The sequence below is a fragment of the Pinus tabuliformis genome, chromosome 8 (genome assembly GCF_031772625.1).
Source record: "Pinus tabuliformis cultivar Carrire ecotype Pingquan chromosome 8, CPIR1, whole genome shotgun sequence".
NCBI lineage: Eukaryota > Viridiplantae > Streptophyta > Pinopsida > Pinales > Pinaceae > Pinus > Pinus tabuliformis.
This window is the reverse complement of record NC_142294.1, coordinates 499,790,361-499,934,539: the sequence shown is the minus strand read 5'-3', so window position 1 is coordinate 499,934,539 and position 144,179 is coordinate 499,790,361. Positions and strand designations below refer to the sequence as shown.

The 144,179-nt window shown below is 39.3% G+C and overlaps 2 pseudogenes; both read left to right on the top strand.

The window, feature by feature from the left end:
* The first annotated feature begins 44,908 nt into the window (after positions 1-44,908).
* Positions 44,909-80,627, top strand: LOC149236272 (peptidyl-prolyl cis-trans isomerase CYP40 pseudogene; annotated as a pseudogene).
* Positions 80,628-84,154: 3,527 nt separating this feature from the next.
* LOC149236271 (peptidyl-prolyl cis-trans isomerase CYP40 pseudogene) lies at positions 84,155-85,733 on the top strand (annotated as a pseudogene).
* The last annotated feature ends 58,446 nt before the right edge of the window (positions 85,734-144,179 follow it).

The window sequence follows — 144,179 nt, the reverse complement described above, 5'->3', positions numbered from 1 at the left end:
TTCCTTAATGACATGATTGAGGAAGAGGTGTACATAGAGCAACATGAAGGTTTTGATACCTTTGACTGTGAGTCGCATGTGTGCCGGCTCAAGAGAGCGTTGTATGCGCTGAAGCAAGCACCCCATGCTTGGTACACCAGGATAGATAGCTACTTCACCAGGTTGGGCTTCATGAAGACTGAAGCGGATGTGAACCTGTACCACATAATGGTGGAAGGTAAACTATTGATTATTGTACTTTATGTTGATGATCTCATACTAATAGGTGATGATCAACTGATCAAGTCTTGCAAGGAGGACTTTGCAAGAGAGTTTGAGATGAAGGACATTGAGCTCATGCATTACTTTCTTAGCATGGAGGTATGGTAGGAAGATGGCGAGTTGTTTGTGTCTCAGGGCAAGTATTCCAATGAGATACTCAAGAGATTCCACATGGAGAGCAACAAACCCATGGAGACTCCTTTAGCAGGTAACTGGAGGAAGGAGGATGCTACTTCAGGGGAAGTAGTGGAAGCTACTGTTTATAGGCAGCTTGTGGGTTCACTCATGTACTTTGTGAACACACGACCAAATATGTGCTATGCAGTTAACCAACTTAGTCAAGCGATGGTTAGGCCTACCAAGATGTATTGGAAGGCAACAAAGCATGTGTTGAGATACCTTAGGTGCACTTCCCAGTATGGATTATGGTACAGATTGATAGAGGGAGTGAAGCTTCAAGGCTTCACCGATGCATATTGGGTAGGGAGTCCATCCGACAAGAAGAGCACATCAAGAGGTATCTTTAGCATTTGGTCAACAACAGTTTCTTTGTACAATAGGAAATGAAGATCGGTTGCACTCAGTTCGATAGAGGCAGAGTACATGGTTGCGAGTTAGAAAGCATGTGAGGCCATTTGGATGAGGAAGATCCTAGTTAGTTTGTTTGGTCGACAGATGGATCCAACTGTGATTCACTGCGATAATCAGAGTTGTATCAAACTCTCTGAAAATCCAGTTTTTCATGATCAGTCCAAGCATATTGATATCCAATATCACCATCTCAGAGATTGTGTATTGAGGTGGATTATGTTGTTAGAGTACATTCCCATGGAGGAGAAAAATACTGACATTTTGACAAAGGCATTGTCAAGATGTAAATTCGAGTTTCATAGAGACATGATTGGGGTAGCTGATAATCCCTTTCTTGTTGAGAGGGAGTGTTGAGAAATGGAAACAAGAAAATCCAGTTTAATTTGTCTTTGAATTAAACTGAGAATCAAAATCGAATTCTATTCTCATAGCAACTTGTAAATAGTTAATTAAGTTTAATTAAATTAACTAGCTTAGTAATTTCGAGTTGGAAGTCTTTTTGTAGTAATGTATATGTTATCCCTAAGTTTTAGGGTTCCTATATGAGTTTAAATTGAGCTGGAAATTAGATCACTCAGTTTATTGAGTTAAGTTTAGTTAAATTAGTTCCAAACTGTTTGAGGAACTAATAGAGGACTAACAATCAGTTGGTGCACTAGCACTACTCCAGTTAACTAAAGATTCCATCATGAGAAACTCATGCATGTTAGTTCAAAGAATGACCCAGTCGAGACTAGAGTGCAAGGACATTGCACTATCAGTTGTATTATTTACTGGAGTGTAAATATCATGCATGCATTAGAGATTGATCCTATGTTTGGATTGCATAGTTTTGGAAGCATGAATTCCCTTTAAATACAGGCTATTCATCCTAGGAATTATGCAAGAGATTATGGGCTTGGAGAGCTGTAGAATTGGCTAAGTGTTGGCCAAGGGCTAGCTTGTGAGATGAGAGAGTTGAGCATACTTGTGCGGAATTGTTCTAGAGAGAACAAGCTTTGTATCTTCACTCATATTTCTAATATATGCAATACAAATAGCGAGGTTTTGAGCAGTGGATTTCCCCAGATACATCTTGTGTTATGTGCCATTGATTTATCTTCTTCTTGTTCATATTGTTTTCACCGACCTATTGGCTTCCTGCTGGTTGAAAGTAGAAGTAGATTCTTGTCCTGTGCTTTAGTACATTGCATGAGCTTGTGAATCTACAAGATTTTCTACAGAATTGTGTTGAGGGTTTGGATTTTCAAACTCAATAGTAGGGATTAAACCTAAAAGAGAGGCCCAATTATAGTCTTCTTTGTTTGGTATGAAATAATTCTTTGGGTTATGGGTTGGCAATATTTTAACGAGCATTATGAATTATTTAACATTATCTTTCTACTCCTTTATGTTTTTATGATTTATGTGATTAATATGGGAAATAAACTAATCTAAGTTTGGAGAAGTTCGTTATTAAAGGATAACCCTTTGGACTATTCAATGAAAGTGACCAACAACTTTTCATTCTGTAAGAATTAATTTTACCAAAAAGCATTACTGCATTGTAACATTTAGGAAACATAAAATGCAAAAAGAGGAAACCTATGCGCCTAGAAGTGGTTGGAAATAGCCTTGTAACTGTAATGATTACATAAATAGTTCTACAACAATTAATGTAATTAAATGACAAATCCAAAATTATAAAATTGAAAAACTAGTTAATAAAACATACTTAAAATAACATTGTGAAGCCCTAGTCAAGCCCCATGTTAACCTTAAAACTATTTATTAAGCCCCGGATCCTGAGTTACATTTATTTTGTTATATTATCTTTCACTATACCCTTTCATTATAATTGTACTTTATCTCCTATATATATATACACTAAGGAGACCCACCATTATAAAAATAGGTTCCACTATAGAAATGAATTCTATTAATTGACTTCTTATCTTATTTCAGGTGCATGGTTCATAACATTTGATATCAACAATGTGATCCTATGACTTTTATTCTCCTTCAATCAAGTCTTTGTGGCATTCTTTCTATGGTTTTTTTTGGGGAAGCTTCAAATATTGAACATTTGAGGAGACTCAGGAGAAATATCAAAGTACATATGGGTAAAATTTTAGATTTTGGTTCCCTATAACTTTAGAGATATACCCTTTGGAAGTTTGGGTTTATGACTGGTCCTGAAAACAATTTCGAATGAGCCATTTTGGAATATTTTCTTATTATTTTTGGAAGTTTGAGATCGTGAAATTTTGAGGATGTTAAGGAGCAATATCAATGTACAAGTGCCGAAAATTTCAAATTTGGGTTCACTATAATTTTTGAGATACACCCTCGGAAATTACGATTTGTGACTAGCCCTAAAATCATCTTGGTATGTTACTGTGACTTTTTCCCAAAAACGTTTTAGACTATAAAATTTTCAGGGTTCTGAGACATTGAAGTATTGTAGGTAGAAATTTCAAAATCATATTTGGAAATTTGGATAAATGGCATGTTGTATAAGTTCACTCTTGGAAAGGGGTTAGAAATCAAGTTTTGAGAAATTTACCATAGCTTTTACTAGGCACATCAAATTTTCATCAAATTTGTGGAATTGCAAAAGAGAGATATCACAATATTACATGCCAAAATTTCAAACTTAATAGGGGCTAAAATTTCAAAGATACATCAAGACAAAGGTCAACCATATGGATAGTCTACAAATTATGGATTTGAAAGATACATAACTTATAATTGGCATAACTTTTTACTGGAAGATCTATTTTTGGTGATTCAAAATATACCTCAACAACTAAACCCATAAAGTGATCTATTAAGACTCGAGAAGAAAAATAAATAATTTTTCAATATATTGAAGAGGTAAAGAATTTGAAAAACAAACTGGATAAGATGGAAAAGAATATGGAGTATTTGAAAACCTCCATGTCTGCCCCCCTTTTGCGCATTCGAGAGGAGAAACTCCCTGAAGGAAATATCAAGATGCAAGGAAATCTCGAAAATGCGGAGGAAATAAAAATTGAGTCCCAAAATCATGATTTTTCATCATCTCAAGATCCACGTGATTAGGGATTCAATGTGGCACCAAGGAACTAGATTTTGAATATCGATATGAGGAATTTTGATGGTAACAATCCTAAAACATAGATATTCCAAATGGAGAAATATTTGATTTACACCAAACAACAATCTTACAAAAGATAAATATTGCATCCATGTATTTAGAGCATGATCAATTTGTATGGCATTAATGGCTTTGTGAAGGGGAAAAAGGCTCTAATGTACCTTGGTCCATTTTTACAGAGGGATTGATATCACATTATGGAGATATTAAGAGCAAAACATTCTTTAGTCAATATGTAAATCTTCTGCAAACAGGTCCAATTACAGAGCACTTTCAACAATTGTAAAAGTTGAGTCTTAGGGTAAAGAACATTTAAGAGGGAAACTTGTTAGATTTGGAAAACATCCGACATGAGGTGTGTCTCTTTGAATCCAAATTTTTAGAGCATGATTTCAATCTCGCAAGGAAACTTGAAAGAAAATATGTCTACCGGTAGAGTGGTTGCTAACAATTATAGAGAACATCATGCTCTCTCTCCTAATGTCACTTAACCAACAAGGTTGACACCTTAGAAAATGGGTAAAATAAGAGCAAAATGATTGTGTTTCAATTATGAAAACAAATATAGTAAGGGGCATAAATATGGTGATAAGAAATGATTCTACAATGATTATGAAGAGGAAGAAGATCAATTAATTGAACTATTGTAATATCTAGAGTTAGAAGAGACTACAACATTATCTTGTTATACATTAGCTGGAGTTAATACTCCACAAACCCTTTATATAAAAGGATATACTAAAAAAAAGGTAACAATGTTGATTGATTCTAATAATACCCATAACATCATCAATTACAATGTGGAAAAACTTCTTAATTACTTTGTATTCTTAGCAACATAATTTCAAGTAATGATTGTAGATGGAGGTACCATGAATTCAAGGGGGGAATAATCTACAAATACGAACTGATATAAAATAAAATTTTCAACTAAAATGTTCCTTGACTCCAAGAGAGTTTCATAATTAAGTTTGAACTAATTTAGAGCTACAATCCTCCTTCTAATGCTCCAAAACCCAAAGACCTATATTTGATACCACCACATCTCCAGCTAACGAGGACCTGAATATCTTCATAGCAAGATAGATAAATTAAAAACACATTGAATATAAAAAATCCATGACATTACATCAAGGTTTTTTTCCAGTTACTCCTTGAGTTCTATTTCCTTTCACATATTATAACATTTCTCATGTCAATATCTTTATTTCAAAAATATGAAACAAACCATGCCAAATCAATGAAACATATAAAAACAAAATTGCGAGAATTGGCAGATATCTTTCCAACAATATAATACATGCCCAAAACAACAAACAAGAGCAAAATTTATTGAGGAAATATCAAAAGAGACTTCCATACTATACATTTATGTCAAAATTTTGAAACAAACAATGTAAAATTGTATATTTGAATGATATATTTACAACAATGTAAGGAAAACTCCAAACAAAATTTGAAATGAAAATTTATAACGATGCTTTCTAAAATTTGTCTTTTCCATCAACAATTTCTAATTTTTTTCTTTTGTTTTGATGCTTTATAAAATTTGTTCTTCGTTGGTGCTTTCCATTTTTTTTCTCATCGACACTTACTTATTCTCTCTTTTCAATGAACTCAAAACTTCATTTTTCCTTTGGTTCCTTTCCAATTTTGTTTTTTCAACGCTTCAAGAAATCCATCACATAAGTTCTATTGAAATTTTACCCTGTCAACGCTTCTCTAACAACTTTTTAATCCCTTGGTGAACTTCAATATCTTCATTTCTTGCATTGATGAACTACAAAATGCTTCGTTTAGTGCTATTTATTTTTTTAGCTTCATTGATACTTTTTTTAAATGAGTTTATTTCCAGAAAAGCTCAAGCAACATGATACAACCTTTTAGCTTTAGGAAATAGGATTTGAAACTTAGAGCTTATTTGGGTTTTCTTAAGACTGAAAACACTTTCTACGCTATATAAAGTGCATGGAATTCACTGAAACAAACATGCTTAATATAGAAAAGAAGTGTTACCAAATATTTCAAAAATTTAGAGTGTTTTGTACTCAATAAATAGTGATTCATTAGATGTATCCAAATCTTTGCCTACACCTTTCGTAACAACAAATCAATTTCAGGTAGAGATGAATTTAGAACAAAATAGAAACTAAAACTATTTATAGATCTTTTTCTATGTAATTTAGAAATAATTCTTTATCCTACTACGGGGATTTGGATTTAAACCATACATAAAAAGTAAGTCTTTTTTGATTAATGAATTGCAATTTGAGAAATAAACTAAATTAGAATTAACTGCCGTATTAGATAATTATTTTGTAATCTCTAAGTAGTCCTATCATCCTTTTGGTGTTGTTTTTCTATTAGAGAGCATGTAATAACCTCGGGTTACTTTATTGCCAACAAGTATGTAACAACATCGGGTTAAAATTTCATGTAATAAAGTTAATAAAGGAAAAATAAGACCAAGGTCACGGGACACTTATTCCAAGCTGAATAAGTATCCCATGACCTTGGTCTTATTTTCCCTTTATTAACTTTATTACATGAACTTTTAACCCGAGGTTGTTACATACTTGTTGGCAATAAAGTAAGGTTTATAATATTGAGGTGACTCCATAAGGGCCATGGATGCTCTCCAATAGCAAAGCAAAACTAGAAGGGTGATATGACTACTTAAAGATTACAAAATAATTATCTAATATGCAAGTTAATTAACTAAAACTATCCATAGATCCTTTTCTATGTAATTTAGAAATAATTCTTTATCTTACCAAGGGGATTTGGATTTAAACCATACATAAAAGGTGAGTCTTTTTTATCAATGAATTACACTTCGAGAAATAAACTAAATTAGAATTAAATTATGCATTAGATAATTATTTTGTAATCTCTAAGTAGTCCTATCACCCTTCTGGTGTTTCTTTGCTATTGGAGAGCATCCATAGCCGTAATGGAGTCACCTCAATATTATAAACCCCTCAGGTTACTTTATTGCCAACAATTATGTAACAACCTTGGGTTAAAAGTTCATGTGATAAAGTCAATAAAGGAAAAATAAGACCAAGGTCATGGGACACTTATTCCAAGATGAATGTTGGACAAACCATCTTAGTGGGCATTAATTTGGTTTATTATGGCTAAGGGAAATTGACAAAGACAATGAAAACGACGTTGGAAAGGCAAGAGGCATTAATTGACATTTTATTTATGAAAATAAAGGAAAATAGAAGAAAAGGAAGGTAAAAGGTCACATGTTGCATGTGAGGAGAAAAATGAAGGAAAATTAATGGAAATTGAAGAAAATAGATGCCTCATTAATAAAAAGGCTTTTGAGGATTAGTTCACAATCTTTTGTCATTTTTAGCTTGGAGATCTCTTTATTTTCTCATACTCTTGCACATTTAGAGAATTATTGGAGTACTCTAGCATTGGAGAAAGGAAGGAAAAGGAAGGACAAGAAAGCAAAGGGAAACAAAGATCAAGCAAGGAAAACCAGGATCAAGTGGCTACATTGGGATTACTTGCATGTATGATTTCCTTGCTAGTTTTGACATGCATGGTACATGAATGTGTGTATTTGGTTCTCTTGCTATCATTGGCATGGGATTTTCTAGGTGTGATAGTGGTTTTGAGCCTTTCCTTGCCATTTATAGATAGCCATGGTGTGATGGGGTTTTTATTACTTGGTTGAGCTAGATTAATGGATGGTTTCGAAACTAAGTGGGGTGGTCTCAAGAGAAATCAGAAGGCCTAGGAATCCCTGGACCAGTGAAGGTGGGATTGCAGTAAAGCCTAGTTGTGTATACCCCCGTTGGGCCTAGGAAGCCTCAACCAGTAAATGGTGGGATATTCAGTAAGGCCTAGAGGGTGGAGAAAGACAAATTCCTCACAGTTTAGGTGGAGAGATCTAGGGGCATCCATGCTTGTATAGGCCTAGTGATCTATGGATTGGTATGTGGTGGGATTGCAGTAAAGCCTGGTAGTGTATGTTTCTTGTTTGGGCCTAGGTACCCCTTGGTAGGATATACCATAAAGCCTAGTTGTATTGGTGCTTGCTTCAGGCCTAGAAAATCCTTGACGAGTTTTTGATAGGATATGCGGTAAAGCTCGAGAAGCATGGCCGGTTTATTTGTAAGTCCCACATTCATGCTTGAAATATGGCACGAGGGTGATTGGATGAAATAAAGATTTGGTTTAGCTCAATCTATGGTCGGGTGGTACAAAAATAGTACAAAAATGTAGGAGTGCTTAAACTGCTGATTTTTCTGGCACTATCTTCAAGGAAATTGTTGATGAATTGGCCCCAAAATGTTGTATTCTTGTCTGTCTATTAGAGATAAACCTTTTTACTCAATGTTATCACATAATTCATCCCATCTTTCATCATTCAACATAGAAAAATATATTAGCTTTCTATAAACTTCATCTACTTCAGTGTACTTCTCGAAAGTTGGCTTGTTGATGAAAATATGCTTGATTTCATGTTTGATAGTTAAATCAAACTCTAATGATTCAATAAATTCTTTCCCTGTGACATGTCCCTTAATTCCTGCAAACTTTGATGTATCTGTTGCAATGGTGTAAAGATTCTCACAATAGTCTTCCAAGCTAATTAACATGTTATTGGGTGCTACTAACCCTAGAAATCCTCTTTGATTCAACAAATTGAACTTAGTATGAAATCTTTGGACAACATTTTCCAGAGCTTGACACTTAGTCTCCAACTGAGTCATTAAGTTTCTTTTTTGCAATACCTTGTTGATTTCTAGGATTGTCTCTGTCATATCAACAATTTGAATAGGCTCTAACTCTGCTCTAGTCTTTGAGTTCAACACTTTGATCATAGATGTAGCCTCTGCTGGTTTTTGTCCCAGTGTTGTTTTGACTTGTTCAATTGTTGTCTGGAACCTGTCAATTAACTCTTCATGCTCAAATATAATTTGAATGGATGGCCAAACCTCAGTTATGGCATGATTGATATCTACCCAAATTATTTCCTTGGCTTGGGCCAAGGTTTGAGCCATCAATGACTGATTTTCCAATTGATCTATCTTCTTGGACAGTTGATGAAATTTCTACATCTCTTCGACCAATAGGGTATCATTTTTTATTTTTTGTGCTTCTAAGTTCTTTAGCTTATGCTGGAGCTTATCATTTTCATGTCTCTGAAGAGACAGGTCCTGCACAACCTTATTCAAATCCTCTAGTGCTGATGTATATTCCCCTGTTTTCCCTGCAACTGTAATGGGTATGGTTGTTACTGGAGCTACAGTTAATTGTGCAACCTCTCCTTTTTCCTTGAGTAGCATCTCTATCTGTTCCTACATCTCTTTTATCTGAATATTTTTCTCAATGATCAATTCGAACATATCTTCTTTATGCTGCTCACTTTCTTCTATCTCCTTTGTTAGTGGATCCTCTGTAGATGGTAATTTTAGTTGTTTCCTTAGTTTTGCTATGTTTTCATTATTTTTCTTGATGATCTCCTCCATTTCTTTGACATCACTAGGATCATATCCCATCTTGATCACCAAATATTCTAATGTTTTGATTCTGGTGTCCTTTGCTAATGAAGAAATTTTCTCCAATTTTAATTGTGTGTGGACATTTGCAAGAGATGTCCTTAACTTTGATAGTTCAATAGCAGTATTTTTCATGGTGGAGAAAATCATTTCTCCATACTGTCTATGCATATCCATTTGATCAATGGGATGTATAAGTTTTGCATCAAATGAGAAGATACTCTTTTTATAAACTGCAGGAGATTTTGGAGATGGTACTTGAGCATGTAAGAATTCCATTTGCGTCCTTCCTTTCTCACTACCAAATGTTGTTCATAACATGTGCTGGGAGGTGTAAGTGTTCTTCCAAAATTGACCATAGGTACTGGCTTTGAGTGTTTCATTCTTCTACTTAATCTGCAAAAACTTACTGAAGATATTGGGATCATCATGTTCACCCAATTCTGTTGACAGTGATTTTTCTGAAGGATTCTGTGAGGCTGAGGAGGATGGGGTGTCAGGGAGATGTTCCTTTGGGCCTGTGGAAAACTGTAAATCACTCATAACAATGTTCTGATGTTCTTCTTCATTCTGAGTGGTGACATATTTAATATGTGTTTTCTGCTTTTTCTGCTGAATGATGAATTCTTGAGCGCTTATTTTTGTATAGGCTGGAGATGAAGTTTCTTCTCTTTGCCTTTTTCCCTATTTATCTTGAGGTACTGGAGTGTGGAGGGTAGCTGCAGACAGAATATTCTCTTTCGCTTCTTGAAGTGTATTCTCCTCCCAATGGTATTGATTCATAAATTTCTCAATTTCTTGCCTGGGGATATGATTATAAGGTGTGGTTTTGAGTTCCACCCTTAGATTAGTGCTGAATGGATTATATGACCAGGTGAAACTAGGTTGAAAGTTGAATTGCATGAGGATCGAATCTGCCTTATCACCCGTTGTTCTAGTATTGTATATAAATGGTCCTACTTGAGTCTTGATCTTGAATTGTGATTTCATTTTACCTGATACAAAATGGATTTCATCCATATTGATCATTTGTATTATATATTCTAGACAGAAAATTCTCAATGGAACATACTTAGGCAACTTGTAGGGAGCCAACTCACATACATATACTCTTATTTTTGTGTAATTCTGGTATAAATACCAATTTCCAGTCTTTGTTTGCTCACTCGAGTGCAAAACCAATTTGATTTCTTAACTGATCCTTGGCTCACTTTGACTACTAAGAAGCCCTGCAACTGTATGAACAAAACTGTTAAGGAAGTATACAAACTTAAACCCTGTTGAGTTTCTCCTAACTAATGAATTCCACTGTATCAATGATTGATTGATGCCCTGATCATCTCGATTATGTAAATCTATTGGAAACTAAGTTATCTCCCTATTGAAAAAGAAACATGTAGACTAGTATAGATGAGTAATTAAATATGCCTTATGTAGTAATCTTCAACATCTTCTCATGAATATTATCAGCTAGAAATTGGCTAAACTTGAACATAAATGCTAGCTTGTGCTCATTGGAGAAAAATGATAGAAAGCCTAGAATAGGATCATTTACCCATTGGTCTAATGGATGCCCTAAAAGGCAAGAAACTAAGGCAATTATCTGCTTGGTTTCTGTGGGAACATAGAAATTGGACAAGGGGGATTTTTCTTAGGAAGGTGAGAATCTCCTGGAAGAATTGTTTTGAAAATATGGGCTCTCTGGGGAAGGGTTAAATAATGATATAAGTCCATAAGAACAACTGCAGAAAAATGGCTAAGGGAGTCATTTTGAGGAATCAACAACATCTCGTTTATGGTTTCATGTGTAATTGAAATCATAATGTCTCCATTCTGGGCCACAATGGTTTTGTGCAATGGATTGTATCTAGCTCGACACCACATAACAAGATCAAGGAAATATTGTGTCTGTGGAAAGATAAACATAGGTTACATGGATTCCCAAAGATTAATGTCATCTTGCTGATCTAGATAATTTTGCTTTAACCAATTATGTAATTTTAATAGGTCAAATTCACACTCGACGTTAGTAATCTTGAAGTATTGGTCTGCTAATGGCATGTGATCTAGGTCTAGGGTAAAAAAGGTCTTAGGATTATCATCACTTTTTGATTTGCTACTAGAAGATTGAGCTTTTCCTTTTGGTGCCATGACTAAGAAGTTTGATAAGGAAAATGATATTAGAGGACAAAACTTTGGCATGAATGGGTCACTGGATAAGCCATGAGTCTTTGTCAAGGGTATTTGAGCTATGAAGTGCTGAAAAAGATGGGTGTTGAACAATAGGGGTTGCATAAACTTAAAAAAGTACCTGAAATTTGAAAACAATAATCAAAGTAGCTAGGGGAGTCGCGTGAAAGGAGTCAAGGTGATTTTATAGGCCTTGATCGATTACCATTGCGATGGAACCCTTACCAAATGAGATTTAGGTGTATTAATGGGTAACAGGAATATGGTAACGGATAAGTGTGTAATGGGAAAATGATAACAAGAATAGATGTGAGTAAATAATAGATGTACATGTGGTGAGATGTGATTAGCGGAAGGAAATGCGCAAGAGGTGACATAATGACCATTGGTAGGTATAAAGGAGAAATAGGCAGATTTTGGAGGGGGCGCGATGGTAAGCGGTTTTGGATGAGGGAGGTGTGAAGTTATGAGGGAGTGCCATGTTGCGTGGTGCCCAAAAAAAGCGTACCGCTTTTTGGACCCCCCCGACATTAACGATAAATGGGACAAGGGGGTGTGAATTGGTTTCCCCATCGTTGATCTGGGCAGGTAAAATCATGGCCATTGAAAAGTGCCCATTAGATATTACAAAATGATAAAACATCAAATCGTCTCCCGAAATTTTAATAAAACTCATGTTTAATTCTTATTACATCTCGCTGATCATGTTTAAATGACATGATTAGTTTATTATTTAACCAAAATAAATCTAACAAAGCATGATTAGTAATCCCTCCTTTATTTCTTAAAGTAACTCTTAGCCCTATTATAGTGCATAAAATGCAATTGACCAAGATTAAATGCTTTGGTCACTTTTTCTCTAATCTATTCTATGTTCTAATTTCAACCAATATTAAACACTTTGGTTGAATTTTTTTTTAATCCTAAAACATAAATTTAAACATGTTTTATCATGATTATACTATATGATTCAAACACATTATTTTAAGTGGCATTTGAGCTTGCTCACATGTACACTTGATTTTCTTTTGATAGGGTTTCATTTCATATTTTTTTCACCAATTTTCATATTTTAATTCTTTTATTCTATTTTTATACCTTATTTTATCAATATCTAACTTATTGAAACTATTTATGTTACAACATTGGCTCCAACTGGGGACTACTTCCTCTTGTAGGATGCAGAGAACTTGTAGATCCATGTGCCTTCTCCTCGGGCTATTGGGGTCTCTGTTGAAAAAAATCACACATTTATTAAAAAATAAAAACAATCTGGTGATGTACAAATGATGAATGAATGAAGGAATCTCAATATTGAATATAATGCTTCAAATTGATGGCAGGAAAACCCTGAAAACCCAGAATATCTCCCATTCACATGCATATAAAAATTCATCTTAATAACTGCGCAAATAAAAACTCCAATTTTGGGCAATTACATACACTATCATTTGCAGAAGCTTCATCTCACAATCATTTCACTATGATTATAAAACCATTACATAAATAGAGAAATTATCTTTCAAATATGACCTTATGGTTATGGAACCATACACCACCCAATGAATTCTCAAATGAAAATCTTTCCCAAAAATCCTATGAAAAGACTAAAAACCCCATTGGTTTTTCATTCACATATCAACCACAACATATATCCGCACTCCAAATCTGTTGTGAATATTTAATAAGCTTTTAAAACTCACCATTCAATCCATGACCAAACCCAATACCTCTAATTCCTCAACTTCCATTTAAATCCCAACATTCACATATGACTGGATTTTAAAATCAAAATTCAATAAAAAGAATGCGCCCATGCTTTAAAAGCTCAACCTGGAAAATTCATACCACTGCACATCGATTTCAGGCACCACAATATAAATGAGATTCGAACTTGTTTGAATTAATGCCAGTGAGATCGTTTAAAAAGAATGCCAGCGCTCCCAATTTATATTTAACCAGAATTCAAAAACCAACATAACAACAATCTTCATTATGGTACTCATTCTGTACCAATTTTCCCGAACGCTAAATTGTGACTTACCATTCGATCCTACACGTAGAGAATTGCCATCAATTTCCACCAACGAACTTGCCATCGATCCTTCAGCAACAAATTTTCCATCGCTAATTAATAAATTCTGACTAGTGTTAGATCCGAAAGTCCACTTCCAACGCATTTACTGAATTCAACAATCTGGATCAGTGTATATAAAGATTGGTAACTAATGTTGGACCCCTGTGTCCTTCAGTTCAACCACAGTTTTATATATATAAATATAATTTAAACAACCAATTACTTACATACCAGTTTCACTTCCTCCTTGAACTGATCACCATCTGTTAAATTCAATACAATGCCTCTGCAATTAATTATCATGTCTGGCAATTAAACACTTCTTCTGCTTAAAACTTGATCCATCGAATGGGTTGAATCCCTCGCATCGTTCAAGACCGAGCACCCATCTGTAATTAAAATCTGTTTCAATCGATTAAAATAGATAGAGTTTAAAACAGAACTCTGCACCTCATACAGCTCTGCGTTTGATTTCAAATCAATTTCATTCAACATCGTTTTAACCAATAGCTTCTCTCCAACGTAATTTCATTAAGCTTACCATCAAACGACAATCGATTTTAAGTATTTTAATATCAATGAAATCGCCACTAAAAATAACATTTGCCCACATAAAATTACAGTCCTTCGATCCTTGGATTACCCATTTAATTCGGCATTTAACACTACAATTCAACCTCACAGCATTTGATTTCATTTAACCTCACAACATTTGGTTTCAAGTACATATAACACCTGCATTAAATCCACAAATGAACCAAAACACGACTTCCAAGTCGTGATCTTAAATACGCTATCTATTTTCAATTCGATTCAAACACAAATCGACAGTAACAATAGTAACCCTCTATTTCATTCGATTCAAACACAAATTGGAAGTAAATTCAACTGTCTCTACACACGTAAAGTCTCACAGATTCACTATGTACACAATTCAGAATAAGTCCTTCATAAACAAACATGAAGTTAAATACAAAAACCTCTTGGATAATGGCCAGATTTTCAAATCAATGGCCCTTTATAAAATCCCGTAGGCTTACAAACTTCTTTCTCTATTCTGCACTCTAATCTCACCTGATCTATTTTGCCTTTGAGGCATATCAATTTATACAAATTTAATTGAACCAATTTAGGTTCAAATCCCCTTAATCACTCAACAAAGTCCTCAAATATCTCAACACCCCTACAATCTAGATTTTATCCCTAAAATCTTGAAATTAAATCTAACTTAGGCTCATAATTAATTCTTAAACATCTCAAGTCTAATTTCTCTCATGTTTTCCAATTATTTGGAAACATTAACAAATCCTCCCATATAATTAATTAAAAAATCTCAAAAATCCCGTTAATATTTCCTCATAAACATAAGACCCCTTAGTTTAAATAAAATACAAAGTATTTTTCGAGTCTAATGCTCCTGCATTAGACTCCCAAGGTTGAAAATGATGATGATCTCTTGTTCATGCGTTTTAAATCTTTGTCCGCCTGGATCCCACACTTTGTTCTGCAAGTTATCATCAATTTCTGTTGTCGTATGCTGCTTTTCTCTAGGTCTCCATATCTTGTGCTGTCTTGCTCCACTTGCTGCACTTTCACAATCTGTCTCCGTCTTCATTTTGTTGTTGCTGCTTCTTTTCCTTGCGGATGTCTTCCTCTGAGACACTTTCAACATGATTCTTCTGATTAATTCAATTTCCTTATCCAATAAATCTTCAAGCTGCTGATTTCTTGCTGCCTGCCGAGCTAAGACGGCTTGCTCAGTTCTTACTCGTTCAATTTTTACTGTCACTTGCTGACTTCTTGCTGCCACCCAATCATACAAACCCTCTTGTCTTCTACAACGGAAAACTTCTTCTCTGTTTTCTCCTATCAGCAACTTACTGGACTGGTACATTGTGTACTCCTTTCTGCTATCTTCATCTCTCTGCATCTGCAATTCCCAACTCTGAAATTGAGATTCTTCCTGTACTGAATTTTGACTATTCAGCATCATTTCCAGCAACATAACGTCCTCATCCCATGGATTTGAAATTTCCACAGAATTTTCTTCTTCCTTCATTTGACTGCTCAACTGAGTCAAATGTTCCTCAGCACCTGCAATAACACCTGCATTCACAAAACACTTGTTAAAATAAAAATCATAAGGCATCAGTGCCTTTTTCTCCCTTGCCAGCATTTCAGTATGCTGTCCTGAATTCTCCTCCACTATCAGCACATTAGTATGCTGATCCAAACTTTTCAAAGAATTCTCTGTAGAATTCCCAAGACTATCAACTAGTCTTCCTTTCACATCATTTGTCTCCATGATGTCTTTCTGCTCTCATTCACTGTAATGAACTCTACCTTCTGCTGCAATTTCTCTTTCATACTCTGAATTTACCAACAAGTATTCCAACAATGCAATTTCCTTGTGGCATTGCTGAAGTATATCATCATCATGTACCATCCCTGCATTCATACACAAATCTTCAGTTTGAAAATCACAAAGTTCAACAGTCTCAACTGTTGGTTTATATACCAGCTCTTCAAGCTGATCCTCTTCTTCATTCACAAGAACTTCCTCTTGTACTGTAACAACTTCAAGTACAAACGCATCACTACTTTCTTCTTATGAGTATTTATCTCCTGAAAGATTCTTTCCCATACTTGTGACAGCTTCACAAGATTGCGCATCCTCCTCAGTAAAACTTGTAATCACATCACAATTGTCAGCTATAAAAACACAAGATTTTACATCATCCAGTTGATCTGGATCTGCCCAACAACTCAAGAAATCATCAATAATCTCCTCCTCTGTTTCACCAATGGAAACCTCCACTTTCAACTCAGCTGCTCTGAGTTGCGTACACCCCAACTGTACATCCATCATCTGCTTGAGCTTCTTCAGCTCCTCTCTTAACTGCATGTTTATCTGTTGATATCTTTTCTGTTGTAGCCTCTGCCACTTCACTTTCTTTCTCATGGTCCAACCATGTCTCTGGTCTCTCACATTTTCCCGTAACAACTCCATCAATAACTCGAGATGAACCGCGATCTCAACTTTCTCTTTCTCATATTCTTCATCAGTCAACTACTGTCTTATGCCATTTGCCTTGGCATCTTCTTTCTCCCTCTTTCTACTGTGGCCTCCTTCTGAACCTCTGCTCTCTCCTTTATGACTTTCAATAGTCATATCCTTTGCCATGAGTTTCTCACCCATGAGTTGCACCAAGCCTATGCAACATTAAACTCTTCTGCTGCCACTTACCTCACCAATCCCTTCCTCCGGATCTGGTCTTTTGGTAATCACTCGGACCTCTACTGGAACCTTTTGAGCATTTCTCCACTACTCCTTCAGGCTTCACTCATCTGCAACTTTATTCAACCTCTGTTGAATCTTCAGGTTCTGCCACTCTCTCTTAGAATCCATGTCAGACTCCTTCATCACTGCTCTCCAGCTGTGATCTGCTTCTTCCCACTGAGATTTCTTCAACCTGCTTGCAACCTGAATTCTGCAAATAGCCTTCAAACCAGAGTTACATATCATCTGTTAACTCACCTTCAAGATCCTGTTGATCTTGCCTTATCTTCTTCAACTGCACTGCATCCCTGTGCTACAATCTTCATTAGTTTCAAAATTTGACATGCATTCATCACATGCAATTAACTTAATTTAAAAAAATACTTGATTCTTCACACAGAGCTATTCCAGCTTTGATACCAAAATGATGGCAGGAAAACCCTGAAAACCCAGAATCTCTCCCATTCACATGCATATAAAAATGCATCTTAATAACTGCGCAAATAAAAACTCCAATTCCGGGCACATACACTATCATTTGTGGAAGCTTCATCTCACAATCATTTCACTATGATTATAAAACCATTACATAAATAGAGAAATTCTCTTTCAAATATGACCTTATGGTTATGGAACCATACACCACCCAATGAATTCTCAAATGAAAATCTTTCCCAAAAATCCTAGGAAAATACTAAAAGCCCCATTGGTTTTTCATTCACATATCAACCACAACAAATATCCACACTCCAAATCTGTTGTGAATATTTAATAAGCTTTTAAAACTCACCATTCAATCCATGACCAAACCCAATACCTCTAATTCCTCAATTTCCATTTAAATCCCAACATTCACATGACTGGATTTTAAAATCAAAATTCAATAAAAAGAATGCGCCCATGCTTTAAAAGCTCAACCTGGCAAATTCATACCATAGCACATTGATTTCAGGCATCATAATATAAATGAGATTCGAACTTGTTTGAATTAATGCCAGTGAGATCATTTAAAAATAATGCCAGCGCTCCCAATTTATATTCAACCAGAATTCAAAAACCAACATAAAAACAATCTTCATTATGGTACTCATCCTGTACCAATTTTCCCCAACGCTGAATTGTGACTTACCATTCGATCCTACACGCAGAGAATTGCCATCGATTTCCACCAACGAACTTGCCATCGATCCTTCAGCAACAAATTTTCCATCGCTAATTAATAAATTCTGACTAGTGTTAGATCCGAAAGTCCACTTCCAACGCATTTACTGAATTCAACAATCCGGATCAGCGTATATAAAGACTGGTAACTGATGCTGGACCCCTGCGTCCTTCAGTTCAACCACAACATTATATATATAAATATGATTTAAACAACCAATTACTTACATACCGGTTTCACTTCCTCCTTGAACTGATCACCATCTGTTAAATTCAATACAACGCCTCTGCAATTAATTATCATGTCTGGCAATTAAACACTTCTTATACTTAAAACTTGATCCATCGAATGGGCTGAATCCCTCGCATCGTTCAAGGCCGAGCACCCATCTGTAATTAAAATCTGTTTCAATCGATTAAAATAGACAGAGTTTAAAACGGAACTCTGCACCTCATACAGCTCTGCGTCTGATTTCAAATCAATTTCATTCAACATCGTTTTAACCAATAGCTTCTCTCCAACGTAATTTCATTAAGCTTACCATCAAACGACAATCGATTTTAAGTATTTTAATATCAATGAAATCGCCACTAAAAATAACATTTGCCCACACAAAATTACAGTCCTTCGATCCTTGGATTACCCATTTAATTTGGCATTTAACACTACAATTCAACCTCACAGTATTTGATTTCATTTAACCTCACAGCGTTTGGTTTCAAGTACATATAACACCTGCATTAAATCCACAAATGAACCAAAACACGACTTCCAAGTCGTGATCTTAAATACGCTATCTATTTTCAATTCGATTCAAACACAAATCGACAGTAACAACAGTAACCCTCTAGTTCATTCGATTCAAACACAAATTGATAGTAAATTCAAATTTCTCTACACACGTAAAGTCTCACAGATTCACTATGTACACAATTCAGAATAAGTCCTTCATAAACAAACATGAAGTTAAATACAAAAACCTCTTGGTTCATGGCCAAATTTTCAAATCAATGGCCCTTTACAAAATCCCGTAGGCTTACAAACTTCTTTCTCTATTCTGCACTCTAATCTCACCTGATCTATTTTTCCTTTGAGGCATATCAATTTATACAAATTTAATTGAACCAATTTAGGTTCAAATCCCTTTAATCACTCAACAAAGTCCTCAAATATCTCAACACCCCTACAATCTAGATTTTATCCCTAAAATCTTGAAACTAAATCTAACTTAGGCTCATAATTAATTCTTAAATATCTCAAGTCTAATTTCTCTCATGTTTTCCAATTATTTGGAAACATTAACAAATCCTCCCATATAATTAATTAAAAACTCTCAAAAATCCCATTAATATTTACATAAAATTAATATTTCCTCATAAACATAAGACCCCTTAGTTTAAATAAAATACAAAGTATTTTTCGAGTCTAATGCTCCTGCATCACAAATATTTTTCATTGACAGACAATGAGGAATATTGTCCTTCCAAGTTCTGCAAGTGATGAGCCCCAAAAATGGGTAATTATATGGGCTCATTCTGCCTCTTATTTCGACTTAATCCACCATTCTTATTATTTTATTACATGTTTTTGAATATATTTTTTCTAATAGAGTGAATTGGGTTAGTCATTTTGCCATGTAGTCTAATGTGTGTCTTATGCAGATTTTTTGGTCAATTTTGGACAAAGTCAAGGAATTTATGAGCAAATGGTAGCCAAAACTCGAAGAAAATAGGGAAGAGGACTTGTAGGGGGGGTGTCTCCTTCATTTATAACCCCTTTCCTTGAATCCTCCATCAGTAACTTGGAGCACAAAGGTCCACATTGATGATTCCAAGGGGCAGCTGAGCAAGTAAAGTAGGACCGCTGTTTATCTCCAGTTCTAGGAAGCCGAGTTCCTTGATTTTAGGAGGATTGTTGGAGGACTCCATTTGTATAAATAAGGGGGCTTAGAGCCTCAGTAGGTTAGCCAATTATTAGTAGATTTTCGCACTTTTGTACAACATTGTGTTCAACTAATTTTCGAGTTCCTTTTTGAGAACAGTTTATGTAATGTAACTGCTATTTTTGATAATGAAGATGAAACAGTTTTTGAGCCAGCACTGATCTCTTTTAGAGGGCTAAATCTCTTGGGTTAGGGCCCAACCCAAGCTGCCCAGCACCTCCTTCTATGTACTTATATGTTTTTTGCTTCAATTCATGAGTTAATTTCTGTTGCATAGATTCATTTTGCTTTGTTAGATTAGGTTGCTTTTGATGGTTAGTATAGTTGTTTTTGTTTCAATTGCTCAAGTAAGTTACTACAGTGACAAAATAAGATTAAAAAAGCCCAACATCAGGCCCTGATCTCCTTTCTCCCTTCCTGGGACTATGATTTGAGGTCAAGGCACTTCTGTTGCCACCAAAAACACAGTTTTTTCTCTTCCATGCAACTGCTAGTGTGATAACTTGATTTGGAAAGATTGATATTGGTTCAGATTCAATTGCTTAGATCATTTCCTGTTCTTTTACCATAGATCTCTCTGCATGCTTTTCTGTTCATAGGTTACTGTTCAGCATTTTCTGTTTTTAGGTCAGAAATTAGGTCAAGCTAGGGAAATTTCAATTTTTAGTTCTTTCTTTGGTCAGTTTTGATAAGTAAATGTGTAGGTCTCTTGCAAGACATCTCAGCTCACCATACATCCATAGAACATCCAGCACCAACTCATTTATCATAGATTTTCCTAGTCATTCGCAACATTTCGCCAATCTGCCCTAATTTCTGCGTTTTTCTCCATAAAGCTGCTTTCTTGCCATGTGAACAAATCCAACCATCATGTTCATCCCTGATCTTCCTTGACAAGTTCTAGACACCTCAACACCTTCATTCAGCCTTTAGTTCCCCTTTATCATCATTTTTCCACCTTCAAAACTCCAAAAGTAGCTCTCGGCCTCCTCCTGTACATCCTCCTATAGATCCCCTGTAGCCTCCTATAGAATTTCCTGTGAGTGATTTTTCGAAGTCCGATCGCTATGGAAGTCTTTAGAAGGGTACTAGGGGCTTCTTAGGACCTTTCCACACCTTCCTCACGCTCTACAAAAGCCAACTCCATCTTCCTTTGCCACCAAACCTTTGCACAGTCACAAATAGATAAATCACAAGCATAATAATCTCACATAAAAACAATCAAAAGTACAAAAAGATGTTTTCTTCTCACTTATTTTCAGAAGTACCTTGAATAAATGAAATTTACCTTTTCAGTAGTCAATGGCACTCATTTCATCAGTTTCCATATCTTTTTCTGCAAAAGTAGGGTTAATAGGTAAATTAGGGTTTGCTAGGGTTTGCGTTTAATTTCAATTTTCCTTCTCTTTCTACAACTAGAATAGCCTCTGTAGAGTTAGCTTTATTTCATCACAGTTAAAAGCTTCTTCTGAGAATTCATAAAAGTTGGTTTAAGCTCCTAGCAATCTTGCGTCAGCTGACCAAGTGACAGCCTACAGTAAGAGCTAGTACTTGTGCATATAGCACCGTCGCTTCCAAGTTTGTTACAAACTACCGGGTTGATAAAAGTAAAGAAGGAAGCCCCAGGAGTTGCAGCATTATTGCTGCAATACTGGTGCTCACCACTTTTTTTGGCGCCGTTTCCAGGGAAGCATCAGAGTATTTTGTGATTACTGCTTTTCTTCTATTTTCTACTGCAACATTTTGCTAAGTAGTTTATTTCAGCAAAAGTAGAGTAGTTGTTTCATTTCAATTTTGCAAAAGTAGATTAGGCATTTCCTGCTTTCATTTCAATTCTACAATTTCATTTCAGCAAGCATAGATTAGGCATTTCCTGCTTTCATTTCAATTCTGCAATTTCCATTTCAATAAGAGTAGAATAAGCATTTCCTGCTTTCATTTCAATTTTGCAATTTCCATTTCAGCAAGAGTAGATTAGTCATTTCCTGCTTTCATTTCAATTTTGCAATTTCCATTCCAGCAAAGTAGATTAGTTGTTTCCTTGCTTCCATTTCAATTCTGCAATTTCATTTCAGCAAGATTCATTTTAGTTAGTTGCAATTTGTTGTTAAACCATTTCAGTTGTGTAGGTACAAGCAGAAAAAAAAAAAACAAAAATCACCCAAAAAGAGATTTCCTTTCATGCCTCGTAGGAACATAGACAATTCAGGAAAATTCCTACCCAACACCCCCACCACATCGCTAAGTCACCCTTCTCTCTTCTTTGGTGGCAGTGATCCAGAAGAACCTATAGGTGAACCTCCAGAGATATACGAAGATGCTATAGTAGAAGAAGAGCAAGAAATCATTCCTCCTGAGGCCATGGTTGAAAACAGAAACGTTAGAGGAAATGGGGAAAGAATAGAGGGTACCTTTCTTATTCGAGAAACAAATGGGGACACTAAAATGAAAAATATAAGTCCTTTAGCCTTACCTCACTTCCATGGATTGACTACCAAAGATCCTGATACCTTCTTGTTTGAATTTGCTGTTCTCTGTCAAACCTATGACTATGCCATTAGAAGAGCTGGTGGAAGAAACCCAAGCCCCTTTAGTTGATCTCTATCTGGCTGATCCGACCTCTCTTCGAGTTAAGAATGTGGAATTCAGCCCATAAAGAACCTTGAAGATCAACTCATCCTATCCACCTATCAGGAGAAAGAACTCTGTAGCTTATTGAAAAACCACTTGGATGCTTTTTCTTGGAGCTATAAGGAGATGAAGGGAGTGCACCCTTCAATCTGCACTCATCACATTTACATAAAGGAAAATTGTAAACCAGTCAGGTAGCTTCAAAGGAGAATGAATCCAGCCCTTAAGGACATTGTCAAAGAAGAACTGCAAAAGTTACTAGATGCAGGATTCATCTACCCTATCTCTGACAGTGAATGGGTCTCTCCTTTGGTGCTAGTGCCAAAAAAAAATGGGAAGTGGAGAATCTATGTCGATTATCAGGAACTAAACAAGGCCACGAAGAAGGACAATTTTCCTTTTCCTTTCGTAGATCAAGTGTTAGATGACCTGGTAGGGAAGAAGCTATTCTCCTTCCTATATGGGTTTAGCGGGTACAACTAGATCCAAATCAGCCCGAAAGACCAAGATAAGACCACTTTCACTTGTCCTTGGGGTACTTTTGCATATCAGGTCCTTCCTTTTGGGTTGTGCAATCCTCCCGCCACTTTCCAGAGAGTAGTACTGAGTATATTTGCTGAACTGGTTCATGATTCATTGGAAATCTATATGGATGACTTTACCCCTTATGGTTCTAGCTTCTAGGAAGCTTTGACTAACCTGGTAAAAGTTTTAGACAAGTGCATTGAAATGAACCTGTCCCTCAATCCTGAAAAATTCAAATTCCTGATGATTGAAGGGACCGTGCTAGGTCATACAATTTCTTAGCGAGGATTACAGGTGGATCCCAACAAAATTGCCATCATCCAAAGGGTCCCACCTCCTCAAAAGGTAAGAGATGTTCAAAGTTTCCTAGGCTTAGTAAGGTATTATAGAAGATTCATTAAGGATTTCAGTAAGCTAACCTCTCCATTGTTTTGTCTTTTGGGAAAAGATGCTGAGTTCATATGGACTGACAACTGTCAAGAGGCTCTGGATACCTTAAAAAGTAAACTGGTGACTGCCCCAATTTTGAGAGGTCCAAACTGGGCCCTACCTTTCCCCATTCATACAGATGCCTTGAACAAAGAGATAGGAGAAACCTTAGGGAAAATTAATGAGAAGTTGCCTTATGCCATATATTTTGTAAGTAAAAACTTGTCCAAGGAAGAATTAAACTACAATGTAACTGAAAAGGAGCTCCTAGTTGTAGTCCATTCCCTAAATAAGTTTAGACACTACACCACCGGATATCAACCATTCATACACACTGATCATGCTGTAATTAGGTATTTAATGAACAAACCAGATGTAAATGCTCGTATTATTAGATGGTTACTTTTATTTCAGCAATTTGATTTAACCATTGTTGATAAGCCGGGTAAGGAAAATGTTGTTGCTGATTTTCTATCTAGACTAGATCTGCCTGCAGGTGAAGAAGGAATGGTGGATGTTCGAATTCTAGATGAACACCTATTTTCTATTTCAGTACTCTCTCCATGGTTTGCTAATATAGAAAATTACTTGGTTTCAGCACAGTTCCTGCCATACCTGTCCTTAAAAGAGAAGAGAAAGATCGTGAGGAAAAGTGCCACTTGGAGGCGCCCAGGGTAGGCAATGAGGGTGAAAACCTCCTGTAGGTTCCCCAAGTGTCTCATTAAAAGAAAAAAAAAAAAAAAGAGAAAAAATAGAGAAAAAAGAAAAAATAGAAAAACTAACTTGTTTTGAATGCATTGCAGATTGGAGGAGGGTCGCATAAGAAAAAAAAAGGACATGGCCAGGCTGAATACACCCCTGATAGATCATTTCTCCATCGCCATTGTCTTTTCCCAGGCCTTGGTCTCACTTGTTCTGGAAATTATGCATCCTATAGGAAGCATTGTGCATTCTACAGGAGGCTCCTTTAGAGACCACAAAGAGCTCGAAATCAAGTTCAGAAAATAATCAGAGGGCTAAAATTTTTTCCAGAAGACCTATGGACCTCCCTGCCACCATTCATCTTCCTAACTCTACATTCCATCCTTGCACCACTACATTTCCACTCGCTTCTTTCTTCCCTGCACAAGAAAACACAGAAATCCTGTTTCTTTTGTTTTTTTTTCTTCTTTTTTTAAACGAAGAATAAACAGTAGCATTCTTAGCTTATTTCTTACTTGGTGCATACTAGTTGCTTTTCCTTTTCTTTCAGAACCTTCCTCAACTATCTCTTCAGTCCCTGCTCAAACCTCAGCCAAAAATTTTATAGGGAGAAGCAGTTACAGGAAATCCTACAGGATTCCTGTAATAGCTGATCCCCTTAAAAAACAAGCTCCAGAGGCAGGGTCAGTGTAGCCACAGGTGTATACAATGCGCAAGGAGCCATTCCTGATTAGAAGATCACCAACATGAGGTAGCCAAGTCACCAGTTCAGAAGCCACGAGCGCCAACAACAGCAACAATCCATGAACAGAGTGCCAAAGTCTGAGCATGCAAAGCACGGTAGCGACTAACAGGTAAGTGATGAAACCCATTCCTCTATTGCATGAATATGATTTAGAAACAAAATGAACCACTTAGATGGTCGCGATTAAAAGAAATTGGTGGCCAACTAACTAGCCACCCTCGTCCAGTTCAAACAAGCCTTGTCCAATTCAAACAACGTTCAGTGGGTGCAATCGACACGTGTGTTTAGTCAACTCGGGAAGAAAAACTCAAAACAGGTAGTGGTGGCAGCGTATAACGGGAATGATGGAAGTGATTGCAGGCAGGTGGCATGAAGTATCATAATGGCACTAGAGTAGGGACCAACGGTTCGGACAAAGATAGCATACCCTTCTTGCCACCTCACCTCATCACCGCAGAACACGCCATAAGCTTAAGTACGCTGCAGTCGACGCCTTCATCAACTTTGTTTCATTTGCATTATCGTGCTCTTGACTACAACAACTTACCTACCACCTTCAGAACCTCAAAACAGTCGCTCTCTGTCAGTTTCGAAACCCTTCCACTTATCGAGCTCTATAGGAGCATTATCGCACTCTACAGGAGAGGAAACACAGTCTACAAGAGCCTTTCTGCAGGAAGGCCAGTGAGCAGCTCTGCAGAGGGAAAATTTGGGATTTTATGCAAAATTTGAGCTTGAAAATGGTAGGCTCATAAAACCCACTTTGCATGTTATATATCTACAAAAGATGGTGGATTTGAAGCGAAGTACTGAGTTGAAAAGAAAGGGAAAGTGAGAAAAAAAGTTTGCCTATGTTTTTTTGAAATATATACAGTCTCTCCATTATACTCTCTGCACTGAAATTTGGTCTCTTTCTCCTCTGTGATATTTTCCTGTGTAAAGAAGTGATGCAACCACAGAAAATTGAGCCTGTAAAACATTGAATTTGCATTGGATGGTCTGCTTACTTTGTGAAAAGGAAAAAACACTGTCTGGTATAATCTCTATTTTTTTTAATTTTAAAAAGATATTGTTTCCCTCAAAGAGACCGAGAAGTAAATTATGTTTGAGAACAGCGTTTGAAGGGAAGGAAAATTGCAAATTGCTTTTGTAAAAAAAAAAGAAGAACACGAAAAATTCCCTCTCTGGTTACAGAAATAAAAAACCTCAACTGTTCCTCTATTTTCGGGTTTGAAAATTTGTTGCCTTCCTCCTCACCTGAGAATTTCCAGCAGTCACTGAACATCATGACAGGGGGTTTTATGAGGAAGGAGCCTTTGAATTCAACTAAATTGCATGAACAACTACAAGTGATGGCCTTCTTTACTAGGGCAAATTGGATGCCTCTATTTGAGAAGTTTCATGGGTATGATGAGGAAGTCACAGAGAAACTTTTTTTGTCTTTAAAAGCCCACTCAAAAACCCATGCTACAATCAGTTTTAGGGGTCTAACCATAGAACTTACACCAAAGTTCATCAGCAGAATTACAAGTCTTCCACTTGGGCTCCCCTGGAGCAAAGAAGAAAAACCACTAGGATAGGTTGCTAAAAAGACCTTTTTCCAGCCTGATGAACATCCTGTGGAGGATAAGAAAGGGATCAGAAGGACAATTATACCTTATCCATGGGGTGAGGTCAGCTATCAAATCATGAAATATATCTCCTGTGAAGGAAGATATAACATTGTTTATGGTTATCATTTCAGAATGTTACATGAACTAAGATATGGCATGAACCTACGTGCATCTAGAAAACTCAGTGTTCCATATTTTCTCCTCCAATCCTTGATAGAGTGTAGCAACAAATTTAATGCAGGGGTTCTAGACCAACTGGCTCACCATGGGCTCATTAAATTGCTGGTGGAGGATGCCCTCCACACTTACACAATCCCTATAGCCTGGGAGATTTTCAGGAACATGAGTAAAGAAGATGACATAAAAACCCTCACTGATGACCTTAGTCCATCTAGAAGTGAAGAGGAGGAACAAAAAAGAGGAACCTGAGAAGGAAATCCATGAAGAAGCACATAATATTCAAATAGAATAAGAAAAAGAAGAAAAATAGAGAGGAGAGGAGAAACATGATACCACCACAGTTGAGCCTAAAGCAGAGAAGAAAACAACATCAAAAATAGAAAAAGGGAAAACCACAGTAGAGAAAAGGAAGAGGACAAGAATCGGAAAGAAGAAGCCCAAGATAGCTCAGAAAAATGCCACCACAGGAAAGGAAGAAAATCAACAAGTAGAGGAGAAAACAACACCAGAGACAACAGAAACAAAGTCAGAGACAATAGACATAGGCAAAACAACAGATGAAGAAGACGAAAAACAACAAGAAGAAGTGTCTCCTGAGACACTAGCAAGAGAAGAAACAACTGTTCTTGCTGCACTTAGTACTCCAGCCAAGCAAAAAGGGAAAATAAAAAGACAACCATCTATGTACTTCAAAGCTCGAAAGAGCACCAAAATCAAGATGGGGAAGCCTCAGCCACCTTCAAAGGAACCTATCATCATTGAGGATGTACCCACTATCAAAGGAGGAATCTCCCTCCAAAATATCCATCACTTATGAGAGAGGAAGCCTAAGACCTCTAGCTAGAAAGAAACGATCAAATTAATGGACTCTAAAGTAGTCCTTTTGGAGGCATAGACCTCTCCACATGAGACATTGGCAAAGCTCAAAGAAACTGAAAAACTTGAAAAGAAGGCAGAAGAACAAACCCAGGAGGAAGATAAGGCAAAAGAGATACCAGAGCCTGGACCTCAGCCTAACTTAGGCTCCTACTACAACCTTCTGGAAGGTGGGAAGATCATCCCACAAAAGTTTGCAGTGCCTCTTTTCTTTGAGCTAGAAAAGGAAAGAGTCAGGACCCATACATGGATGCAGATTGCAAAATCAAAAGGGGTAGAAGACATTGGGCACATGGAAAATAAGTTGAGAGAGATGGGAAAATAATTGAGCATGGTCAGGCATAAAGAAAGCATCAGAAGAGCTCAATTGGAGGAAAAAAATGAAATGTTGAAAAAGCAGCTACAAGAAAGGGAACCTCAAGGAGGAAATGAGTTGCTGATCTTAAAAGGACAGCAACAGAAAGAGGAACCCCAGGCAGACAATGAGGCAAAAAATAGACAACAACAAGAAGAGGAACCCCAGACAGATAGTGAAACATTGATGAAACAGCAACAGGAAAAAGAATCCCAGGTAGAAAATGAAGTGTTGATTTTGAAAAGGCAGCTACAGGAAAAGGAAGCCCAGTTAGCCTGCATGGCCAATTGGGCAATGGAGGCATTGCAGTGTAGGCAGCCAGCCAAATCATATGCACTATACCTCAAAGATCAGTGGCTCCAATTTCAGATTAAGACACTAGCCCAGAGGGGCACAATACCTTTTCAGGATTATGGCCAATTTATGCATTTATGTGATCACAATTTAGCTGAGGATAAAGCAAAGCTAGCAGAATTTTACCTGCACAACATGGCACTTACTGACATGAACTTATGGGATCCAAATGTTGCATTAGAAGACTTGTAGCTAATGGCTATGGCATCTTGGATGAGCCATGAAGAGAAGAGGGCAGTAGAAATCCAGAAAATGATGGCAAAAGAGCTAAGTGAACCCTTGATGATTAGATCAGAACCAGCAGAACCCTTGGCTCTCATCTATGCCCACCAACACCTTGCAGCTAATCCTCAAGTTGTCCTTGACTCTGTTAACAAGCAAGCTCAGGCTATTGCTCATTTCGAGGATATGGAGAGATTGTTTGGCGATGATTGCATTCATGCCTGCATGAGAAGGTGGAATACATTGCCACACAGCCTAAGGATTAGGGAGTATCACTCCCCAAACAGGATGAGGGAAGCCATGAGGAGAGTGCCCCTATATAAGCACTCAATGCAAAGCTTGAAGGCAAATTGGATTGGCCTTAAATTCAGTCCTCCACTACTGCTAGGACTGTTGGAAGGATTAAAGGAGGAGGAAGAATAGAAACAATGGGAAGAAGTGGATAGGAAAGTAGGTTTCCATGATAAAGAGGAAGACATCACATCAGAGGCTTGGGATTTCAGGGAATTTGTCAAAGCCATTAAGGATGAAGAGTTAGATTAGTTGCTCAGAGGATGAGAAACCCATTCAGCAGGGGGGTGATCATGAGCCCCAGAAATGGGTAATTATATGGGCTCATTCTGCCTCTTATTTCGACTTAATCCACCATTCTCATTAGTTTATTGCATGTTTTTGAATATATTTCTACTAATAGAGTGAATTGGGTTAGTCATTTTTCCATGTAGTCTAATGTGTGCCTTATGCAGATTTTTTGGTCAATTTTGGGCAAAGTTAAGGAATTTATGAGCAAATGGCAATCAAAACTTGAAGAAAACAGGGAAGACTACTTGTGAGGGGGGGGGGGGGGGGGGGGGGGTTCTTCTTCATTTATGACCCCTTTCCTCGAATCCTCCATCAGCAACTTAGAGCACAAAGGTCCACATTGATGATTCTAAGGGGCAGCTGAGAAAATAAAGTAGGAATGTTGTTTATCTCCAGTTCTAGGAAGCCGAGTTCCTTGATTTTAGGAGGACTGTTGGAAAAATCCATTTGTATAAATAAGGGGGCTTAGAGCCTCAGTAGGTTAGCCAGTTATTAGTAGATTTTCGCACTTTTGTGCAGCATTGTGTTCAACTCATTTTTGAGTTCCTTTTTGAGAACAGTTTATGTAATGTAACTGCTATTTTTGATAATGAAGATGAAACCGTTTTTGAGCTAGCACTGATCTCTTTCAGATAGCTAAAGCTCTTGGATTAGGGCCCAACCCAAGCTTCCCAGCACCTCCTTCTATGTACTTATATGTTTTTTGCTTTAATTCATGAGTTAATTTATGTTGCATAGATTCATTTTACTTTGTTAGATTAAGTTGCTTTTGATGGTTAGTATAGTTGTTTTTATTTTAGCTGCTCAAGCAGGTTACTGTAGTGATAGAATAAGACTCAAAAAGGCCAGCAGGAGGCCCTGATCTCCTTTCTCCCTTCATGGGACTATGATTTGAGGTCAAGGCACTTTTGCTGCCACCAAAAACACAGTTTTTGCTCTTCCATGCAACTGCTAGTGTGATAACTTTATTTGGAAAGATTGATATTGGTTCAGATTCAGTTGCTTAGATAATTTCCTATTCTTTTACCATAGAACTCTCTGCATGCTTTTCTGTTCATAGGTTACTGTTCAACATTTTCTGTTTTTAGGTCAGAAATTAGGTCAAGCTAGGGAAATTTCAGTTTTTAGTTCTTTGTTTGGTCAGTTTTGATAAATAAATGCGCAGATCTCTTGCAGGACATATTAGCTCACCATACATCCATAAAACAACCAGCACCAACTCACTTTTCATAGATTTCCCAAGTCATTCGCAACATTTTTCCAATCTGCTCTAATTTCTGCGTTTTTCTCCATAAAGCTGCTTTCTTGCCATGTGAACAAATCCAACCATCACGTTCGTCCCTGATCTTCCTTGACAAGTTCTAGACACCTCAACACCTTCATCCAACCTTCAGTTTCCCTTTCCCATCATTTTTCCACCTTCAAAACTCCGAAAATAGCTCTCGGCCTCTTCTTGTAGATCCTCCTGTAGATCCCCCACAGCCTCCTGTAGAATTTCCCGTGAGTGATTTTTCGAAGTCTGATCACTATGTAAGTCTTCATAAGGGTACTAGGGGCTTCTTAGGACCTCTCCACACCTTACTCACCCTCTGTAAAATCCAACTCCATCTTCCTTTGCCACCAAACCTCTGCACAGTCACAACTAGATAAATCACAAGCATAATAATCTCACATAGAAACACTCAAAAGTACAAAAAGATGTTTTCTTCTCATTTCTTTTTAGAAGTAGCTTGAATAAATGAAATTTACCTTTTAACCAGTCAATGGCACTCATTTCATCAGTTTCCATCTCTTTTTCTGCAAAAGTAGGGTTAATAGGTAAATTAGGGTTTGCTAGGGTTTGCGTTTCATTTCAGTTTTCCTTCTCTTTCTGCAACTAGAATAGCCTCTGTAGAGTTAGCTTTCTTTCATCACAGTTAAAAGCTTATTCTGAGAATTCATAGAAGTTGGCTTAAGCTCCTAGTGATCTTGCGCCAGCTGACCAAGTGACAGCCTGCAGTAAGAGCTATTACTTGTGCATACAGCACCATCGCTTCCAAGTTTGTTACGAACTACCGGGTTGATAAAAGTAAAGAAGGAAGCCCAAAGAGTTGCAACAATATTGTTGCAACACTAGTGCTCACCAGCAAGATAAAGTTATTGTTGCCTCTAACCTCTGCAATGCTGAAAGGTACAAACCAAAGATTTTCAAACTTTCCATGTTTTCCTTTATCTTCCCTTCTTGCATATCATCTTAATACTAAATCTCCTTCTTTAAAATCTCTTTCTCTCGCCTTTTTTTCAAACAAAATTTTCATTTTGTTCTGATATTTCTGAAGCTTATAATGAAATTCATCTCTCTTTTCATTAAGTTCTATAATCTGATTGATTCTCCAAGAAAATTCATCAGGCTCTTCATTTGCTTCTTGGAAAAATTTCATGACAGGAAAAGCTAAATGTGTAGGAAATATGAATTCCTTACCACAAACAAGCTGAAATGGTGATTTACTTGTTGACCTATTTGGAGATATTTTTTTTTCCCAAACTACATATATGAGATGGCTATCCCAACTTCTTTTATGGTCTTCCAGTGTTTTCTTAATGGCTTTAACCAGGCTCTTGTTTGAAGACTCTGCCAATCCATTTCCTTGTGGATAGTAGGGGATAGAAAGATGTAACAAAATTTGGTACTTCTAAAAAAATTCAATCATTTTGAAATTGTTGAATGTTGTTGCATTTTCTATAACTATCTGTTGGGGACATCCAAACCTAGATAGTATATTCTCTTCAATAAATTTAATAACTACAGTTTCAATTGCATTTCTAACTGGAATTGCCTCAACCCATTTAGTAAAGTAACCTGTGGCAGTCAATATCCATCTATGATGTCTGCTTGATGTTGGATGAATTTCCCCAATGACATCAAATCCCCATTGCAGGAAAGGTGCTTGAACTAGTACTGGAACTAGTGGAAGTGCTGCTAATCTTTGTTTTCCAGCAAACATTTGGCATTGGGTACAAGTTATAACCTTTGCTCCTACTTGTGAAAACAATGTAGGCCAATAAAATCCTGCACTTAAAATCTTATATGATATATCTCTCCAAGCATAATGTCCTCCACAAATACCTACATGAAATTTATCAATAATTCCTTTTGTCAATCATGGTAAAAGGATGTTGAGTGGGTCCTTCCAATACAAATTTGCATTGATGATACAATATTTTATGGCCTTAAACTTCAGTGTTTTACATTGATTCTTTGTAAATTCAGATGGACATTCAAAATCTCTAAGAAAATGTACAATATTAGTGTACCATTTAAAAAATTTTCATTAATATAAATAGGAGTTGATTGAATTGAAGGTGAAGGTTCTTGTGGTTTCTCCTCTGCTGAAGATTGAGAAGGTTCTTGTGGATTCTTCTCTGCTGAAGTTTGAGAAGGTTCTTATGGATTCTTCTCTTTTGAAATTTCAAAAACAGAATTTATTCCCAAAATTTTACAATTTGGCTCAGCTAAGAGTTTAACCAAGCCTTGACCCTTTACCGACTTTGTAGTTTTGATAATGAGATCAAATTCTAATATCTTAGTAATCCATCTTCCTATTCTTTGATCGGTATCAAGTTGAGTTAACACAGTTTTAACAACACTATTGGGAACATAGGAAATAATGGAAGAATGAAGGATGTAGACTCTAAAAGATTTCAGGGGTTGAACTAAGGAATAGGCCTGTTTTTCAATAATATCATATTTGAGTTCAACATCTCTCATAACTTTACTAAAAAAAAATAGGTTGGTAATCTCCATTCTCATTCTTTTGCAAAAGAACAACAACTAAGGTGGTTTCAGAGGCAAAGGAAAAGATGCTAAATGGTTCATAATAGTTTGGACTAGCCAATATTGGGGCTTCTGAAATAGATTTTTTAATTTGGTCAAAAGCATATCTTGCTGGAATTTTCCATTTAACTTCATGATCTTTCCTCAACATATCAATGATATCCTTAACTATTTCAGCATTATTAGGTATAAATCTCCTTAAAAAGTTGATTTTTCCAAGAAAAGCCTAAATTTCCTTCTTATTCCTTGGTAATGAAAGTGCTTGGATAGCTGAAACTCTTCAGGGATCAATTACTACTCCTTAGAAATAATATGGAGAAACAATTTTCCTTCTTTGATTTCAAACAAGGAATTTTTGGGATTAAGTGAAATGCCAAACTTCCTACACCTGTCAAAAACTTTCCACAAGTGCTTTAAATGTTTTTGATCAGCATTAGAAAATATAGTCAGAACATCAAGATAAATGACAACAAATTTATTTGTCTTACCCAAAAATGCTAAATCCATAGCTCTTTGAAAGGTAGCTCGAGCGTTGGTTAATCCAAAAGGCATCCTTGCATACATAAATGTACCCCATGGAGATGTGAATGTTGTATTTTCTCTATCTTCTGGGCTCACCATGATCTAATTGTATCCAGAAAAACCATCTAACATAGAAATTATATTAGCACCTGAAATTGTTAGGTCCCTATAATACTAGTGATTCCACCATTACTATTGTAGTTGTATCTCTTATTGATATTTTTGTGCCCCTATTGTCCCCATATTGTTATTATTGTGCCCCATAGAATCCCTCTATTTTTATTTTTGTGCCTTTATATTATTATTGTTAGGTCAGCTTGGTTATATTGTGACCCCATAGACTCCTATATATAGAAAGGAGGTTTTGTCATTTGTATCATCCAAGAATTGTTCATTTATGTAATGAAAAGGAGGTTGCCCCCTCGAAGAGGCTGAATTCTAAGGCGTTGATCTATCTTTTCTATCTTTTTGTGAGCTGGTTTCATAACATTTGGTATCAGAGCTTTGGATTCTAAGGTTTCGCTGCTCCAAATAGGTCATCGTGGCATTTGCACTATATTTTTTTTTTTTTGCAACATTGCAGATGCTACAAACAAAACCCATTTGGGTCGAAATCGTTCTGAACCTCGGGTCAAAATTTCAGAGATTTTCGCACTATATTTTTGGAGATATGATATAAGGAAGTTGACATTTTTGCAGACTTCCTAATTACATTCCAAACAGGTGACCTGGGGAAAATCCTCATAACTTTTTTTTTGAGCATCAGATTATAATTTCGTAAGAAGTTTTAGAAAGAGGACATACTGTAGTTTCTTGTTTATATTTTTTAGATCCAAAGGTCAAAACAGTGACATGTGGCACTTCATATAAGTTCGCTCTTCTGAAAAGGTATATAATTAGGTCATCTTGGGAGATTGTACATAAATCTTTCTTGGAGAATCTAAATTTGATCAGACTAGTGGAATTGGAAAGAGGATGTAGAGGGCTACTATAGGTCACAATTTCAGAACTGGATGATCCAAAATTATAGAGATACATCAAATTCAATATTGAGCTCCTATAAAGTGAAAAAATGTGTGTAGTTTTTTTTAATTTTTGCATAAGCTTGGTTTGAAAAATTAGTTTGGAGGAATTCAAAGGGCATAGTAAAGCATTATTATCGGTAATTTATGCCCTGAGGAAAGAAAATGAAAACACCTAGTAAGCAACCTGAAAGCTCTAGCATGACTCATGAAGAAGAGGAAGAAATGCAACATGATATATTAAAATTACGAGACCAAGTGCAACAAATGTCACTCGCACAAAAAGTAACAGAATCTAAGATGGATGGTTTAAGGAAAGATGTAGAAGATAAGATGTATGGTGTGGAAGCTAAGATGAATGACGTGGAAGCTAAGATGGATGATTTTAAGATAGATTTGAAGACAAATGTGAAGACAGGCATGGAATATTTGAAGACAGATTTGACAAAGTTTCTACAAGAAATGCTTACTAATGGTGAAAGGGTAGTAAAGGAAACTCATAATGAGAACAAAATAAATGTTAATCATGATTTCATAGACTCTAATGTTGGATCGAAGAACCACCATATTCCAAAAATTGATATGAGGAAGTTTGATGGCAAGGATCCCGCAACATGGATACTACATATCAACCAATTTTTCGATCTCCATAATGTGCAAAACACACAAAAGGTACGTATTGCAACTTTATATTTGGAACCAAATCAGTTTGCATGGTATTGATGGCTTTTATCTCATAAAAAAATTGTCACTTGGGCAATTTTTATGGAAGAAATGACAAGACATTATGAGGATACAAAAAGCAACACGTTTTTTAGCCAATTGATAAGTCTCAAACAAAAGGGTTCAATGATGGAGCACATTGAGGACTTCCAAAAATTGAACATAAGGGTAAAAGATATTCCATAGGAGCATAGGATTGATGTGTTCTTAGGGACTCAAAAGGATAATATCCAACATGAGGTTCACCTTTGGGAACCTAGTCCGTTGGAGAAGGCATTCAGGTTAGCAAGAAAAATGGAAAGCAAAATTATGGCAACCAGGAAGCCTACCACTCACAACTATAAAGATGGAAGTGTTGTTGCCCCTAGCCCTCCAAAACCTATAAGGTTGACACCACAACAATTGGAAGAAAAAAGAGCAAAAGGGCTTTGTTATAGTTATGATGGCAAATACACTAAAGGTCATAAGTGTGCTGAGAAGAAATTATTCTACATAGATTTTGAAGAGGAGGAAGAAAAGGAACAAGAATGTCAAAAGAAGAGGATATACTCCAAGAACAAACCCTAGATAAAGAAGTAATGAATTCGACCATATCTTGTAATGCATTGGCTGGAATTACCACTCCTCAAACTATCAAGATAGAAGGACATACCAAGAAGAAAATGGTAATAGTGTTGATTGATTCAGGAAGTACCCACAATTATATTCATTGTAACATAGCAAAAGAATTGAATTGCTTCCTATATATATCACCAGAGTGTTAAGTGATGGTTGCAAGTGGAGGAACCATAAATTTCTCTAGAAAGTGCCATAATATCAAGCTATCCATGGGAGAATATGTATTTAATATCCCAATGCTTTCCATTCTAATGGGAGGTGCTGATGTTGTACTAGGAGTCCAATGGCTACAATCCTTGGGTACAATAGATTTTAATTTTCAAGAACTTTTCATGAAATTTTGTGTAGAAGGAAATGAAGTTGAATTAAGGGGTATTGCAGGGAAACCAGGAAAGATAATCAGCTCTAATGGTATGACAAAGCATCTAAAAAAGGAACAACGAGGTGTAATTGCACAATTATGTTCGCTAGATGTTTCCACATCAAAATCATCTATTTCTCCAGATCTCCAAAAAGTCTTGGACAATCATTCCAAGGTATTTGAGACTCCCAAAGGTCTCCCACCTATTCGTGATCATGATCATGCTATTCATTTGATTCCAGGAAGTGTTCCTCCAAACATCAGGCCATACAGATATCCCTATGCCCAAAAGAGTGAAATTGAACGTATGGTTGCAGAAATGTTAGAAGCTGGTATAATTCAACCTAGTCAAAGTTCTTTCTTTGCTTCAGTAGTATTGGTGCACAAGAAGGATGGATCATGGTGCATGTGTCCAGATTATAGGGAGCTCAACAAGCTCACTATTAAAGATAATTTTCCCATTCCTGTCATTGATGAATTATTGGATGAATTGCATGGATCAATTTACTTCACCAAGTTGGATCTTTGTTCAGGATACATCAAATCAGAATGAAGACTGAAGAAATTCCAAAAATAGCATTTAGAACTCATGAGGGTCATGATGAATTTTTGGTCATGCCTTTTGGCCTTACCAATGCATTTTCTACATTTCAAGGTTTGATGATTTCCATTTTCAAACCCTTAGAAAATTTGTGTTAGTATTTTTTGATGCTATACTAATCTACAGCAAGTCTTGGAAGGATCATGTTGAACATGTTGACAGGGTGCTACAACTATTGGAGGAGAAATAATTATATGCAAAAAGATCCAAATGTTTCTTTGGAGTACAAGAGGTGGAATATATGGGTCATATTGTCTTTCATGAAGGAGTTAAGGTAGACCCTAGAAAAATTAAAGCCATTAAGGAATGGAAAATCCCTACATCCATAAAGCATTTGTGAGGATTTCTCAGGTTGACGGGGTATTATCTCAAGTTTGTTAAGAATTATGAAAAAATCGCAGCACCTTTAATGACATTATTGAAGAAAGATGCATTTTCATGGACTCCAGAAGCAACAAAGGCCTTCGAACTTCTTAAAGAGGCAATGTGCGAAGCACCGGTCTTGGCTACACCGGACTTCACAAAAGCCTTTATTGTGGAATGTGATGCTTCAAGAAATGGAATTGGTGTTATTTTAATGCAAGATGAAAGACCCATTACTTTCGAAAGTTGTCCAATCAAGGGAAAGTATTTACACAAAGCTATTTATGAGAAGGAAATTTTGGCAATACTACATGCACTTAAGAAATGGTGACCCTACCTAATGGGAAGACACTTCAAGGTAAAAACTGATCATGATAGCCTTAAATACTTTTTAGAACAAAGATTATCCTCTGAAGAGCAACAAAAATGGGTCACAAAGATGTTGGGTTATGATTTTGAAATCATCTACAAAAAAGGGAAGCAAAATGTTGTGGCAGATGCACTCTCAAGAAAGGATGAGGATGTGGAAGCATTGTTGTGCGCCATTTCTATTATCCAACCAGATTGGATAAACGAAGCAAGGGAGGAATAGAAGAATGACGAAGAAGTGTGGGCACTTATTCAAAAGTTACAACAAGATTCCAGTACATCTGATACATTTAGCTGGAAAAATGATTCGTTATGGTACAAAGATCGGTTATACCTCTGTAAGAATTTCCAACTCAAACAAAAGATTCTTATGGAATTGCACACTTCTCCCTTAGGAGGGCACTCAGGATTTTTAAAAATTTACCACAGGGTTAAGAAGGAATTTTTTTATGATGGCCTTAAATCGGATATTCAAAATTTTGTGGCAGAATGTTTAGTTTGCCAACAAAATAAAGTTGAAACAATTAAGACCCCAGGTCTATTACAACCTTTATCCATTCCAAGCCAACGTTGGGAGGAGGTTTCAATGGATTTTATCACAGGTTTACCCAAGTCTGAGGGAAAGAGTGTCATCATGGTGGTAGTTGACAGACTTACCAAGTATGCACACTTTTTTGCATTATCACATCCATTTAAAGCCAGTACAATTTCTATTGCATTTATGGAAACAATTCAAAAGGTACATGGAAACCCAAAGATTATTGTAAGTTACAAAGATCCTATTTTCACTGGAAATTTTTGGACAAAATTATTTTCTTGTCTTCGTACTCAGTTAGCTCATAGCTCATCTTATCATCCTCAATCTGATGGGAAAACTGAGATAGTAAACAAATGTTTGGAAGGATATCTTCGTTGCTTTGTATCTGATAAATAGACACAATGGGTCAAATGGTTGCCTCTGGCTGAATGGTGGTATAACACTTCGTTCCACAGTGCAACAAAAATGACCCCATTTATGGCACTTTATGGATATCAGCTACCATCCATCACATCATATTTAAGAGAAAATTCTAAGGTTCAAGCAGTGGAACATCACATCAAGCATCAACAACAAGTTATCCAACTCTTAAAGCATAACCTCATGTTGGCACAAAATATAATGAAACAACAGGCAGATCAACATCGCAGCGAAAGAAGTTTTGATGTAGGTGACTGGGTATTCTTACGGCTACAACCATATAAACAAATGTCCCTCAAGTAAGCTAAGAACGATAATAAAGTATCACCAAAGTATTATGGTCCATACAAGGTGTTGCAAAAGATTAGTACTATGGCATACAAATTGGAGCTTCCTGCAGCTTCTCGAGTGCACCTAGTTTTCCATGTTTCATGTTTAAAGAAGGTTATAGGTGACAAGCTCCCAGTTCAAACAATATTGCTAGAACTTGACGAGGAAGGAAAAATTATATTGGAACCGAAAGTAGTCACAGAAACAAGAACTCGATAGCTACAAAATCTATCAATTTCAGAGTATCTCATCAAGTGGAAGAACTTATCCACTGAAGATTCCACATGGGAGGATGAGAGTTTTATACAGAAGCATCTAGAACTACTCAAGCATTGAGGACAACACTTTTTTGAAGGAAAGGGGCATGCTAGGTCCCTATAATACTAGTGATTCCCCCATTACTATTGTAGTTGTATCCCTTATTAATATTGTTGAGCCCCTATTGTCCCCATATTATTATTGTGCCCCATAGAATCCCTCTATTGTTATTTTTGTGCCTTTATATTATTAGTGTTAGGTTGGCTTGGTTATATTGTGACCCCATAGACTCCTATATATAGAAAGGAGGTTTTATCATTTGTATCATCCAAGAATTGTTCATTTATGTAATGTAAAGGAGGTTTCCCCCTCAAAGAGGTTGAATTCTAAGGCATTGATCTATCTTTTCTATCTTTTTGTGAGCTGGTTTCATAATAAAACTTTTTGAAGCAGTTGGTCCATCTTGGGTAAAATGGATAATTATCTTTCAAAGATGATTTATTTAAGTTCCTGAAGTATACACACAATCTCATTTCACCATTTTTCTTTCTTACTGGAACTAAACTAGCTACCCAATCAGAATATCTCAATGGAATAATGATCTTGGCATCAAGTAGACTTTTAAGTTCTTTCTCAATGGTAGGAATAAGGACAAGATTAATTCTCCTTAACTTTTGCTTAAAGGGTTTAGCTTCTCATTTTAAAGGGATTTTATGTTCAATGAGTGTTGTATCATATGTCTTCAACTCACTATAAGACCAAGCAAAGACATCTTTATAAGCTTTAAGGAGAGCTAAATATTTATCTTTCACTTCCATTGGAAAGATGCAGAGATTTTAATATTTTTGATTTCTTCTAAAGTTCCAATATTACATTCTTCTATATCTTCTTCAGGTGAATTTAATAATGGATTTTTAGGAACATCATTGTGGTCAAACAACTTTTCAAGAGGGACCAAGCCCTTAGGAATGAAATTGTTAGATAAATAAATGATACTATGATCACCAATTCCCAAGTCAAATTGTGAAGTTTGATTTTCCTTGTTCAACTCATTATTATCCAGTTGTTCTTCTTCAATTTGTAGGGCTGAAAATTCATCAATTACTTGGAAAAAGGATTTCAATTGCTCATCATCATCAAATATTTTCCAATGTTTAAGATTGTTAGGAATTGAAGGCCTATATTTAACTTGAATTTGATATTGCACAAGCATTTGATTAGGAATTTTAAAAGAACTAGTTGAAACAGCTAAAGAGTCTGCATGAATATTTTCATCCCTTGGAATAACAATGATGTTAAATGCTTAGAAGAAATTATCCAATGAGTCCCATACCTCATTTCTATAAGATCTAAGTCTAGAATGTTTTGTTTGACAAAGATTCCTTACTTGTTTAACAATGAGCTCTAAGTCACTGAATACACTTAGATTTTGCACTTTAAGACTTTTGGCTAATTCCAATCCTAGAAGGAAGGCTTCATATTCTACTACATTATTTGTCACATCAAATTCAAGCTTATAGGATTGAGTTATATTCTCTTTTTTTGGTGAAACTAGTACACTACCAGCTCCAACACCTTCCCTTGAGAAAGAACCATCAAAGTATAACCTCCAAATATCCGTCTTAATGGTCTTTGGTTTTTCTACAATGTTTTCAATGCTAAGCTGAGTGTTTTGCAAGTTATTTGACGATAATTCGAAACATCCAAAGTCTTGATCTACTGCATAAATGGGATGATTTCTTGCTTGATCTAATTTGCAAACAACATTCATGAATCTTACCTCTCTGTATAATCTGAGATTCTCCCCCCCATATACATGAATGGTAGCATAAGACATGTCCATTTGAAGGCTTCCTCCTAATTTGGCACAACATGATATTGATAATAACATGCCAAATTTAGGAGGAATATCAGTAACTACAATGTCTAATACCACACTCTTAACATGGATTTGAGCTAAAGTGACCACTAGATCCTTTATAAGTCCAAGACAAGGTACTTTCTTGGAATCAAAAGTATATAGATCATGAAAAGTTCGGGTAACCTCTAATTGAAGTTGGTCCATGATTACCTTTCGCATCAGATTATGGGAAGCTCCATAATCTAACATGCAATTGTATAATAAGAAATCTTGCACTTTTAAAGTAAATAGAATGGTAGTACATTTTCATAAATCATATCTGAGCTGGGACCAAAGACTACTGAAGGTTTTCATCTAGTAATCTTATTACATCTCCTTCAGCATGAACACTTGATGATTGGATCAATTTAGAAACTTGATTTTTATATCCTAGATTCTTTGAAAGTTCAGATAAACGAATGGGTATTTTGACTCTTTCTAATTCCTTTTCAATATTGAAAGTGGTTAAAACATTTTTATCAATTTAAGTTGTTTCATTTGATTTATGAGAGATTCTTCGGCGTAAATCACATGAAATTTCATTTGTCGATGCGTTTCGAACCAACCAGTGTGGTTCATCATTAGGACAAGTTGAAGAATCAGATCAAGCTTTGCATATTAAATAGTCAGAGCAGAACATCAAACAACTATATTTCTTAATCAAGCAACGGCTAAATTTGACTAGGAGACATTAGATGGACAGGATTAAGGGCATGACCTATATTTTGATAATTAAGTTAATTTAAATAAATATCAAAAAGTTAACTAGTTATATTCTTATTAAAATCGAGGTTAAAGGGACTATATAAAATAAATTAATTAATTTAAATTAGTAGTTAGTTAAAAAGTGAATAACTAAATTAATTTAAATTAATAGTTAGTTAAAAAGTTATTATATATATATATATATATATATATATATTAAAGATAAGGGGAATTATTTTATAAATTAATTATAAAATAAAATATCATAAAATTAATTTAAATAGATTATTACAAAGTTAGTTATAGATATATAAAGGGACTTATAAAAATAAATAAATTATAAAATAAAATCATTTTTAATTTAGAAGTTATTGATAGATATTATGGAAAATTTTAGGGGTTAAATTATTCTTATTTATTTATTTATTATTTTTTTAAAGTTTAATTAAGGGTTAAACTATCATAATATCCTAGATTGATATCAGGTTATTATTAGAGTTATGAAAGGATTAATATAATAGTGCTATCATAATACTCCTAAATATCCTATATAAATATCTTATAATAAATAACAAAACCTTGAAGAGCGACTCAAGAGGAGAGGGCCGGGACTCAAAATCACATCAAAGACTAAAGGCCCATAAGAGAAGGATACGGGAAAAAAGCTAAAAAAGGAGGGAGGGGAGGAAGGGAAGAAAACGACTAGGAAGAGAGGGCTGGGATCCAGCAACTGCTGATCTTCCATCCATCTTCTCTATTGAGATTGTTCGGTCTTTTCTCAATCTCAAGGGCTTCCCTAAATTTGCGGTGATGGAATTGCGAAACCTTAGCGATAACACTCACCTCCTCTATGCAAACATGATGTTTGGTACTTTCCGCATGCTCAGCTAAAGCGGAAGACTTGGTTCTCCTATGCTTGAGGTCAGCTGCATGCCACTAATCCTTTGATTTTAGGAGCGACCAGTCTCACCAATAGAGGGGGTCCCATAGGAACAAGGAATAATATAAACCCCTTTTATGTCCTTAGGGTCGGTAGGATCCTTCATAGATCTGAGGGATTTACGAATGGTGTTGAGGGGTCTAAAGATCGAGGGGACAATATGCTTCTTAAGAATCCTAGCAATCTTATCAGTGGTCCCTTGCACATACAGAAGATGGACATCTGGGACCCGCTCTTTCGGTTCTTTCTTAGCTAATGAATTTTTGTAGCTTTGAGGAAAGCTTTCTGACCCAGGTACTTGCTATAACCATTCTCAACAAAGACATTAAGGAGGTGGGATTTCTCTTTCTCAAATCTTTTTTCATCAAAGATCCTAAGGGCACAAGTAGCCAGGGTGTTGAGAACACCCAACTTCTGAGCCAGGAAATGGTGGGAATTGGCATGAAGATACTGCTCCGTATGTGTTTTCTTTCGAAACACTTGGTGGGAGAGGGAACCATCACTATTCTTAGAAATAAGAATATCAAGGAACGGGAGGAAACCATCGACTTCTTGTTCCTTGGTGAACTTAATGGCTGACGATTGACTGTTGAGATGATCGAAGAAGAGATCCAACTCCTCTTGGCCATGAGACCAGATGACATTAGTGTCATCTACATATCTTTTCCAAAGCTTCGGTAGGAGGCATGCCGAGTTTAGAGCCTTGGATTCAAAATCTTCCATAAAAAGATTTGCTACGACATGGGAAAGGTAGGAGCCCATGGCAACACCACAAGTTTGCTCAAAGAACTCTCCTTCAAAACTGAAGAAGGTGGAGGTGAGGCAGATCTCCACTAATCGAGCAGTATCAGGATCAGTTAGGTGGTTGATCACCTCCATGGCCTCATTTATAGGGATGCAGGTGTATAGGGAAACAACATCAAAACTAACAAGGATGTCCTCGGGGTCAAGCTTAATGCCCTTGAGCTCCTTAATAAAGGAAGCAGAGTCTTTGATGAGGGACTTTGTCCGGCCAACTAAGGGCTTAAGTTTGAAGGCAAGGAACTTAGCAAGAAGATAGGTAGGCCCACCAATGGTGTTGACAATGGGCCTAAGGGGAGCTCCTTCTTTGTGGATCTTAGGAAGTCCATAGATCCTAGGAGTTATGGGATTGCTCTCAATGAGATTATGGTGCAAGTCACACACAAATTTATAGGATTTAATGGCAAGTGCCACATTTCTAGAAATCTTTTTAAAGGGTTTTTGGGAAGATTCTTATAGCTTCCATTATTATGAAGATGATCCAACATCTTACTACGGTAATCAACTTTGTTGAGAATGACAATAGCCCCACCTTTGTCGGATTTTTGAACAACAATATCATTGTTCTGGTTTAAGGATCTAAGGGCTACCAATTCATCCTTGCTAAGGTTGCTCTTAGGGGGCTTTGCCTTCCTCAGGATTACTGCACAATCCTACTTGATAGTGTTTTTAATATTATTAGGTAAACCTCTAATCCTGAACTCTATGTCACAAATAATGTCATCCACAAGAATCTTCTTAGGGGCTAAGGCAAAATTTAACCCTTTACTTAAAACATTAAACGCAGAAGGGGGAAAGGAGACGCTCGACAAATTGATAACCTTATTATTTATACTATGATTCTTTCTACCCCTAAAATTATCATCTGTAGAACCATCCAACTCATTATTATTATTATTATTATTAATATTAATAATAATAATATTATTATTATTATTGTTATTGTTATTATTATAATTATAATTATTATCATTATTATCCTTATAATTATTATAATTATTATTAAAATTGTTATTATAATTATTATCATAATTAAAGTTTTTGTTATAATCATCATTATACCCATCGTTGTTTTTATTATAATTCTTATCATTATAATTATAATTATTCACATTATTATAATTATAATTATTATGATTATTACCATAGTTAAAAATGTTATTATGAAAATTGGGGAGGACTGTGCTATCACATAGGCCAGTTATATTAACGAGCAGAGCCAAGTCACCAATTTGCTCTTCAGACAACTTAGAAGCAGATCTAATGGCTGGAGCCAAGCCATCAATTAGCTGTTTGGATTACCCAGGAACAGATTTATTAGCCGGATTAGAGAAAACCAGCGGGGGAGAACCTGGAGAGGATATCGGTGAACCATCTTCACGCCTTGAGGAAGAGATGCACACAGTGCTGTCTTCCAGTTTATTTATGGGAGCCCGTAGACCTGCATTACAATATTCCTTAATAATAATTATTCAAATCCTTTGTTCAAAAACAAAGAAGAATTTCTTCAACAGGCAGGAGGTGTGCCGAGTTTCTTCAACAGACAAATCAATTTCTCCATTAAACCTAGTAGGTGTTTTAAATACCCATGAGGAAAATTATTGAGTATGTTAGGAATCTATATAGTAGCATACCTAGCTTGAACAATAGGTTGAAAAGAAGCTATACTTGAAGATGAAGATGAATTAGTAGAAGATGTGGTAGAAGATGAGGTAGAGGATGATGAAGTTGTAGGTGAAGATGGAGGTGTAAAAGTAGGTGGAGGAGGAAAAGAGGGTGGAGTATTTCTTAAAGTTTTAAAGGTGTTTTGATGACTAACTTTTGGACCTCTATTTCAAATTCTTCTTTGTTTTCAAACAAAGGATTTGAATATATAGAAAACGTTTCCTCAGGCTAGGCAAAAGTAGATGGAAAAATATAATGAGTGGGAGAGATAAAATCAATAGGTTTTAACTTAGGTAAATGTACATCCAATTCTTCTTCTGACTTAGGTGAATCTAAAGGTATTTCATGAATTTGATATGATTCCAGTGAATGGACTAAAAGAGTTGATTGCAGATCAACTCCTTTGGATAGTAATTCTAAAACCCTAGGTGTTAAGTCAACCAAATCTAAAGGAGATGGAATAGAACTAAAAGGATCAGAGGTTGAAATATCCTCAAGTTGTAGTGGTATAGAAAAAGAGGAAGAAGCTTCAAGTCTTCTTCTTAAAGAGGCTTCTCTTACCAATCTCTTTAGATTAGATAATGGAAAAACAATTTCAGAATCAGAATGAGACCTGGTGTGTCTTGAAGGAGCCAATTTGGGTTTGTGAAGTCGCCAGGTGAAAGATTTTAACCTACTATTCCTTTATTCACCTTAAACAAAAATTTCTGTCGTTTCCCCATGGAAAAATAATTCAATTTTCGTTCCCCAGCAACGATGCCAATCTGATGTTGTCCTCTAAGATAATTCCATGTTAATTAATTATGCCAAAGCATCTAAAATGTTTTATTGTTTTAAAAGTTTTTGGATGACCAATGTTATGAGCAGATAAGGCAGGTGCTTAAACCTCAATAATACTGAAAATTAAGAAAGGGCTGATTCCTTACCTCTGAACATTAATTTGATTTAAAAATGCGTGGAAAGGCAGAAATATAAGAGAGTGTGATTTAATAAATATTCAGAATGAATTTTTAGTTAATCTTATGAAAGCATGCAAGTAAACAATGCTTATAGCCCAACAAAATATATTTAACCTTATGAAGATGGTTGGAAATTTATAAATGTAGAGGAGATTATAAAGACAAACAATCCAATAAACTAATCTCTAAAATAGATTATAACTTCAAAGGGGGTTTAAGATAGACTGATATTCAGTTTTCTCTTACCCAGTTATCTTCATAAAAATTAAATACATGCAGAATAACAAATTTAAGGGAAAGCATATGACAAACTCGATTTGTGACAAGTTGTTTGAAGAAAATCCATAATCCTTTCATTAATGTGAAGAAATTTCAGTCTGTTATAATTCTGCTTTGGAAATCTCATCCAAGGGTTCAACCCTTAATACATTGAATCACTGCTTATTTATACAAAAATATAAAACTCTAGAAACATCTAACTAATTACAAAAATAGTACAAAAATGTAGGCGTTCTTAAACTGCTGAGTTTTCTGGCACTATCTTCAAGGAAATTGTTGATGACTTGGCCCAAAAATGATGTCTTGCTGTCTATCTGTTGGAGATAAAAAAAATTACTCAATGGTGCTACTAACCCTGGCAATCCTCGTTGATTCAACAAATTGAACTTAGTATGAAATCATTGGACAACATTTTCTAGATCTTGACACTTAGTCTCCAACTAAGTCATTAAGTTCCTTTTCTGAAATACCTTCTTGATCTCTAGGATTGTCTCTATCCTATCAGCAATCTGAATCTGCTATAACTCTTCTCTAGTCTTTGAGTTCAACACTTTGATCATAGATGTAGCCTCTGCTAGTTTTTGTCCCAATGTTTTTTTGACTAGTTCAATTGTTGTCTGGAACCTGTCAATTAACTCTTCCTGCTCAAATATAATCTGAATGGATGGCCAAACCTCAGTTATGGCATGATTGATATCTACCCAAATTCTTTCCTTGGCTTGGGTCAATGTTTGAGCCATCAATGACTAATTTTAAAATTGATCTATCTTCTTGGCAAGTTGATGAGATTTCTACATCTCTTCAACCAAGAGGGTATCAAATTTTATTTTTTGTGCTTCTAAGTTCTTTAGCTTATGTTGGAGATTAACATATTCCAGAGATAGGTCTTGCACAACCTTGTTCAAATCCTCTTGATCCAAGTGGATATTGGTGGCCACCCACCAATTCCACTTGGACCCCCTCCATTGTTTCTTTTAGTTTTCATTTTCCTTATTTGTATCACAATTTACTATTTTTGGCAGTTTTTTGGGTCCTGAACTTCCAGAGTCATTTTGAGGCCCTAAACGACATTTTTTTGGGGAAAATTGGGAGCAAGATGGGTCCATTGTCCAATGTTTCTCTTCCCAAAGTTGTATTCCTCGGATAGATATTTCTAACGAGGTATTGTGCACGTCAAACGGAGGTCGTATGCCAAAGTTATGACCCGAGGAATTTGATGTACCAATTTACCCAAAACGGGGCCTATAGTTTGGCGCTTCATCTCCTAAGGTTAGGGTTTTGGATGTTTATGGTTTTCCATTATTTCTCAACAATAAATAGGCCTTCGAGCCTCATTTTAAGATAGTTCAAAGCCATGTAGACGCCACATTTCTCCTCAAAGATAAGTTTCCATCGCCCGAGACAGTTTATTTCCATTTCTGTTTATAAGCATATTTCAGTGTTTTACATTATTGAAATGAAGTATTATTTCTGTTGTATCTCTATATTTATGGTTATCTCTATAATTTGTTGCATTCTTGTTTAAATCCAGATCAGTGGTATTAGAGTGGTCTGCTCTTTCTCTGTTTTTATTTGCATGTCCCCAAAGAGGTTGGGATATAAGGAGTTAGGGCTTGAACTGGTCGAACCTTTGCAAGACCAGCCTTGTAAATCTCGACGGCCTCCCATGGTAGATGAAAAGAAAGATGAGGTGGTAGGATATCCTATCAAAATCTTGCTCGAAGAGGCCCTCGAGTGACAAAGGAACACGATGATGGACAACTTTGCCCAGATCCTTCAGCGGCTACCCAGGGGCGACACATCTACTTCCAGCAGATACTCTGGAAGCGCCACACCCTTTAAGGTACAAGTGAACATTGACATTCCCATATTTGAGGGTTAGATAGATGTAGCCACTATAGATAAATGGTTAAATATTCTGAAGGGTATTTTTTTGTTCATGATTTTTCCAATTGGGAAAAGATTACTTTCGCTCTTCTCAAAGCCGCCCCCCACATCAAGGACTGGTGGGAAACCTACTGCGAGTAGAAGGATGAAAGTACGACCTCACTTTTTTTAGCTGCACCCACTTGGAATTCATTCCAGAATTCCATCAAGGATCAATACTACCCTGTCAAAAGCTATGAGGATAAATACATAAAGTGGACCATGCTACGGCAGGGAAGGGACCAAGACGTGTCGGAGTTTACCAATATTTTTCATACCCTTCACACAAAGTTGGGTATCAAGGATTCTGAGTTGCATTTGGTACTCAAATACCGCGACTACCTACATAGGTACATCCATGACGAGATGGAGTTCCTAGACATCTCCTCGCTCGGCACGACATGCCGATACGCTGTTAAGATTGAGCAAAAGTTTAAATAGAAGAAGCGAGACTTTGGATCTGCAAATTTGAGGCAAGGGAAAGGCGCCCCCAACCACTGGACAAAGGACAAAGCCAAGGTGGGGTGGCCCAGTACAACCCACCAAAGCAACAAGCAAAGAACAACACTGCGAAGCCGAAGAAGGACACGGGAAAGTGGTGTGAGTTCCGTAAGAGCTCCACTCACAACACAAGTCAGTGTTGGGCCAAGCAATCACTGGTGGCCAAGCTAAAGTATTCGGAATCAAATGCATGTTCAGACTTTGAGATAGAACTCGATAAGGGGAATGAAAAAGGGAAGCAGATTATTGATGTGGAGTCCAATGCCACCGTTACCACCACAAATATCCAGAAGGAGGAACCCGAAGATCCAGAGGAGGAGGAGTGCCTCTTCTACTCCCAGATGTGGGTAAAGGGTTCCTCGCTACAGTTCATTGTCGACGGCAGGAGCCAAAAGAACCTCATTTTGACAGAGGTTTTGAAGCGGCTGGGATTATCAACCACAACGCATCCACAAGCGTGCACCATTGGATGGCTTCACCAAGGACGTGATCTTCACGTGAGCCAGCAGTCTCGCCATCCATACAACATCAAGCCTTTCACGGATGAGGTATTGTGTGACGTTGCTCCCCTTGATGTTTGTGATGTATTATTAGGCCAACCATAGTTGTAGAAGTGACATGTTTTATATGATTCAAGGCCTCGTGCTGTTATTGTTACTTTGGGAAACAAGTTGTATAGGATACAGGAGGTAGCACTGCCTACCTCCATCTCTTTGGTTACTGCAAAACAATGCAATAAGCTCATTTCCAAAACTAGGAAATTTGTTTTCCTGATGATACACCCTCAAGGAAAGAATAATATGGTGGCCACGATCTCCAAACAGGGCCCCTCTGCACGACAACTACAGATGGACAAGGTCATGGAGGAGTACTAGGACATCTTCACCTCCCCCATAGGGGTTCCTTTGCACTGTTAGGTCAAGCACTCCATCAATATGATCCCAAGTGCACCACTGCCCAATGGAAAAATCTATCGGCACTCCGTTCTGGAGAACGATGAAATCAAGAGCCAAATTTAGGAGCTACTGTAGAAAGGTCACATCCAACCGAGTTCATTGCCATGTGGGAGCCCAATCATGTTTGTACAGAAGAAGGATGGGACTTGGAGACTCTGTATTGACTATCAGGTGGTAAACAAGATCACTGTCCAAAATAGGTACTCGATCCCATGAATTGATGACCTTCTGGACCAACTAAAGGGGGAAAAACACTTCAACAAGGTCGATTTGAAGTTAGGATATCACTAGGTACCAATCAAACCCTCCAATATGTGGAAGATTGCCTTCAAAGCCAAGGAGGGCCTTTTCGAATGGTTGGTTATGCCTTTTGGGTTAACAAATGCTCCTGCAACCTTCTTGAGGCTAGTGGATGACATCTTGTGGCCATTCACCAACTCATTTGTAGTGGTATACTTGGATGACATCCTAATCTTTAGCTAGAGTTGGGAAGAGCACCTCCACCACATCCAACAGGTTCTCCAAGCACCGCGACAACACAAGTTATGTGCCAATTTGGAGAAATTCACTTTTGGCATGACCCAAGTTCAATATCTCGGATACATTATTGATGAGCAGGGGGTGATTGTGGATCCAGCCAAGATCCAAGTCATTTAGGATTGGCCATCTCCAACCACTCTGACAAAGCTCCACAACTTTCTGGGTCTTGCTAACTTCTACCGCAGGTTCGTGTTGGGATTTTCTCATATTATTTGGCCCTTGAGTCAAGTCACCAAGGGAGGAGTGAAAGCAAAATTATTTTGATATGAATCTCAACAAAAGGCATTCACAGAGTTGAAACATCACCTCTGCTCGACACCAGGTCTCGCATTACCAGACTTGCAACAACCATTTGAGATCGAAATAGATGCCTCTGACTATGCTATTGGGGCAGTCCTTACTCAACACGGGCATCCAGTGGCATATCACAGTGAGACACTTTTAGACACGGTCCGGAAGTATCCCACTTATGAAAAAGAGATGTATTGCATTGTGCAGGCCTACCGACAATGGAAGCATTACATTTTGGGGAAGCAAACAGTCATCCACAGAGACCACCAGCCCCTGCAATTCATACAGATGCAAGGGAAGTTGCAGAATGAACAACATCAAAAGTGGTCCACATACCTTCAACAGTTCCATTTGAATATCAAGTATAAGAAAGGCATCACCAATAATCTTGCAGATTGCCTCTGTCGACCACCGATCATGGCATTAACCACCGTCCTCAACTATTGTGAGCACGAGACTTCTGATTGACCACTTCTCTACAAAAGCAACCCAGAATTCGGCCACACATACCAAACACTCTTGGAGGGTCAGCATGTTCCAGATTTTCACCTCCATGATGCCCTATTATGCCACTTGGGTCACCTTTGTGTTCCTTCAAGCGAGCGTTCCAAGATGATTTTGGAAGCACACTACAGTCAGGCTGCTGGGCATTTCGGGGTTGAGAAAATGGTGGCAGTACTGTAGAAGTATTTCTATTGGCCGAATCTTCGACAGGATGTCAAAAAGGACATCATACCCTGCATTGCCTCCGCAATTTCCAAACCGACCATCAAGAAGCAAGGCTTCTATACTCCATTGCCTACCCCTATTCGACCTTGGGAATCCATCTCCATGGATTACATATCGAGCCTTCGTTCTAGTAAGCATGGAAATCACTGTGTTTTTGTGATCGTCAACAGGTTCTCAAAGATGGCCATTATGGCAGCCAGCAAGAAGAATATCACAACAGAAGCCACTGCTAAAGTCTTCTTTGAATGAGTGTGGGTACACTTTGGGATCCCACAGTCTACCATCTCAGATTAGGACAATAGGTTCCTTAGTACATTTTGGTCCAGTCTCTGGTCGATGTTGGACACCAAACTCACTAAGTCCACAACCTTCCATCCCCAAGCTGATGGCCAGACAGAGGTTGTCAATAGGATGATCGTACACATTCTGCGCATGTACAACTTGAAGAATCCATGCACATGAGATGAGAGCTTCCCCTATGTTCAACATAGCTATAACTGGGCTCTCCACAACTTGACTGGCCACAACACTTTTTAAGCGGGCTTGGGATTCCAGCCACTATGTCCCATTGATGTGGCCATGCCATTTGCAGCTTCTTAGGCAGATTCAGCTCATGTCCAGTTCGAAACAGATAAGGAAAACAAATTCATTGAGCACATCCAACTTATCCACCAGTAGGTCCATGCCATTCTCGAGAAATCAAATTCCAAGTACAAGAAACGACATGATCAACTTCGGGTGCCACACAAGTTTCAGGTGGGCGACAAAGTCTGGTTGCATTTGAAAAAGGAATGCCTTACTGGAGCCTATCGAAAACTAAAACCACTCTAATATGTTCCTTACACCATTACAAGGGTTGTGGGAGACAATGCATTTTATCTCAGCATTCCCCCATTCCTTGGCCTTCACCTAGTGTTCAATGTGGACTCCCTTTGGCCATACTTTCCACCATTACTAGACACATCCGAAATTGCAGAACAACTCACACCAACAGAGTTAAATCCAAATTGCGTGGAACAAATAGCAACTAATCAGATCATGGACACACAGATCAAGAACACTTGCCAGCAGAAGATCCAACTGTATCGAGTTGTCCAAGCAGGTCAACTCCTTCTCTAGGGCAAGTGGCTCACCAGGGACCAAGTTCAACAGAAGTTTCCTCATCTCATGGAGGAACTCAACGCAATGGGGACCATTTCTTCCTAAGGGGGGAGGAATGATCCAGGTGGATATTGGTGGCCACCCTCCAATTCCACTTGGACCCCCACATTGTTTCTTTCAGTTTTTCAGTTTCCTTATTTGTAGCATAATTTACTATTTTTGGCAGTTTTTTTGGGTCTTGAACTTCCAGAGCTATTTTGAGGCCTTAAACAACGTATTTTTGGGAAAATTGGGAGCAACATACATGGTTCCATGGACTGATGTTGCTCTTCCCAAAGTTGTAGTCCTTCGATAGATCTTTTTAATGTGGTATTGTGCGTGTAAAACAGAGTGTATGCCAAAGTTACGACCCCAGGAAGTTGATGTACCAATTTACCCAAAACGGGGCCCATAGTTTGGTGCTTCATCTCCTAGGGTTAGGGTTTTGGATGTTTAGGGTTTTCCATTGTTTCTCAACAATAAATAGGCCTTCGAGCCTCATTGTAAGACAGTTCAGAGGCATGTAGCCGCCACATCTCTCCTCAGAGATAAGCTATCATCGCCCGAGCTAGTTTATTTCCATTTCTATTTGTAAGCATATTTCAATATTTTACATTAATGAAATGAAGTATTATTTCTACTCTATCTATGTATTTATGGTTATCTCTGTAATTTGTTGTTTTCCTGTTTAAATCCGGATCACCTCTACTGTTGATGTAGATTCCCATGTTGTCCCTGCAAATGTAATGGGTATGGTTGTTACTAGAGCTACAGTTAATTGTGCAACCTCAACTTTTTCCTTGAGTAGCTTCTCTTTCTGTTCCTCCATCTCTTTTATCTAAATATTTTGCTTAATGATCAATTTGAACATATCTTCTTTATGCTGCTCACTTTCTTCTATCTCCTTTGTTAGTGGATCCTCTGTAGAAGGTAATTTTAGCTGTTTCCTTAGTGTTGCTATGTTTGCATTCTTTTTCTTGATGATCTCCTCCATTGCTTTGACATCACTGGGATCATATCCTAGCTTGATCATCAAATATTCTAATGTTTTGATTCTGGTGTCCTTTGCTGGTGTCCTAGACTAGTATAGATTCATAATTAAATATGCCTTCTATAGTAATCTTCATCATTTGCTCATCCATATTATCATCTAGAAATTGGTTGAAATTGAACATAAATGTTGACTTGTGCTCATTGGAGAAAATTGATAGAAATCCTAGAAAAGGCTCATCTACCCACTGGTCTGATGGATATCCTAAAAGGCAAGAAACTAAGGCAATTATCTACTTGGCTTTCTCTAGGAACATAGAAGCTGGATAAGGAGGATTTTTCTTAGGAAGCTAAGAGTCTTTTGGAAGAAAAATTTCAAAAATCTGGGCTCTCTAGGGAAAGGTTAACTTATGATATAATTCCATAAGAACAACTGTAGAAAAATGGACAAGGGAGTCATTTTGAGGAATCAACAACATCTGGTTTATGGTTTCAAGTGTAATTGAAATCAAAATGTCTCAATTCTAGGCCACAATGGTTTTGTGCGGTGGATTATATCTGGCTTGAAACCACATAACTAGATTAAGGAAATAATGTGTAGATGGAAAGATAAGCATAGGTAATAGGTATTCCCAAATATTAATGTCATCTTGTTGGTCTAGGTAAATTTTATTTAACCAGTGATGTAATTTGAAGAAGACGAATTCACACTCGGTGTCGACAATGTTGAAGTATTGGTCTGCTAATGGCATGTTATCTAGTTCTAGGGTATCATAGGTCTTAGGGTTATCATCATTTTTTGATTTGCTTCTAGAAGATTGAGCTTTTCCCTTTGGTGCCATGACTAAGAAGTTTGATAAGGAAAATGATATCAAAGGACATAACTTTGTCTTAAACGGGTTGCTGGATAAGCAATGAGTCTCTGTCAAGGGTATCTGAGCTCTAATCTACTGAAATTGATGGGTGCTGAACAATAGGGGTCGCAGAAACTTAAAACAATACCTACAATTTTAAAGCAGTAATCAAAGTAGCTATGGGAGTCATGCGAAAGGTGTCAACATGATTTTATATGCCTTGATTGATTACCATTGCGATGGAACCATTACCAAATGAGATTTATGTGTATTAATGGGTAACAGGAATATTGTAACAGATAAGTGTGTAATGAGCAAATGATAATGGTTATAAATGTGAGCGAATACTAGATGGACATGTGGCGAGATGTGATTATCAGAAGGAAATTCATGAAAGGTGATGCAGTGATTGTTGGCAAGAGCGGAGGAGTGATAGGCAGGTTTCAGGGTTGGATGTGGGGGGTACAAAGTTATGAGGGAGTTCCACATTGCGTGTGTTTCTAGGAAAACTAGTGTCTTTTCATTCTACTAGCCCTCTAGGATTGGCAGTTATCCTAGAAACAAACAATCAAAGCAATTTGGGATTTCCTCTATGTATGATAGATAAAAGAGAGGCAAAGGAACCAACCTGAATCTTCCGCTTGACTCCTTGCTTGATTTCTCTCCCCCTTGATAAAGCTTGCAACTCTTCTCCTACTTATCCCGCTTAAAGAATACTAGTAGAGGCAAAGTAACAAAACACTATCAAAGCATCTCGATCTATTATATCATAAGCATTGCAAAATCAGAAATACAATGAACATACAATGGAATTCATAAATAACAACATTTATAAATACACGATTGTATGGAGGAAAGCTCAAAGAACTTTATGAAAATAGAAGGGAGAATTACAACCCAGCTGTTTGATCCAGCATCATCCTCCCAGCATCAAAGCCCTCTTCACCTCATGAAAAACAAGATCACCCAACAATACAATGCTCCTTCTCAAAGACAAACTATCAGCGCTTCCTTGCAAATTGCAAAATTTCAACCTCTAGATCTCTCAAATGAGGGATCCATTTATAGATGTTTGCAAGGGTGTGAGTCATCTCTAGGTTTTTTATTAGTGTCATTCCACTTGTTGTTCTTGGTTCCACTTGGAGATTTCTTGGATCTCTTACTCATCCCTGGGCGAATTCAGAGAGGCAAGTGTCATAGGGGAAGTTTCTAGAAGATTCCATGAGCATCCACTTAGCAAACTGTCTCGGAAATTTGTCCATTTTTGCTCATCGCACCCCACAGAAGGCTTCTTCAGTATGCATTTCACCTGGCTAGTGTAGGAGTCAGTATGCATCACACCTTGACAATGGAGCAGTTAGTATGGTCCAGTTTTGGCCAATTCTGAGTGGTTTTTCAGGTGGAACTTCTGGGGAATGATGTAATCAGTTGACCATGATCGTTTAGGGTATGAAACAACACTTTTAGGGGTTAAAGAGCACTTGGTTTATTGACATATAATATTGGGGTTGTAGTGCCCAAATATGTATATAACAGTTGCCCCCTAAAGCATGAAGTCGTAAATCTTTTGATGTCAGGTGAAATGCTTTATCATGAGGATTCGAGGTATTTGACCTAGAAGGTGACCTGTATAAGATACAATGCAATACATAATCACAATATAATTTTCCATGATCTAGCTGAGGTGGGAATTCCCATGCTCAGCTTTATAAATTCATTTTCATGTACATAGAACAGATAATCATCTGCAGTTGCAGACTGGTGATTCTTTATATGTAGAGTCATCATCCCTTAGCTTGGATGATCATCTGTGCAGCTTCTGTGTACATTTGATGTCTTTATATTCCTAAATATATCGTAGCCCAGATGGATGAAACTAGATTCGGGGTCTTCAAACTCATTCAATCTTCACCCGATGTACAAGTCGATCCATGTGAAAAGATGTCCTGAAGTCGAACATGGAGAGACATCGCCTGATTACCAGCCAATAATGTAAGCTGTTAACATACGCGAGAGGAATCATCGATAACGATAATGACCCTCAAGGTACTATAGTACAATTCACGTGGTGTGAATATATGATCTAATGTCAAACACCATGCAAAATCTTTCGGTCGAAGGCCATTGATGTAAACCTTTCGTCGGAAGTGATAAACTTGCCATTGAGGCATGCAAGCTTTAAAGTACTGAAAGGGTTTTTCTAAGCCAACTTCTTGGATAATGAGTTGATGTCGACAAGAAGTGACTCGTCATAGGAGGGCCTTAATGTATCCCACATCAACGACACGAAATGAAGCAAATGATTTTCTGGAGCTGAAAAACGATTTGACGATACAAGGTTCAAGAATGTCTGTCATGAAAAATGGAGGGTGAAGGTATTGCAGTGGATGAGGCATTAACTAGATGGTGAATTCTCTGAATGATTTCTCTTGAACATATCGACGACACTGAGATGGATTGGTAGTGTTAACCCCAAAAGATGGATGGTATGGAGGACCAATGGTGATATGACCGGTGAACGGAATAACCCAACCCGACTCAATCATGGTGATGGAGTGAAAGTGTCATGTTCAAGAGCGACTTGCTACCAATAAAATTATTTAAGTTTTCTTCCCTTTTTCCCCATTCATTGTTGACTATTACCTATTTATTTTTGTCAAGCTTGAGGAGGATAACATATGCTTGTTCTATAATTTGCCCTTCGAGCAAACCTGTCGCTATGTTTTAGCGAGCCTAGCGACAGTGAAACTCGTTCTTGTTTGGGTGGACAAGTTTGTCACTATTGTTTTAACGAGTTTAACGACAAGGATAACTTGGTCCTTTTCATGTTTAGAGAGTTTGAAAAGGGATGAAAAGGAAACTCTAGTAGTTATTTTTCGTAGCATAATCCCTTAAGTCCGAAAAAGGATAAAATAATATGAAAGGGATGATTTTTCGATAACTTTAGCGAGCCGAAAAGACAAGCACTTGAACTTTTTCATGAGATAATCGCTCAGGTCTGAAAAAGATTAAAATATACAAGAGGGATGGCACTTCTCCTTACTTTAACGAGCTGGAAAGGCCAATAGCTCGACAATCTTTTCATATTTAACGAGTTTGAAAAGAGTTCAAAGGACACTCGTTTTTGAGAAATGAGTGGCATCTTAGGGTAGAAATTGGTTCCGGGTAAGCTTGGAACTTATCAAAACATGGTGATGTGAAGAGGGTAGCTAACAGGACCACTCGTCACAGCTGTTCCTCAAAAGGGTAAACAATCAAGTGGAAGCGTATGATCAGCCGAAAGGTGGAGGTGATGGCAAGAACACAACCAAGGGTCAAAAGGATGATAGCATGGCAATCACAAAGGTTATTTACCGAAGGCAGGTTCATTTTTTAACAAGCTTGAACTGTGGGGAATGATGCTTAGAGGTAGGTTTGTTTTTTAACGAGCTTGAACCATGCGATAACTATGATTAGAGGTGGGTTTATTTTTTAACGAGCTTGAACCATGCGATAACTATGCTTAGAGGTAGGTTTATTTTTTAACGAGCTTGAACCATGCAATAACATTGCTCAGAGGTAGGTTTTCTTTTTATGTAACCTTGAAACGACCAAACTAAAAAGCTAAAAAAGCTAGAAAATCTAGAAAGCTAAGGAACTAATGAGGTTAGGTAGGAGGGTTTCATCTGCAGAACAGACAAAACACTTCCTTTGCTTCATCCACAGCACAGACAAAGGTGAATGGTGTGTTGGACCAATCACCTAACCTAAGAAATTAAAAGCTAAAAAAAACTAAAAAGCTAAAAAGCTAAAAAGCTAAAAAAAATGAAATTGGTCGTTTTTAGTTTGCATAAAAAGGTTTGCATGCCCCCAGGCACCAAGAAAAGGAGAGTCTCCAGTAACCATATGGAAGTCACTATGGTTAAGTAGGATTTTTTTTGTCAGTGGTTAGACAAAATACTTCCTTGGCTTTGTCCATCAAATAGACAAAGGTGACTGGTGTGAGATAACACTTCCAATCACATAACTTACAGGGAAACTCATATGGTAGGATAGTTTCGTCCACAGAATAGACAAAAACTTTCCTTGGCTTCATCCGCAGCACAGACAAAAGTGAATGGTTTTTTATACCAACCACATAACCTACAGGGAAACCTACCTTTTCAGCTGGTTTCGTCCATCGAAGCAGACAAGGGTGCATGCCCCCTAAGCTTTGTTACATTCACCAGACTACTCACGGTGATTAGGAGGATGGAATGAAGTTTGAAGATAAATTCTCGATGCAAAAGGACCATTTAGGGATGATGTTTGACTTGAAGCTGTGCTTGAACTGGGAAATGAAAGCTGGTCAACAGTGATAATTTTGCCTTCATGCGGGAAGCATGTCACTTGAAAGAGTGTTGAGACGATAACTTACATCTGTAAACATAGTCACGCCCAAGGAGTAGATTGTTATCTAACGGTCCTTGGACTACCATCACATTCAAGTGAATGGTTTTCCTTCTCAAAGTAATCGGTAACTTAGGAAGGATCCCTAACGGTCGACTGGTTCCTTTGTTAAACCATGACAAATTCTGAGTAATAGACATAAGCGATGGTGAACCAAGCGCTTTCGAAGTAGTTGAGGAAAGGATAGTCACTAATGCCCCTTCATCTATGATAGTGCCAGACATGATCATTTTGTAAACTTGTACTATGATCCGGAATGGTACATTAGAAGGAAGGCAGGATCTTGCTAGTCAATTCCAATCAAAGGAAGTGACTAGACTGCTTGGAGGGGGTACCGAATAAATGGTTGAATTAACCCCTTGAGTAGTGGGAACTGGGGGATTCTCTTCCTGTTGTGAAGGAACGGGTGGATTTCCCCCAAGTTCATCGGACTCTGAAGTAACAAAAAGAATTTGAACAGTATCGTTCTCACTCTCTTTGGGAATGGTATCATCTGAAGGTGGATCTTCTAAAGGTAAAACTGGGTTGATTTCCATCTCGACCTGTTGACTTTGGTTCGGTATGGACTCAAAAGATTCATTTTTAGTGATAGGTGCATTGACTGATGGTTGGGTTAAGTCAGTCAGATTTTCAACTAGTAAAGGACTTGGGGAGAGTTTCCTATATCCAGGTGGAAGTCACTACGGTGAAGTAGGACGGTTATACAAGATTCTTTTGACTTCATCCAAAAAAGGACAACGAGGAAGGGTATGGTTCCCTTCACATAAGCTACATGGAGTTTTGACTCTTCCTTTCTGTCTACTATTACTAGTTGATGGTGTGTTGTCTACATGATCACCAAAGGTTGATGACACCTGTTGGTGTGAACGGGGGGATCATTCTCTCAAGATCCGAGGAATGCACAAACATTCTCGAGGAAAATGGTCTCCTTTGCAAATTATGCATGGATGTATGGGTTTGGAAAGTTCAATGTGTGGATTTTCACCAGATGCTGCATGGTTTCCCCCTTGCTTAATTGACTTCTTCTTCTTCTCCTTCCCTTTCTTCTTCTTCTCAGTCACTCAGTTACTAGCATCGCTACTTTCACCAAGCAAAGAGGAAGGAGGGGGGGGGGAAATAAACAAAGAAGAAGGCGAAGCGTCAACTTCAGTATTAATGGTTGTTGATTCGATTACTGAGGAATCACGGTATTTTGAATGACCGAGGTTGAGAATAGCCATACTAGTAGGCCAATTGTGATTCCTGGAAGGGACAATGTAGCTATATACGAAGCACCAATATTTCCCCAAGAAGAAAATGGACTAGGATTACCCTCAAAAGGGATTCCTTGATTGGTGGACTCCATTATCTCAACCTAAGATCAACGAAGGAATAGGGATGTTATTTCGAATTTAATAAATTTTAATGATGCTTTGACACAACTTTTCTTTTTCAATTTTTAAGCGTCGAGAAAAAGCTAAAGATGACTATAGTCCCCTTTGTTTTTTAATGAACCTGAAGTGACAAGTGCTCAGATAGACCTTTTCTTTTAAGGAGTCGAAAAGGAACGAAAGTGACTACTATGGAAATCTAGACAGAGGGATTACCAAACCAATCGAAAAACTGCAATATACACCTTGGTGATAAATTAAAGAGAAATTACCAAGGACTTATGTATGACAATCAATCTTCCCGAATGCTGTGTTCAGTGCATTGCGATCGATAGGGCGGCAGACACGGCTTCCTATGGATAAAGGATATAAGCCTATTGTTGTCTCCCAATATATACGCAACGGTACGGGGAGCACAAGTCCATGCTAGCACTTGTCATATCAAAGAGGAGCAATCACCCAACCTTCGATGAAAACGATAGTTACTAGATTTTACGACGCCATAACACATCTCTAGCCTAGACCTCTAGATGTGTTGTGTTAGGTTCCAAAGCGTTGTTAATTTCATTGAAATTTTAGAGTTGATCTTGTTTATAAGTTTTCCTTTCAATGGTTCACCGTGTGATGTAGATGTAAAATTCCTAAAAATGCAATCTACAATGATAAGAAATCATTGTTTATTTTGATCAATGAAAATACTAGCTACTAGGGAAAGAAAATTACGATTCTTTCAGACAAAGAGCGAAGAGCACACTCTAAATGCACTTTCCTAGATCATTTTTCGCACACAAGCTAAATGCAAATGCAAATGCATGTGTTTTTTTTTCATTCCCTTAATGTGAGGAGTGCCAAAAAAGAGAACTAAGTATAGATCTGAAACATTTCACTCAAAGTGACATTTCAACAATTTCTTTTCAAAATGGAAAGGAAGACTAAATGGCACTTTTCAATTTCAAATAGAAAATTGTTTCGACACTTCGAATAACAACAAAGCAAATCAAATATATGACAAAAATTTTGATCGACTATTCAGAGAAGGAAGACTTTATGACACTTCTCTTTTTGACACAAAACGACAGTGACGACTCTCTTTGTACCAAAACGGCAGATCGATTCAGGAAACTTTTCGACAAAGGATTGTAAATGATGGACAAATACATAAAAACATTTACTAATCGTAATCAATGGAGGCTGATATTTGTAAATCAAGTAGGCTTCAGTAATGAGGTACTGTTCATAAGCAGCAAAATAATTAAACAGAACTGAAAGCAAGGACAAAAAACCCAAATTCCAAGAAGGGAAATAGGCTCAGTCAATCATCGCATCTATGCTTCATAGAAACAAGTATAAATCACACCTGCTACACTCGAGAAGTGTGATGCATACTTGTTGACAGTGATAGATAGTGCCATGGGCCAGGGAGCACAACTGAGGTGGGTTTTGGCTCAAAATCGCAGCTGATTTCAATGAGTTAAGCTGAGCTATGATGGACAGTAAAGAGCAAAGTACAGAGGAATGATCTTGGGAGGTTACTGGGCTACCAAAAGGGAATCTAGAATGCTTGTAAGTCAAATGTTTGATTCATAAACTAAATCAGAGATTGACTGAAGCAACATTCATCTACTTTGCAATTGCAGAGCAAGAGCAGTTCGAAGGCTATCTGGCTAACTTCAGGCTCCATCTATAGTTTATAAAGCAAACAAAAACAAACAAACAAACAAACTATTCGTTCCCCAACAGAGTCGCCATTTTGTTTCTGGGATAACTAATGTCTTTTCGATCTGCTAGCCCTCTAGGATTGGCAGCTATCCTAGAAACAAACAATCAAAGCAATTTGGGATTTCCTCTATGTATGATAGATAAGAGAGGCAAAGGAATCAACCTGAATCTTCCGCTTGAATCCTTGCTTGATTTCTCTCCCCCTTGATAGAGCTTTGCAACTCTTCTCCTACTTATCCGGCTTAAAGAATACCTATAGAGGCAAAGTAACAAAACACCATCAAAGCATCTTGATCTATTATATCATAAGAATTGTAGAATCAGAAATACAATGAACATACAATGACATTCATAAATAAAAACATTCACAAATACACGATTGTATGGAGGAAAACTCAAAGAACTTTATTAAAATAGAAGGGAGAATTACAACCCAACTGTCTTATCCAGCATCATCCTCCCAGCATCAAAGCCCTCTTCACCTCATGAAAAACAAGATCACCCAACAATATAATGCTCCTTCTCAAATACAAACTATCAGCACTTGCAAATTACAAAATTTCAACCTCTAGATCTCTCAGATGAGGGATCCATTTATAGATGTCTGCAAGGGTGTGAGTCATCTCTAGGTTTTTGATTAGTGTCATTCCACTTGTTGTTCTTGGTTCCACTTGGAGATTTCTTGGATCTCTTACTCATCCCTGGGCGAATTCAGAGAGGCAAGTGTCATAGGAGAAGTTTCTAGAAGATTCCATGAGCACCCACTTAGCAAACTGTCTCGGACATTTGTCCATTCTCGCTCATCACACCCCACATAAGGCCTCTTCAGTATGCATTGCACCTGGCTAGTGTAGGAGTCAGTATGCATCGCACCCTGATAGTGGAGCAGGCAATATGGTCAAGTTTTGGCCAGTTTTGAGTGGTTTTTCAGGTGGAACTTCTGGGGAATGATGTAATCAGTTGACCATGATCCTTTAGGCTATGAAACAACACTTTTAGGGGTTAAATATCCCTTGGTTTATCGACATATAAGATTGGGGTTGCAGTGTCCAAATATGTCTATAACAGCGTGGGGCCCAGAAAAAGCGATACTACTTTTCAAACCCCCTCCCTGTCATTAATGAGAAATGGGACGAGGGGGTGAAAATTGGTTTCCCTACCGTTGATCTGGTTGGGGAAAATCATGGCCGTTGAAAAGTGCCCATTGGATATTACAAAATGACAAAACAGCAAATCGTCTCTCGACGTTTTAATAAAACTCATGTTTAATGTTTATTACATCTCGATAATGATGTATAAATGAAATGATTAGTTTATTATTTAACCAAAATAAATCTAAGAAAGCATGATTAATAATATTAAGGGTGCATTTGATCAAGCATGCGCTCGTTTATTTCTTAAAGTAACTCTTAACCCTATTCTAGTGCATAAAATACAATTGACCAAGATTAAATGCTTTGGTCACTTTTTCTCTAATGTATCCTATGTTCTAATTTCAACCTAGATTAAACAATCTGGTTGAATTATTTTCTAATCCTAGAACATAAATTTAAACATGTTTGATCATGATTATACTATATGATTCAAACAAAAATGATTTTAAGTGACATTTGAGCTTGCTCACTTGTACACTTGTTTTTCTTTTGATGGGGTTTCTTTTCATTTTTTTTCAACAATTTGTTAATCAAGGTTGTCATTGATGTCAATATGGCATTGTTGAAGATGGTTACACCTTCGAAGCCATACCCTAATTGAGCGTTTCTTGTTGATGAAACCTACTCTAGAAGTCAACCCTAACCCTAGATGTTGTGCAAACCATAGATCCTCAATACATGAGCAAACACTTTGCCCTAATTTTTTATGAAATACTAAAAGAAAAACCCTTTTCCCTATTTTTTTTGATGAAACCCTAACCCTAAAATCTTGCTCCTAATGATACCCTAATCCTAACAATTTAAAGAGTTAAACCCTAACCCTAAATCTTATAATAAATTTAATAATTTAAGTCTTAAAATAATTTAATTAAAATTTATAACAAAATTTTCAATTTAATAAAACTTTAATTTTAATATAAAGTTAAAATTTTAACTTTATGTTATAATAAAATAATTTAATCTATGTTTAGCTCCACCAAAGTCGATATGTAGGATTCGACTCATGATAAACAAATCCATGCTAGATGTCGGCTCCACTAGTTTGAAAGTCACTTCAATCAAATAAATGTTATGTTCCTTCACCATATTGACACGATTTTATATATATACGCAGCTCGGTTCTTTGGAATACTCCGGAGAAGAACAAGACATATCAAGGATCCATTCACATCTCGTGAATAGTTAGAAAACAAAAGAATTAAAAGAACAACACCTTCTTGGATAGCGTGAAGAGGATAATGTCATATTTCATCTCTCTGCCTCCACAGACTGCACAAAAGATCATCCCTCTGCCTACACAGAAACTCAGACGTGGCTAGCAAGTACGCATAAAAATTATGAAATGAGTTCATTCAGATAATAATTGATTGGAGCAAAGATATAGAGGAACAGAATAGAGTGAGAAGTTCACATCTCGTGAATTGAGCAAAAAAAAGGTAAATATTTGTGGGGTGAAATACCTTTGTGAAGGAAGCAAACTTTTGTGGACAACATTGCTCACTGTTTATAATTGCCACAGTCCCATTTTTCTTTGTTTTTCATGATATTACTGTGGATTAGGGCCATTGAACTGGGTTATAACTTAAACCTCAAAGATCTTGTTCAGACTGTTGGACTGTGTTGTGGACCTGTTTCATACCAACTGGGAAAAAAGCTGTGTAATCTGTGCCTTGGACTACAAATTTACCTTGGAGAAATTTGGTTTATGCTGGACAATGACACTTTCTCTTCTTGGTGTGAATATTATTGATATAATTGAAGACATGAAGTGATATTGGAAATGGTTGAACAGTGAAGACACTGAGAATTTCATTAATGATAGACAAGTTGAACAGTGAAGATAGTGAAGCATTTCAAGTAAGTTTTATATACATTCTCTATTAAAACAACAAGATTGGTGTCCTTGGAGTTGGTGATCCTAAACTCAAGGTAGGTGCCTTGGATGAGATAGGGCCGAATCCCTAGAGGTCGGAGCCTCATAAAAAATGAAGTTGGTGCATGGGAATAATTATCATACATTGTATTTATTCTTTTATACTCAATAAAATTATACTTATATGCTTCTTTGATTAAATTGTGAATAATATAACTGGTAATAATAAAAATTCAAAGAAAATATTGATTCACCCCCCTCTCAGTATTTCCAACAATTGGTATCAAAGCCAAGTTCTTCATAATCAACCTAACAACTGGAAGAAGTATTCTTAGTCACAATGAAAAATCAAGAAGTATCAGGAAGGCTTCCTTTGTTCGATGGAAAAAATTTTGGTTTTTGGAAAAAAATAATGTCCTACTACTTAATGTCCCTTGGACCTGAAGTTTGGCATTCAGTTTTGAATGGGTACACTGCTCCTTCGACTCTTTCAACTGATCAAGACGAGAGGAAATCTTACATTGCAAATGCAAAAGCCTTAAATTCCATCACTAGTGGAATCACTGATTCTGAATTTACAAAAGTCATGAATTGTGACTCATCCAAAGAAGTATGGGATAAGATGGTTAGCTTATATGATGGATACTCAAAAGTTAAGAGGGAAAATATTCAAACTCATAGAAGGAAATTCAAAAGTCTAAAAATGGATGATGAAGAAGATATTGCATCATACTTTCTCTAAGTAGCTGAAGTGGTCAACTCTCTTAAAGGATTGGGAGAAAATATTGAAGAAAACATTGTTGTTCAAAAGGTCTTAAGATCTCTCCCTGAAATATTTGACTCCAAAGTAAGTTCTATAGATGAAATGAAGGACCCAGATACTCTCAAGATGGATAACTTCATGGAATCCTCATTTCCTATGAGATGAGAAAAGGAATCCCAAGTTCCAAAGATGCAACATTCAAGGCCTCAAAATCAAAAAAGGGGAAAGGATGGAATACCAATAGTGATGAATTTGATGTTGAGTATGAATTGGCACAATTTGTGTGAAGAATAAAGAAAGGATCCAAGCTAAAAAGTAAGTACCCTCTTATTTGTTTCAAATGTGGAATAGTATGCCATTATGCTACAAAATGTCCTCATAAGCATGATTGTGATGATGAGGAGAATTCTAAAAGGATGGTATACAAAAAGAAAGGGTTTAATAAGAAGAATTTCTTCTCTAAGCAAGATGAGTCTGATGAAGATGAATTTGTAGTCATAAAAAAGAAATCAACTAATCATTTCCCTCATCGCAAAGGAGTAATGATGAATCAACTGAAGAAAATGACTATGATGGAAGCCAAGAAGTATTATTCATGGCATTCAAAAATGATGATGATTCAGAACTAAAAGGAAGTGTAGATGAATTGTTAATGAGTACCATTGAAGAAAATGAGAAATTACGAAATAAAATCATTTCTCTCAAGGTATAAAAGGAGGAAACAAAAAGAAGGGAAAAGCTCTTGAAAAATAAGCTAAAAGAAAAGGAAGAAACCTATGAAAATTGTGAAGCTGAAATAGTATCTCTGAGGAAGGAATTGGAGCAAGTCAAAAGGAGTTGGGAAAGCTCTCAAACACTTGACAATATCCTAAATGCTCAAAAACCTCAATATGATAGATCTGAGATTGGTTTTAAAGGAGAATCATCAAGTACTAAGGATAATGCAAGAAGCTATGCTGACATACTTTCCATCAATCCAAAGGAAGAAAAATCATCTCATCAAAGGCCCATATCAAATCCAAAGAATGAATAAAGAGTGACTCCAAGGAAAAATGTTGATTCACATAATGGCTATTACAACAGGCACCAAACTATCGTTTTTGGGCATTGTTATTATTGTAAAAATTTTGGTCATCAAGCTAAACATTACATGGCTCGTAAGAATAAAACACCAAGATTGAAGGATCAAACAAACAAACCATATGGTCTCAAAGGGAAAGGAAAAATCAAGACCCACAACTCTTTTGATCCTTTGACCAAATTTGGTCAAATTTTCTCATTATGTAATGATAATGGACATAATGAACAAAATTGCCCCCTCAAAAGAAGAGAAGCAAAAGATGAGAATCCCAATATGGATAAATGTGGCCTATCTCTATGTGCTCACAATGATGAAAATTATTGGTTTGTGGATAGTGGGTGCTCCAAACATATGACAGGTGAGAAAAGGAATTTTGTCTCATTGAACAAAAAGGAAGGAAATGTATCCTTTGGAAGTGGATCTACCAAAATTGTTGGAAAAGGAATAGTTACTCTTATTAATTGAAAAGGAAAGGCTCAAAATGCTTTGCTGGTAGATGGGATCAAACACAATATCTTGAGTGTTAGCCAAATTTATGATCAAGGACATAATGTTGTCTTTAGCACTAAAGATTGTGAAATAATGAACTCTTCCTCAGGAGAGCTTGTGGTGAAAGGAGTTAGAACATTAGATAATGTCTACATTTTGAACAAAATTCAAGAAGATAAATGTTACCTAAGTCAAACAGATGAAAGCTGGTTGTGGAACAAGCGAATGGGACATACAAGTTTTGATAACTTGATCAATATTAGCAAGATTAATGTAGTGCGAGACATTCCAAAGTTATTCAAGCCAAATCAAGCTATATGTGGTCCATGTAAACATGGAAAGAAAACTAGAACTAGCCACAATTGATCCCAAAAATATTTTCCTTGTAATGCATTAAAGAATTACATATTAAGCTTGCATTTATCCATGGAATTACAAGTGCATAAAAGAAGAGGAATAGAAGAATAGCAAGTCATGCATAGAAGACACCGGATTGATATTGGAGTTCATCTAGGAGGGACTACATCTCTGAGCCCTGCTTGAATTAGTGGGGAGGCCCTATTTTCATTAGATGGCAAAATAATGACAATACATAAAAATTCTAAATGATGACCTTATACCTCCAAAATTGAATTAGCCCAAAAATTGTAGATCTCTGATCAAGAAACGGATAGCACCGTTGAGTTTGTGGTATTGATAAATGCTAAAACCATATAAAATTTGTCGAAAACTAACAAATTGAAAATTTCCCCCTTAAAGAAATTGCTCAGATCATGGTTTCGGCCCCCTCTCTGCACTGCTCATGGTTCTGCCACCTGCAATGGATCTACCTCGAACTGTGTGCACTCTCTTCTTCCCCAGCGCACTGAGAAAATATGTTTATTTAATGGTTTGGAAGGTGGATTAACCAAGAATATGGTTAGTGCATTGGTAACTTTAGGAATTTGTTGAGGAGGGGTCAGGGGGTCAAATCCCGCCCCTCCCAAATTAACCCACGTAATAATCTTTTTGTTAAAGTTTGGGGTGGTGGGTCCGCTATTTTGGGTGGCCCACCCCATTTCCACTGATAGTTATGGTACCTACGGGAGGTGGAGAGGGCGGCAGGGATGACAACATGCACCCCCACCTTTAATGGTAACATTGATGAGTGGCTCCGGGGGTGGCGGGGTCATGGCCGCCCACCCCTTAATTAATTGTTTGTTTTAGTGGTTGAGGGAGGGTAGGTGGGGGTCATGGGCCGTCGGCCCATAATTAGTATATAATTTTTATTTTAATACGTTGGATATGGGGGGTGTTGTGGTTGGTGGCCCTCCACCCCAAAAGTATACATTTTTTTGTTTTATTTAAACAATAATTAGTCATTTTTGAAAATTTGAAAAATGACCGAAGTAGACAAATTAAACAGGCCACAAATTCGCTCGGAATTTGGCCCAGGTTGGCCAGAATCTGATGGCTGAATTTTGTCCAAATTGCTGCCTCTTTAAGCCTGCCCAGTCACCCAAGTCAACCCTGAACTTTGACTACTCCTAACTTTCACATATGGGCTCAGTTTGATGAACCGTTCACACCACTGTGATCACGACGACGATATCTTCAACATGAACCTAGTTCGAGCACAATCCAAACACTTTTATTTTTGACCCTTCCTAATTCCTCTTAGACTTCTGCATGTGTTTGGAGCTACCTAGATAAATCCTCCCCACTGAGAAGCTGTTGGATCCCAAAAGAATTTACACTTAGCACACTATTTGTGTCCTTTTCAACCCACACTTTCGATCACCTACACATGAAACTAGTACATTCTTTGCAATGATGCACACCACACATGACTTAACATCCCTTCCTTGCCAAGAGTTTATAGCACACACTCCTTGGCTAAGGATAACATAAAAAGTAATCAATACCTCAACTACTAATAAAGAAAGGCTAAAATATCATTGTTGCGTTTTGAAGTGATAGGAAACATACCGTCACTTTTACACTTACTTGCAACATATGATTTACAATGGTGGCCATAACAAGCTACTACCTTAGAAAATCCAACTTAATAAAGTAGACCACCATGAATGGGGTGGATTTACTTGTTCAACATGTTCACCTTTCGGCTTCTCTAGTGATGTTTCCATAGCATGGAGCATCAAACACACAGTTTTTTAGTGTCCCTCTTTGTTGCAATGACTACAACAATTCTTTTTCCTCCAAAATTTCAGGGCTACCTTGGGGCACTTTCCCCTGGTGTTCCTCCAGTAAGTGTTTATGGGGCCCGCGCTATCATTGGACTATGAGGAGGGAATTTTATTGTCTATCATTGGTTGGTTACTAGCTGTATTGGAGCTTTCTCCCATTTCCTTTCTGGCGTATTCGAGTGCTGCACGATGTGGAAATTCCTCAAGTTCGATGGGGTTTAAGATGCCTTGGCCTTTGATGCTGAGGCCCTCTCCCTAATACCCTATCTTCTTCAATAGTTTGGATCCAGTCCCTGTAGTATGTTTTTCAAATGCAACGAATTCATCATCATGAAAATCATATGAAATCAGGGAATTTCTTTTTACCTCCGGATAGCGATGCTACAGCTTTTCCAAGGCCTCATCCTTGGCTTGCATCTGGCATAGTAATCTTTGTTTTTCTTCCCTTACCTCCTGTAGAAGCCTCCTTAGCTCAACATTCTCTGCTTGGATGCAGTGGTTGATCTCCTCAAGTTCTTGGAGTCCTATTGTGGGGAGTGCCCTTTTCGTTATGTCTGTTGAAATTCTTGATTCATGGCTGGAATCAGACCCCAAATATATGGGTCCTCTTGTTCCAATCCCAAGGGCTGCAAACTTCGTTTCATCGTCGGAATTGGACCCCAAGTCAATGGGCCTACCTCATGCAAATCTTGCAGTTGCAACCTTATCATCTTCCTTTGACTTAGAATCTTGGTTTTGTTGCATGGTGGTGACGACTTTCTGCTTCCCCTTTCTGTCATTCCTTTCAGGTCTCAGCTCACGGTGCAACTTCCAACAATTTTTTTTGTCATGCCCCTCTTTCTCACAATGTGTACAAGAGGGCTTTTCTCCCCTTCTCTTGGCTGTTGTAGTTCTCTTTGGGTGGTCATCTCATTAAGGTGTTCCCCTGTTTTCTAGATGAATGGCTTTTACACTAGCTAAGTCAATGGTAGTAGGTTCAAACAATAATAATGAATGTCTAATGTAACTATGTAATGATCCAATATACTTAGTTACTGCTTCAGGTGAGTCAAGTGAAATGCCCAAATTAAGTGCTTGTTTTCTAAACTCCTCAATAAAGCTTTGAACATCCTGACCTCTGCCTTGCCTTAATTATTGCCAATCCATTAAGGCTTTTTTCTTATAACCCAAGTGATAAAATTGTTCCTTTAATTTAGAAATGAAACTAGGCCATGAGGAAAGAATATTACCCACACTCTTACTACTTCGCAATTTGCTCTCCCACCAGACGAGAGTGGTGCCACTCAGTCGAAGAGAGGCCAATTGAATCTTTGCCTCATCCTCTTCAATCTGCTGAATCCTGCAGTAGATCTCAATATGCTAATCTAGCTATTAATATTTTCTACATTACTTTCACCATTGTACATGGGAAGATCAAATTTGACATCTAATTTAAAGAAAGGTTTCTTAGATGCACCCCTTGAATTTCTATGATGATGGTGATGAGAGGAAGAAGAGCTTTCACTCGTGGAAGGAGAAGGAGGGGGTTCTTATCCACCATTTCCATGCACTGACCCTTGTTCTTCCGCCTATTTCCCTTAAGCTTTCTCCAGCCTTGAAAGAAACTGACTAACATTTTCTACCATTGTATAGAAGGTTTTGCAAAAATTGAGATCCTCTTCATAACGAGCCGCTTCATCTGCCATGTTTCTCCTTTGATGTGCATGCCCCGCTTCGGGATTGAAAGACCTTAGTTTCCCTTCGCCTCCTCGGAGCCTATTTCTTGTTAGCATACAAACATGCAATTCACATGTACAAAGAACAGCTCTGATACCACTTGATCCCAAAAATATTTCCTTGTGATGCATTAGAGAATTACATATTAAGCTTACATTTATCCATGGAATTACAAGTGCATAAAAGAAGAGGAAGAGAAGAATAGAAAGTCACGCATAGAAGACACTGGATTGATATTGAAGTTTTTCCAGGAGGGACTACATATCCAGGCCCTGCTCGAATTAGTGGGGAGGCCATGTTTCCATTAAATGGAAAAATAATGACAATACATCAAAAGTCAAAATGACGACCTTATACCTCCAAAATTGAAGAAGCCCGAAAATTGCAGATCTTTGATGGAGAAACAGATAGCACTGTTGAGTTCGTGGTGTCAAGAAATGCTAAAACCATATAAAATTTGTCGAAAACTGACAAAGTGAAAATCTGCCCCCCTGGAGAAATTGCTTAGATCATGGTTCCGCCCCCTTCTCTACACTGCTCATGGTTTCGCCACCTACAAAGGATCTACCTTGAACTACGTGCATGCTCTTATTCCCTAGAGCACTGAGCAAATAGGTTTATTTAATGGTTTGGAAGGCAGATTAACCAATAATATGGTTAGTGCATTGGTACCTTTAGGAATTTTTTGAGGAGGGGTCAGGGGGTCAAATCCCGCCCCTCTCGAATTAACCCATGCAATCATATTTTTGTTAAATTTTGGGGTGGAAGGTCCGCTATTTTGGGTGGCCCGTCCCCATTTTTTCGACTTTTTTTGTACCTATGGGAATTGGAGAGGGCAGCGAGTTTGACAGCCCGCGCCCCCACCTTTAATGGTAACATTAATGAGCAGCTTCGAGGGTGGTGGGGTCATGGCTGCCCACCCCTTAATTAATTGTTTGTTTCGGTGGTTGAGGGAGGGTCAGTGGGGTCATGGCCCGTTGGACCATAATTAATATATTTTTTTATTTTAATACATTGGATATGGGGGGTGGCGGGGTTGGTGGCCCGCCACCCCAAAATTATATTTTTTTTGTTTTATTTAAACAACAATTAGTCATTTTTGAAAATTCGAAAAATGACCGAAGGAGAAAAATTAAATAGGCCACAAATTCACCCGGAATCTGGCCCAGGTTGGCCAGAATCCGGTGGCCAGATTTTGTCAAATTGCTACCTCCTAAAGCCTACCTAGTCACCCAAGTCAACGGTAAACTTTGACTGCTCCTAACTTTTACATACAGACTCGATTTGACGAACCGTTCACACCACCATGATCACGACGATGAGATCTTCAACATGAACCTAGTTCGAGAACAATCCAAACACTTTGATTTTTGACCCTTCCTGAGTCCTCTTAGACTTCTGCATGTGTCTAGAGCCACCTGGATCAATAATACTAAGGAGTTCTCTACATCAAAACCTTTGGAGATCATTCATGCTGATTTATGTGGACCAACTAGAACTCAAATGCTCCAAGGAGAAATGTACTTTGCTTTATTTGTTTATGACTATACTAGAATGATCTGGGTATATTTCATAAAATATAAATCCGAAGCATTTGAATGTTTTAAGAATCTTAAAGCTCTTGTAGAAAATGAAAAGGATTCTAAGATTAAATGTCTTAGAATGGATAGAGGAGGATAATTCACATCAAAAGAATTTGATGAATTCTATAAAGTACATGGAATCGAAAGAGAACTCTCTGCTGCTAGAACACCCAAGCAAAATGGGTTAGTTGAAAGAAGAAACCATATTGTTCAAGAAATGGCAAGGACAATGTTACTAGTAGCTGACTTGCAGCCAAAATTTTGGAGAGAAGCAGTCGGGACAAAAATTTATACCTTGAATTGAACTCAACTAAGACCAAATAATGAGAAGACTCCTTATGAATTATTGAAAGGAAGACCTACTTCAGTAAAATACTTCAGGATTTTTGGAAGCAAATGCTTCATGAAAATCAATAATGACCCACCAAGAAAATTTGATTCTTGGATTGACCAAGAAATATTCCTTGGATATTGTACTATGAGAAAATCTTACAAGTGTTACAATAATCGAATATGGAAAATAGTGGAAAGAATTATTGTGAAGATTGATGAAGCCCTTCCAAAAAATTAAATTGAAGATCATGAAGTTGACCCCTCATTGAAGAAAATGAAGAAGAGACTAAAAAAGAGGAAAAAGATCAAGAAAAACAAAGGAAAAAGAACCATCTCAAACTCCTTCAAAGGTGAAATTCCTCCAAAAACATTACCCGAAAGAGAAGATTATTGGTAATGTAGATGAGGGGATACGAACCTGAAGAAGGATGATAAGTACAACAAGGAAAAATGATGTTTCTCTCCTATCTATGATAGAACTAGACACTTTTACTCAAGCAAGGATCCTCATTGGGTGGAAGCCATGGAAGAAGAAATGTCTCAAATTGAGAAGAATGAGACATGGGAGCTGGTACCTCGTCCAAAGGATAAAAATATAATTGGAACCAAGTGGGTGTTCAAAAACAAAATGAATGAAGATGGACAAATCATCAGAAATAAGGCAAGGCTTGTTTGTAAAGGTTATTCACAAATTGAAGGAATTGACTTTGAAGAAACCTTTGCACGGTAGCTCGTATGGAAGCTATAAGGATTTTCTTGGAATTTTCTTGCTCAAAACGATTCAAAGTCTATCAAATGGATGTAAAATAAACATTTTTGAATGGAGAACTCAAGGAATAAGTCTACATGGAGCAACCAGAAGGGTTTAATCTAGCAGAACGAAAAGACTTTGTTTGTAAGTTGAAAAAGGCATTATATGGGTTGAAACAAGCTCCTAGATATTGGTACGCAAGATTGGATCACTATCTACAACAAAAAGGCTTCAAGAAGGGGGTGTCAGGAAGTAATCTCTACATGAATATGGACGAGGATAAGCTACGAGTTACTCTTGTCTATGTTGATGATCTGATTTTTGCTAGCAATAATGATGAGATGAGCCATGAGTTTTCTTAAAATATGTCAGAAGAGTTCAAAATGTCGATGATAGGAGAGTTATCTTACTTCCTTGGACTACTATTATCTCAAACCACAGTAGGTATGTTCATATCTCAAGAAAAATATCTTAAAGACATGCTTAAAAGATATGGAATGGAAGACTGTGCACCCATGAGCACACCTATGACCACAAATTGCAAATTAGGCAAAGATGATGACTCTCGTCTGGTAGATGCAACTCATTACAGGTCAATAATTGGAGCCCTCCTATATTAACTGCTATGAGACCTGACATTATGCAAGCAGTTGGAATGGTGGGAAGATTTCAATCATCTCCTAAATAATCCCATTTGTTGGTTGTAAAAATAATTCTCAAATACTTGAAAGGAACTCTTGATTTTGGTATTTGGTACCCTAAGAGCTCAACTCTTACTGTAACTGCATACATCGATGCTGATTGGGCCAGAAGTGTCGATGATCGAAAAATTACTAGTGGAAATGCATTCTTCTTGGGAGATTGTCTAGTATCTTGGCTTAGCAAAAAACAAACATCCATATCAATATCTACAACTGAAGCTGAGTATATAGCTGCTGCTGATTGTTGTACTCAAATATTATGGATGAAGGAAGCTTTGAAGGATGTCAACATAGATACTAGCCAACCAATCACCATCTATTGTGATAACACAAGTGCTATCAGTCTCAGCAAAAATCCAATGATGCACTCAAAGACCAAACATATACCAATCAAGTATCATTTCCTTCATGAACAAGTAGCTGAACAAACCATAAAGTTGGAATATATCAATACCAAGAAGTAGATTGTTGATATTTTCACAAAACCTCTTCCTTAAGAAGCATTTGAACATCTTCGCCAAAAGATGAGGGTTATTTCTTTAGCATCACACTAAGTTGTTTCATAAAGATGTTGCATGACAGGAGGGGAATTTTGATAGGGGGAGTTCTTGTGCACCCTTTTGCCATTGGCGTCAAAGGGGGAGAGAAGAAGAATATTGCCATCCAATGACAAAGGGGGAGATTGTTAATCAAGGTTGTCATTGATGTCAATATGAAATTGTTGAATATGGTTAAACCTTGGAAGCCATAGCCTAATCAAGCATTGCTTATTGATGAAACCTACTCTAGAAGTCAACCCTAACCTTAGATGTTGTGAAAACCCTAAGTAAGAAAACCCTAGATCTTCAATACATGAGAAAACACTTTGCCCTAATTTTTTATGAAACCCTAAAAGAAAAAACCATTTTCCCTGTTTTTTTAATGAAACCCTAACCCTAGACTTTGAAACCCTAACCCTAGACTATGAAACCCTAACCCTAAAATCTTTCTCCTAATGATACCTTAATCCTAACAATTTAAAGAGATAAACCCTAACCCTAAATCTTATAACAAATTTAATAATTTAAGTCTTAAAATAATTTAATTAAAATTTATAACAAAATGTTCAATTTAATAAAACTTTAATTTTAATATAAAGTTAAAATTATAACTTTATGTTATAATAAAATAATTTAATCTATGTTTAGCTCCACCAAAGTCGATATGTATGATTCAACTCATGATAAACAACTCCACGCTAGACATCGACTCCACTAGTTTGAAATTCAGATTTAATCAAATAAATGGCATGTTCCTTCACCATATTGACACAATTATATATATATATATATATTCTTTGGAATACTTTGGAGAAGAACAAGACAAATCAAGGATCCGTTCACATCTCGTGAACAATTAGAAAACAAAAGAATTAAAATAACAACACCTTCTCGGATAACGTGAAGAGGACAATGTTGGATTTCATCTCTCTGCCTCCATGGACTACATAGAATCTCATCACTCTACCTGCACAGAAACTTAGACGTGGATATCAAGTACGCATACAAATTACGACATGAGTTCATTCAGAGGATAGATGATTGGAGCAAAGATATAGAGGAACAGAACAGAGCGAAAAGTTCACATCTCATGAATTAAGTAGCAGAAGGTAAATCTCTATGGAGTGGAATATCTCTGTGAAGCACGTGAATTTTTGTGGACAACATTGCGGACTATTTATAATTGTCGCAGTCCCATTTTTTTCTTTATCATGATGATTGCGGATTAGGGCCATTGACTTGGGTTATAAATTAAACCTCAAAGATCTTGTTCGAACTGTTGGACTATGTTGTGGACCTGTTTCATACCAACTAGGAAAAAGGTTGTGTAATCTGTGTCTTGGACTACAAATTTACCTTGGAGAAATTCGGTTTACTCTGGACAATGACACTTTCTCTTCTTGGTGTGAAAATTGTTGATATAATTGAAGAAATGAAGTGATATTGGAAATGGTTGAACAGTGAAGACAGTGAGAATTTCATTAATGACAATCAAGTTGAACAGTGAAGACAGTGAAGTATTTCAAGTAAGTTATATTTACATTCTCTATTAAAACAACATGATTGGTGTCCTTGGAGTTGGTGCTCATAAACTCAAGGTAAGTGCCTTGGATGAGATAGGGTCGAAGCCCTAGATGCCAGAGCCTCATCAAAAACCAAGTTGGTGCTTGGGAATAATTATTATACATTGTATTTATTCTTTTATACTCAATAAAATTATACTTATACGTTTCTTTGATTAAATTGTGAAGAATCTAACTAGTAAAAATAACAATTGAAAGAAAATACTGATTCACCGCCCTCTTAGTATTTCCAACACAATTTTCATATTTTCATTCTTTTATTCTATTTTTTGTTTTCTATTTTTTATACCCTCTTTTATAAATATCTAACTCATCAAAACTATTTATGTTACAACAATATATGTATACTGTTATGATTATGTTTATACATGAATTGTGCTAATCTGGTCGATCTTGCAGATGAGATATTATCACGTGAACTATACTGAGGTATTTTGATTATGTTCGTATTTTAGTTTAGCTGACATGGTATAATTGCAGGAAGAAGATCAAGGATGACTAGGAAAATGGTAGACTACAATTCACGAGATTCTCCCTATAGATCATATGAGAAACATGGTGATGGGTACTCTCCTAACATAGCAGACACATTGAGAAGTTTGAAGGCAAAAATAATAAGTTGCAAAGAAGATAATGATAGAATCATTCAAGAACAGGAGAAAAAAATAGAGGTTAATACAATTATCCTTCATAGTTTGTTAGATTTGCAGAGACAAGGACCACGTAGGATCAGTCATGGATAGGAGGATAGGAATAATGTGGCACATAGTAGTAGGTCTCATGATGAGCACATGTCAGATAGGGATGACACGGTCAGAGATGGCATGTTCTTGGATATTCAGGATAGGAGAGGTGATGGACATAGGTTCTATTCTAGTTCTAGTTCTGACAAGTACCATGGTCATCATCGTTATCATCCTTATAAGAGGAATGACAAGGGATATTTTCCAAATGAGTTCAAGAAAGCCAAGCCACCTAACTTTGTTGGAAATTTGAAGAAGATAGAAGATGCAAAGTTATGGTTAATTGAGATGAATAAGTATTTGAGTTGCATGATTACAGAGAGAATGTGAAGGCCAAAATAACTATCTTTAGCCTCAAAGGGAAAGCAAACATCTAGTGGGAAGATGTGAAGCATGTTAGAGATATCAAGACAAAGGAGTTTAGTTGGCATGAATTCGAGAGACTTTTCAGGAAGAAATATTTGTCAGAGAGATACTATGATAGTAAATCCAAGGAATTCTATGAGCTAAAGATGGGATTGATGATAGATTAGGAGTATACAACCAAGTTCTTGGAGTTGTTGAGGTATGTACCATATATTAAGGATGAGAAAAACAAAGTTCATATATTTTTCAATGGATTACCATTAGCATTTAAATATCAGATTGAGTAGGATGAGCCTCGGTCACTTGAAGAAGTCATTGGAAAGTTGAAGCATTGTTATGAACAATCAAAGTGTAAGACAGAGTCTCAACAAGGTTGGAAAGGGAAAGGAAAAGATAAGGGCAAGTGGAAGCCGAAAAGAACAAGGCCTTGGGATGCAGGTGAGAAAGAGAATGTTGTACCTTACAAGGATTTTAATAGATATAAACCTAGAGAACAACATAACATAGGTGATGGTAGGAGACAGCTGTAGTGTTGGACATGTGGCAAGGAGCATATTAAGAAAGTTTGTCCACGTAATTAGGGTGGTATACCTCATATCTATAGTGCTAAGGAGGTGCAGACAATTGAGGATGTTGGGCAGAGTATTCCTCATATCTATGCAACATTAGATAAAAGGTAGACGGATCTTTAGGAATCTATTATCGAGATGGATAATAAGTTTTGTGATCAAGTTGTTTCTATTTTGATTGACCATGGATCTAATTATAGTGATGTTAATCCTCACATGGTGTATAAGTTTGGTTTGAATAAAGAAGTGTGTTATCACTAAAAATTCTGTTGACTAAATTGTTCAGACTAGCTAAGGACAAAGTGTTTCAGCAGCGCATGAATCCTTTAGCAGTTTCGCAGCGCAACCTGTTTTAGTGATTTCGTAGTGAAAACACTGACCTTGCACTGGCTGTGCTGCGAAATTGGGAAATGACAGATATTTAAGGTGAATTGATGGAAACACTGCAGGAAACGAGGTTTATCAAACTGTTATATGTGGGCCTGTACTCCATTGAAGGAAGAGGATGATATGGTTCGTTTGCAATATGCATATTCTCATTGTTGTCACTTCATTGTTTCTGGCAAACGCTGGGGTTATAGCTTATGAGATTTCTGATTATATTGTCACTTCATACTGAGGAGATCATGGGACCTGTATTATTCCTTGCAGACTTGCCGTTGTCTGCATATGCTTTGAAGGGGAACATTCCAGTGGTAGTTCTACTTTCTCACAGCTGTTGTGGCAGGTTCTCATGATCACCAACGGAGGTCCATCAAAACTCTGTTTTATACCCAAGTCTCAAAATCGTGGTCCTTTTTGAAACCAATGCTCGATCAGAATCGATTTATGAGAAGGTTGTCTTTGCAGCTCTTTATGACACATGGCAAGTTTCTGAGGGAGGATATATTGCTAATGTACATGTGCTGAGTGTTAATTAACTATTAGAATCGACTCTAGACACGACATGTGGCAAGTAGTATATTCACCTCGACTACTCATGTACCTTACACCCAAATGACAAGCCAGCGTGAAGCTCTTGTAACTTTCCTTTTTCCCTTTTACCAACGATTACACTTTTCAGGCTACATATTATCCTCGCCATCCTTTCAGTGTGTTGTCCGCTACCCGAATTCTTCAAAATCCAACTGGAATTGAAAACCGACTTCACAGAAGAAGTCAAGAAACTAGGGCTCAACTGAGACTCTAGAGCATTCACAGACTTGAATCACTGTTTCGTGCATCAGTTGGAATTCTTTCTGGCATTTCGTGTGGAAGTTTTCTTCACTGCATTCGATTTCTTTGTTCGTTGTGATCGCAGCAGAAAAAGAATGGGGAAGTGGAGACTGGTGATCCATCAAAGTTACATCAAGAAAGCGGAGAAGCGGGAGAAGTGGCATGTCATAGTTCAGCAGAGTCTCGAGGAACTTGTCGAGGATATGACCAAATTTCAGGACTTTGTGCATTGGCCCTCATACCGGCGCCCCCCTGCATTACAAAGTGCTTCCTTTCCATAGAGTTATCAAAGGTTTTATAATACAAGGTGGAGACATTTCAGTTCAAAATGGTACAGGGGGTGAATCAATATATGGATTAAAGTTTGATGATGAAAACGTTCAACTAAAACATGAGCGCAGAGGAATGTTGTCAATGGCAAACTCTGGACCTAATACAAATGTCTCTCAATTTTTCATCACAACAACAAGGACTTCCCATCTGGATGGAAAGCGTGTTGTCTTTGGGAAGGTAATTAAAGGCATGGGAGTTGTGCGTGGCAATGAGCATACTCCCATAGAAAGTAGTGACCACCCTTCTCTAGATGTGGTAATTTCAGATTGTGGGGAGATCCCAGAAGGATCAGATGATGGAATAGCTAATTTCTTCGAAGATGGAGATTTGTATCCAGACTGGCCAGCTGATCTTGATGAGAAATCTGCAGAAATTTCATGGTGGATGAATGCAGTAGATTCTGCGAAATGTTTTGGGAATGAAAATTACAAGAAAGGGGATTATAAGATGGATTTAAGAAAATACAGAAAGGCATTGCGCTATCTTGACATTTGCTGGGAGAAAGAAGGCCGTGATGAAGTTGATATAAATGACGAAGTGCACTACCTGATTCGAGATCTGGTGATGCATATGCATGAACAGGAGCAAGACCTAAAGAATAACATTATTGGTTTTCTTACCAACATATCGGTCCCTGGAGCAGCAGTGACTGTTTGAACCAATAGAATGACATATGAATAAAGTTGCATCACCAAAGGTTGAACGGATCACTGTATAGGTCCTTCTATTGGTTCTGTTTGTTGCTTGTCGTTAGAATTCATGTTGGGTTTTCATTAGTGGCTGTTTGGAGGACACTGACATGAATACAGTCATCAATTACAACTACAGGATACCAATCATATTCATAAGCAGAGCTATGATTTTATGATGTTCGATCTTCTTTAAAATGATGATGATGATGGATCAATGATAATGCGGCAGTACATGACTTCATTACAACACCCATACTACAACTGCAATGAAATTAAGTGAAAGTTATGTTTTGCAAGAACCTGTACCAGCCCCAGTGTTATGCAGAATATAGTAATGTTGTAAAGAGGAGGTTCAGTAATGAAGATTGTGAAGTGGAGCGAGCCCTGGTTTTGTAGGCCTGGGGAAGTAGATCAAGATAAGAAAATCAGAGTGTTACCTTCCTCAAGCCACATTCTAGGATGTGTTTCAAGGTCCACGTTCTTCATAGTAGCATTGATATTGAACAAGTAACAAGAGAAACTACAGGTCAATTTGTTTTCTTTCTATTGAAAGTTGCAGCTTTAGAGGTGGTACGAAGGACTTCTGAAGCAAAATTTCCAGTAGTATGGAGGGGTATACAAGGACTTGGGTTGCTTAAATGCCCACCTTTTAGCTGGTTGCAGAGGTGGACTCCATTCAGACTTCTTGCTAAGAGCACACAGGAATTCTCAAGATTCATTTGCTACGGAACAAATAGAGGTTGTTAACAGCAGTTTCGTAGCGCGCTACGAAACTGCTGTAGGTGGTGATTTTAAACGCAGAGCAGCTATTGTGATACTGTGAGCGAGATTTGTGGGAGAGAGACATCTGTCTATCAATATCACCTACAGCACATCAGAAACATGGCAGCATTCCATACCTGGGGTTATTAAAAGAGCTGGGACATGTTGCTGAACTTTCGAAGGATGGTAGGAGACAGGGACCTTAAAAATAGGTGTTTTGATCCTGATGATAAATGATCCATCAGCGCTAACAGGTATCCAAAGTCAGCATTCCTTGCATCTTTAGCTCAGCTATCTCAGCCTAACTGAAGGAGGATAGCTGTCAAGGATCCAAGAAGAATCAAGCATACGAGGAGAATGGAATTAGTGTTTTAGTTTGATTAGGATTTTGTGTAATTACAATTCAGCACTTTGTAATTAATGAATTAGTTAAATAGCATGTAGGAGTAGTTAATAGGGCCTTCGAGCTCGCTCTAGAGAGGGAAGAATGTATTCCTATAAATGGATCAAATTAGGATGTAATAGGGGTTGGAGATTTTATACAAAAACAAAGTTTTATTTGGGCCAATGTAAAAGACTTATTACAGTAATAGTAAAACAACTGTTGTTTCTTCTCAAGATTCTCAATGGATTATATTGTTCAAATGTGATGGTGGTTTATTCTCTTAATGTTCTTTTACAGCCTTGTTACAGCATAATCACTCAGAATTCATGTTTAATGCTCTGACTTCCTGTATGCTTGGCAAGTTGTGGTTTATGTAAAGTATGTTTGAACATCTGATGCAAAGAGCCTTGACTTCCATGAAATGACTGTGCTTTTGTTTACTAAATGTGTGAGACTCCATAGCCCAATGAAGACTAATTTGATATGTGTCCAACCAGCTTTGTTTTCATAAATGTGTGAAGAGTTAGCCATCTGTTGTTGTGATTGATTTTTATCAAAAGTCTGTGAGAGAGCCCTCTCTGACTAAGGAGGCTAATCCTTAGTCTAAAGTCTGGTTGAAAGAGTTACATGAAATCTTGCTTGGCTGCAGCCCTTAGTACTGATTTTGTGATAACATTTTGGTGCGTCTGCCGGGAGTCGAATGATTACTCATTCTCGAAGTTTTAAGATTGAATTTCTGAAGGTAGCAGGAGTTCAAAGTGGTTTTCGAGGCTGCAAAACTACCTTGGCGACTCCATTGTTGAAGAATTCGAAATTCATAGGTTCATGGTGATTCCACTGGAGTTATGAAGGACCCAGAAGCTGCCATTCTTAGTTCAAGGTATGCATGCATAGATTTCTCAGGAATTCATGGTTTCCCAAATCATTGTCCCAAAGATGCATATTTTCTAAGGAATGGTCCCAAATTCAACGGAGAAGATTTGAGTTTAACCTTGAAGCATATATCAGATTTTTGTGAATTTTTAGAGCTTCTTAGAGTTAAACATGAGGATGTTTGTATAAGGTTATTCTATGATTCACTTCAAGGGAAATGCAAACAGTGGGTTGAATTCTTTCCTGCCAAATCCATTAAGTCATTTCAAGACCTTTGGCTCATGTTTTTGGAGGAATGGATAGATAGGTCAGAGTTGGTGGCAGACTCTCCCTCAGTTACAGATTTTAAGCAATGGAATAATGATTATAGCAAAGAAGAAACAAATGAAAATTTTTCTTTGTCCTTGTCCTCATATCTAAAATCCTTTGACTACAAGGCAGAGGATAAGATGAAATTTTTTGATGAATTTGTCAAAGACATTGAGAAAGAAATTGAAGGTTTAGAAGGACAAATTCAGGCATACAGTTTTCATGATCATGATTATTATTCTCAGAAGTTTTCTATGGCAGAACGCAAGGAGACTATGCTGGTTCCTTTCTCTTTCACGATTGAGGAACTGAACACTGTGGTTGAAGATCAGTTTGCACAACCGGAAAGTTACAAGGAAAAACAAGCTGATCATGTGTTCTGGGATCCTATAGCTGATTACATGGAAGAGTTTTACTCTCCAGTGTTTCAGTTTTCCTATAAAGATCAAAGGCAGTTTCAGTGGCAGCGGTCATCACACTGTCAGATTGGCTCTGAACTCCAATGCGGTCAAAGAAATCAAATATCAGATAAAGCAGAGGATTGGCTACATTGGAAATTTCATATTGATTGAGCAGAAGGAAATTGAAATTGTTAGGGTAGGTAGGTAGGTAAATTGCAAATAAGCTCAAGGTTGACTGAGCATTTATTTTTCAGTAGATGTAGTTTTCTTTCTCCTACAGTCATGCTGGCCAGGCAAATTTCTATTTGTCAAATAAATTTTATAAGGCACTGGAACTGCAGGTTCTTAGTGTACCACAAGGGCACACTATCCCAAGTGGAGCCACTGTTATCACTAAAAATTCTGTTGACTAAATTGTTCAGACTAGCTAAGGACAAAGTGTTTCAGCAGCGCATGAATCCTTTAGCAGTTTCGCAGCGCAACCTGTTTTAGTGATTTCGTAGCGAAAACACTGACCTTGCACTGACTGTGCTGCGAAATTGGGAAATGACAGATATTTAAGGTGAATTGATGGAAACACTGCAGGAAACGAGGTTTATCAAACTGTTATATGTGGGCCTGTACTCCATTGAAGGAAGAGGATGATATGGTTCGTTTGCAATATGCATATTCTCATTGTTGTCACTTCATTGTTTCTGGCAAACGCTGGGGTTATAGCTTATGAGATTTCTGATTATATTGTCACTTCATACTGAGGAGATCATGGGACCTGTATTATTCCTTGCAGACTTGCCGTTGTCTGCATATGCTTTGAAGGGGAACATTGCAGTGGTAGTTCTACTTTCTCACAGCTGTTGTGGCAGGTTCTCATGATCACCAACGGAGGTCCATCAAAACTCTGTTTTATACCCAAGTCTCAAAATCGTGGTCCTTTTTGAAACCAATGCTCGATCAGAATCGGTTTATGAGAAGGTTGTCTTTGCAGCTCTTTATGACACATGGCAAGTTTCTGAGGGAGGATATATTGCTAATGTACATGTGCTGAGTGTTAATTAACTATTAGAATCGACTCTGGACACAGCATGTGGCAAGTAGTATATTCACCTCGACTACTCATGTACCTTACACCCAAATGACAAGCCAGCGTGAAGCTCTTGTAACTTTCCTTTTTCCCTTTTACCAACGATTACACTTGTCAGGCTACATATTATCCTCGCCATCCTTTCAGTGTGTTGTCCGCTACCCGAATTCTTCAAAATCCAACTGGAATTGAAAACCGACTTCACAGAAGAAGTCAAGAAACTAGGGCTCAACCGAGACTCTAGAGCGTTCACAGGCTTGAATCAATGTTTCGTGCATCAGTTGGAATTCTTTCTGGCATTTCGTGTGGAAGTTTTCTTCACTGCATTCGATTTCTTTGTTCGTTGTGATCGCAGCAGAAAAGGAATGGGGAAGTGGAGACTGGTGATCCATCAAAGTTACATCAAGAAAGCGGAGAAGCGGGAGAAGGGGCATGTCATAGTTCAGCAGAGTCTCGAGGAACTTGTCGAGGATATGACCAAATTTCAGGACTTTGTGCATTGGCCCTCATACCGGTGCCCCCCTGCATTACAAAGTGCTTCATTTCCATAGAGTTATCAAAGGTTTTATAATACAAGGTGGAGACATTTCAGTTCAAAATGGTACAGGGGGTGAATCAATATATGGATTAAAGTTTGATGATGAAAACGTTCAACTGAAACATGAGCGCAGAGGAATGTTGTCAATGGAAAACTCTGGACCTAATACAAATGTCTCTCAATTTTTCATCACAACAACAAGGACTTCCCATCTGGAAGGAAACTGTGTTGTCTTTGGGAAGGTAATTAAAGGCATGGGAGTTGTGCGTGGCAATGAGCATACTCCCACAGAAAGTAGTGACCGCCCTTCTCTAGATGTGGTAATTTCAGATTGTGGGGAGATCCCAGAAGGATCAGATGATGGAATAGCTAATTTCTTCGAAGATGGAGATTTGTATCCAGACTGGCCAGCTGATCTTGATGAGAAATCTGCAGAAATTTCATGGTGGATGAATGCAGTAGATTCTGCGAAATGTTTTGGGAATGAAAATTACAAGAAAGGGGATTATAAGATGGCTTTAAGAAAATACAGAAAGGCATTGCACTATCTTGACATTTGCTGGGAGAAAGAAGGCCGTGATGAAGTTGATATAAATGATGAAGTGCACTACCTGATTCGAGATCTGGTGATGCATATGCATGAACAGGAGCAAGACCTAAAGAATAACATTATTGGTTTTCTTACCAACATATCGGTCCCTGGAGCAGCAGTGACTGTTTGAACCAATAGAATGACATATGAATAAAGTTGCATCACCAAAGGTTGAACGGATCATTGTATAGGTCCTTCTATTGGTTCTGTTTGTTGCTTGTCGTTAGAATTCATGTTGGGTTTTCATTAGTGGCTGTTTGGAGGACACTGACATGAATACAGTCATCAATTACAACTACATGATACCAATCATATTCATAAGCAGAGCTATGATTTTATGATGTTCGATCTTCTTTAAAATGATGATGATGATGGATCAATGATAATGCGGCAGTACATGACTTCATTACAACACCCATACTACAACTGCAATGAAATTAAGTGAAAGTTATGTTTTGCAAGAACCTGTACCAGCCCCAGTGTTATGCAGAATATAGTAATGTTGTAAAGAGGAGGTTCAGTAATGAAGACTGTGAAGTGGAGCGAGCCCTGGTTTTGTAGGCCTGGGGAAGTAGATCAAGATAAGAAAATCAGAGTGTTACCTTCCTCAAGCCACATTCTAGGATGTGTTTCAAGGTCCACGTTCTTCATAGTAGCATTGATATTGAACAAGTAACAAGAGAAACTACAGGTCAATTTGTTTTCTTTCTATTGAAAGTTGCAGCTTTAGAGGTGGTACGAAGGACTTCTGAAGCAAAATTTCCAGTAGTATGGAGGGGTATACAAGGACTTGGGTTGCTTAAATGCCCACCTTTTAGCTGGTTGCAGAGGTGGACTCCATTCAGACTTCTTGCTAAGAGCACACAGGAATTCTCAAGATTCTCAAGCAAATCATTTACCAACTACAGATTCATTTGCTACGGAACAAATAGAGGTTGTTAACAGCAGTTTCGTAGCGTGCTACGAAACTGCTGTAGGTGGTGATTTTAAACGCAGAGCAGCTATTGTGATACTGTGAGCGAGATTTGTGGGAGAGAGACATCTGTCTATCAATATCACCTACAACACATCAGAAACATGGCAGCATTCCATACCTGGGGTTATTAAAAGAGCTGGGACATGTTGCTGAACTTTCGAAGGATGGTAGGAGACAGGGACCTTAAAAATAGGTGTTTTGATCCTGATGATAAATGATCCATCAGTGCTAACAGGTATCCAAAGTCAGCGTTCCTTGCATCTTTAGCTCAGCTATCTCAGCCTAACTGAAGGAGGACAGCTGTCAAGGATCCAAGAAGAATCAAGCATACGAGGAGAATGGAATTAGTGTTTTAGTTTGATTAGGATTTTGTGTAATTACAGTTCAGCACTTTGTAATTAATGAATTAGTTAAATAGCATGTAGGAGTAGTTAATAGGGCCTTCGAGCTCGCTCTAGAGAGGGAAGAATGTATTCCTATAAATGGATCAAATTAGGATGTAATAGGGGTTGGAGATTTTATACAAAAACAGAGTTTTATTTGGGCCAATGTAAAAGACTTATTACAGTAATAGTAAAACAGCTGTTGTTTCTTCTCAAGATTCTCAATGGATTATATTGTTCAAATGTGATGGTGGTTTATTCTCTTAATGTTCTTTTACAGCCTTGTTACGTCATAATCACTCAGAATTCATGTTTAATGCTCTGACTTCCTGTATGCTTGGCAAGTTGTGGTTTATGTAAAGTATGTTTGAACATCTGATGCAAAGAGCCTTGACTTCCATGAAATGACTGTGCTTTTGTTTACTAAATGTGTGAGACTCCATAGCCCAATGAAGACTAATTTGATATGTGTCCAACCAGCTTTGTTTTCATAAATGTGTGAAGAGTTAGCCATCTGTTGTTGTGATTGATTTTTATCAAAAGTCTGTGAGAGAGCCCTCTCTGACTAAGGAGGCTAATCCTTAGTCTAAAGTCTGGTTGAAAGAGTTACATGAAATCTTGCTTGGCTGCAGCCCTTAGTACTGATTTTGTGATAACAAAGTGCATGTTGAATCTTGGTTAGTGCAGTTGACTATAGGTACAAAGAAAAGAGTTTATCATTGGGTAAGAACTTGTGAATGGTATGCCTACATCAACATATTTGAATGTGCTTCGGTTGGGATCATATAGTATGTTGTTGGGTATGGACCGGTTATATCTTCAGAGGACCAAGGTGGATTGTTATGACAAGGCTATTAAGTGCTTGGATGACAATGGAGAACATAGGATCTTCTAGGGTAAGAAGAAGGCTATATCAGTCAGAATGGTTATGACTATGGAGGCAAAGCGCAGTTGTAGGAAAGGGTGTGTGTTATTTGCAGTACATATTTCTAGTGATAAAGGTAAGGATGTTGAGGATGCAGAGGTATTGAGAAAGTACCTGAGCTTATAACAGTTTCAAGATGTGTTCCCATCAGAGATTTCAGAGTTTCCACCTCACAGCGAAGTGGACTTTTCTAATGAATGGGTACTAGGGATAGCACCAACACCAAAGACACCTTACATGATGATCACACCAGAGTTAGTGGAATTTAAGTCGCATTTGAAGGAAATGCTTGAAAAGGGATACATTAGGCCAACTGTATCTTTGTGGGGTGCACCGGTACTATTTATGAAGAAGAAGGATGGTAATCTTAGACTGTGCATTGATTACAAGAAGTTGAACAATGTAACCATCAAGAACAAGTATCCTTTGTTAAGGATTGATGACTTGTTTGATTAGTTGAAGGGAGAAACAATGTTCTCAAAGATTGATCTGAGATCAAGATACCATCAGGTATGCATTAAATAAAAGGACATCTACAAGACTTATTTAGGGACCAAGTATAAGCATTATGAATTTTTTGTAGTTCCATTTGGTTTGACTAATGCTCCATCTACTTTTATGTGCTTGATGAATAGTGTATTGAAACCTTATTTGGACAAGTTTGTGATTGCATTCATTGATGATATATTGATATATTCTAAGAATGAGGAAGAGAATGATGAAGACTTAGAACCAATGTTGAGATTTCTAAGAGAGCATCAGTTGTACGCCAAGCTTATCAAATGCAATTTCTTTTAGATAAAGGTACATTACTTGGGGCATGTGGTTTCCAAGTAAGGAATAACAATGGATTCAAAAAAGATCAAAGCTATCATGGAATGGGCACCTCCTAGGAATGTGGATGAGATAATGTCATTTATGGGGTTAGAAGGTTACTATAGGAGGTTCATCAAGAAATTCTCATGGATTTCATATCTTATCACATCATTGCAGTGAAGAGGTAATAAATTTGAATGGACAGAGGAATGTGTAACAAGTTTTGAGTAGTTAAAGGAACTATTAACTAATGTTCTAGTTCTATAGATTGCAAATACAAATAAAGAGTTTGTGGTGTGTACAGGTGTCTGCAAGAGAGGAATTGGTGGAGTATTGATGCAACAAGGACAAGTAGTGTGTTATGAATCAAGGAAATTGAATGAGCATGAGAAAAATTATGTGACACATGATCTCGAGTTGGAAGCGATCATTCATGCAGTGAATATGTGGAGGCACTATCTTCTTGGCAGAAGGTTCATCTTGATGAGTGATCAAAGTGGATTGAGATATTTGTTTTACCGACCGAATTTGAATTCCAGGAAAGCTAGATGGTTGTGCATGGCTAGTGAGTTTGACTTTTAGATCATGTACATTAAGGGAAAGGAGAACTAGTTTGAAGATGCTCTTAGTAGTAGAGTACAAGTAAATCACATTGCAACTGTGATTTCATACATGACAAAACTCGAGGATTAGATCTTATAGGCAAGTTAGCAGGATGACAGTTATAGGGAGCTTAGGCATAGGTTACAACATGATACATGTGATCAAGATGTGGAATATCATCTCACAACAAATGGTTTAGTGAGATTTAGGGACAATATCTATGTTCTGGAAAAAAGTGAGCTCAAGAAGCTTATATTGAGGGAACTTCATGCTAAGTCATATTCAGGTCACCTAGGATATCAAAATACATTGACAACAGTGAGGAATTTCTAATATTGGTCGAATATGAAGAAGGAAGTGGTTGAGTTTATGGCTATATGTTTGGATTTTCAATAGGTAAAAGCAGAGTGTAATCATCCAGGTATTTTACTACAACCAATTCTGATTCTAGGATGGAAATGGGAGGTCATTTCCATGGATTTGATTACATGTTTTCTAAGGACATCTAGACAACATGATTCCATCATGGTTGTGGTGGATAGGTTGAGAAAGGTAGCACACTTCATTCTGGTGAAGTCTAATTATTCAACTAATGATGTATCACATGTATTCATTAGGGAGATAGTGAGATTGCATGGCATTATGAAGAATATCGTGTCAAACACAGATGCTAAGTTCACTTCCAAGTTTTGGAAGGAGTTATTTGTAGGATTCAGTATAGAGTTGGCCTTCAACACAACTTATCATCCACATATAGATAGATGGAGAAAGAGGTTCAATAATATACTGGAATATATGTTGAGTACGTATGTTATGCACCAACAACGGAAGTGGGAAGAGTATCTTGCACTGGTTGATTTTTCTTATAACAATAAATATCGGGAGTCACTGAGAATGAGTCCATTTGAGGCACTCTATGGAAGAAGTTGTAATACTCCCATTAGTTGGATTGATCCAGTGAACACGCTATTGATAGGACCAAACATGTTGGCATAAATGGAACAGGAAATGTAGGTTATTAAGAAGAATCTAAAGGAAACACATGGCAAACAAAAAATTTATGCAGATTGACACATGGAATTTAAGGAGTTTCAAGTTTGGGAACATGTGTCCTTACACATAAAGCCCAAGAATAGATCCTTGAGGATTAGGTCATGTGCGAAGCTGGAACCTCGGTATTGCGGGCTTTCAAGATCCTTGAGAGGATTGGATGAGAGGCCTACAAACTTGCACTGCCTCCTATAATGAAAGTCCATGATGTTTTCCATGTTTCATTGCTTAAAATATATATCATGTTAGTGAGTGGTTTGTATTGCAAGTGGATCCAGAAGGATATTTCCAGCTAGAACCTCAATGCATTTTGTTGAGAAAGATTCTCATGCTCTGAAATCGAGCAATCGAGTAGGTTAAAGTGTAGCGGAGGAACTTTGGTCCCGATGAAGATACATGGGTGATCTAAATGGGAAAGTTAATGTTTGCTGTGCTAAATTCCAATTTAGAATAGCAAACAAAGTGCTTGAGGATTATGAGGTAAATTACAAGTTTTACATGAGTTTTTATGTCTTTATATGTAATTCATGAGCTTAAAACATGAATTAAAAAAAAAACACTAAATAACAACATAACAGTAATACACTTAGCAATTGATAAAGGATTTCACCCCTTCCGAGCTACGTCTCCTTGGTCCAACTTCCAATGTCTTGATCCAATCTCATTATGCTCAAAATACTTCAATGATAAAGAGTACATAAAGTGTGTTGACCAAAAGAGTGGGCTAGTTTCCCCTTCAAGGACACTATTTGATTAATGGGCCCTGACCCAGGTTCAACATTAATTAGCCAAGTAAATCCTTACACTACTGGCCCTTTCAGCATCAATCTGCGGAGCACGGACTGAAGTCTCACCCGAAGCAGTATGGGGGGATGCAGGGACCAAGTTTCCACACCCTTAGATGGCAATGATGTCACTTTATATCCTAACCCTTCCTTCGCACAGATCGATAAGCCTTTTAGGGCTTATCGATATACTTCCCTTAGTCGTCCTCTAGACCTTTGCAAAGGTCTATGACTATCATTCACATACCCTAAATAGGTGATTCAGACACTTACACACCTCTGTAATTACTCTTACTGCTGTATTTACCCAAATTAGCTTAAGTAGTGGATAACTTCAACATGCATTATGATTATCTTCGCGTAAACAGATATTCCTACTTGCATTCATATAAAAAAGTAAAACACATAGATTCACACATCAATACATCATTAAATCATAAACCTAGTATTCAACATAAGATAATCACATGCATTCGTAACAGAATTAAAATAGCTCATACACAGGTAATTCCAGAATAATTCTCTTTATTGATGTTCAGATCTCCTTTACAAACTCTAACTACCCTACGCACACAGCTGCAGAACCTTTTTCCTACGCTAAGACTCTTCATTCTTAGCTATCACAGACCCATTACATCAATGATTCCTTAGAACATATCTAAACTGACTAAAAACTCCCTTAGACACTTCTAAGACTTCCATTTTTATACAATCCCATGGTCCACGGACCAAGGGTGGATCTCATAAAACCGACACAAGTTATATAAACTAAGGGAAAAAACCCTTGATGACTCTTTACATCTTTGCACTTCACGACCACAAAATGTGGAGACTTTACATTCTTTATACAAAAATTGGGCCTTTGACCCCAAAACTTGGGATTTTAACCCCAAAATTGACCCTAGGGGAGTCGTTCCCAACAGGCCCCCAACATGAATTTAGTGACTCACCCCCGATTCACTCTGCTGGCATGGAGATCTTGTCGCAAATACCTCCTAGCTCCAACTGTACTACTGCAACCTCGGTGGTACAATGTGTCACCGCCTGCTTAACTCGCTCGACCAGTTGCTCTGTCATTGGGCTTGCGCTATCTGCCTGTATTTTCTACTGTGTTGTCTGCAGACTAGCCAATTTTCCTTCAATGGAGGTCATGAGGACATAGGCTTCATCTAGCCAAGGCCCCACTCTGGCCTTCAGTATTGCCTCTTTGCAATGTGTTGCATCCACCTATTCCTTTAGTGCCTTCGCTTCCAGCAGCTTCGCCAACCTTTGTGTGATGACGACAGTGCGCGCCGTCGCTTTGACCTCATCATAATTCTGTTGCAGTTCCTTTGCCTCTTCTTCTAGCCATTGCACATTGGGATCTTCCTACTTGTTGGTAACTACTTTGAGCGACTACTCGAAGAGCGAAGTGCAATCCTTCACTGTGACATCCACTGCGGCAACTGCATCTTTGGCAACTACCTTGTGCCGCTCTCTGACTTCTGGTGGAGTCATCTACTGGGCCCTCAACTCAAGCTCTGTGATCTTAAGGTTCATCTCAAGCTAAACCTTAGCCAACTCCATCCTTGCATCGTGCACACCTGTAGTGAGCTTCTGAATTCTTGTGTCAACTGGTGCATCTTCTGGGATATTCAACTCTGGAACAATTCTGCAAGCCTCAGCTACCACAACTGTGGTGTGCTCATTCTTCTTAAGGAGATCAATCACAAAAGTCTTTTCTACGAACATCTGGGCATTTTTGACCTTCTGCTCATTGATCACATTCAACATGCACTGCTCTCTAGCTCGAAGTTCTGTGATCACACTGTCTTGCAGGGTGTGAAGGGCTTCACTTGGCAGTGTGACTAAGTTCAACCCAACCTTCTTGAGAGAGCTGATGGTGGCCTTTTCGGCTTCCACTTCTGTAGTCAATGCTCCATCTGACAGCACTACAGCCCAGGGATCCAAGGAGCGGACCATCTCCGCTACTTCTGAGGTCCCAGAGGCCAAGCTAGTTGATGCCATGCTGTGCTGTCCCACACTGGTCTACACTTGAGTAGCCTGGATCTGTAGCTCGCATAGACCCCTCTGAATGGTGACCAAGGTTCGCTTCTGCTACTGCTCGAACTACTGCAGTAGTTTCACAGTTGCATCCCTCACTGTGTCCCCGATATCATTCAGATCACCTTCAATCAAAGTGATCAGGTCAAGTGATGATTTTCTAGCCTTGGACTTCTTTCACGACCCTACTTTTTCCTGCTCCCTAGTGCGCTTAACCCATAATGGAGTAGTCTTCGAGTCTGCAACTCCCTGTCCTAATTGCTGCTCTTCTTCCTCTTTGTACGGCAAAGGAGATTTCTGAATTCTATCAAAGTCATGCTCTTCCTCTTCTTCTTCCTCCTCTGCCTGCTTCTTAGCAGCACACTCTGCTTTAGATTTGTCTTCGGCCTCCTTTTTCCTTTTGTCAGCCAATTGCTACATCTTTAGCTGGGCCTCTTCCTTCTTCTGTTTCGTGGCGGACTTACTAGACCCAGCTAACAAGTCTGAGGTCATGCTCCACTCTGATGGCCAACTCTCTAGGACCACTGAGATTTCATCGTCTGTTGCGAGGTATGGAAGATCATACCATTTTTTCTTTGGGTCCTTTCGCGAAACACAGTGGATGTTCGCTTTGAACTCGACATATCCTGAAAACTACTCAAAGATAGTTGGGGATAACCTTGGCTTATGGTTTATTGCGGCGCGGATGCTTGCCTCCATCAGCACCCAAAAGATTTTAGCTTCTATGACCCTCGCGGCATCCTTAGTGGCCTAGAGCGAATAAAACTATGTTGCCTCTGGTATATCTGATGTGACCAAAGGAAACAAGCTGTCCTTCGGTAATTCCCATGAAGCAAACACAATTGAAAGTAAGAGCCAGGCATAATGGAAGGTCTTACTGTCGTCTTGTGCTTCTTTGCAGTTCACGAGGAACTCACCACAGAGGTGACGCACCCAATTAAATTGTACGCCCTCTGCGCACTAGGCCTCTAATGGCACAACAAGTGCTGGTACTTCATCTGCACGACACTTCCTCATTATTTTCCCAGCCAAATTCTGGGTGGCGACCTTAACCGTGTGGTTAGTTATGCTAGAAATTGAGTATTTATGCGGTTTCTTGTCGAGTTTGAATTTGCCCTTCATTCTCACGGCGAGGTCACACTCACCCATATTTCCACCAAATGTCATGGCCGGATTCAACCCCGAATGTGGTAGCAATGTGACCCTATGGATCAACATATCTGTGATGGGTATCAGTTCTCCTAACCACAAGCACCCATTGTGCACTAAGCATAGCAAATTTTTTATCACCATCAAGGTTATGGGCGTGTGGTGGTAATGCGGCACCCATAGCAGGTTTAACAGTCCTGCCTGGTTGTTATAGACATTTTTGTGCCTTACAGCATGAAGCATGAAATGCCAATAATCTAAGGGATCCAAAGTCCCTAAACATGTTGTTCCTACCCCGAGAGGAACAAGGTCAGCAAACCACAACACTAAATATCAGTTCTCCACCTGAAAACACTCAAAAACAAGCTAATTCTGGATCATGTCAACTGCTCCACTGAGCATCTGCGCTGAATGTCAATTGCTCCACTCTGTACCTGCGCTGAATGTCAACAGTAATGAAGGCTACCTGCGCTGGGCGAGTTTGGCCAAGTGGCACAGTCATTCCTCAAGGTGTCAATGCCCAGGAAGCTTCCAAAATGACACTTGGATCAGGGAATTCGCCTTGTGATGAGTAAGAGGATCTAGATCTCCAAATGGAAGCAAGAACCTCCAAGTGGACTCAAGAACTGAAGAATAACTGAAGTGGGAGAGGACACTAGTCAGCTCCATGCCAAGCTCAAGCTGACTCATCCTTTCTCCAAAAATCCTATATATAGAGCTCTCTCATGAGGTCTAAGGGGGCTGGAATCTTGTGAATGTAAGGAAGTGCTGTTGGTTTGAGTATAGAACTATTGGGTGATTTGCTTGAAGGAGGTGAAGAGGAGATTTCTTTTTGCTGGGAGGTGATGCTGGATTGGGCCTTTTATTGTTGTATCACTTCCTGAACTTTACTTCTTCCATTAATAAAGCATTTGAGGTTCTTCTATATGCATGTATCTCAATGGTGTATTGTTATGCTTGTATATTTGATTTATTCTAATCCTTGAATCATTTATGAATGTATGCTTCTTGTAGTTTCCCTCTCTTGCCATTTTGCAGGATCTTGGTGTAGCTGGGCCAGTGAAAGAGCAAGGAGCTGGGAGCAAGCAGCAAAGAGAGAAGATTGGATCAATCATTAGCGGAAGACAACGGTTAGTGGATCTCTTTCTCCCCTCTCTTACATCTCATAAAGAAGTAATCTCGAATAGCTTTGCTTTGATTGTTGCTGAGGTACTATCACCTTTAGAGTGGGATAGGGTCATTCCATATTGGATACTTTTCCCAACAACAAATTGGCGACTCCGCTGGGGATCGTATCTTGTTGGTTGTTTGTGTTTTTTCTATTCATTTCATAAACACAGGGAGTACCGAATCGAACTGCATTTGGATCTTTCAAATGCAAAGTAGAGGGCAGCTACTCTAGCTCAGTTTCTGGGCAAGTTTATGATTTGAAGAGCTGATCCACAAGGACTATAAATAGCTCTTAGTGATAGCTTTTCATCCTCCTTTTCATCCCTTAGTGTGTACTTGACTGATAGCTTCTGATTTGGCCAAAAACTGTGAATTTTTGAGCAATCTGTGACCCGGAAACTGAGAAAAACGAAAGTTTATCTCTTCAGTGCAGGCACTGTGAAGGCAGTCTGCATTTCAGCGCAGTTCCCGAAGGGGCTACCTGTGCTGAAGGTCAAACTGCCAGTGTACTACCTGCGCTGAACCAGTTTTGCCTAGTGCCACTGGGGTTCCCTCCTGTTTATTGCCCTGTTTTCACTCTTGTTTTTGCAACCTGTTGCCAGTCAATGTACCTATCTGAAACCAACTTTCCTTACCACTATTCCGCCTCGGTTGTATAAAGAAACTGTATTTGTTCTTTGTGTATTTCTTATATCATTTGCAGTTTCCCATAACGAAAATGAACTAGTCTTGCTGTGGCCTCTTAGATCTAGACCTGTGATAAAGTGTCGTTTTGATCTTAAGAGTTAGTTTGTTTGCTGTTCATAGCTGATTGAGTTTTTGCTTTCGTCATATGGTTTGAATTTATATATTTCTAGTGTCGAAACAAGTAAATCTTAAGGTGTCTTTTGATTTTGGACAAACTTGTTTGCTTTCACTTGAAATTGAATTCAAAGCTATACAACAACTTTCTTTTTGTATTACATCAACATTAAGGAAGAGAAAAGAAATACCTGCATTTTGCATTTTGCATTTTATAAGTTTGCATGTTGATTTAGGGAAAAAGTGCATTAGTGTATGCTCTTTGATCTATGTGAAAAGATTTTGTCTTTCTTTTCCCTCAGTAGTTAAGATTTTCATAAGTCGAAAAGATTGAAAAAGCTTGCTTCTCATCTTAGACTGCATTTAGGAATTTGTATCAAACATCTCGTGGTGAACCTTGAAAGGAAAACTTTAAAAAGATCAACTTAAAATATATTGAATGAACCTAACAACGCTTTGAAACATAACGCAAACACATAGAGGTCTAAGCTAGAGATGTGTTCCGGCGTCGTTAAACGTAGTGACTGTCGATCTCGACGAAGGTGGGTGATTCCTCCTGAGAGTCGGTGGCACTAATACGGACTTGTGCTCCCACGTACCGTCGAGTATATATTGGGAGACCCCTATAGGAATAAATCTTTTATCCCTAGGAAGCCGTGTCGGCCGCCCTACTGATCGCAATGCAGTGAACACAGCATTCACGAAGATCGACCACCCGTACCGTAAAACGTATTCTGTGGTTTTGCGAAAGGTTTGGCACACCCTCTGCCTAGATCTCCAGAGTAGTTTCTTTTGGCCTTTTTCAAACTCTATAACTGAAAAAGTCCATCCGAGCATTTGTCACTTCGGGCTCGTTAAAACATCGAAGGAGACTAGAGTCATCTTTAGCTTTTTCTCGACTCTTAAAAAGTGAAAAAGCAAGTTGTGTCTAAAAGCGTCTAATAGAATTCATTCAATTCGGAAACACAAATTCCCCCTTTTTAATATTTTAGTTGATCGAGTAATCCGCAATCGTGGAAGAAAGTCAATTGAAACCCCGTCGTTCGCGGAGGCTTACGAGTCAACCGTCTTTGTCTCCGGAATCGAAAACAGTACGGACAAATTTAACCGGTTCAAAATCTCCTTTAAAAGTTAGAACAAGTGTTCCAACTACATCTGAGGTTCCGGTTACTCCAAACATTTCTGGAAACCCTGCCTCCATAGAAGAAGTTCAACAACCACAGAAGGACAGTAATACTGATCCTAGTCTGGGGGCAAATACTTGTATAACTGAACCAGTTCCATCTGTAACTGGTCCAGAGAGTTTTGTTCCTCAAACAACTGTCGTTGTCGAAGCAACCACTTCTTCGGCACCAGAAATATTTTACGGACCTGACGGTCTTCCTCTTCCATTGGGTTTGATTGCGATAGACGAAATTGCAGAGGATCCGCAAGCAAGTACTCCAACCCATTTTGGAGTCGGGGTCACTCTATTTCCTTCATCAGAAGTTAATCCACCACAAGTGGAAGTCCCTGTAGAATCGCTAGGCAATCTATTGGATAGACTTAAGATGTCTGAACAACTGTCATCATCTAGGACTGTGTCAAATGACACAGCGACAGCAGAAGTCCCTGCCGTCACTCCGACGATGTTTGCCGGCATACCAGCTGTCCCAACTAGCTCACAACAGCTAGAAGGAGTCCACCAAGGGACTATTTCGACAGTATGGTCTGTTCCAGTTTGTTCATCCGGAGTAATACCCGGCAACTCTTATGTTGAAACTCGCCAAATTGATCCATTTGGAGGTCAATCTGGGCAATCAATCCCCTTGAGTTCTGGATTGATACCGTATGGGGGGCAGTATGCCCTTTCATTACCCCCTCCAGGAGGGTACCCATACGTGAGTTCACAACAATGTTCAGGTTATGCTGGAATTGCATCAAGTAGTTGGGTACCTATGCTACCTCAACAACCAAGGGTTGTATATTCTATGCAACAGTGTGTACCTGTGACGAACATCCCAACCACGCCGGCTATTGTAACAGTGTCACAAGTTCAAGCGATACCTGTTGCGTGTCAACCTCAGATTTCTCAGGTTGTAATGCAACAGCCACTTGACCATGGGTCACAACCACAATCACCAACTGGTGGGGCGACACAAGTACAAACGGGTACAATTACCCCACACCTCGGTCCAACGGTTAGCATAGCACAACAGAACATGGCTTCACAACCATGGCTTGTGCAATACCAGCAACCGCAATTCCAGCAGGTGTACCAAGGTTCTGAGCAGCAGATCTTTGCGAACAGTGGACAACCGTATATCCAAAACGGTCAAAACCAACCACTTTACAGTGGTCAAGTCCACCAACCGTATCAGTCATACCAACATCAATTACATTATGCTGGTATGCAAAGGCTCACTGCTCAAGCGATTCCATCGTACCCTGGTTACGCTTCGCCTAACCTGAATCAACATTTACCATTCGTGGCAACTTTAGAGTTACCGGATTTACACCAGTTAACCAACGATCCGATTGCTTATGCCCCTTGGTGGCCAGCGATTCCTCATAAACTTCCATCTGACATTCCTAAATTCAATGGAAATCCAGGTGAAGACCCGTCGAATCACGTGATGACTTTTCATCTGTGGTGTTCGTCAAACACCCTAAACGACGATTCAATAAGGCTTCGCCGTTTTCAGAGGACATTGACAGGTCCAGCGGCTAAATGGTATATTGAATTGCCAAGAGCCTCTTCGACAATTTTAGTTCCCTAGCCACGACGTTTTTGACCCATTTTCAATTACCAATAAGGTATGAAACGGGAACAAAAATATTAACCAACTTCAAGCAGACGACTGCCACCCATACATCTGATCATATACATGAGTGGCGCCGTCGTCGTAGGATGGTGAAAACATACATTCCCGATCAGCTATTAGCTGAATGGTTTATAAAGTCGTTACTTCCTGCTATTACGGAAGATGTGGCCAAGGGGGGAGTCGTAACAGAGGAGCAAGTTATTGCTCGTGCACAGTATTTGGACTTAGTTTATACTCAGTCCAGCACGCTCTACGACAAAATACCCGACGCCCCTAGACCAGAATTTTCAATTCCTCCCCCTCCTAAATCAAATAGTGACTCTCATACCGGTGACGGTGTGATTGGCACGGCAAATGCGAAATCGATAAAGGCTTCGTCAAAGAAAGCCCGTAAGAATTCGGATCAAAATGCAAAAGAAGAAATTCTTGCTTCGGAAGTAAATGCCGTATCAGAAGATAAGGGCAAAGAAACCAATCAACCAGGAAGCAAGAAGAATCAAAACAAAGGGAAGAAGAAGAAACAAGGAGAGTCATCTCCTCAAAAAAATTCTCCTGGAAAAGGGAAACCACCTTTTGGGTGTCAGATATGTGATGAGGATCATTGGACAAGAGATTGTCCATACAAAGCTGAGCTTAAAAGATTCTTAAAGAATTCACAAACCCCAGCTGTGTTAACTGATCCGTTTCCCAATCCAAGTCAAAATCTGGTTGATAGTGGAAATACTTCCTCATGCCAGGTGCTAATGTTGTCGAACTCTAAGCAACATAATGATACTTTGATTTCGACAAGGAACAGAAATCCGCAGCTGTCGAACAGCGAGGAGAAAGATCAACCAAGCAGTTCGACAACAACTTCGACAAAAGTTGTGCCATCATTCGTTACGGGAAGCATTCCAATGATCCATGGAAGCAATCATTCTCTCCAAAATATCGGAGTAATTTTCCTAAAAGACCCCAATTTAATGGGTACTGTTGCCCTACCGCCTACAAGTAATCTGGCGGAAATGGCCACAGTGGAATATGAAACCTTCTATTTCTAATGGATCTAAAGCTTCGAGGATAGTTCCTATCTCATGTCAACCTCGTTAAAAAATGAAATAAAGAGTCAAGAGGATAGTTCTTTACTGTGTCAACCTCATTAAAAAATGAAACGACCCCCTGGAGTCTAGGGGGCATGCGCCTCGTTTGCATTATTGTGCTAGGGGCATGCAAAATCAATCGAGCAGTTTTAGCATAAAGTTCATGCTCGTTAAAAAATAAACGCAAGATTCGAGCAGTTTTACCGCGGAATTTATGCTCGTTAAAAAATAGAAAAGCGAGATCCGAGCAGTTTTAGCACATAGTTCATGCTCGTTAAAAAATAAACATAAGGTTGAGCATTCAAGTTCATTAAAAAATGAACACACCCCGGTAAATAACCATTGTGATCGTAAATTTATTAGCCATAAAAAGCCTTGGTCGTGTTTGCACCTGCCACCTCCATTCCATTTGGCCAATCGTTCACCTCCATATGATTGTTTACCCATTTTGAGGAACAGCTGCGAAGAGTGATTTCACTTAGCCATCCTTGTGACACTGTCGTGATTGGAAAATTCCAACCTGTACCTGGAATCTGCTGCTATCCCTGTTTATCACTCGTTCCTCAAAAGACGAGTCTTCTTTGAGCTCTTTTCATCTGACTCGTAAAATATGAAAAGTTTGCCGAGTTTTGGCCTTCCAGCTCGTTAAAGCAACCAGAAGAGCTATCCCTCCTCTAGATTTTAATCTTTTTGGACCTGAGGGATTATTACACAAAAAGGTCGAGCGCTTGTTTTATTCGGCTCGTTAAAGTTATCGAAAACTCATCCCTTCTGTATTGTTTTATACTATTTCGGACTTAAGGGATTAGATGACGAAAAAGGAATTTTGGAGTTAACTTTCTGTACCTTTTCAGACTCTCTAAAAATGAAAAGGACCGAGTTTTCCTTGTCGTTAGACTCGTTAAAATGATTAAATAGGGAAAAACTTGTCTTTAGACGAGAATGAGTTTCCCTATCGCTAGGCTCGTTAAAACATAGCGATGGGCTTGCCCGAAGGGCAGGTTATAGAACAAGCATATGTTATCCTCCTCAAGCTTGACAAAAATAAAGAGGTACTGGTCAGAAATGACTGGGGAAAAATTGGGAGAACCTCAAAGCTTTAATGGTAGCAAGTCGCTCTTGAACATGACACTTTGTCCTCCGTATCACATCGGGTTGGGTTGTTTAATTCACCGGTCTCATCACCATGGTCTTCGCCAAACCATCCACATTTGGGGTAATGCTACCGATCCATCACATCAGTGTCGTTATATGTTCAAGAGATGTTGTTCAGAAAGAGTCAACCGTGTCCCATCCACTGCCATACATTATCCTTCATCCATCCATGATCGCCACCCTGAATCATATTTCACAGATTGTTTTCATCTCCACTAAAATCATTAGCTCCGTTCCGTGTCACTGATGTGGGATTCATTAAGGCCCTCCTTTGACAGATCGCTTCTTGTCGACTTCAGCTCATTATCCAAGAAGTTGATCTAGGGACAATCCCCCCAGTACTTTGAAGCTTGCATACCTCAATCGCAAGTTTCTCACTTCCGACGACAGGTATACATCGATGACCTTCGACCAGAAGATTTTGCGTGGTGTTCGACGCCAAGTCCTATATTCACACCACGTGAATTGTACTGCAGTACCTTGAGGGTCATTATCATTATTGGTGATTCCTCTCACGCTTGTTAACGGTTCACATCATTGACCGGTAATCAAGCGATGTCTTTCCATGTTCGACTTCAGCGCAATTCTCACATGGATCGACTTGTACTTAGAGTGAAGATCGAACGAGTTTGAAGACCCCGGATCTAGTTTCATCCATCCGGGCTGCGATATATATTCAGGAAATATAAAGACATTTGACATGTACATCATTGCAGTAGATGATCATCCTACTCAAAGGATGATAATTTCAGCAGAGAATTATCAGTCTACCATCAGACAATCGTCTGTTATATGTACCAAAATGAATTTATAAAGCTGAGCATGGGAATGCCCGCCTCAGCTAGATCATGAAAGCAGAATGAAAAATAATGTATTGTATCGTATTTTATTACAGGTCACCTCTCAGCGATTGAATGAACTTTGGATCCTCCTGATAAAGCATTTCACCCGATAAACGACCTCATACTTTAGGGGGCAACTGTTATAGACATTTTTGTGCCTTACAGCATGAAGCATGAAATGTCAATAATCTAAGGGATCCAAAGTCCCTAAACATGTTGTTCCTACCCCTAGAGGAACAAGATCAGCAAACCACATCACTAAATATCAGTTCTCCACCTAAAAACACTAAAAAACAAGCTAATTCTGGATCATGTCAACTGCTCCACTGAGCATCTGCGCTGAATGTCAACTGCTCCACTCTGTACCTGCGCTGAATGTCAACAGTAATGAAGGCTACCTGCGCTGGGCGAGTTTGGCCAAGTGGCACAGTCATTCCTCAAGGTGTCAATGCCCACGAAGCTTCCAAAATGACACTTGGATCAGGGAATTCGCCTTGTGATGAGTAAGAGGATCTAGATCTCCAAATGGAAGCAAGAACCTCCAAGTGGACTCAAGAACTGAAGAATAACTGAAGTGGGAGAGGACACTAGTCAGCTCCATGCCAAGCTCAAGCTGACTCATCCTTTCTCCAAAAATCCTATATATAGAGCTCTCTCATGAGGTCTAAGGGGGCTGGAATCTTGTGAATGTAAGGAAGTGCTGTTGGTTTGAGTATAGAACTATTGGGTGATTTGCTTGAAGGAGGTGAAGAGGAGATTTCTTTCTGCTGGGAGGTGATGCTGGATTGGGCCTTTTATGGTTGTATCACTTCCTGAACTTTACTTCTTCCATTAATAAAGCATTTGAGGTTCTTCTATATGCATGTATCTCAATGGTGTATTGTTATGCTTGTATATTTGATTTATTCTAATCCTTGAATCATTTATGAATGTATGCTTCTTGTAGTTTCCCTCTCTTGCCATTTTGCAGGATATTGGTGTAGCTGGGCCAGTGAAAGAGCAAGGAGCTGGGAGCAAGCAGCAAAGAGAGAAGATTGGATCAATCATTAGCGGAAGACAACGGTTAGTGGATCTCTTTCTCCCCTCTCTTACATCTCATAAAGAAGTAATCTCGAATAGCTTTGCTTTGATTGTTGCTGAGGTACTATCACCTTTAGAGTGGGATAGGGTCATTCCGTATTGGATACTTTTCCCAACAACACTGGTCCACCCCTTTAATCCACTTTCGCGGCTCTAGTGTGGTGACCCCAGAATATTTATAAAACACACGGGTCATAAAGGTATCAGTTGCCAAGTGGGGGAATCACTCTGTGTTTTCCAAGTCCCAATCCTCTAGCTTGAGAGCGGGAATGTGCACCAAACACAGCCCTTCAAATGTGATCCGGTCTGGCATCAATGGGGTATTTAACATAAATTTCCCCACATCTGAGTCCTTCGAGACCTTCACCTTACCATGGTGTGGAGGGATGTACTAGAGTAGCTTTGAGATAGGGTCTACACCCTCAATGTCAATGTCCTCTGCACCCATATCCATATCTTTGGTGCCCTCCTCAGATTCTAAATCTACCACCTTGCCTTTCTCTTACGCGGTGGGCTTTTCCTTCTGGTGCTTTCTTGTCGATTCATGCACCGACTGTGTTGCTTTCTTCTTATCCTTCCTTCCCTTAGAACTGTCTTTGGGTGGCGCAGGCCTCAGCCTGGGTGACCTCTACGATTTTGGTACTTCTATGGGAACTTATACACTTGCAATCTCAGGGGTAGCTCCCTCAGATGCCATCGATCCTCCATCACTTGCGATTTACATGGGCACCGACATGAGTTTAGTAAGAAGCTCCTGGGTTGCTTTAGGAAACTTGTCAAATACTGAACTAGCCACCAAAGCATTGAAATGATCAAGGTTCATGTGCGCCTGATAGCTCAACACCTCAATTCTCAAAATGCAAAGTGTTTTTCGTGGGAATCCATCTGTAATTTATAGGCGAATTCGAATTTAAATCTGACCATTCCACCCAAAATCTGCAAATCAATGCTAGATTGGAGATAGATTTTCAAAGATATCGTTCTTAAATTTCGACTTAAATACCGCCCCACTCTCCACTTAGTCATTTTCCTACTGTCAACTCATGAACAATGATCATAATGGTCACTTTCTGGCTACCCTACGTGGTTTCTCCTTCTATATCGCAGCTCCCTTCATGCTTCTGCTAATACTGTGACATGCCACCCTTCTGCGCAGTCTCCCAGTCACGTAGCTCTACAACCCAGGTAGTGTATTTTATAGTCTCGTGCCTCCTTCCAGCTACTTGGAGCACTAATACTGTGCCTCCACCATATAGTCATTTGGCCATATCCCCGGTGTATGGCTTCAATCGGCTGCCATTTACCTTCCCTGGAAATGGTTGTCCATTCAACATCACCAGTTGAACTTCTCCACCATCGGTAATCTCCTTGATGACATAGGGCCCTAGCTAATGCATCTGAAATTTTCCTAGAAATTTATCAAACTTCTTGTCATATAATAATACTAAATCATTTACCTTGAAGGTGCACAGTTTGATGTGCCGATCGTACCATGCCTTTTCGCACTCCTTTTGAACTTGCTGATGGAATCCATCCAAAAATATATCCTCTTCTAGATTTGCCATCTATGCAAGCCTTTCTCCTAGGGCTCTATGATCCGCCATTCCTATGAATGCTACTATGTGCAGACTAGGTATAATGTACTCCATTGGCATCACAACTTCTACACCATAAACCAGCATGAAAGGTGTTTGTTGAGTCAAATCTTTGCAAGTCATTCTGTAAGCCCATAGTAGTGTAGGTACGCACATATCCAAGTCATTCCTTTGTGCATTGCAGACCTTCGTCAACGCGTTCTCCAATATCTTATTAAAAGCTTCCACCATCCCATTAGCCTGTGGGTGATATGGCATACTCCTCTGATGGTAAACCTGGAACTCCTCTGTCAGTGCGGTAATTGTCTCATTAAGGAAATGTGTATCACGATTGCTCATCAAAATCTTCGGGCAACCAAATCTAGTCAATACATACTCAAAGATGAACTTTGCTATTGTTGCCCCTGTATAGTCCTTCATAGACTATGCCTCCACCCATATGGTCAAATACTCAGTCACGGTGATGATGTACCGCGCACTCGTCTTCTTTCTTGGAGGATGAATTGGTCCTACCAAGCCAATCACCCAGTTTTTGAACAATTGTAATGACATCTATGGATTCAGAGGTGGCTCATCCCTTCACGATGGCCTGCCTATCCTTTGACATGCATCACATGCCTTACAATAAGCCTTGGAATCCTTATGAAGTGTCAACCACCATAGCCCAATGCGTAAAATATTATGCGTTGTAGCTTTTCCTGCATAATTTCCTCCCGCGGCTCCTCCATGAGCTTTAACAAGGATGTTGTTTCATTCAAAGTCAGGTACATAATGTTGCAAAATTTCATCCGAGCCCATTTTATATAAATTCCCTGTAATGATAGAAAAGTCTTCCATGTGCACCACTAGCTCCTTCTTTTGTTGACTAGTATGCCCTTCTGGAGCCATTGCCATCGTCAGGGAGTTGTCTATGATATCTGCAAAGTGATTGTCTACAGAATTTACTACAAAGAGCTGCAAGTCAGGCAATCCTTCCTCCAAATTAGTATGCTCCTCTCCTGTTTCAATGCGTGATAGATGATACGGTTCTACATTCAATTGTCATGGCTTCACAATAACTTCAAAATCATATTCCTGAAATAGCAACAGCCATTTGCATATCTTCCCCCACAACACAGGCATGTTCACCAAGTAATTCAATGTAGAATGGTCTGTATACATCTTAAAGTGTCCACCTAATAGGTAATGTCTGAACTTCTGAAGCGCGTATACCATAGCCAATCCTTCGCGCTCTGTCATTGAATAATTATTCTCAACATTAGACAATTTTATACTTGCAAATGCTATAGGGTGATCCAGCTCTCCCTCACTAGCCTGTGTTAGTACTGCCCCGAGTTCAATATATGGCGCATCCACATGCACATGAAATTCCTTCTTCCAATCTGGGAAGACTAGGATCGGCATGGTGACCATCGTTTCCTTCAACACATATAAGCTTTGTTGAGACTCTTCATTCCAACAGAATGTAGCATCCTTCTTTAGCAGATTATCCATTGGCGCAGTAATCTGGGCATAGCTTTTGATGAACTTTCTATAGTATCCTTTATGCCCCAACATTGCGCACAACTGTTTCACGCTTCTTGGTTCCTCCAAATTAATTATAACCGCTGTTATAGAAATTTTTGTGCCTTACAGCTATAAGCATGAAATGTCCATAAACCAAGGGATCCTAAGTCCCTAAAGGTGTTGTTCCAGCTCCTAAAGAAACAAGGTCAACAAATTACAGCTTCTCCCAGAAGTTCTCCACCAGAAACTGCTCAAAACTAGTCAAAACAAGATCATTTCAAGTGCTCCACTAGCTGCCTGTGTTGCAAAGCACCCAAATACACTAGCTAGGTGCGTTGCAACGCACTTGAATGCACTACCAGGGTGCATTGAGTGGGAAATGACAAGTGGCAGAGTCATTCCACGAGGTGGAGAGACAATGGAAGCTTCCAGAATCTTCTCCAATGACAGTTGCCTCACTGAATTCGACCAGTGATGCGTAAGAGGCTCTCAGTCTCCAAGTGGAAGAAAGAACCGACAGAGAGAAGCCACTAATCAATTCATGAGCTGACTCATCCTCTTTGCATACATCTATATATGGATCCCTCACCAAGAGATCCAGAGGCTGGAATTTTGTACATTGCAGAGAATTGTTGTTGGTTTTGTGATAGACATCAGAGTATTGGGTGATTTATGCTTTGTTAGAGGTGAAGAAGGGATTCTATGCTGGGAGGTTGATGCTGGATCAGGAATCATCGGTTGTAACTCCTCCTGGATCTTCTTGTTTTATCAATAAAACTATTTGAGTTTCTCCTACATGCTTGTATATCATTGATGTGTGTTATATTTGTATGTTTAGCTTAAATCTGATCCTAAGCTTTTTATGAACATAAATCCATGTCTTTGTGTAGTTTCTCTCTTCTGTGAACTTGCAGGAACTTGGTGACGCTGGGCAAGTGAGGGAACAGATAGCTGGGAGCTGCCAAAGAGAAGAGAGATTGGATCAAAGGACTAGCGCAAGACACAGGTTGGTTCATCCTATTCATCTTCGTTTATAGTTCATAAAGGAGAATACAAGAATAGTTTTCCTTGTTTGTTTCTGAGGTCTCTGTCACAACCCAGTGGGATAGGGTCGTTCTGAATAGACACTTTTCCCGAAAACAAAATGGCGACTCCATTGGGGATCGTGTCTAGTTAGTTTATTTGTGTTTCTATTGTTGTTCATCTCATAAACTTAGGAGTAGCGAATCGAACTGCATTTGCCATTTACAAATGCAAAGTAGACATCTGCTACTCTAGTCCATTCACTGGGCCTGTTTATGATCTGAACAGTTGACTCACAAATGATCTGATTACCCTTTGTGATAGCTCTTAAACCTCTTGTAAATCAACCCTCTGATTGTGCAATATTGATTGCTTTTACCTGGCCAAAAACCATAGATTAAACTTCAAACCGTGATCGAGAACCTAGAGAGAATTCTCGTTTCTGCTTCAGCGCAGGCTCTGTGAAGAGACTCTGCATTTCAGCGCAGTTCCCGAGAGGGCTACCTGCGTTGCAATTCAGTTTCTCTGTGTAGCAGGTGCGTTGATCTGCCTAGCCCTACCTAGCTGAGGTTCTTTGCTCATTTTTTCCAGTTTTGCCTCTGATTTTTGCAGCCTGTGATCAGTGTGTTTGTCTGTTTAAAAGCCCCTTTTCTTTGCCTTAATTCCGCCTCAGTTGTACAAAAGAAACTGTATTTGTTTTTGTGTGTTTGTTATGTCATTTACAATTTCCCATTGCAAAAGTAAACTAGTCATACTGTCGCCCTTAGATCTAGATCTGTCGTAAGTGTCGTTTTGATCTTAGGAGAGAGTATATTTGCTGTTGACAGTTGATTACGCTTTTACTTTTGCCTTTGGCTTGAATTTGTGAATTTCTAGTGTCAAAACAAGTGTTTATTTCAAAATCATAAAGTGTCGTAATCGTCTCTACCTTTTTATTTCGAAAAGAAGCTTGTTTGTGTTTTTCACTTGAAAGCGAATTCAAATTTGTACAACAACTTTCTTTTTAGGCATCAATATTAAGAAAGTGAAAAACAAATTCATGCACAAGTGCATTTGCATATTGACAGTTTGTATGGCTTGATTTAGGAAAAGTGCATTTACAGTGTGCTCTTTGCTCTTTGAGAAAAGATTGTGTCTTTCTTTTCCCCTTGTAGCTAGGATTTTCATTGCTGAAAAGAGATAAAAGCTTGCTTATCATCTTTAGATTGCATTTTAGGAATTACATCTACATCTCGTGGTGAACCCAAAAGGCAAACTTCATAAGAAAGATCAACCTAAAATAAATTCAATGAACTTAACAACGCTTTGTAACTTAACGCACAACATCTAGAGGTCTAGGCTAGAGACGTATTCCGGCGTCGTAAAGCCTGGTAACTGTTGTCCTCACTGATGGTTGGGTGATCCCTCCACTTTGAGACGATAAGTGCCAGTACGGACTTGTGCTCCCACGTACCGTCGAGTATATATTGGGAGACCCCTATAGGCATAAAACCTTTATCCATAGGAAGCCGTGTCGACCGCCCTACTGATCGCAATGCATCGAACACAGAATTCGGGAAGATTGACTGCCGTACCCTAAAAAGTATTCTGCAGTTTTGCGATTGGTTTGGAACTCCCTATACCTAGACCTCCAGAGCAGTCCCTTTCATTCCTTTTCAGACTCCTTAACGGAAAAGGTCCATCTAAGCACTTGTCACTTCAGGCTCATTAAAAATCGAAGGAGACTAGAGTCATCTTTTGTTTTTTCTCGACTCTTTAAAATTGAAAAAACAAAGTTGTGTCAAAGCGTGTTAAAATTTATTTTAAACGGAATATTCATACCCTTTTCCTACGTTGATCTTTAGGTTGAGAAAATGGAGCCTACCAACCAATGAGTTCCCCTTGGTGGAAATCCTAGTCCCTTCTCCTCTTGGGGAGATATTGGTGCGCCCCATATGGCCAGATTTTCACTTCCAGGACTGACAAATGGCTTGCCAGTATGGCTCTTCTCAACCAATGTCGCTCAGAACACCACTATTCCTGAACAATCGAATCAGCAATTAGACGAGTCTAGAGTTACCCACCAGCCTTCTACTTCCTCTAATTCTTCCTCTCCTCCTTCCGGGACTGGTAAAGCTAAAAGCCAAGTTCCTAAGGAGAAGAAGGAAAAGAAGAAGAAAGAGAAAAAGAAGAAGGAGCCAAAGGCGAATAAGGGAAAATGAGTGTCGTCTAATGAGAATCCACACACAGCACCGACCAGGCCTAAATCGCCATGTGTCATTTGTAGAGGAGACCACTTTCACAGAGATTGTCCTTGCATCCCCCGGATACTAAGGGACTGGTCTCCTCGTTTGCACAATCCGGTGTCATCAACTTCTAGAGATCATGTTGAAAGTACACCGTCAACTAGTGAAAGTGAAGCCCCAGGACAAAAAGGGAAAACTAGATTTCCCTGTAGACTGTGCGAAGGCGACCATGCCCTCCATCGTTGTACCTTCTTAGACGAGGCTAAAAGAGTTTTGGATGATCGTCCGGTTTCACCGTTACGACTTCCTCCTGGATATAAAAAACTCTTGCCGAGTCCGTCACTAGTTGAGAACCCAGCTGGCTCGCTCAAGTGGTCAGCTGAAGCGTCTATCATTGAGGATAAACCAACTGAATCCATACCAAACGAAAGTCAAAAGGTCGAGGCGGCAGTTTACCCGGTCTTGCCTTCAGAGGTTTTATCTTCGAATGATACAGTCACTGAAGAGGATAAGGATGACACCGTCCAAATTCTCTTCATCAATACAGACTCCGATGAACATGGGGGCAATCCACCCATTCCTTTACCGCAGGAAGGAAGTTCGTCAGAGCCATACCCGGCCGTCTACTCGGTCCCACCTCCAAGCAACCTAGTTGTATCCTTCGACTGGAATCAACTAGGCAGACCTCGTTTGCCAGCAAGCATACCATTCCGAATTATCGTTCAAATATATAGAATGGGCATGGCTGGCACCATCATAGATGAGGGGGCTTCTGTGAGTATCCTTTCCTCTATTGCTTGGAAAGTGCTTGGTTCGCCATTGCTGTTGCCTGAAATGAGAAATCTGACAGGCTTTGATAAAGGAACCAGTCGACCTTTAGGGATCCTTCCCGATGTGGCCATAACATTGAGAGGAAAGACAGTTCGCATGAACGTCATGGTCGTTCAAGGACCCTTGGATTATAACCTACTCCTTGGACGAGACTATATTTATTGCATGGGAGCCGTCATCTCCTCACTCTTTAGAGTAATGTGTTTTCCGCACGAAGGAAGAGTGGTCAAGCTCGTGGACCAGCTTTCATTTCCCGGATCACGCATAGCAAATAGTCATATACCATCCCTAAATGGTCTCTTCACTCAATAAATGTCTCAAGTCCCAGTCCGTCCTCCCGATGAGCGCGAGCAATTCAGAGGGATATGACTGAAACCCAGGGGGCATGCATCCTGGTCTGCTTCGGCAGGAAAACTTCGGGTATAGAGTAGGTTTCCGCGGGAGAATATGACTAGTCTGTACCCCATCCGTGATTGGAAGAGGGGTTGTTCTAGAATAAGATTCTCTTGTCAAAGTTATTTGAGTTAACAGACGGAGTCACTCACCTTTGTTTATCTCGGTAGACATAGCCGAAGAAGTGTTTTGTTTGCACCGTGAATAGAGCAATCTTTGGGTAACCTGTAAGAGGTAGACCTCTCCTGATAGAACAAATGTTTTGTCTGCAAATTGAGGGGTAACCTTGAAACCATATTTTATACCTGGGGGCATGCAAACCTTTTGGAGTGCAAGCAAAGAGCGGTTATTTATCTGTTTTTTAGATTGGTCGTTTCCTAACTTGCATAAAGAAAGGATGTGGGGCAAAAATCTAAAAGTTGCCGTTTTTATATGAGATATTCTTATCATATGACTGGATTAATCGAGCAGTTTTAGCGCATAGTTCAAGCTCGTTAAAAAATAAACATAAGATCGAGCAAATGTTTCCACCCGCATTTAAGCTCGTTAAAAAATGAACTATCCTCCTGTAAATAACCATCGTGAATGAAACATTTTCAACCATTAAAGCCTTGGTCGTGTTTGCACCGTCACCTCCACTTTTCCATTGGCCGATCATTCACCTCCATTTGATTGTTTACCCATTTTGAGGAACAGTTGCGAAGAGTGATTTCACTAGCCATCCTTGTGACACTGCCGTGATTGGAGAATTCCAAACCTTACCTGGAATCAGCAGCTACCCATTTTATCACTCGTTCCTCAAAAGACGAGTCTTCTTTAAGCTCTTTTCATCTGACTCGTAAAATATGAAAAGATTGCCGAGTTTTGGCCTTCCAGCTCGTTAAAGCGACTGAAAGTGCTATCCCTCCTCTAGATTTTAATATTTTTGGACCTGAGGGATTATTGCACAAAAATATCGAGCGCTTGTTTTGTTCGGCTCGTTAAAATTATCGAAAATTCATCCCTTCTGTATTATTTTATACTTTTTCGGACTTAAGGGATTAGATGACGAAAAAGGAATTCCGGAGTTATCTTTACGTACCTTTTCAGACTCCCTAAAAAGGAAAAGGACCGAGTTATCTTTGTCCTTAGACTCGTTAAAAAGATTAATAGCGACAAACTTGTCTTTAGACGAGAACGAGTTTCACTATCGCTAGGCTCATTAAAACATAGCGATGGGTTTGCCCGAAGGGAAAATTATAGAACAAGCATATGTTATCCTCCTCAAGCTTGACAAAAATAAAGAGGTACTGGTCAGAAATGACTGTGGAAAAATTGGGAAGAAAACTCAAAGAAACTTTATTGGTAGCAAGTTGCTCTTGAACATGACACTTCCACTCCGTGCCAGAGTCGGGTTGGATTGTTTCATTCACCGGTCACATCACCATGGTCACGCCATACCATCCACATTTGGGGTAAATGCTACCGATCCATCACATAAGTGTCGCCGACATGTTCAAGAGAAGTCATCCAGAGAGGTCACCCGTGTCCCATCCACTACCATACATTATACTTCATTCTTTCATGACCGCCACCCTGAACCGCATATCACCAGATCGTTTTCACCTCCATCAAAATCATTTGCTCCGTTCTGTGTCATTGATGTGGGATTCATTAAGGCCCTCCTTTGACAGATCGCTTCTTGTCGACATCAGCTCATTATCCAAGAAGTTGATCTAGGAACACCCCTTCAGTACTTTGAAGCTTGCATGTCTCAATGGCAAGTTTCTCACTTCCGGCAACAGGTATACATCAATGACCTTCGACCGAAAGATTTTGCGTGGTGTTCGACGCCAAGTCCTTTATTCACACCACGTGAATTGTACTGCAATACCTTGAGGGTCATTATCATTATCGGTGATTCCTCTCGCGCTTGTTAACAGTTTACATCATTGACTGGTAATAAATGATGTCTTTCCATGTTCGACTTCAAAACATTTCTCGCATGGATCGACTTGTACTAGAGTGAAGATCGGACGAGATTGAAGACCCCGGATCTAGTTTCATCCATCCGGGCTGCGATATATATTCAGGAAAAATAAAGACATTGAAATGTACAGCATTGCAGCACAGATAATCATCCTACCAAAAGGATGTTGACTTCAACAGAATCATCAGTCTACCATCAGACGATTGTCTGTCCTATGTACATGAAAATGAATTTATAAAGCTGAGCATGGGAATGCCCGCCTGAGCTAGATCATGAAAACAGTATGAAGATAATGTATTGTATTGTATCTTATTACAGGTCTCCTCCCCAGCATTAGAAGAACTTCGGATCCTCCTAATAAAGCATTTCACCCGATAAACGGCCTCATACTTTAGGGGGCAACTGTTATAGACATTTTTGTGCCTTACAGCTATAAGCATGAAATGTCCATAAACCAAGGGATCCTAAGTCCCTAAAGGTGTTGTTCCAGCTCCTAAAGAAACAAGGTCAACAAATTACAACTTCTCCCAGAAGTTCTCCACTAGAAACTGCTCAAAACTAGTCAAAACATGATCATTTCAAGTGCTCCACTAGCTGGCTGTGTAGCAAAGCACCCAAATACACTGGCTAGGTGCATTGTAACGCACTTGAATGCACTACCAGGGTGAGTTGAGCGGGAAATGACAAGTGGCAGAGTCATTCCACGAGGTGGAGAGATAATGGAAGCTTCCAGAATCTTCTCCAATGACACTTGCCTCACTGAATTCGACCAGTGATGAGTAAGAGGCTCTCAGTCTCCAAGTGGAAGCAAGAACTGACAGAGAGAAGCCACTAATCAATTCATGAGCTGACTCATCCTCTTTGCATACATCTATATATGGATCCCTCACCAAGAGATCCAGAGGCTGGAATTTTGTACATTGCAGAGAATTGCTGTTGGTTTTGTGATAGACATCAGAGTATTGGGTGATTTATGCTTTGTTAGAGGTGAAGAAGGGATTCTATGCTGGGAGGTTGATGCTGGATCAGGAATGATCGGTTGTAACTCCTCCTGGATCTTCTTGTTTTATCAATAAAACTATTTGAGTTTCTCCTACATGCTTGTATATCATTGATGTGTGTTATATTTGTATGTTTAGCTTAAATCTGATCCTAAGCTTTTTATGAACATAAATCCATGTCTTTGTGTAGTTTCTCTCTTCTGTGAACTTGCAGGAATTTGGTGACGCTGGGAAAGTGAGGGAACGGATAGCTGGGAGCTGCCAAAGAGAAGAGGGATTGGATCAAAGGACTAGCGCAAGACACAGGTTGGTTCATCCTATTCATCTTTGTTTATAGTTCATAAATGAGAATACAAGAATAGTTTTCCTTGTTTGTTTCTGAGGTCTCTGTCACAACCCAGTGGGATAGGGTCGTTCTGAATAGACACTTTTCCCAAAAACAACCGCGATCTTAGCAGGGTCTACCATCAAGCCTTGTTTGCATACCACATGACCCAGCAAGATCCCAAAAGGAACATAGAACAATCATTTCTTTAAATTGAGCATGATTTGGTACCTTCGGCATGTATCCAACATCAAGCGTGGACTAGCTACGTGGCTCTTTACCAACCCAAACACTGTCCAATCATCAAAGTATACCTCCAAAAACTTGTGAATGAAGTCCTTAAATGCCGCGATGACCACACGTGAAAAGATCATCGATGCATTCTTCAACCCAAAAGGCATTACGGTATACTGGAAGCACCCCCACTCCGTGGTGAAGGTTGTCTATTTCTATCCTCCGGCATGATCTTGATATGATGGTACCCCGAGAACCCATTGTGAATGAATATGCCTCTTATCCTCCTACATTATCCAGTGCCTCGTCAGTGAACAGAGTTGGAAAGGGATCATGTACACAGGTGTCATTCAACTTCCTGAGATCTACACATATCCTTATTTCATCCTTCTATTTCTTGTCCTAAACTACTATTGGGCTTACCCAATCAGACTCTTCTACTGGTTCAATGATGCCTTCCACAAGCATTTTATCCAATTTTAAGCAGAACCTTTCTTTATACTTCAGATTGAGGCAGTAAGGCCTCTGCTTGATCGGCTTCGTGTCCGGTTTCAGTGTAATTTTCATAACCCCCAGGTCTCCTATTATCCCCTTTAGGTCTGAGAACTTCGTAGGGAACAAGTCCTGGTATTCGCAGAGAAATTCAGCAACCTTATCTACTGTTGTGTCATCCTAGTAGTCCCCAATCTTTGCAAACTTCGGCTCCACCTCTATCCCAATGTTCACTTGTCTTGTTTTTAGTGGCACAGTGATATCTGGATTTTCAATTTGTGGTCCTTCAACTTCATGGTGACCTTCAGTCTTTGGGATGTTAATGTTCCTCGGGTTCTCATCCTCTTCTTCGATAGTCACATTGTAGCACTCTAGTGCATGGCTCAACTGGGTGGTCCAATCCGATTGAATTAAGTCCAAGGGATCCTGTGGTACTCTGAAGATTGTTGCCTTAACTTCCTACAATGCCTTGTTAATACTTTCAAACCCATGCTCAAAGCTAAACATCATTAATAATCCCTGTCGCAAAACGTCCCATTCTTCAATACCATGGCGGAGCTCCGTTTCTAAGTACCAGTTCATCGGTATTACATACAAAGTATGACAAAACAAATGTACCCATTTAGGCTGAGGCTCCGCTCCATAAACCTTAGTCCATTTGGTTAGGTGATCGTGTGGGTCATTCCTTCCATCATATTTCTCTATTAGCTGCACTTGTGGGTGACCAAACTGGAATCTCATCATCTTTCTGTACACGCGCCAATTGTCAAAACTGTGTTTGTGGTACCACACCATCTTGCAGGTGTAGTGCGCAACGCCCAATCCAAGGCTTGGATGTAATGCTTGTCTGGCACTTCTCTCTCAAATGTATCCAAAAATTTATTAATGTCAGTTAAACCATAATAATAAGGAAAATTCCTTACCTTCAATGATAAACAACGCATCGACTTGTTCATCATATTACAACACAGCGTAGATACTTCATGCAGTCAGTTCTGCTAGTGTTCTAACTCCTCATGTAAATATGAAGTGCAGGAGCTTTCGCAGTCCCATGCAATACGTCCATCCACTGTTGGATTCACCCAATCCTGATCTCACTACATTATCTTATAAATTTGGTCCAAATCATCATCGCTTTCATAATTGCGGATTGGTTCAGTATAGCGTGGTCCGTCTGCAGGGTCTAAGGGCACTATTATGCAGAGCGATTTCTTCTCAAATATCATCTTTCGCTTCTTCAAATTGATTACTCCATTCATGTCAGTAGCCCAATCAATCCCAAGGAGTGCAGGGTAGGGATTGTTTTCATTCACAACCTCTATCACTTCGAAGTCAGCGAATGCACTCGCGCCCTCAATATCCACTGTCACTCCCTGTAATCTTCCCAGGGGGATAATTTTCTTCTGATTTTCCATCCTTAACTGGATCGGAGACCACTGCAATGTAGGTCTCCCCATCCTATTTAGGCAGAAAATTCGTGTTTGACCCCAGATCCAGAATTACGCATCCTTTTGGTTGAGCACCTAAAGGTTCAATTTACTTATTGGGTGGGGGGCCTTATGGTTGAGCCTGCTTATGCATCCTTGACAATCGAGTGTGCTTGCGCATCTCATACTCTCCTATCTGTGAGTGAGCCTCATCTCACGCCCCGTTCTTGCCTTATGCTTACCAATCTTCCTGACTACGCACAGTCCATCAGGAGTGTTTTATTTCTTGGCACACTTATTTATCAGCTCCTGTAGTCCTTTCACAGCCTTGATGTCATGTAGCAACTTCATACATGTCTCCAAGAAAGTAGTGAGCATGGAAGCGTCCTTTTCTTCAGCTGGCTTATCTTGACTTCCTGAGGTAGAGGCCTTAGTGAAGATTTTCTTTGCTTCCATAAATGTTTCCCGTGTGCGCTTCAGATCAAACTCGACCTCCTTTTCTAGAGCTTTGCGGACCCATTCACTTTCTTTAGGCTACTTCCCCTTATCTTCGCTAGTCGTCATCCCACTCCGTAGCACAATATTTACCTTGGGATCCTCTTCGCAAGGCCCAGCCCTCATCATCTACAGGTTTTGAGTCAGCTACAGAGGTTGCACCCCCTTTTCACATATCTTATCTAGAAATACCAGGCAATCTTCAATTGCGTGGTCAAATTGAGTATAATATCAACATGACAGACGTGTCAGATTCGGGCAGTCTTGCGCGTAGTGTCCCGATCCTCCACAGTTGTAAAAAATGACCTGTCCCTGACCTCTACTAGGTCCTCTGTCACCTCAGCCTCATGTGCACCCCTGATATCCACCTCGCGCTCCCCAACACCTTGGTTTGGAGGCCTGGTTTCTACCTACATCCTATATGTGGGCGTTCTATCCATCATTAACTCATAACTACGGAAATTATGATCATCATGACCCACCAATTGAAAGAAGTTGGAGAAGAGCTATTGTGGTGTCTGTACAAATTTCTGCAACAAATGGAAATTATCATCACATGTTTTCCAGCTACCTCGCAGATATCACACCATAGCACGGGCCCTACACTTGGCCCTGTTTGAGCCTCCAGCCTCAGAGGCATTGGTCCTCCTGTTGCAACATAATTCGCGAAGACTGGGCAATGATCTTTGTCATGCCCCTGGATTTTGCATTTCAAGCACCAAACTTCTTCGCATACCTTTGGAAGAGCTATTCTATCCTTCTTCAGACTCTACATTTCTAGGCAAAGGTCCTGCAACTGCGCATGAATCTGCTGAACCCCCAAATTAACATCTTGCATCGGTGTCTCATGTAATCTCATTGAAATTTCCAGAGCTTCCTCCTGGGTCCCAATCTTTTGCTATGACAACACAACCCTTAGATGAGGCGGGACCGAAGCCACAAGCCATTCGTGGTGCTTCCCATCTGTCAGATTCATTTTATCTTCACAGGTTGTACACTTCAATCTCTGATCCAGATCCTAGGGTGTCTCGCTAGGCTTCATCATGATCTCTTTGAATCCCATAATTGATTTCTCTTTAGACTAAGGTCTATTGAATTCCTTATTTAGCACGATTTGAATATTTTCCAACACAGACGTCGTGTTATCAGTGCAGTACTTAATGTACCACGTTAGTGCGCATTCCTGTAAAGCAGTAACCAACATTTCTTTCTTCATTTGATCATCTGTGATACCCCGAGCTTCCCATACATCCTTCATGATGAACCAAAACTGGTCCGGATCCTCATTTCCCAAGCCCTTGAACACAGGTAGCTTTACTGAGTTCACCATAATGAATGGTGGTGGTGGTGTAGGTGAAGGTGTATGAAATAGAGGTGAAGATGGAGACAATGTGGGTGGATGGGGTAATCGCGGGAACCCTTTCTTTATCAACTGAACAATGCTCTACGAAGAAGCCTATGCTTCTTCCTCGTCGTCACTCAGAGAAGGTTCAATCAGTGGGCTATATTCAGTGCCTACTTTCCCTCTGTTCCTGAAGGTCTTTCCACTTTGCGTAACCCCAAACATCAAGGTAGCTTCATAACTCACTTTTCACACAAGAGCATCTTAATCTAGGTATTTAAATATTTTTAATACTTACCTCACGGCCCCTTGAAGAAGCGGCACTCTGCTTCACTGTAAAATACCGAGGTATCGAACACGAACTCTGTCATGAACCCTCTTATGATACAATCAAGCCAATGGTCGACAGTGCGCGCGATCTTATCTTCAGAGGCTTCTAATCTCTGCACTAACTCTGGGGTCCAGACTATTGAACCATCAAGCCTCCACCTTCCTTGGCTATCTGCCAATTTCACGATCCACTCGTACAATTCGACTAGGAAGGAACATAAGAAGTCTCATGTATCTCTATGTACAAATATTTGTCCAACCACTATTCTTTCGTCAATCACAGATTCCTGTTCTCTTGTGCCACAAATTCATGGATCTTTCTATCCAACCAGTCTTTGATCTCCTTCTTAGTTGGATTCTAGTGATGCGACATCACACATCTCTTTATGCAGATCCCAATCCCGGAAATGGAACCATTTGTTGGCTTGATGGGCCCTGACCCAGGTTCAACGTTAAGTAGCCAAGAAAATCCCTACACTACTAGCCCTTTCGGCATCAATCTATAGAGCGTGGACTGAAGTCTCACTCGAAGTAGTATGGGGGGATGTAGGAACCAAGTTTCTGCACCCTGAGATGGTAGTGATGTCGCTTTATAACCTAACCATTGCCTCGTTCAGATCGATAAAACTTTTAGGTCTTATCGATATACTTCCCTTAGTCATCCTATAGACCTTCGCGAAGTTCTACGACTGTCATTCATGTTACGACTGTCATTCACGTACCCTAAATAGGCAATTTAGACACTTACATGCCTCTATAATTACTCTTACTGTTGTATTTACCCAGATTAGCTTAAGTAGTGGATAACTTCAACATGCATTATGATTATCTTCACGTAAACAGATATTCCTACTTGCATTCATATAACAAATTAAAACACATAGATTCACACATAAATACAACATTAAATCATAAACCTAATATTCAACATAACATAATCGCATGCATTCGTAATAGAAGTAAAATAGATCATACACAGGTAATTCCAGAATCATTCTCTTTATTGATGTTCATATCTCCTTTACAAACTCTAATTACCTTGTGCACACAGTTGCAGAGCCTTTTTCCTATGCTAAGACTCTTCGCTCTTAGCTATCATAGACCCATTACATTAGTGACTCCTCAAAACATATCTAAATTGACTAAAACGCCCTTAGACTCTTCTAAGACTTCTCTTTCTATACAATCCCATGGTCCGTAGGCCAAGGGTGGATCTCATAAAGTCGACACAAGTTACATAAACTAAGGGCAGAAACCCTTGATGACTCTTTACATCTTCATGCTCCGTGACCAAAAAATGCGGAGACTTTACATTCTTTATACAAAAATTGGGCCTTTGACCCCAAAACTTGGGCTTTTAACCCCAAAACTGACACTAGGGGACCTGTTCCCAATAGACACATTCTCTTGCAAAGAACTCTCACTCTAAAAACATGACAACCTACATTCAATCATGAAACAATCAGTAATAAAAGGGTTCTCAAATCAAGACCCCATACTCCATTTGACAATGATCATAACAAGTACAACAATTCACTTGAATCACTAAAAGAGAAATTTCCTTGAAGACATAATGAGAAAAAAGAAACATGAAATACACCATAGATGTCTCAGCTGCTGTAGAAAACATATGAAGGCTAGACAACCCCTACAAGGTCCTCTCAATTCTCAAAAGGCCTTCAAAAACTGAATCAACCCATTGATTGATCCTAGCATTCATAGATTTAAACCTACAAAAAGTCTCTTCAGAAGTATTCCAATGGCTCTAAAACCTATTCCATTGGCTTTAGGGGACGCAAAAATGGCTGTCTAGCCTCTTCCTGCTCCTGAAAAGACTAAAAAATGAAGAAGATATGAGCTTCCCTAACCTTTCTGCTAGTCGTTCTGCAATTTCCCCAAAATCCGGCATTGGTTCTACAATTTCACCCCAAAATCCACTATCGGAGCGCCAATTTTCCCAATTTCCAGGTGAAATTAGTGGGGCGCTAATTTTTCCAATAAGTCCTTAATTTCAAAATTTTTGGGCATGTGGGGCACATGGCACTGGGCGTCAGGCTCTTCACTCCCTCCCCCGCCCAATCTGCTAACCACTAACTATCTTCCGCGGTTCTGGTCACATGTGGTGGTTGTGATGGCGGTTACATTAAAGTTTTATGCAATGGTTTGTTAACTCGTGTCATGTTCACATATGGCAGTCTTGTTAAATGTTCACGCTGACGGTTTACAAACTCTGCATAACAACTTCACGGGCGGCTTAATTCCGTTGTGGTCACATGTTCCGAAAATGGTTATAGTCGCGATTAAGGTTAGTGGGGGAGGGCGCAGGGCTAGACTGCCACTAGTGGTCCTGCCCCTATCCCCTAGGATGGCGGTGATCAAGGCTGGGGCTAGACCCCGATTCCCACCCCCAATGCCAAAACCATATTACAACAAAACTATATGGAAACCTGAGTATAATAAGAAACATTGCGTAGTCAGTTTGGTGAAGTCGTTTGGTTGTCTACCATGAGGTCGCGAGTTCAACCCCACTCACTATTTTTCATACATTGCCATAAATTTTGGTGGCCCTTGGGCTGCCATGTGGTGCCCCTTGGCTGTGCTAGGTGGCAGCCTGTGATTGGCCACCCTCCAACCAATGAAAATCTCCCATGTCATCTGCCATTTCCAAAAGGTGGAAATAGACTTTCATGGAGGAGGAGGAGAAGCACTTATCCTTTCAGGCTCATTAAACCTCAAAAGAGATAGAGTCACCTTTTCATCCTTTTCTTGACTCTTGAAACATGAAGAGGTCCAGTTTTGTTCCTGCGTCATAAAATTTACTACCCACGAAATATTCCTGGTAACAGTTCCAGTTCTTGGTTGTGATAAGAGTGTTTTTCAGGCTTGTTCCCGATGGGAACATTCCCTGAGTCTACTGGCCAAGGTCTTCCCTCAGATGAAAATCCTAGTCCGTTTCCACCTTTTGGAAATGTCGGTGCTCCAATAGGTGAGTGATTTTATAGGAGGAGGAGCCTCCATGAAATGAGGGAGAGTGAGCTTATCCTCAAGGGAGGTTGCACAAGAGGTGGAACCACCATCCCAGAAGAGGAAAGGTGACCCAAACTGACCCAACAACCAGCTCTAGAAACATCCAGAATGCCGATTGTTTGAACTAATTCGCCAAATCAGGATTGTCGAGGGTCATGAATTGGGGACTAGCATCAGTGCATGATAGAGAATCGTCACAGATTTTAAGGGTTTACTAGCGACAATGTAGAAACTTAGTCAAAAAGGGTCAATCTTCAGCATTAGAGAGCATTTGCTTAATCTTCTTACATTGGTGGGAAGATATGAACATGTTTATTTGACACATGACACAACAGAGGGACTGAGATGAGGACAATGACAAATTACTGTGTAACAGATGCCCCCTAAAGCATGAAGTCCGAGAGAGTGGGAGGGGTGAAATGCTTTATGAAACCATGACCGAACTGGAACACCACCTTGAAGAACCTATAGGTGCAAGTACAACTGATATCTCTGATAGTGAAATACATGTAGTCTAGGCATGGGCGCAGCCATCCAAAAGACATAGGAGACTAGGTCTGTGGTATGGATGCAGCTATCTAGTTGACAAGACCATGATAACGATAAAGCTATGGTCGCAACCATCCATGAAGACTCAGGCATGGTCACAACCATCCATCAAAGAGTCATATATGTAATCATGAACCAATCCACGCAGCTCGAACATATGTAATCTCAGTCCAGGGTCTTGAAACCTAACCGATCATAGTACAAATTCTAGCATGCAAATAGATGTACTGAGGTCGAGCATGATAGAAAGTTGCTTGATTACTGGTCAATGATGAAAACAGTTAACAAGCATGAGAGAAACCACTAGTAATGCCAATGGCTCTTAAGGTATTGTCCAGTACAATCAACTATGTATGAAAAATAAGCTGAAGTCGAACACCTGTGGAATCACCCAATCAAAGACCAATGATGAAAGTCTATCATCAGGTGCAAAGAACTTGCCATTGAGGCATGCAAGCTCCAAGGTACAAAAGGGAGGTCTCTAGATCAATCTATTGGATAATGAGCTGGCGTCGATAGGAGATGACCCGTTGCACAAGGGCCATAATATTTCCCCCATCAACGACACGAGAAAAGGAACAAGTGGTAGATGGTGAAGCAGAGTATCAGAGGGGGAAGTAAGGATGTGAACTGTAGAAGGATTATACTCTTGAACATATCAGTGACACGACTCCGGAATGTGGCAGCATTTTAGTACCAAAGGATTAGAGGCTTGACGGAGGCAACCTGGATCAGAGTGACTAGCTATCGCAGGTAACAAATGATGACTTCCAAATTTCCCCCCACCATTGCTAGTGAGTACCCCAATTATTTTTGAAAACAAGCTTGAAGGGGATAGCATATGCTTGTAATATAAGTTCGACCTTCGAATGAATCCAACCTAGTGATAGTTTAACAAGCCCTAGGGAGGAGAAGCTCAAGTCTCATCATAGTGACGAGTCCAATGTTGTCAGGGTTTAACGAGTCCGACATAGGTAAAACTTGGAGTCTTTTTCATGTTTAGAGAGTTTGAAAAAGACACGGAAAATAAAACTCCAGGGGGTCATTTTTCGTAAATTTGTGTCCCTCGAACCTGAAAAAGTATAAAATAATACTCCATAGAACCGCTTGACCATTACAATCAAGGAGTACTTTTCGTAATTAGTGGCCTCGATCCAAAAAAGTAGAAAAAGCGATCGAAAACACGACATTTCGTAACCAATATCCAACTTGAAATGACAAAAGTCTAGCAATCTTTTCACATTTATACGATCAGAAAAGAGCTCAAAGAGGACTGCCTTTTATTTTGTTTAACAAGTCAAAAGGAATAACTTGGCAATATTTTCATCTTTTAAGTTGGAAAAGAGCTTAAAGAGGAATTTTCCTAGAGGAGCGAGTGGTATAAAGGGTAGCAACTGGTTCCGACAATGGTGGAACTACTCAAAACATGTAATGGTCAAGAGGCTGGCTAATAAAACTACTCATCGTTGTGGTTCCTCAGGAAAGGAAAAAAAACCAAGTGAAAGCATATGATTGGCCAAAGAGATGGCGATGATGGAACTAAACAACCAAGGCTCATCTAGCAAAATTTAGCGGATAAAAATGGCAATCACGAGGTGTAAATCGGGTATGGATTCATGTTTACACAGGCTTGAACCATGGAGAACTTTGCTTGGATTCGGTTTCATGTTTACACAAGCTTGAAACGAAAAAACTATGCTTGTTATAAGTTCGCATGCCCCCATCATAATGATGCAACTCGAGGTACATGCCCCCCAAGCTTCATTGCATTCAACGAGGTGGATGGAATGCAGGTTCACCTTTGAGGATCTTGGAAAGACTCGACTTGGATTTTACGAGATCTTAATCAAAAGACTCGGTTTGGAAAAGGGAGTTGTTTCATTTTTAATGAGGTTGACACAGTAAAAGAACTATCCTCATAACCCTTGTTTCATTTTTTAACGAGGTTGGCACAAGATCAAGAACTTTCCTCAAGACTCCTTATTTCATTTTTTAACGAGCTTGACACAAGACAAAGAACTATGCTTGAGACCCTTCTTTTCATTTTTTAACGAGGTTGACAAAAGAACAAGAACTCTCCTCAATCATCTGTTCATGGGCCATATGAGAACATGGCTCCCAAGAGGTCTTCATTGGATGGAAGAATCACACTCTAGGAGGAACACATGTCATTAGACACCTATGACAGATTGGGTTCCAATGCCCCCTGTACATGATGTGCGAGACCATTTGCATAATCATCAGCAGATGCGGAGATGGAACGGGTAGCCACATAATTGACCTGTGGCAAGGAAGGTACTACTTGTGGATAAGAACCGATGGGGGATGATGGTACAAGAGGCATTGGGTGACTAAAGAAGACTAAAGAACGAAAATTGATCAATAGTCACCATTCTTCCATCGTTCGGAAAACAAACCACATGGAAAAGTGAAGAGACAAGGGCCCCCATGGCATAAACATAGTCACGACCAAGGAGAATACTGAAATCTAAAGCACCTTGGACAACCATTACACTTATATAGATAGTTTTGCCTCCCAAAGTAATAGGAAACTTCGGAAGGATCCCTAAAGGTTGACTGGTTCCTCTGTCAAACACTAACAGATGCTGTGTGACTGGCACAAGCTGTGGGGAGCCCAAAGATTGCCAAGTAGTGAAAGGCATGAGGCTAACCGATGCACCCTCATCCAAAACAGTGCCAGGTATTGCCTTAGCATAGACATGTACTGTAATCTAGAAAGGCACATAGGATGGAAGGCAGAATGTAGTCAAATGACTCCAGTCGAAGGAAATGGCTGAACTACTTAGTGGGGGTATCGTATGATTCCCCCATGATCAACAGGAACCAAAGAAGGACTCTCTGAATCAGCTAGGATAAGAGGGTCATTCTTGGGCTCTGGAGAATCTGACAAGACAAGAAGAACATGAGCAGAATGATGATGATGCTCTTCCAGAATAGAGTGATCAACAGGTTGAGAATCCAAGTTGACACTCTCTCTGACCAATGGTTGGTCTGGAGCAGGCTTAATGCAGCCAGGTTCAGAAAGAGGAGGACGGACAAGAGAAGAATCTGAGTCAATCTCTTTGTCAACAGGGAGAGGGTCTGAAGAGAGCCTTTGATAACCAATGGGGAGCTGGGGTGAAGAAGCTGTAAGACTTTCCAAAACGGTTGAAGCTTGATCCATGAGTGGACAAAGGTGAAGGGGACGTTTTCCTTCACACAACCTACAAGGGAATCAAATATTCCATTTCTTCTTACTGCTGCCAGTTGATAAGATAGCATTGTCATGAGCTTCAGAAGACGATGAGGGATGAGCCAGATCGTGAAACCATACTTCTAAGATCCTAGGAATGCTAGGAAAATCACGAAGAAGATGGTCACCTTTGCACAATTTACAAGGAAACTTAACCTTTCGTAGAGGAGTAGAAGGTGTTCCGACCTGAGATGTACTCAGGGAAATAGTTGCATGGGTGGCCTCGCGCTTATCAGACTTCTTCTTCTTCTTCGTCTTCTTCTTCTTCTTCTTAGTCTCCTGGTTACTAGATGTGGAACTTTCACCAGGTGAAGTAGGAGATGAAGACGAAGAAACAGGGGAAGAAGGTGCAGGCTCAACCTTGGAATCACCATGTCTTGATTCAAACAAAGGAGACAGTGGAACAAGGGTCATGACGCTCGGGACCATCGAGGTTGAAAACAACCACACGAGCAAACCGATGGTAAACCCAGGCAAAGAAAATGTTACCATGCAAAGAGCACCGACATTTTCAAAAGGTGGAAACGGACTAGGATTTGAATCTGGGGGAAGACCTTGGCTGGTAGACTCAGGGAATGTTGCCATCGAGAACAACCCTGAAAAACACTCTTATCACAACCAAGAACTTGAACTGTTACCAGGAATATTTCGTGGGCAGTAAATTTTATGACGTAGGAACAAAACTGGACCTTTTCATGTTTCAAGAGTCGAGAAAAGGACGAAAAGGTGACTCTATCTCTTTCGAGGTTCAATAAGCTTGAAATGACAAGTGCTCAGATGGACCTTTTCTTTTAAGGAGTCTGAAAAGGAACGAAAGTGACTACTCTGGAGAACTAGGAAAAAGGTTTACCAAACAACCCGTAAAACTGCATATACACTATGGCGATCATATGAAAACCAAGGACTTTCCGTATGACAGTCAATCTTCCCGAATGTTGTGTTTGGTGCATTACGGTTTGCAAGGCAGTAGACATGAATTCCTAAGGATATAGGATGATAACCTAGTGGGGTCTCCCAACATATACTCGATGGTACTGGGAGTGCAAGTTCGTACTAGCAGCTATTGAGTCACAGAAGGAGGAATCACCCAACCTTAAGTGAAAGCAATAGTGACTAGGCTTAACGATGTCGGAGCACGTCTCTAGCCTGGACCTCTAAATAATGTGCGCTATGTTCCAATGCATTGTTAGGTTCATTCAATTCATTTTAGAGTTGATCTTGAATTATGTTTCAATTTCCAGGCCTTACGGTATGTATATCAAACCTAGGATGCAGCTAGAATGAGTAAAGCATCTTTTACTTCGATGAACACCTACTTATAGAAAGGTAGAGAGATTATTCCTGGACCAAGACAAAACCAAGATCAGCAAATGCAATCACTAAGAGACACAATGCATAAACACATCAATTCCACGATGCATCGATACTACTAATGAAAGATTTGGAGTTCTCTTTTCAATTTCTTAAACATGGAAATTTGAAATGCACATATACTTTCACTTTTGTATATCAAATGAATGCAATCCTTTAATTTTTTGTTTTGAATTTAAAGAGACAAACAAACAAGTGTGAACTAATCGATCCAAAAAATTGTGATCTATGCTTGGTAGTGAAGAAATCGAATCAACATAAAAAATTGGTTCAATAATCGACACTAAAAATCAACCAACAAGAAAAAAAGCAACGAAAAAGCCTCAAGCAAATCAATAAGACGGTTGTAGATGAACCTTGGATAGACAAGTAACCCAAGCCAAATAATCCAAAACTTGAAAAGCTAGGACACAAAGTCAAAAACGCAAGATTCACTCAATGAAGCCAAAAAGTAAGCACCTTAACCAGAAGCAATTAAAGAAAACTAATAGGCAAGAGAAATACAACAAGGGATTAACCAGACTGACAAATTTAGGAGATAGAATTGAAAAAACAATTCTATAGGAATCGTCGCGAGCGTAACACCAGCAACTAGGGACGATCAGCCACTAGCTATAGAAATAGAGTGACATCGTCGTGAGAGTACACGTCTCTTATGCGACGGGCCGATTCCAGGAATCGTCGCGACTATACGACAGGATTCAACGATGCACAAACCTTTAAAACAGAGACAAGGCAACGTCGACGCGACTGTTTAGCTTTTTTCAGCGACGAACTTAAAAACAATGAAAGATGAATGAAAAATCCTAAACAAAGACCAGTCTATCCTTACAGATAGTAAATGGATTTCCCAAATTGACCCAAGTAACCCAAAAGACTGATGGTTCAACCCCAAAATTCAAGAGACACTAACTCAAAATCAAACAAAAGCAAAAAAGAAAAACATCAGAGGAAGGACTCCCCAGCGGAGTCGCCAACTTGTGATGTAGGAAAGTGTTCCCTCTATGGACAGAGGCAACCCCTCTAGCCCTAGAGTGGGTCTAGTCACAACAAAGACAAAACAACAATTGATTCCCTTAAATAGTCATCATTGGAGGCCTACCTCAAACCGGTGGTTGATGAAGTTTTGTTGCGCTGCTCCAGCTTCTGTTTCCTTCTCCTTAATGAGCAATCAACCTGAAACACCACAAGAAAACAACAGAGCATGTAACTGAGAAACAACAATGATCTATTTACTCATAAAGTCAAGAAATCATGAGATATCAAGTAAATTACATACAAGACATAGGAAATCATCATTGATTATATTAATAATAAATTAAAAGCAAAGCTTACAACCAAGTCTTGACATCGCAAGCCTTCTCGGAGGGTCCACCTAGTATGTTTCTCCAAGCATTCACTCTTCCAGGATGGGTCTCCCAACATACAATATCTCTCTCTCACTCATAAGATTTGATACAAAGTTAAGGGCACTATACAACCTCTCACAAGCTATTAACAATCCCACACTTGTCACACTCACACTAGCTATCTATCAAACTCAAAAGCACTGGTAGCACTGCCCCAACCAAAAGAACTAGTAAATAAAAAACTAGCAGATCATAGTAATGGTGAGTGATTTTATAGGAGGAGGAGCCTCCATGAAATGAGGGAGAGGGAGCTTATCCTCAAGGGAGGTTGCACAAGAGGCAGAACCACCATCCCAGAGGAGGAAAGGCGACCCAAACTGACCCAACAACTAGCTCTAGAAACATTCAAAAGGCTGACTGTTTGAATTATTTCGCCAAATCTAGATTGTCCCGGGTCATGAACTGGGGACTAGCGAAGATGTCGCAATGATACAGTGCATGACAGAGAATCGTTGTGGATTTTAAGGGTTTACTAGCGATGATGCAGAAACTTAGTAAAAAAGGGTCAATCTTCAGCATTAAATAGCATTTGCTTAATCTTCTTACATTGGTGGGAAGATATGAACATGTTTATTTGACACATGACACAACAGAGGGACTGAGATGAGGACAGTGACAAATTACTGTGTAACACTTACTAGTCCACAAATGGAAATGCATCTTACAATATGGAATAGATTTGATTCCCAAATTCCCATACAAATTGACTCATCATTAAGCAAAAATAGCATAACAATGCCAAAGAAATTATTGTTTCATATAAATGATTTATTCATAAACATCACTTTTACAAAATGCCCAACTATGGGGACATGCAACAAGTGAAATACAAAGATTAATGCAGTCTTTAATTAGACAAATATTCCAACCATTTCTTACCCAACCATGCTAGGGAATTTTCTTTCTGCACTTCACTTCCTTCTAGAACTACTTCTGGAATGGTTATGGCGTGCCTTGCACATTCCTCTACCTTCTCCTTCTCAGGTGATTCCATTACTTGTTTTTCCTTCTTTGGATGAAGATGTGGATGAAACTTCCAACACTTTTCAATCCAATGCCCACTTATGTTGCAATGAGTGCAAAAGTTTTTGTGAGATTTTCTTGGCACAAATGTCTTTAAACTTGGATGAGAATTTCCCTTCTTGGTCTCAATTCCAATTGACATATTCATCTTCTTGACTAATGCTTTCCTTTTGTGGCACTTAGCTACACAATGGTTAGGTGCATGAAAAAAAGTGCAAGGAAAAACATTCCACAACATGTTATTCAAATCATCATGTTCTTTGCAATCATAAAAATCCTTTGAATAATCAGGACACTTATACCTCTTATGGTTGTCCTTTGGCTTATGAGCCTGGCAATGAGAACTTGACTTACTTCTTCCCTTGTTATCCTTTGAACCATGCTTCTTACATGAGTAACTTGAATGGTGAGAAGAAATTGTCTTAGTCTCTTCTTCAACTTGCTCAGCTCTCTTTGGATAGCTCTTGCATTTCATGTCCTCTTTTTGCTTTAGAAACCAAGATGGTACCAATTCTGGATGCAAATCCCAACAATTTGCCTCGTCATGTCCTCTCTTATGAAAAAAAGAACATGATACTCAAGAGCTATCAGCGGAATACCATTCTTCCTTTTGAACATAGCCCAAACCTTCATATTGAGGTCTCTCCTTTGCCTCAATTGGATGGACAATGCCTTGATTGTTCACTCCATGAACTACTCCCTTGTAACCCATCTTGGACAAGAGATTTGTTCCTATGCCTTTGCTATGATTCTCAAAGGCTGCAAAAGAGCTTAAATCAACATTTTCATCTAAAGAAACTGCATGTAAAAGCTTACCATTTTCCTCATCTTTCAACTGAGGGACAAAGATGCTCTTAAACTCTTTCCTAATTCTTGAAGTTCCTTCTTGGACTTTTGGTATTTCTTCTTTTATCTCCTTGGACTTTGGCGCCGATAGAGCCTCATCCTCATAATCATGTGGACATGTTGTGGCCACAACCACCACCCTATTAAAACCTGCTCTGGTAGCAAATTTGAATGGGTCCCCTAGAAGTTTGATCTTTCATTTCTCTGAATGATTTGTTTTTATCCCAGGGATTTTAACTCTCTGCCGAGTCAAATCTTCAATTATTAATGGTTAAGAACCCCCAAATAAATCTTTATGGCATGATTGATTTATAACTCAGTCTAGCCCTTCATTCATATCCTTCATCAAGATTGTTTCAATCCTCATAAACCTTCATGGTGCTCTATGCCCACACATATGACCAACCCCCACTCTTTACTATGGGTGTGTATGGACTCAACCCTCAAAATCTTCTATCATGTCCTTATTTCTATATCAATGCTTTGATAATAGAAATACTATAAAAATATGCATAACTTACCCTTTTCGTGCTCCCTCAGTCTTTACACATCTCTTGATGCATGCCTTCATTGCTTATCACAATTTCTTGACCACTCCTCCATTGCATATCGCTTTGATAATAGAAATACTATACAAATATGCATAACTTACCCTTTTCATGCTCCCTCGGTCTTTACACATCTCTCGATGCATGCCTTCATTACTTATCGCAACCGCTTGACCAATCCTCCATCACATATCGCTTTTCGCATTGGTAAAGGGCTAAGGTCTATCTCCCATGAGTTACTACGATGCTATCAAGTCTCTAACTGCATCGGATATCCCAATCAACACTTTCCCCATCTAGGTGGGAATCTGGCTCCACCACCCCTCCACGTGGGAATTAGCCTCCATCGCCCCCTCCAGGTGGGAATCCTACTCCACTGCCTCCTCCAGGTGGGAATCCAACTCTACTGCCTCCTTTAGGTGGGAATCAACCCCCACCTCTTCTAGGATCACTCCCCCCCTAGCTCGCTCAGGATGCCGTAGCAGTACCTAGGCAGCAACATGCCTTACTGTTGGCTTGTTGGGGCCTAACCCAGGTTTAGAAGTGATTTAGCCAAACAAATCCCAAAACTATCGGCCCTTTAGGTAGCAGTTTGTGGTGTGCAGATTGAGTTCTCACTCGAGGTAGTATGGGAGGGTGCTGGAACTAGGTTTCCACACCCTGGGGATGTCTTGATGAGGTCTAGGAAGTTCGCGAACCGAACCCGCGCACTTGCGCTGCTCCGCGCAACTGTCTGTCCTACACACTTATGCAACTACTTCCATGTAGCTCTGTAAAGAGTGCCAAGAGGTGTTGTTTAGATCCTTATTCCTTACTATGCTATCATTATAGATCTTAACTTAATTATGTGGGCCCAATATTCTCATTAATCATTCAACATTCATAACAAGTGTGCACAATCATAAATATAACAGAAGAATAGACACAGAATATTCTAGAATCAACTTATCTTTTATTAATTCTTTGTCCAAGTATAACCCCAACTCTGCCTTGCGCACTCAGCTGCAGCGGTCCATGCACATAGTTGCGGACTCTACTAGGCCTCTACACACTCAACTGCAAAGCCTCTTCCTACTACTACAACTCAAGACTCGGACTTACAGACTCAAAGCTAATTCATCATCTAAAACCCTATGTTTCTTTTCAAAGCTAATACTGACATTACCCTTAGAGCCTCGCTCTATTTATACAATCCCATGCTTCACGGACCATGGGTAGGCCGACACACTTTACATTAAATTACATTATCTTAGGGTGGACAACCCTAGACTCTCGCATTTTGCGCCTGCATTTCGCGGGGTCTTTACATTACACTTTACCAAAATTTGGGCTTCAAGCCCAAGAAACGTGCTATGGGGGGATCCGCTGCCCAACAGGCCCCCAACACAATCATCATGACTCATCCTGAGTCACTCTACTGGTGCGGCGATCTTTGTGTGAAGTCCATCTAACTATGCCTATGTTGCGTGAAAATCTGTAGTGCACTGTTCTACCATTTGCTGGATCCATTCTGCTCGCTCAGCTGAATGCTTATTGTCAGGGTCAAATCCCTGTTGTTGGTCATGCAGTGTGATTTTTCCTTTGATGTCAGCCATGATAATGAAGGCCTCATCAATCCAAGGCTGGATGCGTGCTTTAAGTACTGCCTCTTTGGTGCGCTGCGTCCACTTGCTCCTTCAATGCCTTTGCCTACTGTAGCCTCACAAGCTGCTGAGTTAGGACCACTGTCTGTACCATCCTGCGCACACTATCATATTGCATTTGAAGCTCCTGCACCTCTGTTTCCAACCATTGTATGGTGGGATTCTCCTGTAAGGTTGTGAGGACCCCGAAGGATTCTTACAACAACATGGTGTAGCTTTGCACTGTCTGTTCAATTTCTTCCAACCCTTTTCAGATATCATCGACGTGCTGATCTCGAACTTCTAGGGCATGGAGGGTTGCACCTTTAACCATAGTTCAACAATTTGCAGGTTGAGGTCCAGCTGGATCCTCGTAGCTTCCTCCTTCACCTCGCAAAATCCACTAGCCAATTTGTGGATTCGCATTCCTACTGGCAGATTTGTCGCAATTTCCAGTTCTGGGACGTGGTGACATGCTTCCTCTACAATCTGCGCCAACTGTTGGTTCTGAGCCACTGGTTCATCACGTTGTATGCTAAGTTGTTTGATGTTGATTCACTGTTCACTTAGAATTTGCACTACGTGTCCCTCTCTAGCACGAAGTTTTGTCGTCGCTCCATCCTGTAGCTGGTATAAAATATCCCGCAGAAAGGTAGCCAAGTTTAGGCTGAGTCCCTTGATTCGTAGAACCACGACTTTATCCTCCATGTTGTTTGCTATCAATGTTCCTTTTGGTAGCACGACCATGTTGGCCATTTTGGCCTGCAACAACTACTCTGTTGCCGATGCTCCTGTGGCATTGTAGATGGCTACCATTCCTTCTTGTGGGAGTCACACCTGAAGTCCCTGCAGTTGTGCCTTGAGTGCCCCCAACACATTCTGCTACTTCATCATTGCTTCTTGGAGTGCCTCCCTAGTGACCTCGCAAATTGTGTTGCCGATGTAGTATAAATCATCCTCTGTCAGTGTAATAGGTTCCCCATCCAATTTGGAAGCCTTGGTCTACTTCCATGGCCCTATTCATTCCATCCTGCGCAGTCATTTCAATTGTGTAGAGGTGGTGATTGGGTCCGCGCCTTTCACTGTATCATCTATCCCATGTCCTATGGTCAGGTCTGGGCCTCTTTCCTCCTGCGTCGTGGTGGCCCCTACTGCTGCTATTCTTTCGGCGACCTTGTTCTGCTCTGTAGCGGCCTTCACTGCCTCACATGAAGCCCTTACCTCCTCGGTGAGCTGCTCCTTTCGCTTCTATTGTGCCAGTAGCTTGGCAACATCCTTCTGTCTTTTTATTGCTGCCTCATCACATGCTGCTAGATCCAGGGCATGCCATTTAGGTGGCCATGAGTCGAGCACCGCGAACACCGCATCATCTATTGCGATGAATGGGAGTTTGGTCTAGTTCTACTCTAGGTCCTTCCGCGCCTTGATATACACATTGTGCATATCCACCTTAAAGTCTGCAAAGCTCTGCAAACTATCGTATACCATGGGGGATAGGCACGACCGTATATGGATCCACATCCGTACGCTCACCTCCATGAGTATCCAGAAGATCTTAATCTCCTAGATGCACGTGGCGTGCCTTGTCGCCCAGAGTGCTGCATATTTCGCTGCCTCTAGCAAGTCCTGGTCCATGGGAGGAAACTGACTATCCTCCAGCAATTCCCCTACAACCAACAAGATGGATAAGAGAAACCACGCATAGTGAAGGTCTTAACCTACTCCTGAGCCTCCTTGCAGTTCGTTGGGAACTCCTCGCAGAGGAACTATACCCAGTTGAACTATAACCCCTAGACACATTGTTCAACCAGCACAATGATCGTTGCTGGTACATCGTTCTCGCGACATTTTCTCATCATTTTTCCTGCCAGCAGTTGAGTGGCTATGTGCACCCCTTTGTCTTGAATGCAAGTAATCACATAGCCCCTCTGCTTCTTCTCTAACTTGTATTTCTTATTCATGGCTTCTGTGAGCATCAAGTCTCCGCTTTGGCCAACTATTTCTATGGGGTCCCTTCCCGTGTAGGGACAGTTTGAAATCCTATGAATTAGCTCTACCGTAATGGGAATCGGCTCCTCCAGACACAAGTACTACTCATGCACTAGGCAAAGCAGTTGCCTGATGATGAATATCATGATTGGTGCTCGGTGAAAGTGTGGAATCCATAGTAGGTGGAGTAGCTCGACCTCCTCCACCCTGCGCAGCCATTTCTGTGGTTGTAGCACTGTAACTACCCCCTCCTTGCTTTGTTTCATAAGTTGGCTAGTCTCCAGATGTGGGAACTTTTCACTATCCGCGAGGTCCCAATCTTCAAATTTCATTGTGGGTACATGGCCCACGGCTAAACGCTCAAATAGAATTCCATCTAGGAGGAGTGGGCTTTCGAGTGCACTCTTAACGATGTCCATGTCCTTGGGTACTTTTGCCTTCCCTTTTTTTGGGGGACATATTTGGGCAGTTTTGTTGCAACGCGCACTGGATGAATGTCTTCCACCACTTCTTCATCTGGTTCAATCTCTTCTACAAAGGCCTGAAGATCCTCCTCCTCATCATCTGTCTCAATATTAACCATCTTGCCCTTATCTTCCATAGACAATTTACTGAACCGCGGATTTCGTGGAGACATATAGACCGGTCCTACTGCTTGTGAATCTTTTTTGGGCCTTAATGTTCAGGGTGATTTAGGGATTTCCGGTGCATCCCCTACCAGTGGCGCAGAGCTCTGTGCGGCTCCCTTGGTTGTTGACATCATTTTGATCAAGGAATCCTATGTCTCATTCGACAATGTTTCAAACCACGGACTTGCTCTCATAACCTTGAAATTCATTGGGTTCATACCCACTTGATAACACAACAAATAAATTCTCAAAACACCAAGGGTTGTTTGGTGGAGAGCCACCTATGATTTATAGGCCCTTTTGAATTCAAATTCGACCATTCCCCCCATATTCAGCTCATTAATGCGAGAATGGCAGCAGCTAGTCCCAAATCTATTTCTAAATTTGTGTCTTAATTGCCTGTCATCCACTCTGTGTTTCCTTAAATTGGACATCTTGTCATGAATAGTGACACCAATGGTCACTTTCCAGTCTACCCATGTGGCAGCATAGCCCCTTGTGCACGAACGCGACCCCTGCGTCATACTGTCCCTGCACGCAGCTTCCGTATGGTGCATCTCCCATACAAACTCTTTTATAGTCTTGCACTCTCTTTCAACTACTTGAAGCATTGAGACTATGCTTCCTAAAGATAGTCAGGTGGTCACACCACTGGTGCGAGGCTTCAAGTCACCTTATAACCCGGTCCGCGACCCTTCCTTAGTTACCCTTGGGCCAGTTAGTGCCTCGTGTTCTTCCTTATGCGGTGCATTTCCCTGGTTACTTTGTCTGATAAGGTGCGGTCGTAGCCATGGTAGGATAGCCAGAAATTCTTGGCGACAATCTTCTAGTGTGGTGGTAGGGCTGCCCATATGTTGCCCTATCCTTTTGTTGACATGTAATGCTTGTGCGATTTTGGTTTCTAGTTTTCTGATATCCGCATCCATTAATATGATTTTCTGCTTTAGTCGTACTCGATCTTCTTCGAGTTCATGAAGCTCAAGGTTCCCTCACTAAATGGCTTCTTGAATCTGCATATGTTCGTCCTCGCGCAGCTGCATAATCTCTTCGCTTTGGTCCTCACGTGCTATCCCAATTATGGGAGTTATTGCATGAGGATTCTTTCCCAAAGCTATGGCCTCAACTCTACTTTTTGTCTTTGGAATCATTACCGCGCTCAGGTTCTTCTACATGGCCCTATAGCCCATCAGACTACTGGCACGCGCAGGTCCCAATCACTTTGTTCCGCTTGGTAAAATCTGTTCATGATTCCGCATAACTTTGTGAATGCTCTGATGCAGAATATTTGTGGTGTGCGTCGCTTTTCCTTCTATCGCGCTGGGTCTGATTTTCGATCCTTAGTCTGAGATGTGCTTGCACAACACATATCTACACCCATCAACATAGGTAGGCACACAAATTGCTTTTTCCTGGCTACCCAGCAGTCATTCGATGTTGGGGACTTCCAAACCACAAGCTCATCCATCTCCTACATCCGCGCCAGTTTCCAATGGTCTTTTGATGTGTATTCCACCATCGTGTAGGTGTGGCGCACAACACCCATTCCAGTGCACCGTACTGCTGTTGTTCTGGTATTGTGCTTTCAAATTTGTCCAGGAATTCATCCATCGTTGTCACTCCATCATATGTTGGCAGTTCCCTTTCCTCTATCGTCATGCAATGCAGTGATCTAATCATCTTGTTGCAATTCAGCATTGTCACTTCGTGCAACCTATTTTGCCAGTGTTCTACTTCTTTGTCTGAGTCCGAAGTACAGGAACTGTCGCACTCCCATGAGATTCTCCCATCTGCAGTCAGATTCGCCTGCTCCTAGTCTCGCATGGTTATCTGGTAAATACAGTCTAGCTCATCGTCGCTTTCATCATTGCGCATTGGTTCAGTGTAGCATGCTCCTTTGGCTAGGTGTAGCGGAACTACTACGCGTGAGGACTTTTTCTCGAATATCATCTTCTGCTTCTTCAAGTTGATGACTCCATTCATATCAGTGGCCTAGTCTATTCTTAGCAACGCGGGATATGGATTGTTTTCATCGACAATCTCTATTACTTCAAAGTCCGTCTATGTGCTTGCGCCTTCGTTATCAACTGTTACCCCTTGCAACCTTCCCATGGGAAAAATATTCTATTGGTTTTCCATTCGCAATTGAATAGGGGACCACTGTAAAGCGGGCCTACCCATGCATTCCCATGTCTGCTTCGGTAGCACATTCATGTTCGAACCCAGGTCTAGGATTACCTGACCCATTTCATACGCGCCAATCTGTGCCGTCAATCTCATTTCCCTCTCTGTGCGTAATGCATGCTTTCCCAGTTTCCAAACTATGCGCAGTTCCCCTAACCCTACACACCTAGTGATCAACTCCTGTAGTCCCTTAACTGCCTTGTTGTCATGCAGAAGTTTCATGCACGTCTCCAAAAAGGTAGTAAGCATAGAAGGATCCATTCCTATCTCTGGTTGATCCTTACTACCTGAAGTGGAGGCCTTTGCGAATCTCTTCTTAGCTTTCATGAACTTCTCCTTTGCGCGTTCTAAGTCAAACTTAGGTTCCTTTATAGGAGCCTTGTGAACCCATGTATCTTCCTCAGGCTGCTTCCCCTATGGTCGCACCACTTCTGAGCACTATGTTCACATTTGGGTCCTCCTTACTTGGTTTAGACCTCATCATTTGAATATTTTGAGTCATAGTAGGTTGGAGTACCCCTTTCTCGCACATCTGTGCGATCAACGTAGGACAATCTACCATTTCATGATCAAATTGAGCACAGTATGAACAAGATACTCTTGTTGGGTTGGTACAATTGCAGGCATAGTGCCCTGGTCCTCCACAATTGTAACAAATTAACTATCTATGGCCCCTTCCTAGCCCCATTTCTCCTCGTCCTCGACCTCGCCCCTGAAATCCAGTGTGTGCCATCCCCACTGCTGGGTTGAGGGCTCACGTTTTTGTTTGCATCCAATAGGATGGGGTCAGATCCATCATTAACTCGTAGCTATGAAAATTACTCTCGTTGTGGCCCATGGACCTACATAAATTATAAAACAGTTGGTGGGGTGCCTTTGTATACTTCTGCAACAAATGAAAATTATACGTCATGTGCTTTCCTCCTATCTGACAGATCGCGCACCATAATGTGGGTGTCACACTTGGCCCTGCCTGTGCTTTTGGTCTCAATGGCATTTGCCCCCCTCCTACCAAGTAGTTCGCGAATACTGGACAGTGATCCTTGTCATGGCCCTAGCCCTTGCATTTTATGCACCACACTTCCTCACATGCCTCTAACCGTGGTGCCCTATCCTGCTTCAAGCTCTACATTTCCAGGTAGAGATTCTATAGTTACACATGGATTTGTTGAACTCCCAGCCTCGGATCCTGTATCAGTGTCTCATGTAACCTCATTTCCATTTCCAATGCTTCGGCCTGGGTAGAAAGTTTCTGTTGCGACAACGCCATCCTCAGGTGCAGTGCTAGAGATGCCACGAACCTGGCACAATGCTGTGCATCCATGAGCATCATATTAGCCTCATGGATCGTACTTTTTAGTCGTTGATCCAGATCCCAAGGGGTCTCACCTAGAAGAATCATGATCTCTTTGAACCCGATGATTCACTGTGCCTCTGATTTCAGCCGGCTAAATTCTCTGTTCAGCGCATTCTGGATCTCTGCTATTCCTACATTTGGGTGATCATTATAGTGCTTGATATACCATGTCAGTGTGTAATCTTGCAGCGTGATCACTAATGTAGCCTTCTTAATGTTGTTGTCCATGACCCTTTGTGCTTCCCACACTACTCTTACCATGAACCAAAACTGGTTCGGATCCTCATTCCCTACTCCTCTGAACATGGGTAGCTTGATCTCGCTTGCCATGCTGAACTGTGGGGGTGGTGGAGGTGGAGTGGGTGGAGATGGAGGTGAGGGAGGTGAAGCGGGTGGTGACGTAAGTGGAGGTGGTAATTGCGGAATGCGCTGCCTTATCAAAGTAACCGCACTTCTTAGAGAGACACGAGTGAGCTCTTCCTCACTCTCTCACGAAGGTGAAATTAAGGGACTATTTCCTAATTCCCTGCTATCTTTTTAGATCTTTCCCCTCGGCGTCATTCCAAACATTAATGTATTCGCATAACCCATTTTTCACATAACAACATCTTAATCTAGGTAGTCAAAGATTTAATGTACCTACCTTGTGGTCCCTTGAGAAAACGTTGTTCTGCTTCGCTGTAGCTCACAGTTGTGTCTATAGCGAACTCAGTGATAAATACCCCTATTATCCGGTCTAGCTAATGGTCCATAGCTCACGCGATCTTATCTTCTAATGCCTCTAGTATGCGCACTAATTTCAGAGTCCACACTATCAATTGGTCAAGCTTACACCTTCCTTGGCTGTCGGTTAACCTCGTGATCAACTCATATAGTTCAGAAGGAAAGGATACGAAGAAGATCTCGTGGATTTCCATATACACGTACCGATCTAGCCACCTTTTCTCGGATACCTGCAGAGTTCCGTTTTCCTGTGTCACAAATCTGTGAATCTTCTTGTCCAACCACTCTTCAATTTCCTTCTTTGTTGGGTTCTAGTGGCACAACATCAGACATCCCTTAGGCAGATCTCAGTCTTGGCAACAAAACCATTTGTTGGCTTGTTGGGGCTTGACCCAGGTTCAGAAATGACTTAGCTAAACAAATACCGAAACTACCAGCCCTTTCGGCAATAGTTTACAGTGCGCGGGCTGAGGTCTCACCCGAGGTAGTATGGGAGTGTGATGGAACCAGGTTTCCACACCCTAGGGATGTCTTCATGAGGTCTAAGAAGTTCGCGAACCGAACCCGCATGCTTGCGCTGCTCTGCGCAGCTATCTGTCCTTCACACTTGTGTAACTACTTCCGCATAGCTCTGTAAAGAGCGCGAAGAGGTGTTGTCTAGATCCTTATTCCTTATTGTGCTATTATTATAGATCTTAACTTAATTATGTGGGCCCAATATTCTCATTAATCATTCAACATTCATAACAAGTGCACGTAATCATAAAACTGTAAGATATGCATAAATATAACAGAAGCATAGACATAGAATATTCCAGAATCAACTTATCTTTTATTAATTCTCTGTCCAAGTATAACCCCAACTCTGCCCTGTGCACTCAGCTGCAGGGGTCCGTGCACATAGCTGCGGACTCTACCAGGCCTCTGCGCACTCAGCTGTAGAGCATTTTCCTACTATGACAACCCACGATTCAGACTTACAGACTTAGAGCTAATTCATCATCCAAAACCCTATGTTTCTTTTCAAAGCTAAGACTGACTTTACCCTTAGAACCTCGCTCTATTTATACAATCCTGTGGTCTGCAGACCATGGGTAGGCTGACACACTTTACATTAAATTACATTATATTAGGGTGGAAAATCCTAGACTCTCGCACTCTGTGCCCACATTTCGCGGGGTCTTTACATTACACTTTACCAAAATTCGAGCTTCAAGCCCGAAAAACATGCTATGGGGGGATCCATTGCTCAACACTTACCCAGGAATGCAGTAAGAGTATTACCTAAATTTGACCCTGAGAGGGGAGACACTGCTGATAACCATATTCACTCTTTCTTCCTAGTCGTGTGCATGTTGGGGGTAGTCGATGAAGATGTAATATGTCGCATATTCCCTTTTACTCTAATTGGTGCGGCCTCCACATGGTACTTTAGCTTGAGAATAGGATCAATCACCTCATGGGGTGCCTTTTAGTAGGCCTTCTTAGCCAAGTTTAGTGATGATAAGATGTCTGCGAACTTAGTTTTAGAACTATCCCGTTTAAAAATGGAAGCCAAAGAAAAGGTCAAGGATTTTAACATTTGGTTCAACACTTTGCTCAACAGAATCCCAGCCAATGCTAGACCTACTGATGAGGTGCTCATGGAATTCTACATCACTTCTCTCCCTATCCCTACTACGATGTGGGTTAAGAGGAGTAACGCACAAACCTTACAAGGTGCTATCGATGAAGTAGTAAAAGTCGAGAATGAAATGATCAGTCTCACAGCATGTCATCATACAACCGAAGGAAAGAAAGCCTCTCAGTCATCCAAGAAGAATAATGGGAGTGATAACAAAGTGGATGAGATCAAAGAAAAGGACACCACAGATGTGGAAGGTTTGCATCGGATCATTAAGAAATTGACAAACACAATCATCGATATGAAAAGGAATTATGGAGAGAGTACAAGTGGGAATGGAGGAGATTATAACAACAGAAAACCCTTCAAACCTTTCTATCATAAAAAGACAAAAGGTGGTCATGGTCAACTTGCATTGCCTGCTCCACCCAACAAAGGGAATTTAAATATGGAAGAGTTGGCTCTTATCAGATTGCTTCTTACCAAAGAAGAACCTATAGTAGAGCTGGAGCCAGAATAAGAAGATGAGGAAGAGTACCAAGTAGAAGAGCCCTTGGACGAGGAATCTCAAATCAATGTATTGTGGGATTTCTATACAAATGAGAACGATGATGACAAAGGAGATAGTATGGCAGAAATCCACACTAATGAAATCCACACATGAAGTAAAGGGCCACTTGCGGGCATGATGAAGCCTGTAGACCAGGAAAAGAAAGATGTTCGCCCTTTGAAGGCATCTGCTCCCAAAGTTCCTGTTGAGAAGGGTAGACCTAGTGGTGATTCCAAGAGTACTCCAGTTGTGAACTGTCCACAGAAAGATAATACATCTCCAAATGCAACGAAGGTGACTCAAAATGGTAAACTCCCACCTAAGAATGGAAAAATAGGTATGTTTACTTTGCCCTACCCTGTTTATAACATTGATTACAACATTGTGGATGATCTTAAGAAATCTCGAGCTAATATCACATACTTCGATTTGTTAAAGTTAACACAACAAAGAGATCTGCTTTTGAAAGCTACAAATGAATGGAATTGCAAATCTCCCACCAATCCAAGCAGCCAAACCAAGAAGTTGGCATCCAGATATATTAGTACCCCCAGTACAACCCAAACGCCATCAGCCATGGAAGCCACTCTGTAAAAAATGAAACGAACGCCTCAAGATGTCAGTGCAACGATGATAGGAAGGAAATAAAAATCCATGACTCCACCTTTCCTTATCACATTTGAAATCTTCAACATGAACGTATATAATTGCTTGGTAGATTCTGGTGCCTCATCAACTGTTATGCCTTACACTGTTGCTAAAAGACTTCATGCAATGCCTGAGAAAACTGGAACTCAAATTATGCAACTGGATAGAATGAATGTGAAAGTAATTGGAGAATTGAAAGATGTGCTGATTCAGATGGCTGCCAAACCACAGTACACACAATTCATTGACATAGTGGTAGTCGACATACCCAAGGCATATGGAATGTTTCTTAGTAGGGACTGATCAGCGAATCTGAATGGGTATTTCTCAACTAATTGGTCCCATATCTTATTGCCTCAGAAGGGAAAAGGTGATATGTTGAGAATTGATCAAGAAAGATACGTGAAGTATGTAGTGATAGAACTAAAAAACCCCAGTGAACCTGTAATGTTTACCAACTCTATCCTTGGGAATTATAGTTTCGACGTTTGTGCCACAGAAACTTGTTTTGGAGAATTCCATGCAGAGACAATTGAAGAAACTGCAATAAACACACGGTTGGAAGCTCTCCCCCGTAGTCCGACTAATGAGCTACCCTATAATATGGTAGATGATAGGGCCAATTTCGTAAAAGGAAGTTCATTTGATATAACATCAAATTCTATGTTTTGGATGCTCTATTTTGATGGCTCTAACTGCCTAGAAGGTGTAGGTGCTGGGAGCATTCTCATTAACCCGCAAGGGAACCAACATTTGATGGCCAACCAGTTGGAGTTCACATGCACCAACAACACGACAGAATACAAAGGCTTGCTACAGGGCTTGAAAAAAGCCATTGATATGAAGGTGAGAAATCTTAAAGCTTTTGGTGACTCACAGATAATTGTGGACCAGGTAAGGAAAAGGATACATTGCAATTCACCACACCTAGTAAGATACCAACATGAGGTATGGATTTAATTGAGAGTTTTGATTATTTTAATATCATACACATACCTCGATGGAAAAACCAAGATGCCCATCTAATGGCTGGTATGGTTGCAAAACTTTTGCATGATATTAGATTAAACAAGAATAAATATTATGTTGAATTGATTTTCAGACCATCCGTACTTGATAACATCTCAAATCGGCAGGTATTCGAAGGAGATGAGAAAATCCTTGAGTTCCTACATTGCGAGAAGACATTAAAAAATGCACTCATTGATGAAAAAGAGCATGACATGCTTATGAATGAGAGTGAAGACGAGGTAATATCTTTCATTGAGAAATTTATTATCAACAGGTTTGGCATCCCTGATGCTCTCATATTTGATAATGCTTCTTAGTTTTCATCACTAAAATTGACTGAATTTGCTATCGATAAATCAATTCACATAAGGTATGCATCAAACTATTACCTCCAGGGAAATGAAGTTTCAGAGTCATTAAATAAAAACCTCATCCACATAATCCGTAAATCTATTGCCGACAACCAGAGGAATTGGCACAATGCTCTAACAAACGCCCTTTGGGCCGATAGGGTCACCCCAAAAGCAGCATTATGAAACTCCCCATACTTCCTTTTCTATGGACAGGAATCCATCTTGCCTCCTAACATTACCCTTCCCTCTTTATAGCTCTCCCAAGCTTTGAGAGGGACCCCTTCAACCTTACTTCAAAAAAGGATCAGCCAACTGGTGAGGTTGGAGGAATTGAGAGATAATTCTAGAAACAAGTCCAAGAATCACCAAATTATTGTGCAGAGATGGTTTGATTGCCATCTGGTAGGAGATAAAGATTACCAAGTCGGAGATCTTGTCCTAAAATGGGACAAGTTGAGTGAGCCAAAAGGTAAGCACACGAAATTCCAACACTTATGGCTGGGCCCGTTCCAAGTTGAAGAAAAAATTAGCCAGGGAACTTACAAATTGAAAACTTTATAGGGAGAAACTAAAAAAATCCCTTTTAATGACCAACATCTTAAGAGATACTTCCAGTAGCCACCACATGGTGGTTACCTCCTGAGTAGGTTAGGATTCATTTTATTTTTGTTGTTAGCTTAAGTTATATTTTCGTCCCGTCTGTTCTTGTTTTTTTCGCAAAGTTTATTTTCCTTTTGTATTGAATTTCAGTCCTTTTAGCCAATTGATTTCATTCCTTCAGTCTCATTTTCACCTTTATAACTCTCTTCAGATTGCCCTCATTCCCCACCTTTAGCTTTTTGCCTCCCTCAGTAACCTGCTGATGAGTCTACCAATCCTAAATTCATCGTTACCTTGCAAATCAAGAAAACTTTCAATGAGCCTATGAGAACTAGAAAATCAGCGGTGAAATTCAAATCAAAGCCACTCATTGGCATCTATTGGGAACTAGGTAGGATCTGTTGATAACCTGGA